General features: G+C 43.9%; 1 protein-coding gene across 3 annotated transcripts; it reads left to right on the forward strand.

The window, feature by feature from the left end:
• Nucleotides 1-9,428: 9,428 nt before the first annotated feature.
• Nucleotides 9,429-107,647, forward strand: rcor1 (REST corepressor 1). 3 transcript variants are annotated; one of them, XM_055641179.1, is made up of 12 exons: nt 9,429-9,792; nt 11,177-11,233; nt 43,277-43,357; nt 74,843-74,895; nt 81,114-81,275; nt 83,985-84,106; nt 85,691-85,775; nt 92,782-92,976; nt 99,646-99,723; nt 101,946-102,003; nt 102,110-102,339; nt 105,817-107,647. In XM_055641179.1, the coding sequence occupies exons 1-12, from the start codon at nt 9,615-9,617 to the stop codon at nt 105,856-105,858; spliced, it is 1,341 nt and encodes a 446-aa protein (XP_055497154.1). In that variant the 5' UTR covers nt 9,429-9,614; the 3' UTR covers nt 105,859-107,647. The 3 variants fall into 3 exon arrangements, with proteins under 3 accessions (XP_055497154.1, XP_055497153.1, XP_055497156.1); XM_055641178.1 differs by having other exon boundaries at nt 9,432-9,792; nt 92,779-92,976; XM_055641181.1 differs by lacking the exon at nt 102,110-102,339 and having other exon boundaries at nt 9,432-9,792; nt 92,779-92,976.
• Nucleotides 107,648-144,179: the final 36,532 nt, after the last annotated feature.

Here is a 144,179-nt window from a genome sequence, read left to right on the forward strand (position 1 = left end):
ACTTTGCATCCTTTTGTGTAAACCAGCATCTGCAGTTCGTTTTTGCTACCTAAACCTTGGTCTCCATCCTATCATAGACATTGCCTTTGTTCTGGCATCTGTAGTATTTAGCTCTTCGATTACTGGGGGTACAAAAGGGTTTAGCAATTTTATTTCAAGCGGATTGGACGCTAGATAAAATATATAAATGGACCGTGACTGCAACTTTTATTTTTCAAAGTCTTCAAAAAATTTGGCTTCCAGAAAATGATTGTTCAACGAGAATATTGCAAACGGAATTTGTTGCCTGGACGTTAAATCTTGTTGCTGAATGTATTGAGGTCTAGAATCTGCAGGGTAACTTTATAGCTACACTTCTTCTTCTTGCGTATGGCGTGCACAGCCTAACGTTGCAGGACAATTTGTTCTATTTGATCTTATTTGATTGTGCACGCCCGGTTGATTGCATTCGTCGAAACAGGGCGGACCACGTGCATAGACTCAGGATCAACTCATTATACATTTCTACAATTTCAGATATTAAACATACCACTGACATTTCAAAGTCATGCTTTTTATTCTAATTCTTTATCAATCAGCACTGTGCTTAGGGTGACGCAGCATTAGTTCAAGACCCAGGTTCGATCCTGCCCACGGGTGTTGTCTGTGTGGAGTTTTCACGTTCTCCCTGTGACCGTGTGGGTTTTCTCCGGGTGCTTCGGTTCAATTCAATTCAATTCAATTTAATTGTCATTTGGACCCCTTGGGGTCCAAACGAAATGCCGTTTCTGCAGCCATACATTACAAACAAATAGACCCAAGACACAACATAATTTACATTTTACATAAACATCCATCCACATCGCTGTGATGGAAGGCCAAAAAAACTTATCTCTCCACTGCACTCCCCCCCACCCCCCCCCATGTCAGAGTCAAAGTCAAAGCCCCCGGCTGGCGATGGCGATTGTCCCGCGGCCATTAAAGCCACGCCAGGTGGTGCAAGGTCGCACACCGGGTCTTGGTGTTAGAGCCCCCGGCGTGCGCTCGCAGAGTCCCGCGGCCATTCCAAGCCGCGCGGGGCGGTGATGTCAGGCCCCGCTCCAGGAGCTCTTCGACCCCGCAACTCGGGCAGGAGAAGTCGCCGTTGCAGGAGCCCTGAAAAGCGGTCTCCCTCCAGGGACCCGCGGGCTCCCGGTGCCGCCGTCCGCCAGACCCGCAGTTGCAGCCTCCGAATCTCCGGAGGTCGGGCCGCAGCAGCAGCAGCGCTCACACCACCGCTCCACCCGCTCTGGACTCGGCCAGCTCCGCGACGGTGAGGTGAGTCAGCACCAGAGTCCCCGGTCTTCTCCTGTTGGAGGCCGCTCCACATTGCAGCCCCAACCGTGCAGGGAGAGCTTTAAAAGTTACTCCCTCCTCCCACCCCACCCCCACCCCCCACACACACACCCCAACAAAAAATAACAAAAACTACATAAAAACATAGACAAAAATAATAAAAACGCGGACGGGCTGCAGAGGCCGCTGCTGACGTGAGTCGCGCCGCCTACCGGATTCCTCCCACGCGCCGCCTACCGGTTTCCTCCCACACTCCAAAAACATGCAGGTTTGTAGGTTAATTGGCTTCTGTAAATTGTCCCTAGTGCGTAGGATAGTGTTAGTGTACGGAGTGATTGCTGGTCGGCATGGACTCGTGGCTGAAGGGCCTGTTTCCACGCTGTATTTCAGATTCAGATTCAGATTCAGATTCAACTTTAATTGTCATTGTTAGTGTACAGTACAGAGACAACGAAATGCATTTAGCATTTCCCTGGAAGAGCGACATAGCATATGATTTGAATAAATATTTACATTAGCATATATACAGACATAGTGTTTTTCCTGTGGGAGGAGTGTCCAGGGGGGGGGGTGATTGGCAGTCACCGAGGTACGTTGTTGAGTAGAGTGACAGCCGCCGGGAAGAATCTGTTCCTGGACCTGCTGGTTCGGCAACGGAGAGACCTGTAGCGCCTCCCGGATGGTAGGAGGGTAAACAGTCCATGGTTGGGGTAGAGCAGTCCTTGTATTGTAGATATTTCTACAATATAAAGTCTAATCATTGTAAATCTTTTGAATATGTTTGTGTGTCAGCAAATTTTAAAAACATTGGCACAGCCTAATGTTTATGGTCAGTATCTTCATGTCCAATAAGACCATACTGTACATAGAATATTTATCCAATTTCAGTCTTCATATCTTTAATTCGGTATTAATTGGTTAAGAGTAAAAGAAAAACATAGGCAGAATGCAAATTAGATCAATCAGTAGGAGCCAATATATATCTGGTTAAGTAACTAAAGACATGAACACAGTTGATTATCAGACTAATGGCAATGAATGTGCCAATTACTTAAAATATTTGTAAACTGAAAAAGATAATGTGCAGAGGAAACTAATGTTGCCATTGTACAGACAAGAAAAGTGGGACGGGTAATTTGACTGTTGGAATTAAATGCTAATTCAAGCGAAACATAGTAACATAGAAATTAGGTGCAGGAGTAGGCCATTCGGCCCTTCGAGCCTGCACCGCCATTCAATATGATCATGGCTGATCATCCAACTCAGTATCCTGTACCTGCCTTCTCTCCATATCCCCCTGATCCCTTTAGCCACAAGGGCCACATCTAACTCCCTCTTAAATATAGCCAATGAACTGGCCTCAACTACCTTCTGTGGCAGAGAGTTCCAGAGATTCACCACTCTCTGTGTGAAAAATATTTTTCTCATCTCGGTCCTAAAGGATTTCTGCTTTATCCTTAAACTGTGACCCCTTGTCCTGGACTTTCCCTAACATCGGGAACAATCTTCCTGCATCTAGCCTGTCTAGCCCCTTAAGAATTTTGTAAGTTTCTATAAGATCCCCCCCCTCAATCTTCTAAATTCTAGCGAGTACAAGCCGAGTCTATCCAGTCTTTCTTCATATGAAAGTCCTGACATCCCAGGAATCAGTCTGGTGAACCTTCTCTGTACTCCCTCTATGGCATGGTTACATGGTAATAAAGAAGACACCAGAGGAGATTATCTTTCACAGAATGAATGGTCTAAGAGATTGTGAAGGGTTTGAGAATGGGTTCAGATCAAACAGAACAATGAGGCTGTTGATCCAATGGAACTAAACCACCATAGAAACAAGTAACTGGGTACTCCCAAAAAAGCCACTAAATACTGGAGTAACTCAACGGGTCAGGCAGCATCCCTGTAGAAAATGGACTGTTTAGTTTAGTTTGGAGATACAGCATAAAACAGGCCCTTCGGCCCACTGAATCCACACCGACCAGCAATCAATGCACACTAACACTATCCTTCACACAAAGCCAACTAACCTACAAACCTGTACGTCTTTGGAGTGTGGGAAGAAATCGAAGATCTCGGAGAAAACCCACGCAGATCACGGAAAGAATGTACAAACTCTGTACAGACAGCACCCGTTGTCGGGATTAAACCCGGGTCGATGGTGGCAGCAACTCTACCGGTGCACCATCGCGCCATCCACAATTGCCGATGTTTTGGATCGGGATCCTTCTTCACATAGATGAAGGGTCCCAACCTGGAACGTCACTTATCCATGTTCTCCAGAGATGCTGCCTGACCTGCTGAGTTACTCCAGCACTGTGTGACCTCTGCTAATAGTTAAGTTGTTGTTACATTGTACTAATATAATTGCATCCTTTAATTTGGTTTCAATTTCCTGGGGAAGCTTTCACTTTATCTGTTGTCAACCAATCAATATTTATGTTTATCTTTGCTAAAAGGAATAATCTTAGAGCTTCACTGGCTTTTTAGCTGATTGATCTAATTCTTTCTTATTACCTTTAAATGATCAGTAACGCATAAAATGTATAGTCCTCTGCTATAGGTCTAAATCTAAATTGCCTGCACTCCAGAACCAGGGGCCACAGTTTAAGAATAAGGAATAAGCCATTTAGAACGGAGCCGAGTAAACACTTTTTCTCACAGAGAGTGGTGAGTCTGTGGAATTCTCTGCCTCAGATGGCGGTGGAGGCAGATTCTCTGGATGCTTTCAAGAGAGAGCTAGATAGGGCTCTTAAAGATAGTGGAGTCGGGGGATATGGGGAGAAGGCAGGAACGGGGTACTGATTGGGGATGATCAGCCATGATCATATTGAATGGCGGTGCTGGCTCAAAGGGCCGAATGGCCTACTCCTGCACCTATTGTCTATTGTCTATTTGCATTAAGGTACTGATGTTTTGGTTTCCTAATCTGAGAAAAGACATTCTTGCTGTAGTGGGAGTACAGAGAAGGTTCACCAGACTGATTCCTGGGATGTCAGGACTTTCATATGAAGAAAGACTGGATAGACTTGGCTTGTACTTGCTAGAATTTAGAAGATTGAGGGGGGATCTTATAGAAACTTACAATATTCTTAAGGGGTTTGACAGGCTAGATGCAGGAAAATTGTTCCTGATGCTGGGGAAGTCCAGGACAAGGGGTCACAGTTGAAGGATAAGGAGGAAATCTTTTAGGACTGAGATGAGAAAAACATTTTTCACACAGAGAGTGGTGAATCTGTGGAATTCTCTGCCACAGAAGGTAGCTGAGGCCAGTTCATTGGCTATATTTAAGAGGGAGTTAGATGTGGCCCTTGTGGCTAAAGGGATCACGGGGTATGGAGAGAAGGCAGGGATGGGATACTGAGTTGGATGATCAGCCATGATCATATTGAATGGTGCAGGCTTGAAGGGCCGATGGCCTACTCCTGCACCTATTTTCTATGTTTATATGTTTCTATGAAAGACTTCTGAGCACATTTGTGAAGTACTTGTGCTCATTAGACAAATTTAAATATTTTTAGTTGTGTTTTCTGAAAATAGTCTTGTGAAATGTTCCAAAATAATTTGCATAATATGGAAGTATAAACGCAAAAGCACCACAAGAGTGAAGTTGTCGTTTATGGTGAATTAGATACTTCAACTGTTATATTATTGAAAAATTGTAATACGTTGTTAATTAAAGTCATAAGGTTATAAGTGATAGGAGCAGAATTAGGCCGTTTAGCCCATCAAGTCATTCAATTGTGGCTGATCTATCTCTCCCTCTTAACCCTGTTCTCCTGCCTTCTCCACATAACCCCTCACACCCATACTAATCATAGTGTAATTTAAGTGCTGCCAAATTATGGAACTAACAGATAACATTTCACAAAGTTTAATATATCAAAGTCAATCTACAAGGCAGGTGCAGATTTTAGATAACGAGTGGTGTAATGGTAAAATAAACCATAGAGTAGATAAAATAGAAAAGAGGTGATTCTGTGCATTGGATCTAGGCACAGACACACCTTTGTTTAATGTCATGCAGTCTGTCAATTTTACTTTTCACAATGTTCTTATTCTGCTGTTGTGGTTATGTTAACATTTAAAAAACTAGCAAGGTTTGTGAAATGGAGAGGTAGAATAGTTAGATGCTGACGACTTTTTGGAAGTGTAAATGCACTGCCGGAGGTTGCAGGTGGTTGCCGGAGGTTGCAGGTAGTAGAAGGTAAGACCTTCCACTACCTGCAACCTCCGGCAACCACCTTCAACTAGCATCGCAACCGGCTTCGACTAAAGAATTACCGATTTTTAAAACGGCAACCTATTTTTAGTCGCGGCCGGTTTTGAAAATTTTGAAATAATCGCCGGAACATAGTATAAGCGGAAACCACTTTCGACCATTAGGGAGACTGATAAAAAACCTCCGGTAACCGCACGGAAACCTTGGGTGGGGCGCAAAGTCTCCAGAGGTTTCCGTTCAGGTTTCCTAAATGAGACAGGGGCATAACAACAACAAGAAGAGTTTACATGTCGTTTCGGTTGTAAATGTGGATGTAAGAATTTAGAGTAGGGAAATGGCCTGTATTCATGATATAACCGTCCTGTGATTCCATAATTCTGTCAGTATGTGTGACGACATGCGAACAGAGTTGGGGAAATAAGCCCAAATTGGCACAATAGTGAGACAATATTTGAAATAATGCTTCAGACATTTTTCACCATACTTTCGTTTTTTATCTAAACCTGTTTATGTTTTAATTTTATCTCACCCTGTTTATGTTTTAATTTTAGTGTTTAGTTTTAGAGGTACAGCATGGAAACAGGTCCTTCAGCCCACCGAGTCCGTGCCAACCAGGTGATCACCTGTACACTAGCATTATCCTACACACCAGCGACAATGTGCAGAAGACAATTAACCTACAAACCTGCACGTCTTTGGAATGTGGGAGGAAACCGGAGCACCCAGAGAAAACTCACACATTCACAGGAAGAACGTACAAACCCCTTACAGACAGCACCCATAGTCAGGATAGAACCCGAGTCTGTGGCACTGTAAGCAGTTGACTCCCTATCTTGAAGAAGATACCAATGAGTTATTCCACATTTTTCCTTTCCCTCTTCCCCTTTGATGACTCTTTTTCACACCTTACCCTTCCTTATCTCTGTGCCTCTCCCCTGTCTGTCAGTCTGAAGCAAGGTTTCAACCTGAAACGTCACCCATTCCTTCTATCCAGCCTGTCCCACTGAGTTACTCCAGCATTGTACAGTGGCTAATGTAAAGTACTCATCTGTCAGAAACCAAGTACAAAAGAAGACGCAAGGTACTGGATCAGACTGATGATGGTTCCTGACCCCGAAACATCACTTATTCATGTTCTCCAGAGATGCTGCCTGACCCGCTGAGTTACTCCAGCACTTTGTGTCCTCTTGGTTACTCACTTTGTAACTCTGATTCCAAAAGTTAATTTTTGTTTTGGTTTCTGCTCGCCCTCAATTCTCTTCTTACAACCCTTTTTCATGTTCACTAGATAATTTATGAATTTCCCTTTAGATTTGCTGCCAATCTTTTCTCAGCCCTTTTCTTTGCCCCTCGTATTTCCTTATTCGCTTCCTGTCTCTACTGGCATCTGTTCACGTACATGTTTCTTTATCTGATCTATTTTACTGCAGCTCTACCCCCTCTGCCTTCCTCTCTTATGAAACGTACCTCGACTGTAGCTAAAACATCTTCATCCTGAATCCCGTTGTTCCATTACATTTTTGGCTTTTGATTTGGGCATTTACATCCTTTATGTAAATTGTGACAGATATACGGCTTTGAGAGGTAGACCCAGAGAACCACCAATTTTAACACCATCGATTTGTCAATGGAGGTGACTTTTGCTTTAGTGAAAAACATCAATTTCCTGGAAATTAGGGAATCATTTTACAATGAGAATCTTAAAGCTAAGATAATTTCTGTATTTCAGTATGAACCAAGCATTATAACATAATTATCAGAAAGTAGCTGGAGAAGTAAGTGGAATTAATCAAAAATGTAAAATAAAATCAACATTAGACAGTGAAGACTTTTAAGTATTAATCATAATACTTTTTGGTCATTGATTGAAAGATACAGCATGGAAACAGGCCCTTCAGCCCACCGAGTACACGCTGACCATCGATCATCCATTCACACCAGTTCGATGTTATCCCACTTTTTTCATCCGCTCCTTGCACACTAGGGGCAATTTACAGAAGGCCAATTAACTTGCAAACCTGTACATATGTAGGATGTGGTGGGGGGTGGGGACTGGAGCACCTGGAGGAACCCACGCGGTCATAGGGCCCAAAATCAGGATGTAACCCTGGCGCTGTGAGGCAGCAGCTCCACCTGATGTGCCACCTTGGTTGGTGGCAGTGGGGTGTTTTTATGACTGTAGATTTTGTGATCTCTGGTGTTCTCCAAGAGACAATGCTGGGGCTGCTGTTATTTGGAATAGATGTGAATGAATGGTTTAAACTTATCTGTTGTGCTGCTGCATGTAAGAATATTGTTATTCCATTTTGGGACATATGACAATAAAACACTCTTGACTATCTCTCTCACACATACTCTCTTGAAGTAGCCAGCGTGTAAAGTTAGCTTTTAGTCTTTAGAGATACAGTGCAGCTACAGGCCCTTTGGCCCACTGAGTCCATGCCCACCAGCGATCCCTGTCCCAATTAGTAAATTTTCAACTGGCATGGGATAGAGATATAGGTAGAGAGGAAAGTTGACAAAAGATACAGCAAGATTGGATATTTATAATATCTTGTACAAATTGTGTGTGTTCTCAGAGTATATATGTGCCTGTGATGTGCTGCAGGCAACATTTTCTTGTGTGAAATTTTATTTTTTCTTGCACAGTTCTTGTGCTGGACAATAAACTCGACATGACTGTACTAAATTACTTCCTCTCTTGCAACCAATGGGACAATGTTTCGTTGGAGCCTCCAATTGGGAACTAATTCTTTGTCGACTTGCCCAGTAAAAAGTTCCAATACGATTGCAGGTTTTACTGCAATGTTATAATTTTAATTTCAACTCTATAACTATTATTATGAGTTTACTGCTGGATATGATGTAACCAAATGTCTGTATTACAATATTGAAACCATCATGCATTGCATGAGTTCACAAAGGGAAATAAAATAATGGACCTGAAAAGCGTATAAAATGTTTCAATGACTAATTATAGGATCGTTTGTTAAATTAAGTTGTTGTACTCTGGCATTAAACTTTACAGCATGAATACACAGTTTATTCCATTATCTGTACAGCCACTTTTTAAAAATTGAGTTTAAATAAAATCATCTCCAAGTGTAACAGTCTGATGGCAATCGTTTTAAATGTTATCAAAGGTCAACAAGTCAAAGCCCTTGCAAAACACTTCCTCTGCTACCAACTTATTCTTGAAGGGAATTTTGCTTTGCCTCCCACTGCCTGTGCACAGTTTGATCAGTGTTTAAAATCCAAGAGTTGAGGAAAGTTTGGGACCGTTTGGAAATAGAAGCAATTCCCTCTGTGCCAGCGACCTTCAGCTGTGTGGTGAACAGTCCTCCGCAGAGGTAAATAGTTCTAGTGAAGCAGAAGTGAGCCTCTTGCAAAGGGATAAAAACTGCATTTCTGTGACCCACTTTGGTGTTTGAGGTGATTCCCAGCCCAGAGCTTGCAGCAGGTTGTGTGGAGGTGCATTGTGAACATGCAGTGGCAGTGCAGCCACCAGCGGCGGCGCTCTGGTCGACACCACCGGCACTGCGCCCGCAACCAAACTTGCTGGCTGATGGGCAGCTGCCGCGACCAATGGGCGGAGAACGTTCACCAATGGGCGGAACGCAGCGGCAGGTAGATCAATGGGAGGCGGTTGCTGGGCGCGTTGCCGGCGGCGCAGCCAATGGGTGTGAGGGGAGTGGGCGGGACGGCGGGGGCGGCACCAATTGGAAGAAGGCGGGAAGGCGGGAGGGTGAGCGGCCACCAATGGGAGGGCGGTTGCTAGGCGGGAGGGCCAATGGGAACGCGGCGGCGGCGCCAGCAGGTTGGGGTGCGCTGGCCGGGTGGCGGTTGGCGGTGAGGGAAGGGAAGAGGAGAGGAGGCGCCGCCGAGTAGCGCTGGAGGCAGAGCCCGGCCCCGCCGCGCCCCCCCCCCCGCCCAGAGACACCTCCCAGCGCTCACCCCTCGTCCCGTCCATCCATCCATCCATCCACACGTAGCCGGAGCCCGGGACCGACAACTTCGCGGCGCCGGGGCGAGTGCCGGCCCGACCCGGGCAGCAGCAGCAACAGCAACGGCAACGGCAACGGCGATGCCGACCATGATGGAGAAGGGGCCCGAGGCGGCGGGCAAGCGGCGCGCCAGGAGCGGACACAAAAGTTTCCCCGCGGCCGCGACGGCAACGACGGCAGCAGCTGCAGCAACAACGGCCAACGGCAGCAACTCGAACTCGTGGGAGGAGGCGAGCAGCGGCTCGGAGGACGAGCCGGGTACGGGCCACTTCCCCCACCCCCCCCCCCCCCCACCCCCACCACTATCTCCTCCCCCCCCCCCCCCTCAAACTATCACCCCCCCCCCTCAAACTATCACCCCCCCCCCCTCAAACTATCACCCCCCCCCCCCCTCTCAAACTATCACCCCCCCCCCCCCTCAAACTATCACCCCCCCCCCCCAAACTATCAACCCCCCCCTCATCACCCCCCCCTCAAACTATCACCCCCCCCCTCAAATCACTATCACCCCCCCCCCCCCCCCCCCTCAAACTTATCCCCCCCCCTCAACTATCACCCCCCCCCCCCCCCCCTCAAACTATCACCCCCCCCTCAAACTATTACCCCCCCCCCCCCCTCAACTACTATTACCCCCCCCCAAACTCAAACTATTACCCCCCCCCCCCCCTCAAACCCCCCTACCCCCCCCAACTATCACCCCCCCCAACTATCCCCCCCCCCAACTCTCCCCCCCCCATACCCCCCCCTCACCCCCCCCCCCCCAAACTATCCCCCCCCCTCAAACTATCCACCCCCTATCAAAACTATCACCCCCCCCCTCAAACCTATCACTCAAACTATCCCCCCCCTCACCCCCCCCCCCTCAAACTATCACCCCCCCCCCACCCGCCACCCCCCCCCCTCAAACTATCACCCCCCCCCCCTCAAACTATCACCCCCCCCTCAAAAACTATCACCCCCCCCCTCAAACTATCACACCCCCCCTCAAACTATCACCCCCCCCCTCAAACTATCACCCCCCCCTCAAACTATCATCGCCCCCCCCCCCATACTATTACCCCCCCCATACTATCACCCCCCCCATACTATCTCTCCCCCCCAACTCTTCCTCTCCCCCCCAACCCCCCCATACCCCATACTATCCCCCCCCCCATGCTATCCCTCCCTATACTATCACCCCCCCCCCCAAACTATCACCCCCCCCAAACTATCACCCCCCCCCCCCACCCAACTCTCCCAACCCCCCCCCAAACCCAAACTCTCCCCCGGACCCTACCTCTTCCCCCCCCCCCCCCCCCTCTTCCCCCCCCCCCCACCCCCCTCTCTTCCCCGGACCCGCTCTCCCTCCCGGACCCTATCTCTTTCCGCCCCCCCCTCCTCACTACTACCCCCCCCACCCCCCAAATTATCCCCCCCCCCCTCTTCTTTTCCCCCCCCGGACCCTCTGCTCACTCACGCCCCCGCCCCGTTATCCCCGGAGTGTCCCCCCCCTATCTCTCCCCCCCACACCCACTCCGTCCCCCCCCCCCCCGGCCCCTCTTTTCCACCCCTTCAGCCACTCTCTTTCCCCCCCCCCCTCCTCTCTCCCACCTCCCCTGTCCCCCACCGCTCTAACCCGATGTCTCTGATCTACTTGTTCCAGGTGGGGGAATGCGAGTGGGCTCCCAGTACCAGGCGGTGGCCCCTGACTACGACCCCGGTAAGGAATATTTCTATGTGTGTGCGTGCAGTAATTCTCGATGTTTTGATGTGTTGGCATAGCCTAAAACCTAAAACTCTCCCTTCTTCTCCCCCCCCCCCCCCCCCCCCCACATCTCCCCCCTCGCTCTACCTATTGCCGAGCCTTGTGTATCAATGTTACTCATGTTCAAAATTTTATAATTAGAAATCAAATTTACTCCGTGTTGTATCTGGCTATTTGAGTTGTGCGATTTCTAAGTCTCCTTCGGTGTGTGATGTGTTGAAATAGCCTAAAACACTCTCTTCCTCCTTCCCCCCCCCTCCCCTTTCAACCCACACTTCTCTGTTTAATCGGTTAAGTTATGGGTTGTGTGGGGGACGGGAAAACAACTCCTTTCTAGGATATGACGGGAAGAGTTAGTAAAGATGTATATAAAAGTACGAGGCATCGGTTATAATAAAAAGATGATAGATTATTAACTCGCCCCTCTCTTTCTCTTTCTCTCTCTCTCTCTCTCTCTCTCTCTCTCTCTCTCCACCCTACTGTTCGTCTTGAGAACAGCAGCAGCAGGAAAAGTGTGTGATGCAGGCGTGCTCCCACTTAAATCATCACTTCCTACTCCACCTTGGCTAAAACTGAAATAATTGTACCAATATCATTCCAGTTCATAATTGGAACAATCTTATCTCCCTGGGTTGTGTTTCGCTATTTGGGTTGTGCGATTTATAGAACTCCTTTCAGGCCTGGTTACTTTCACATTCTCTGTTCTATTCTCGGATTTGCTGGAGTTATATTGTTCGACAATACGATTTAAAAAAAATATCTAAAGTATATCTTTAAATCTACATTATTTACCTCTGGGTTTGAAATGAGAAACTAAGTGGCCAGTGCAAACGGTGCTGAAAATATTTATTAAGTGCAGGACCAAATGCATTTAAAAGTTGGGAAATGTGTTTTGCTCTCTTAATAACGCAAGGCATTGTTTTAGCATCTGGGCCTGCAATGTTAACTGTCCAGTGGGAAGCCCACCAAAAGATGTTTCCCCATTCAACCAAAAGTTGGATTTCATGTGAATGTTTCCAGTAATATTTATCGTTGCTAAGCAAGTTTGTAGTTTTCTCATGTTAGAGAAACGGGTTTGTTGCCACAATATGTTTCTATTTGACAAAAAGTTGGCTTTAATGTATATATTTTGGGTGGTTTTCATCGTTTATCAGCAAGTTTGTAGTTTTCTCATGTTGAAGCAATGGTTTTATTGCATGTAACATGAGTGCACCAGAAGCTTGCTTTGGAGGTTGAAAATTGGTCAGCTGTATTTTATGCCAGGAAACTGTTCTAAAACCACACAATCTTGATTTAACTACTTGTCACTGTGTGGCACAGTGGGAGCAAGATTTCATCTGATGACAATTTAATGCGGAATTGTGTGTGTTTCAAATCAAATTGATCTTCAAAGGTGATCTGAAAATGATTTTATTTTAATTTTGAGAGAATGTATGGGGTGTCATTTGAGGAAGATGTTATCTGTTCCCTTAGCATTAAATGGCAAGAGGACTGGAAGGGCAGTGAATTTGGATGCTTCTATTTCATTGTTAGCTGGTGGGTGAAGATGTGTAGGAAGGAACTGCAGATGCTGCTTTAAACAGAAAATAGACACAAAAAGCTGGGGTAACTCAGTGGGACAGCAAACATCTCTGGAGAAAAGGAATAGGTGACATTTCTGGACGAGACTGAAGTTACTCCAGCTTTTTTTGTCTATCTTCCTAGTTTTATTAATGTCTTGGAACGGGTGAATGCGGGGGGGCTGTTAAACCGAATAGAATAACCATATCAAATTATAAAAGAACTGGACAAGCTAGATGAAGGAAAAATGTTCCCAATGTTGGGGGAGTCCAGAACCAGGGGCCACAGCCTTAGGATAAAGGGGAGGATAGAATTTAAGACTGAGGTGAGAAAAAACTTTTTCACGAGAGAGTTGTGAATTTGTGGAATTCTCTGCCACAGAGGGCTGTGGAGGTCAAATCACTGGATGGATTTAAGAGAGAGTTAGATAGAACTCTAGGGGCTAGTGGAATCAAGGGATATGGGGAGAAGGCAGGCACGGGTTATTGATTGGGGACGATCAGCTATGATCACAATGAATGGTGGTGCTGTCTCGAAGGGCCGAATGGCCTCCTCCTGCACCTATTTTCTATGTTTCTAATATGTGGAATCGTGAATCCGAGTGACTTTGAAATGGTGAATTACATGGGCTGGTAAGGATTTATTTTAAAAATGTGGAGAGTTGGTTGGCGATTTGCAACAGATGACTAAGTGAGGCTGAGTGGGCCTTGGTGTGAAGTTAGATTATAAGTGGTGGCATTTTGAATGGTGGGAAGTAGAAGATGGGATGGGCAGGTCGGCACTGCATTAGTCCATAAGAGTCATAGAGTGATACAGTGTGGAAACCCTTCAGCCCAACTTGCCCACACCGGCCAACGTCCCAGCTACACGAGTCCCACTTGCCTGCGTCTGGTCCATATCCCTCCAAACCTGTCCTATCCATGTACCTCTCTAACTGTTTCTTAAATGTTGGGATAGTCCCAGCCTCAACTACCTCCTCTGGCAGCTTGTTCCATACACCTGCCACCCTTTGTGTGGAAAAAGTCACCCCTCGGATTCCTATTAAATCTTTTCCCCTTCACTGTAAACCTATGTCCTCGATTAACCTACTCTGGGCAAGAGACTCTGTGCATCTACCTGATCTACTCCTCTCGTGATTTTATACACATCTGTAAGATCACCCCTCATCCTCCTGTGCTCCAAGGAATAAAGTCCCAGCCAATGCAACCTCTCCCTGTAGTTCAGACCCTCGTGTCCTGGCAACATCCTTGTAAATCTTCTCTGAACCCTTTCCAGCTTGCCAACATCTGGCAGAGATATGGGCACCAGTGTTGGATTTAGGCCAAGGTCAATGATGCTTTGGCATTGAAAGTAGAAATCACTTGTGGTTGAAAGCAAACGGGATTGAAATTAGTGCTGATGTTATGACTGCTGGTTTAACAGAGACAGTGGTTGATGACGGGTTAGATCCTTGGAAGACTTAAAATAAGAGGCAAGATATTTTTTTATTTTTAATATTGATTTAGCTTTATTGATTCCTTTCCGTTTGCATTCCATATCGCACACTTTTTCTGCAACTGTCATACTGTTGGTGTGCGTCTACACAAAGCCTTCAGTTCTTGTTTGTTGATATCTTGTCAAAATAAACTTGTCTCAAGCAATGCAGTTGTGACCATTTAGTCGCTGGGCAATTCCAGATGTAAAGTATCTGGATTTTCAAAAAGCCTTTGTCAAAGTCCCACCCACAGGATTAGTGTACAAAATTAGAGCACAGGGTATTGACATGGATATGTCATACAGGTTGTCATACAGGAAGCAAAGAATATTAATTAACGGGTCCTTTTCAGAATGGTAGGCAGTGATTAGTGGGGTGCCACAAGGCTCGGAGCTGGGACCCCAGTTATTTACAATATATTAATGATTTAGATGAGGGAATTAAATGTGTGACATCTCCAAGTTTGTGGATGACACAAAGCTGGATGGCAGTGTGAGCTGCGATGATGCTATGAGGCTGAGGGATGACTTGGATAGGTTGGGTGAGTGGGCAGATGCATGGCAGATGCGGTATAATGTGGATAAATGTGAGGTTATCCACTCTGCTGGCAAGAACAGGAAGGCAGATTATTATCTGAATAGTGTCAGATTAGGAAAAGGGGAGGTGAAACAAGACCTGGCTGTGCTTACTTTCAGTGACTGATGTACAAGCATGGAGGTACAGCAGGCAGTGAAGAAAGCTAATTTTCATTGCGAGAGGATTTGAGTTTCAGAGCAAGGAAGTTCTACTGCAGTAGTTTAGGACCTTGGTGAGACCGCACCTGGAGTATTGTGTGCAATTTTGGTCTCCTAATTTGAGGAAGGACATTATTGCTATTGAGGGAGTGCAGCGTAGGTTCACCAGGTTAATTCCCGGGATGGCAGGACTGATATCTGATGAAAGAATGGGTCGACTGGCTTGTATTCACTGGAATTTAGAAGGATGAGAGGGTATCTTATAGAAACGTATACAATTCTTAAAGGATTGGACAGGCTAGATATAGGAAAAATGTTCCCAATATTGGGGGAGTCCAGAACCAGGGTTTACAGTTTAAGAATAAGGGGTAGGCCATTTAAGACTGAGATGAGGAAAAATGTCTTCACCCAGAGAGTTGTGAATCTGTGGAATTCTCTGGCACAGAAGGCTGTGGAAGCCAATTCACTGGATGTTTTCATGAGAGAGTTGCATTTAGCTCTTCGGGCCAAGGGAATCAAGTGATATGGGGAGAAAGCCAGAACGGGGTACTGATTTTAGATGATCAGCCATGATCATATTTGCTGGCTCAAAGGGCCGAATGGTCTACTTCTGTACCTATTTTACTATGTTTCTAAGCAGGTTGTGCTAAGTAGTCAAAATGTAGAAACAAAGAACTACAGATGCTGGTTTATACCAACGATATGGACACAAAGTGCTGGAGTTAAACAGTGCGTCAGGCATCATCGCTGGAGAACCAAAGGTAGACACAATGTGCTGGATTAACTGAAGAAGGGTCCCAACCTGAAACGTCACCCATCGTTTTTCTCCAGAGATGCTGTCTGACCTGAGTTACTCCAGCAGTTTGTGTCTATCTTCACTTCAGCTAAGTAGTAATCGGGAGTACTTTGGGATGTTCCCAGTAAGATGCAGTTAGCTAACACTTCCAGGGTAGTAAAATATCCAGGTGTTTCCTAGGCATTTCCTAGGAGTTTGATGAGGAGGTATTATGCAAAGTTAGTCTGAGTTGTGTTTTAAGTGAATGTTAAATGAAATAGGAAAGCACCAAGAGCTAACTCCTGTTCGCAGGTCCTGGCATCAAATGCTAGGGCACAGATGGTGGAACAATTAAAATTGGAAGGACATTGGGTTAGAACTGGAGGGATTTGAAAATCAAGGCAAATATGGTTGCTTTCAAAATTTGGCTGTCTGACGGGTTGCAATTGCATGGTTTGGGATATGAAAAAGCCTTTAAGTTATTTGGCTCTGGGTTTGAACGAGCTGTGATTGGGTAAGATAGGTGTGTATTTTACTTTTTGTACTCTAGCAGGTATTATTTGCTTTAGCTAAGTTTGTTCATCAGTGGTTTAATCTTGGGACTGTTCTGGTCTGCGTCGCTCGGTGTTGAATGCAGAAGATGCTTGAAAAAAGCATCAACTTGAATTTTGGTACATGTGACAATATCTAGGGTAGAGATAATTAGCTGAGAATTATGATCTATTTAATAGAAATAATAACATTTATTTTACTTGGATGATAGACACAAAATGCTGGAATAACTCAGCGGGGCAGGCAGCATCTCTGGATAGAAGGAATGGGTGAAGTTTTGGGTCGAGATCCTTCAGACAGTTATTCCAGCTTTTGTGTCAATCTTTGGTGTTAGCCAGCATCTACAGTTCCTTCCACACATTATTTTACTTGTTCTGGCAAGAAAGTTTGTTACTTGTTTTGATTGAATTTTCAGAAGGAGCTATAGTATGACTCTTACTGTAATACTGACATGGAATATATTTTGGGCCTAATTGTGGTCCCCTCATTAGTTATTCTTTACGACTGGTGCTACAGTTTTAATAGTTGTCTTGTATGCACACTTGGTAAATAACTGCATCGTCATTGAGAGATTCAGAGATTTGAACTTTACCAATTTGTGTTTTCCTTTCATGGTAATTGCAGATGGAATAAATCAGTTTTTTGTTAAGCAAAAAACTTTCATGTGACAATTTATTTGTAATGTATTCTTAATTAAAACAAATGTACGGCATCTAAATTTTGAAAAGCACACAAAGGTCTGCTTTTAAACCTCCCAAATCTGAAATTAATAATTAGTCAATGTAGCAAAGTAAAATCTACAAATATACATTTGGTGAGTGGATTTCTCTTAAAATTCTGTTCATTTAAAATTGTCAGAGGAAGAACAAGATGTATCAAGGGATTTAAGCTAATGTCATTGATTTATTTTACGATTGGTGTTCTAGGCGGTACAATGAAATATGAAGGTGTGGTAAAGAGAGTACTAAAATGATCAATGATTTTATTCTTAGGTTTGTAGGAGTTAACTTGTTATATCTCCTATAAACCTACTGACTCCCACGATTACTTTAACCACACCCTATCTCTTGCATCCCTTTCTTATCCTATTGTCCCATATCATGTGTTGGTTCATCTTTAGTTTAGTGATAGCGTGGAAACGGACGCTTCGGCCCACCGATTCTGTGCCGACCAGCGATTCCTGCACACTAATGCTATCCTACACGCACCAGGGACAATTTACAATTATACTAAGCCAATTTACTTACAAACCTGCACGTCTTTGGAGTGTGGGTAGAAATCGGAGCTCCCGGAGAACCCACGCAGGTCACGAGGAGAATGTACAAATTCTATACTGACTAGCAGCTGTAATCGGGATCGAACCTGGGTCTCTGGTGCTCTAAGGCTCTACTGCTGTGCCACCCCAATCTCTGTCTTTTAGTTTAGTTCAGAGATACAGCACGGAAACACGCCCTTCAGCCCACCGGTTCAACGCCGACCAACTATCCCCGCATATTAACACTATCCTACACCCACTAGAGACAATTTTTACATTACCAAGCCAATTAACCTACAAACCTGCATGGCTTTGGAGTGTGGGAGGAAACTCTGAGTAAACCCACTGGGAGAACGTGCGAATTCCGTATGGAAGGCAACTGTAGTCGGGATCGAACCAGGGTATCTAGCGTTGCATTCGCTGTAAGGCAGCAACTCTACTGCTGTGCCATTGTGCTGCCCTTTATCTAACCATTTCCTATAAATAAAAACCTGCCTCGCTTGTGTACCTGCCAGCTCTGTCCTGCACCTGCACTCTTCTAGCTTTCTATCCACCCCCCCTGTCCTACAATCAGACTGAAGAAGGGCCCTGGCCCAAAACTTCACCTATTCATGCTCTCTAGGGATGCTGCCTGACCCATTGAATTGCTCCAGCACTTTGTATCTTTGCTTTCTCATAGTTTCTGTCTGTGGCTCATCTGCTATCAAGATGAGGCTATTCACTCGAGGGCATCCCCTTCAGGAAACATTTATCATCTCCATTCTCCCCCCCCCCCCCCCCCCCCCCCCCCCCCCCCATTCCATCCCTTGCAGTTGTGGATGGAGCCCTCACTATGTCCTTTGTTTCTGTCATATCTGCTCCTTTCTACACCACCACCCCTAATGGAACTCTTTGCCACAGATGGCTGTGTGTATTTTTACAGTGGAGATAAATAGATTCTTGATTTGTGGGGGTGTTGTGTGTTATGAGGTGAAGGCAGGAGAATGAGGTTGATAGGGAAAGATAGATCAGCTATGATTGAATGGCGGAGTAGACTTGATGGGCTACTCATGGTCCTATGACGTATGAACTTATGATAGACCTTGAATAGAGTTCCGTGTTGTGTGGGAAGGAACTGCAGATGCTGGTTCACACCAAAGATAGACACAATGTAGGAGTAACTCGGTGTGACTCGCAGCACCTCTGGAGAGAAGTACTCCTGTGTTTCAATGCACCAACATCGAACACTATTCTCCAAGCTTAATTGGAGGTGGGGCAAATGTTGGAGGATTATGTGCTGTACGCGGGTGAAAGGTGAGGACTAGGGGAGGACTGTCCCTGTTGCTACCAGGGGATGCAAGAGCTGAGCTGCGGGCTATCGAAGAGGCCCATGTGAGGGCCTCGTCTATGATGGAAGAGGGGAACCGCCGTTCCTGAAGAATGAGGACCATCTCCTGGTATAGAGCACCTCATTTTGCGGCGTATTTCTTGTATGTGAATACTTGGCCAATAAACATTCATTCATTAGGAGGAATTAGGAGTATGGCATAGTCTTTACAGGAAGCAGGGTGGGGAAAAGTGTAGTCTACATAGCTGTGGGAGTTAAGTTTGTAATAGATGACGGTCGATAATTTATCTCCTGTAATGGAGACGGTGAGATCAAGAAACGGTAGGGAGATATCGATAGTCCAAGAAAATTTAAATGCCGGATGGAAATTAGTGGTGAAGTTAATGAAGTCAGTGAGTTCTGCATGGGTGCAGGAGGTAGCCCCGATGCAGTCGTCAATGTAACTCCCTCTCCCCAGCGCGCAGTCTGAAGAAGGGTCTCGACCGGAAATGTCATCCATTCCTTCTACTCCAGCATTTTATATCTATCTTCAGTGTGAACCAGCACCTGCAGTTCCTTCCTACACACTCGATGTACTGGACCGGCTCCTGATCCAGGTAAGCCACAGCCCCAGAGATAACAGGGAGAATGTGCAAGGTCCACCAGCACCCAAAGTCAAGATGGAACTGGGGCAGTGGTGCTATAAGACATCAGCTCTACCTGCTGTGCCACTAATGGGAAGCAGAGGACATGATATTTATATTACTAAAAGTCTGTTCTTGACTGCTTTTGGCTCACTGTGCTGCGATTTCCGAGAGAACGCCGCCACCTACGGCTGTCATTTTTGGCAACCTCGCTCAAAAGCCCTCCTCCACCTTCCGGGACCAGAGGATTTTTCCCATTGATTAAAAATCAGAGATATTAATGTTTTTTTAAAAATAGCCATTCTCTCTGCTGCCTCTGCTGGAGGGAGGGGGAGGGACTATAAAACCAGGAAGTGGTGTGCCTCACTCAGTCTCTGCAAGATGGAGGAAGCCAGAGGGTCACGTCTCTCTGAATAACACCGAACACATGTCTACTCAACTGTGAGAGCCCTTAGTGTGGTTTGAAAATGAAAATATGGTTGGTTTGAAGTAAAAATGCACTGCAAATGGTTGTTTGGGTTGAAGTGAAAATGCACTGCTGATGGTTGTTTGGGCGGGTTTTGGGTTGAAATGAAAAGGTACTGCAAAGGGTTGTTTGTCTAGACTTGACAACTTCCTGTTTGCACTATATTGATTTTAGGTAAAACGCTACCACTTACGGCTGTGATTTTTGCCATTCTTACTCAGTCCCCCTCTGCTGATCAGGTGCAGAGGATTCTTCCCATCAATGAAAAGTAAAAGTATTATTAGTGTTTAAAAATGTTGAGAATCTCTCTCCTGTCAATCACGCCATGAAGGCCACACCTTTTCCAGTGGAAGGGGGAGGTATTATAAAACCCGGAATTGTGGGTGTGGCTCAGTCTCTGCATGATGAGGGAGGGAGAGGTCACAACTTTGTCTGAGCTGTGAATCAACTGAACACACTGAATGTCTACTGAACTGTTAGTGTGTTTTGTGAGGTTTTATGATGGTTTCACCTTGCTTGAAATGGTTTGAAACTGCATTTGAATGTGGTGGCCTTGCACCCTGCATGAAATGGCATGAAACTGCATTTGAATGTGGTGTCGTTGCACCCTGCATGAAATGGTATGAAACTGCATTTGAATTTGGTGGCCTTGCACCCTCCTTGAATGGTATGAATCTGCACTTGAATTTGGTGGCCTTGCACCCTCCTTGAATGGTATGAATCTGCACTTGAATTTTGTGGCCTTGCATCCTGCTCGAAGAGGTAAGAAACTGCACTTGGGTTTTGTGGCCTTGCACCCTGCTTGAAATAGTAGGAAAATGGATTTGAATTTGGTGGCCTTGCACTCTGCTTTGAATGGAATTTTAAGGAATAGCCGCAAGTCAACTGCCAGCCCACCAGCAGTGAGTGAGCTGCCAGCACATCAGGCTTGAGGGACTGAGCTGCCACCTCAATAATCCTTTTGGCCCACAATGTCCATACTATCCTTCTGGAGACCAGTAGTCCCTGCAGCCAACAACACCCATATCAGCTCTCCAGAAAGCCCACCCGCCCTCCCGGCCACCAATATTGGAATTGGTGGAGAGGTGGAATATTGCGTCGGGGGACCAGCCCTCCCATGTGAACATGGGACCCGATGGGCCCCACTTAGTCTAGTATATTTACATAATGGTATATGGACACACTGATCTGTTCTGTCTACTATATTCTGTTGTGCTGAAGCAAAGCAAGAATTTCATTATCCTATCGGGGACACATGACAATAAACTCACTTGAACTTGAACTTTTAATGGGGGAAATGGGCATTTGACCCATCTGTTTCCCTAGAGGTAAATATTGTATGCCTCTCAGATCCTTACGGCCTTCTGCAAGGACAAATAGAGGTCTACCATGCCTGACCCCTCCCTATAGCTCAGGCCCTTCAGTTTTGGCAGCATCCACATAAATCTTTTCTACATTCTTCACATTTGGTTACAGAATAAAATGGGAATGCATGTGACTGGTTGAGTCTGGATTGATGGAGCAATGTTTTAAGCTAGTTGGGCATTTGCTTTAATGAATGAAACTTTTTAAAAAAAAAAACTGATTCAAAAGTATTGAATTGTCATTTAATTTGCTGCTGATGTGCATTTTCAGAGATTGATTTTGCTAATGATCCGTGATTGAAAGAAAACAACAGTTTATGTTGGTTGGGATTAGGCATTGTGGTGGTTATTTCATATAGGAAATTAAGTTTATTTCTTAAGGTGTGGACAAGCTAAGCTAATAGCAGTATGTCACTGAAGAATCACTACATTTTCTGTGGTGTATCTTTCAGTTAAGATGTTAAAATGCAGTTTCACTATATCGATTTTAAAATATCAAGGCACTAGCCAAAGTAATGTTCTTTAGATGTTTAACCCGCATTCCAACCATTATCAACAATAGCTTAACTGGTCATTTATTCCACTGTGTATGCATCTCAAGCAAACTAGCTGCTTAGTTGAAGAACATCCATCAGTGGCTGTTCTTCTGAATAAGTGTCCCGACCCGAAACGTCAATTATCTTTTTTTTTTTTTTTTTAATTAATTTTATTTTTATTAGAAGCACGGTAAATTACAATACTACACAACACATATATCTTAATACATTTTTTGTACCGCTTCATTTTTTTTTGAGCTTTAAGAAAAAGATAGAAGTAAGGAAAGTAAAGAAAGTGCGCGAGAGTCGTGAAGTGCAAGAGTGTTGGGAAAAGAAAGCCCCTTAGAAAAGAAGTTAGAGAAGGAAGTAAAGTGAGAAAATAGACCCTAGAAAAGAAAGAAAAAGAAAATAGGAACAATCGCTCTATTATAACATTAAACTCCGCAGAAAGGGGACTACCAACCAAGTCTGTTTTTGTTGTTTTACCTCCCGTTACCAGGTCCTGATACCACTTATTTATTTATTTGTTTATTTAAATTACTATTGCACCTCATACTTGTAATAGGTCCAGAAACATAGACCACGTCTTTTGGAATTGGTCTGCTTTACCTGCTAAGAGGAATCTCATCTCTTCCAGATGTAATGTTTCAAACATATTTGATATCCACATTTTTATTGTTGGTGTGGGCGCATTTTTCCAGAATTTAAGTATAAGCTTTTTTCCCATTATTAGCCCGTAATTAAATAAATTCTTCTGAAACACGTTTAGTTCGGGGTTACCTTCCGATATTCCAAAGATAATCCATTCTGGTTTTGGTACCAGTTTTATTTTGATTAATTTTGAAAAAATATCATATTTCATACCAGAATTTTTGGATTTTTGTACAAAAAAACAAAAGAGTGCGCTATGGTAGCTTCTTGACACAGGCATTTATCACAGATTGGTGAAACATTAGGGAAGATTTTATTTAATTTAGTTTTTGAATAATATAATCTATGTAATGTTTTAAATTGGATGAGCGCATGTCGTACGTTGATCGAACATTTATGCACCTGTAGTAGATGATTATCCCAGGTCTCTTTTGAGATTTTTGTAGCTAATTCTTGATCCCAATCTTTTCTAATTCCATCTGTTGTGGGTATTTCTATGTTTAAAATGATATTATATAGGTACGATATTAAATTAGCTGATTCCGCCTTTGTCTTCATTGCTTTATCCAATAAGTCGGAAGGCATATTATGATAGTCTTTTGTGTGTTTTTTCAGATAATCACAAATTTGAAGATATTTAAAATATTGGTTATTTTTCAAGTTATATTTCAGTTGTAGTTGTTGAAATGATAGTAAATTCCCCAATTCATACAGATCTTCGAGCGTTTTGATTCCCATTCTTTCCCATTGTATAAATGATTTGTCTATGATTGATGGTTTAAACGATGGATTATTGACTATTGGTATTAAAAGAGATGGGTTTCTTAATTTTAAATTCTGTTTTATTTGTTTCCATATTCTTATTGTGTTATGTATAATTGGATTTTTATTATAATTTTTATTATTCAAATTTATTGGTGAGAGGATGGTCGCTCCTATATTACTCGGGGAGCAATCCCCTTTTTCCATTACCATCCAGTCCGCCTGCTGGGCAGAATTGTCCAGTAGGTGAATCATATTTTTAATATTTACTGCCCAATTATAATACATAAAATTAGTCAAACGTCAATTATCCAAGTTCTCCAGAGATGCTGCCTGACCTGTTGAGTTACTCCAGCACTGTCTTCTTTCGTTAAAAGTAATTCATTGGCCAAGTAATAGATTGTGGATGGGTATGGTGCCAGAAAAATGCCAGCTCATTCTCTTACTGTAATAGTTTTAAGCAACAGCTGCTTCAAATAGTATGTTAACAAATATAATATTAACATGGTAAACAGTGTTCAGAATTTTAACTTGAAGCTTCTAAAAATATAGGACCTGATATGTTATCATTTTATCTGTGTGGAATCTTGCAGGTGTTTTTTTTTTGCCACTGAAAGATCACAATTTTGGGTGATCGTGTACACATGCTCAAGGAGATAATCTAACAGTCACTACTTCAGAACCAACAGCCATCAATATTGGATCATAGCCACTCGAGCTGCAACACTTTTATTAGACCAATGTTGTAAAGATTTCATCTAATACTTCACACTACATTAAGACAGTCAATAGGCCCTTCGGATTAACTTAAATGGTCACTGGTTTTATAGGTTGTGTGATTAACGTTCAAATTACCACAACAATATTTTCCTGAATCCGTTATTGCTATATTGTTTTCAGTCAGAGGCTGTCTGTCTTGGTGCTGTATATTTCTTCAGCAATATTCCCATGTTTGTGCTTCTTTATGGGCCCTTTGGCTCTGCTCTTGCCCAAGTTGACCAGCGCCAAATGCTTCTGGGCATTTGACCCATGCTGACTAATCACTAAATCAATCCAGTCTTAAATTATTACTAACCTTGTGAGTTCCACTAGCAGTTCTCTTGGCTTAGTTCCCATCCTTGCCACTGTTTGATCCAGTGACCCCATGCCTGCCTTTTTTTCCCCAGTATTACTTTGCCATTGTCAGTAGCTGCCCAGAGAACAAACTCTCAGCATTATGACTGTGTCTGGTCAGCTCCTTGAACAATGCCACTGGAGATTAACGATAACTGCATCTAAAATGCGACATGCCGTTTTTAGTTTTAGAAGGACATTTTCAGTTCGCTGGGTAGCACTTTTGGTCTTGTTTGTGGTCTTTAACCATATGGATTGAAGGACCAATCAGTAATTGGCTGTGAATTAATTATATGGCTCTAAAACTGTTTTATTTTGAAACTATGTTTTTGTCCTAATTTCACCTTTACCCGGGTAGCTTTGGTAGTGCTTTTGTGAAACTAATCGCGAGTAAGATATGAATCATACATGTTGTAACCTCACAGGTTAATATTTGTGCAAAATACATTGTCAAAAAATGGAATCAAGAGTCAAGATTGTTTAATTGTCCCAGATAGAACAATGAAATTCTTACTTGCTGCAGCACAACAAAATATGTAAACATAGTACACTGTAAACAATATAATAAACAAGTTCAGTATGTGTACGTGTATATAAGTGTGTGGGGATATACGTGCGTATATGCGTGTGTGTGTATATGTGTATGTATATATGTGTGCGCGCGCGTGTATACGTGTGTGTAAGTGTACATGCGTGTATGTGTACGTGTATATGCGTGTGTTTGTATGTGTATATACGTGTGTGTATATACACACACACATATATACACGCGCACACACATATATATACACGCGCACATACGTATCACACAAAAAACAGCAATAATAATAGTTTATTGTAGTTTAGAACTTATTTGAGGTTGTAGTGTTTAATAGCCTGATGGCTGTAGGGAAGACGCTATTCCTGAACCTGGACGTTAGTTTTCCGCCTCCTATACCTTCTTCCTGATGGCAGTGGTGAGATGAGTGTGTGGACAGGGTGGTGGGGGTCTCTGATGATGCTGGCTGCTTTTTTGAGGCAGCGACTCCGGTAAATTGCTTCGATGGTGCTGAGTTCAGAGCCGGTGATGGACTGGGCAGTGTTCACAACTTTTTGCAGTCTTCTTCGTCCCTGGGCATTCAAGTTGCCGAATCAGGTTGTGATGCAACCAGTCAATATACTCTCTACTCTACACATGTAAAAGTTCAAGATAATCCTCTCTGACATACCGAATCACCGTAATCTTCTCAGGAGCTAGAGGCATTGATGTGCTTTCTTTACAATTGTATCAGTGTGCTGGGTCCAGGATAGATCTTCAGATATATGCACGCCCAGGAATTTGAAGTTTTTGACTCTCCACCATCGTCCCCTTGATATAAACAGGATTATGGGTCCTCATCCTTCCTCTTCCAAAGTCCACAATTAGTTAATTGATTTTACTGATATTAAGAGCCAGGTTGTTGTGCTAGCACCATTTGGTCAGTCGCTCAATCTCACTTCTATACTCTGTAATTCGTCCAACAACGGTGGTGTAGTCGGCGAACTTGATGATGAAGTTCGCACTGTGTCCGGCTATACAGTCATGAGTGTAGAGTGAGTAGAGCAATGGGCTGAGCATGCAACCTTGAGGTGCTCCCCTACTGATTGTTAATGAGGAAGAAGTGTTTCCGCCAATTCGAACAGTGAATGAGGAAGTCGAGGATCCAAGGGTTGTGAAGAGACCCAGTTCCGTGAGCTAGGTAACCAGCTTTTTTTATTTTTGAAATCGTACGGCCTCGCGGGGGCGGTCCCACTTCGATCGCCGGAGCCGTATGGAGTTGTGCGGAGCTGGTCCCGACATCGCGCAGGGCTCCGATAAACTGACTGTGTTCAAAAACTCCGCGCGGCAACGGCCTGCCGGCCCGCAGCCGCCTCGACGGGCGTGCGCAGTGTCTTGACGGCGTATGTCACGCTCGAACTTCAAGTCAATCACTTGACATTCGCGCGGCTTCTGGTTTGGTCGCGCTTGCCGCATGCTGGTGCGACCGGCCCTGTATGGGGATCACTCGACCTCAGCACGGCCCCCGCCCCAGCTTCCGGTTTGGTCGCGCTTGCCGCATGCAACTCGCATGCTCGTGGGACAGGCCCTTAAGGCCTTTGACAAGGTTCCACATGGAAGGTTGGTTAAGAAGGTTCAATTGTTGGGTATTAATGGTGGAATAGCAAGATGGATTCACCAGTGGCTGAATGGGAGATGCCAGAGAGTAATGGTGGATCGCTGTTTGTCAGGTTGGAGGCCGGTGACTAATGGGGTGCCTCAGGGATCTGTGTTGGGTCCACTGTTATTTGTCATATACATTAATGATCTGGATGATGGTGTAGTAAATTGGATTAGTAAGTATGCAGATGATACTAAGATAGGTGGTGTTGTGGATAATGAAGTAGATTTTCAAAGTCTATAGAGAGATTTAGGCCATTTGGAAGAGTGGGCTGAAAGATGGCAGATGAAGTTTAATGCTGATAAGTGTGAGGTGCTACATCTTGGAAGGACAAATCAAAATAGGACGTACATGGTAAATGGTAGCGAATTGAGGAATGCAGTTGAAAAGAGGGATCTGGGAATAACTGTGCATAGTTCCCTGAAGGTGGAATCTCATGTAGCTAGGGTGGTAAAGAAAGCTTTTGGTGTGCTGGCCTTTATAAATCAGGGCATTGAGTATAAAAGTTGGAATGTAATGTTAAGATTGTACAAGGCATTGGTGAGGCCAATTCTGGAGTATGGTGTACAATTTTGGTCGCCAACTTATAGGAAAAATGTCAACAAAATAGAGAGAGTACAGAGGAGATTTACTAGAATGTTGCCTGGGTTTCAGCAACTAAGTTACAGAGAAAGGTTAAACAAGTTATGTCTTTATTCTTTGGTTAAGGGGAGACTTGATAGAGGTTTTTAAAATGATGAGAGGGATAGACAGAGTTGACGTGGATAAGCTTTTTCCATTGAGAGTAGGGAAGATTCAAACAAGAGGACATGATTTGAGAATTAAGGGACAGAGGTTTAGGGGTAACATGAGGGGGAACTTCTTTACTCGGAGTGGTAGCTGTGTGGAATGACCTTCCAGTGGAAGTGGTGGAGGCAGGTTCGACATCATTTAAAAATAAATTGGATAGGTATATGGACGGTAAAGAAATGGAGGGTTATGGTCTGAGTGCAGGTAGATGGGACTAGGGGAAAATAAGTGTTCAGCACGGACTAGAAGGGCCGAGATGGCCTGTTTCTGTGCTGTAATTGTTATATGGTTATTATATGGTTAAACAACAGCCTGATGCAAGTGTTTTTATTGTCCAAATGGTCCAATGCGGAGTGGCAAGCCAGTGGGATTGCATCCTCCGTTGACCTGTTGTGATGGTAGGCGAAGTGCAGTGGGTTGAGGTTCTTGTTGAGATAGGAGTTGATATGTACCATAACCGGCCTATCAAAGCGCTTCATCACCACGACGTTAGTGCCACTGGTCAATAGTCATTGAGGCACTTCACCTTGCCCTTCTTAGGCACCAGTATTATTGATGCCCTTTTAAACCAGGTGGGAACCTCGGTATTGAGAGGTTGAAAATGTCCGCAAAAACTCCAGCCAGTTTTGCACATGTTTTGAGAACTCGACCTGGTAAGCCATCAGGTCCAGATGCTTTCCGAGGGTGTGTCCCCCCCCCCCCCCCCCCCCCCCCCCCCCCTGAATGAGCTTCTGATGTCGGCCTCTATAACTGACAATCATTCTGCTTCTTGATTGTTTATCACAATCGTTTCATTTCATTGCAAATGCTTAATAACAAACCTACCTTTTTCCAAATAATAGGAAGATCTACTGTTTCTCATAATGAAAGAATCATGTAAATTTCTGATTTTTATATTAATTTAGAAATAATTTCCTGTTCTATTTATCTTGTTTATAGTTGTAATTATTTGGTAATAACTATACTGAGACATTTTATTTAGTTTTTATTTATGGTCTTGTACTGTTTTAAATCTGTAACAACTTTCAAATGTTGCTTGATTTCTTAATCAACCATTGAATATTTTGAGCATCTGTCTTCTATGTAATTAGTAATCTTAAAATACCAAGCTTCCTGCATTTTTTCAGATAGGCATGTAATTACTAAATGTTAGATTGGTAAGGCGGGAGGAGAGTAAAACATTGGTTTTAATTTGCACAGGAATAGACTTTCCTAATTCAATCCATTATCTAAATGTGGAAAGAAATACGAGTACTCCACATCAGGCAGAGGTTCAGTCAGTCCAAGACCACTGATCTATCATAGAATCTGTTAAAGCAGGTATTGTGATTGTATTACCACTAAAACTAGTAATTCAGAACATGGAGCTAATCCAGAGGATTGCAATGTCAAATTGATAAATTAAGTTCACTTTTAAATTTTTAGAGCTGAAATGTTATTACTTTTGAACATGGCCATCAGCTGTTATTTTGCTTTTAGACAAATTAGCTGTACTTACCTGGTCAGACCTTGTTTTACTTCATTTCCACATTGGAACCTCCAATGATAGTGTAAGCTACAGGGTTGTTATAAACAGTTCAGGGAAGCCAGGATGGCAAATAAATGCTCTGCTTGCCACATTGTTTCACTTTATTCTCTCGCGGCTTTTCCCTACCTTTGGCCAATTCTACGAGGTTCTGTTAGGGCACCTCTAACTCCAAGATCAGGGGCATTAATTTTACCTCTTTCCTATATATATTTCATTTATTTTCATTTGATACACTCTGCACATACTGTTTCAATCCAGTTTTGTAGATTGCTTGCTTGTCTTTCTCTAGGCATTGAATAGCGATAGAGCTGCTGCCTCACAGTGCCAGAGACCTGGATCAGATCCTGACTAACCTATAAACTGTCTGTGTGGTGTTTGTATGTTCCCATGGGGTTTCTCCGTGTGCTCCAGTTCCCTCCAGCATTCCGAGGACGTGCAGGTTTGTAGGTTAATTGGCTTCTGTAAATTGTGCCTAGAGTGTTAGATAGAACGAGTGTATGAACGATTGTTGGTCACCCGTGGACTCGGTGGGCCGAAGGGCCTGTTTCCACGCTGTATCTCTGAACTAAAAGGTGGATGCGAGTATATAATCTTATGGTGTTCATCACTTCATTCCCCCTATTGCTATCTTATGTTATGGAATTTGCATATTTAACTTTGTAAATGAATTTACTGTTAGAACTAGAGTTTTACACCCCACTGCCTTTTGTGAAATGGCCCACTTGTGGTTTGCAATAGTCTATGCCAACCATTTGTGATAGGCATAGAATTTGAAACCGTATTGTAAGTTGGTATATCACAAAGATTCACTTACAGACTCGAGCAAAATGAAATAGTCATGATCCAAGGATGATTTAACAAAGTCAGTCACCATGTAAGTTACAGGATTCTTTTTAACCAATGAAGAAGATGGTCTGAAGAAGGGTCTCGACCCGAAACGTCATTCCTTCTCTCTAGAGATGCTGCCGGTCCCACTGAGTTACTCCAGCATTTTGTGTCTATCTAAACCAATATCTGCAGTTCCTTCCAATACATGATAGGTGCCACAAGTTGCCAATTTTACGTTTTTTTTTTTAAATAGTGCTATTTGCAAAGAGTTAATTTGAGGGATCTATTTTCTCTTATTCTGCAGTTTACTTAACATAAAGGTCAATAGGGTTGCATTGATTAATTTTCTTATTGTTGCTGTTGAAAAATCACAAGCTATTGTTGCACTATCCTTTGCAATCTGTGGAGAATTTAAATAACCAGTCATGCCTTGAAGGACTGCTTGCTCTGATTTTGAGGACATTGAGAAGTCCTCCAAGTTAAAAATCACATTGCTAGATTTTGTTATAATTATGAGTTAATGCAGTTTTGATACAGGTGATTGATGAATAATGAATGCTGCTAAAGTTATCAGAGACTTGTCAATGGACACACTGTTTATTGCCAGCTATTACCTTTCTACAATAGTTCATTTGAAGAAAAAGCTTGTTTACAGGGAGTTAATATTCTGAGCAGCATTAGCATTAAATCAGTGATTCTTTTTCTTGGATGTCCAAAATCCTTGTGACTATCACAATTCGGCATTTTTTCCAGATATCTTTGCTATCACGTTAAAGCTGGCTTTAGCCACTGGTGTAGTGATTTGCTCTTGATTAATTTCTACCAACTGGCAGGTTTCTAGACAGCTGACCACCAGGGCCATCAAAACGGAACTTTATGCAGGCCATCCATCCTTGGGATGTGAGCGAGTTGTGCTTTTAAGGTGTCCTGAAGTAAGTTTTGTCTATTCACAGGAAGCTCGCAGGCTAAGCCATGTGTTTCTATACAATAAAGTTAAATCTAACAATGAGTGCAAAACGGTATGGTGCAGGATGGTAGTGCAATTTCCAAGTTGTGCAAAAGAATATTTAAGAACAAGTTTTGGAATCTGAGGAAAGACATTCTTGCCATAGAGGGAGTACAGAGAAGGTTCACCAGACTGATTCCTGGGATGACAGGGCTTTCATATAAAGAAAGACTCGATAGACTTGGCTTGTACTCGCTAGAATTTAGAAGATTGAGGGGGGATCTTATAGAAACTTACAAAATTCTTAAGGGGTTGGACAGGCTAGATGCAGGAAGATTGTTCCCGATGTTGGAGAAGTCCAGGACAAGGGGTCACAGTTTAAGGATAAAGGGGAAATCCTTTAGGACCGAGATGAGAAAAACTTTTTTTCACACAGAGTGGTGAATCTCTGGAACTCTCTGCCACAGAAGGTAGTTGAGGCCAGTTCATTGGCTATATTTAAGAGGGAGTTAGATGTGGCCCTTGTGGCTAAAGGGATCGGGGGTATGGAGAGAAGGCAGGTACAGGATTCTGAGTTGGATGATCAGCCATGATCATATTGAATGGCGGTGCAGGCTCGAAGGGCCGAATGGCCTACGCCTGCACCTATTTTCTATGTTACTAATAACAGAATAAATGAAAGAGCTAGAGATAAGAGTTCACAAAATGCTGGAGTAACTGGACAGGCAGCATCTCTGGAGAGAAAGAATGGCTGATGTTTTGGGTCGAGACCCTTCTTCGGACGGACCCGGATCGAGACCCGAAAGATTACACATTCCTTCTCTCCAGAGATGCTGTCTGTCCCGCTGATTTACCCCAGCATTTTGTGTCTTATCTTCTGTGTAAACCGGCATCTGCAGTTCCTTCCTACACGGAGGTAAGGGTTATAACATTTTTGAGCAAATGGCTATAAAGAAGAAAGCGGTATTGTTTTTAGAAAAAAGAGTGCCTCAAGGGGTCAGGCAGCATCTTTGGAGGACATGGTAGAGAGGAGGTGAAGTTTGTAGACTGTTGCGAGTGGGGTATCACTTGGCCCCAGCTACTTGGCGTGTCCACCAAATTACAAGTATTTGCTGAGGATACTAAAAGTGGGTGAGAATATGGTGAATAAATATTCTGGAAAAAATGTGAGATTAATGATTTAGGTACCCAAAACAAGAGTTTGGTCCATAACCCTCCTTGGGGCATCTTGGTCAACATGGACGAGTTGGGCACATGGGCCTGTTGACTCCATGACTCGAAAACCGAAGAGTTATTTTTAAATGGTAACAAATCAGAAGATGCTGATGGGTTCTAGCACATGAGTTACTAAAAACCAATACAAAGGTGTAGAAGGCAGTTAGGAAGACAAGGAGGAAAGTTGTTATTTAATATGATTGTATTTGAGTGCAGGAGTAAAGATAACTTGCTGAAAATACAGAGAATCTTGGTGAAAGCAGCTGGAAAGATGTCTCTCCTGGTCTGAGGAATCTAAAGCCAGGATTCAGTCTCAGACGAAATAGGGTATTTGGACAAGAAATCTTTCCACACGAAGGACAGCAACATAAAGGCTTTAACATCAGGACTAAGGAGGCTTGGTTTAGTTTAGATATACTGCTTGGAAATAGTATTTGGCCCAACGATCCCCGATCACTAGCATTATCCTACAAACACACTAGGGACAATTTTACATTTATACAAATTATCCTACTAACCTGTACGTCTTTGGAGTGGCAGAAAACCGAAGATCTCCGAGAAAGTGATTCCTGTAGATTTGGTGGCGGTGGCAGCAAAATGATGTAGCGGGTGGAAGAATGCGCAATCATCGACGGCAGCTTTGAGGTGTCTGCATAAAAACGTGCACGTGGGAAATTATAATAGTGATCAATTTCATGATACGATTATAGTGGACACTTAGATTTACCATAAGCAAAACTCTGAAATCCAGGCCAACGACTATTCTGTCCTGCAAATCTTTTTTTTTTTTTTTTTTTTTTTTAAATAAAAAAATAAATAAAAATGGGAATAGTGAAGTTTGTATAGTTTCAAAAATGATTGAGATTAATAAATGAGAGAAGGAATTATAATTAATTTGCGGTTGGGACCTATTGGACTGATGGTTTAGAGGGGAGGTTAATTTAGAGATACAGCATGGAACGGGTCCACCATGTCTACTCTGATTATTGATCACCCGTTCACACTCGTTTTATGTAATCCCACTTTCTCATCCACACCCTACCCTGTGGATAATGATGCGGAGGCCAATTAATCTACAAACCCGTACGTCTTTGGGATGCTGGAGATAACCAGAGCATCCAGAGGAAACCGATGTCACGGAGACCAGGCAAACTGCACACAGCATCCGAGGTCGGGATCGAACCCGGGACTCTGGTGCAGTGGGACAGCAGCTCTACCCGCTGCACACCGAGACAAAGGGAAGGCATGGGCAAAAGCTGGCATATTATAGGTGGGTCTAGGTAACGAGGGGTTGATTGGAAGATGCAATGGAAGGCTGGAGATGGTGATCAAGATTGGAGGTGTTGAGTGAAGAAAACAAAAGGATGCAAATGGTGGAATCTGATAATAGAAGGTGAAGTTTAAAATTCAGAACCAGAGACAAAGATGGTCGGAGAAGGGAATAGGGTATCTGGAGTAGGGAGGGGTAGGTGATGAGCGGATGGAAGAAGGGAAAGGATCTGGGGGAGGGGAGGGATTGTGAAAAGAGAGGTGTGTGAAGTGCATGTGAGGACCATGGTGGATCAGGGGAGAAAGGACTGGGCATTTGCTGAAATTGGTCTCTTGTCTGTAATCAGAAATGTATGCTGCAAGGCTGGGGTGAAGTAGATGCAAAGTGGGGAGAGTGGTTTACGGTGTGAAACATCAACATCGAATAGTTGGGCCTGTTTCAATGCATCATGAGATAATGTCAGAAGAGGCTGATTAGTTGCAGGTGATTTTTGAACATGATGGTGAGTGGAGTAATGTGCTTTCAAAGTCTCTTTACTGCCCCTGTACAACTCATTTTCTACTGCTGAGGCAGTTCTATTATGGTCCTGAATCGTCATTGGAATATTTCAATCAGACATGTGAGCCAAGACTGAAGAAAAACAGCGGCATTGTACTGTTCAGAAATGCCTGTTAAGCAAATGTTGTTTGTCTGGTGCAGGTGTAGTGCAGATGGAAACTATCTTTTGATGTATGCCCTTTGTTGAAAATATCTGGAAATGATCATAATTTCTGGGTTAATCCTATGGTGAACCTCCATTTTTGAGCGGCTGAGCAGATTGCATATCTGTGCATGTAATCGCATGTGCCTACCTTTCCTTTTGCAGAAGAGAAATTGAGATGCACTTGAGCAAATCATACTTATTTAATGTACCTTCGATTTAAACCAGCATCTGCAGTTCTTTCCAACACATACTTATTTTATTATATCTCCCCGGCATATCTCGAGTAATGCTAATTGCCATGTTACAGATCTGCATTAGAAATCCTGCATTAAACCACTTGCAGTTTAAAGAAATTGTGCATAAAACTTTAAAAACAATCTCACAAATAGCTGAATATTTTCTCCTTTGCTAAATGTTACAGGTTTCCTGTCCATTTTGAAATAATGGCATTAACCGCTCAGTTATGTTATTTAGTCAGAATGTCTTGTGTTAAGGCATTTTAATTGTTCCTGTTACTGATTCTGCTTTCAGCTGGCAGCCAAAAGTAAATTTACTGAAATGTTTCTGTGTTTTAATAATCATGGTACTATATTCCTGTATGCTAATTTGGCTTCAGTAAGATAGTTTGGCAGTTCTCTGCAAATTACATTCTGTTACCTCAACTTTTTACAATTTTCAACAACTAAATCGCAGCCAGTCTAGTGACTATGATAAATGATAGTATTTTAGAACCTTAAATGCCTAATGTGAAGCAATTTAATTCCAAAATAAAAGTGTCCTGAATTTGAGGCAGTCTTTTGTCATAGTTTTAGAATTACTTAAATGTAGGAGATGAAAGTAGGGTTAAAGGAAATGGAATTTCTTTTGGATATAGCCAGTGAATCTGTATGAATAAGATGAATGAATACCAAACGTATGCATTCACGTTTGCGGATAACATCAGTTAGAACGAAACTGGGCACAGAAACTAAGAGGGACTTCAAGTGATAGAACCATAGAAAATAAGTGCACGAGGAGGCAATTCGGCCCTTCGAGCCAGCACCGCCATTCATTGTGATCATGGCTTATCCACAATCAGTAACCCGTGCCTGCCTTCTCCCCCATATGCCTTGTTTCTGCTAGCCCCAAGAGCTCTATTTAACTCTCTTCAACCACTCATCAAATCTGCTCCTATGATTTATGAATTTCAGAGCAATGGAGCTTGGTGGCTGTTATAGGGTACATAATCAAGGAGCATGGATATTTTGGACTTGTAGGACTGCACATGGTTCAATGATTCAATCCTGCAACTCTCAGCAGAAGCATCGGGGAATACCTTCACTGGAAATACTTCACCACTATCTCAAAGCCAGTTAGGGACACCATGTCTATTGGCCACCTAGGTGAATCTTTTGAAGAAGGGTCAAGGCCTGAAATAAAAATGTTCTCCAGAGATGCTGCCTGACCCACTGAGTTACTCCATCACTTTGTGTTGTTAAGTAAACCAGCACCTGCAATTCATTGTGTCTAGGGAATCATCTGTTGCAGGTTGATTCAGGAATAATGAACAATTTTGGCAGACTTTTGCAGGATTGAATCATTGAACCATGTTAACTCAGTTGTCAAAGCAGGTCCAGTGTGGAAAGGCTGAATCAGTTGCCCACCATGCCTGTTCTCACCCAAGTTCCTTATGTTTAGTTGAGAGATACAGCGCAGAAACAGGTCCTTCGGCCCATCTAGTCCGCACCGACCAGCGCACTAACGCTATCACACACGCACACTGAGAGAGCCACTCACACACTCACTCACTCACTCTTAACCTACAAACCTGCACGACTTTGGAATGTGGGAAGAAACTGAAGAGAAAACCCATGCAGGTCACGGGGAGAAGGTACAAGCACCCATAGTCAGGATTGAACCTGGGTCTCTGGTGCTATAAGGCAGCAGCTCTACCGCTGCGCCACCGTGCTGCCCATGCTTGAGGAAGAAGAGGCAAGGAATGAGTGAGAAAGTGTTGATGGGAACAAGTGCATCTAGAGCATCTAGGGTTACGAGTTATACCGTGAGGTATAAATGTTATGATTCCGAATGTATAAAGTCGCTGATCATTACTGACTGACACTTCTGTTGTGATTTTATATTATTTGGTTGCTGTGTTTAGTTTAAGTTATTGTTGTTGTCACGTGCACAAAGGTGCAGTGAAAAGCTTTTTGTTGCTTACTATCCAATCAGTGAAAGACAATACATGATTACAATCAAGCCATCCACAGCATACAGATACAGAATTAAGGGTGTAACATTTAGTGCAAAATAAAGTCTGGTTAGAGATGGTTTGAAAGTCTCCAATAAGTTAGATAGTAACTCAGGACTGTTCAGTTGCCTGACAGCAGCTTGAAAGAAATTGTCACAGAATCTGGATGTATGCGTTTTCAAACCTGTACCTCTTGGCTGATAGGAAAGGGGAGAAGAGGGAGTGAGACTGGTCCTTGATTATGCTGGTGGCCTTGCTGAGGCAGTGTGAAGAAAGATGGAGTCAATAAAAGGGAGGTTGGTTTGCGGGATGGTCTGGGCTATGCCCACAACTCTGATTTCTTGTGGTCTTGGATGGAGCTGTTCCCAAACCAAGCTGTGATGCATACCGATAATATGCTTTCTATGGCGCATCTGTGGAAGTTGTGAGGGATGTTGGTGACATGCCAAACCTCCTAAGCCTTTTAAGGAAGTAGAGGCATTGGTGTAAGAGTGCACAAATGTTACCATCATGTTAACTTTGTTTTGTATACAGTTGGTGCAGGAGTGAGGGAGACCTTGGGCTGTGAGCTTCTCTGATAGAGTCTTTACCACAATGGGACTCAGAACAACATCGGCAGCTTTAGTCGCCAGGTTTCCTTAAATTTAGTCTTGGGCACGTTCTTTTAATCCTATCTTTCTCTAGTGAACAATGGTATATCCTCAACTTGCTTAAAAATGCAAACAAAATTATTACTGAACAGTCCTGGGCTACTATCTAATAATTATTAGAAACATAGAAAATGCTGGAGAAGGCCATTTGGCCCTTCGAGCCAGCACCGCCATTCATTGTGATCATGACTGATCATCCGCAATCAGTACCCCGTGCCTGCCTTCTCCTCATATCCCTTGTTTCCGCTATCCCCTAGAGCTCTATCTAACTCTCTTTTAAATTCATCCAGTGATTTGATCTCTACTGCCTTCTGTGGCAGAGAATTCCACAAATTCACAACTCTCTTCTGGGTGAAAAGGTTTTTTCTCATCTCAGACTTAAATGGCCTCCCCTTCTTAGACTGTGTGTGGCCTCCCAGTTCTGGACTCCCCCCAATATTGGGAACATTTTTCCTGCATCTAGCTTATCCAGTCTTTTATAATGTTATACGTTTCTATAAGATGCCCTCTCATCCTTCTAAATTCCAGTGAATACAAGCCCAGTCTTTCCAATCTTTCCTCATAACAGTCCTGCCATCCTGGGGATTAACCTCATCCAGGGAGAAATTTTGTATCCAAAAGACCATGCTACGAAAGGCACAGGCAATGAAGAGAGATTTAAAAAGTATGTAGGGTAGAAAGCACAAGCAAAGGCTTGTCTCTTGGATGTGAAATGGAGAGAAAACATTTCCAATCAAACCCCTCACAAAGGAAGATGGTTTATTGTAGAAATCAGGAACTCCAGAAGCTGCCTAACAAAAAAAGCACAAAGTACTGGAGTATCGCAGGATTTCAGGCAGCAGCACTGGAGAACGTGGTTAGGTGACGTTTCTTGTCAGAGTGATTATGGGGGGAGGGGGAGACGAGAGAGGAGAAAGCTGAAGGGGGGGGGGGGGAGAGGACAAAGCCTGACAAGATGATGGGATTGCCTCTGTAAAGGTGCTACTTTTTTCATTGCAGGGATCACTTTTCATTGCATGCAGAACAGAGTTTTAAACTGGCACTCGGTACATGTGACAACAATAAACCTAAACCTAAAATCGATCTCTTTGTCTTTGACCAGTTTGTCGACTTTGACATCACTTCCTTGTCTACCTCACCACTGCCATCTAGTGGAATGAGGCTGCGCTTGCCAATTCCTTTCTTGTCTATTCAAACATAGCCAGAGAGCACTGAGAGTGGGTGCGCAGAAGCCATTCCCATTGCATTGCCTTTGGTGTTCCCCATAAATCTGTCGTTGGCACCTCCTGTTTCTCATCCACATATTTCCAGTTAACCCCAACCTTGGGGAACAAATGTTTAAAGTGGCTGTGTGTACATGGCAAGCAATACCAGCTTTGTGTTGCTGCTATTATCTTGACACCATGCTACTAAACTCTCGTTCCTTCCTGTACTCTGTCTCATCATTGTTTGAGATCCAGCCCACAATAGTCGTGTCAGCGGCAAGCTCATAGATAGATAGTCTGACTGTGCTGGGTCCTAGTGCTCTCCCTCCCCCAACACAGGGAACCTCAGTGGGTGTTCCGCTGGGTCTTCCCCTTCCCCCTGTACCATATGACCCCAGCTCCTCCCCACCCACACTATAGTCCTCATACACCCCCTCCTTCCTGACCACCCACCACCTCCTATCAGTCATCGCCTCAGCCTCCGTCCACTCACCTGCCTTCCTCCAGACCCAACCCCAATCCTTGCCGTGTGTTCACCCCCCCCGACCTCTGATTCCCTGATTCCGCGAACGGTCTGTCCTCAGTAGAGGCCTCACCTTTGTTCCCCTCCGTCCACACCTCAATGAGTTCCATGTCCACCATGATGTGGAGCTCTTCTTCCGCCGCCTCAACATACAAGCGTTTTTCCATGGGAAAGAGTCCTCACCCCCTAGTGATGACCACTTCTCCCGTCTCCAACGGACCCTCTCCTCTTGGACTCCCCCTCATGGCCATCTACCTGCTTTAGACCGTTTAATTTTAAACTGCCGACAGGACATCAACCGCCTCAACATTTCCACTCCACTTTCACTCACTAACTTCTTTCTTTCCCCCCCCCCCCCCCCCCCCCCTCCCCGAACGTACAGCCCTCCATTAACTCTGCAACAACCCCGACTGGATAATCAAACCTGTTGCTTCTGGTCAATTTGGCCCCTTTCCCCCCAAACCCCCCCCCCCCCCCCCCCCCCCCCCCCTCCCCTGGTGCTTTCCCTTGCAACTGCAGGAAATGATACACTTGTCGTTTTACCTCCTCCCTTGACTCGATCCAAGGACCCAAGCAGTCTTTTCAGGTGAGGCAGACGTTCACCTGCACCACCTCCAACCTCATCTATTGCATCCGCTGCTCTAGATGTCAATTGCTCTACATCAGTGAGACCAAGCAGAAAAGTTACACAAGTTCTCACAAATATAATGTTTCTGCTCATTTAAAGTCGACCTCCCCCCCGCAAATAAATAGATAGCCACATCGCCCATTTTTATTGCCCTTCTGGGCAAACTCACTTGCCAAGTTCCATTATTGATTCAATATAGTCACCTAGTTCTATGACTCATCTTCTTAGTGGGCACCAAAGATACTAGAGGATCTGGGCACAGTGTTTTGCCAGTGTTTTAGACCCTAGAGTATCTTCCTTGTTGAAGATAGACACAACGTGCTGAAGTAACTGGGCAGTCAGGCAGCATCTCTGTGGCGGGTAAAAAGGAATAATGGTGTTTTGGGTCGGGTCAAATATAAACCCTTTGGCAGTTTTAATGGTCTGACAGGGAAGGAAATGAGTAGACCGTGAGCCGAGGTGCCTTTTCATGTTGTGATCTATATCCCATATCTACCTGTATTTATAACATTGTGTAAAAATATTATAGAAATTATATCTGAAACTCATCAAGAATAAAACCTGCACATATTTTTAAAATATTGAAAATGTCAATTGGGATCGTGGAGGAGAGTATTTTGTCTGATGCTAGTGCTCCATATATATCTGTCCACTATATATACTGTTGTTAACATATGTACTCACCTTCCTCGGAATCTTCTGTCACACTAGCATCAGACAAAATACTCTCCTCCACGATCCCAGTGGGCTCCCTGCCTAGCTAGCCTGAAATAAAGCGCATGATTGGTCAATTGGCATCCGACTCAAATGTCAAACGTGCTTTGATTGGACATTTACAACTCGGAAAATTGACAACATTTTGGAGTTTTTTTTCCATATTTTAAAATGTGCAGGTTTTGTTCTTGACGAGTTTCAGATATAATCTCTATAATATTTTACACAATATGTTATAAATGCGGGTAGATATGGGATGTGGGTCAAAACATGAAACAAAAAGGCATTTCGGTCTACAGTCTAGAGGGAATGGTTATGCATCTTGGTATACATTTTAGCTTATGTTGTTTAAGAGGGAACTGCAGATGCTGGAGAATCGAAGGTTACACAAAAAAGCTGGAGAAACTCAGCGGGTGCAGCAGCATCTATGGAGCGAAGGAAATAGGCAACGTTTCGGGCTGAAACCCTTCTTCAGACTGAAGAAGGGTTTCGGCCCGAAACGTTGCCTATTTCCTTCGCTCCATAGATGCTGCTGCACCCGCTGAGTTTCTCCAGCTTTTTTGTGTAACCATACATTTTAGCTTGTTCCATTAGCATCATTGCCTAATCAATAAGGGTCGTCTGCATTTTTGTGTTATTGCTAGAAATTGGTTTGTAAGGAAACCTTTAATTTCAATTTTTTAACCTCATTGTAAATCTTTTATCTGCGTGTCATTCTCGGGAAGCCTTGCTCCTTGTGTGTGTGTGTATTATAATTAATAAATGGAAATTCATCGGGAATGTTCTTGTAAATTTCTGATATGCTCTGAAGCTGGGAAAGGCTTTGTTATAAAAAGTTTTCCTGGGTTTTCGTCAGCTAACAGTCCTATTACTCCATGTGTACGAAGGGACTGCAGATACTGGTTTACACTGAAGATAGATATAAAATGCTGGAGTAGCTCTGGGACAGGTAGCATCTCTAGAATGAAGGAATGGGTGACGTTTTGGGTCGGGACCCTTCAGACTGAGAGGAATTACTCAAATTCATACCTGTACCTCAATTTCAGTGGAATCTGGCTCACTACCAGTGAAGGTCACCATTCCTACCACCAGTGAAGGTCACCATTCATACCACCTTCGACACAAGGCAGAAGATTGTTTGCTACAGGTATCTTCAGGGTCAGTGGCTCTGCTGATCTGGCCATCCTCCAACCTTCTGTGATAAATCATGTCAGAAGGAATATGAGTAGAATTAGGCCATTCAGCCCATCAAGTCTACTCCACCATTCAATCATGGTTGATCTATCTCTCCCTCCTAACCCCATTCTCCTGCCTTCTCCCCATAAACTCTGACACATGTACTGTTAGTAGGAGAGCTGGAAATGAAAACTTAAAGCTGAACATGCTGGAAATTGGAAAATACAGCATGGAAACGGGGCCCCTTCAGCACTGCCCTTGAGTGTGCACTGCCCTCCGATCACCTATTCACACCCGCACAATGTTATCCCACTTTCTCATCCACTTCCTATGCTCATATAGCAATTTACAGAAGCCTATTAACCTACAAACATACCTGCTTGTCTTTGGGATGTGGGAGGAAACCGGAGCATCCAGAGGAAACCGATGAGGTCGCAGTTAGAACGTGCAAACTCCACTCAGACATTGAACCTGGGTCTCTGGTACTGAGGCAGCAGCTCTACTGGTTGTGCCACTTTGCCAGAAATCTAAAATAAATAAGGATCATAGACGGGAACATGAACTGTTTCTCTTTCCATGGATGCTGCTTGATGTGAGTGTTTTCTGTTTTGGCAAGGGCATGCCAGTTGGGCTGTTCACTCTCAAATCCTAGACGTGCCACGAGAGGGCAGCGTGCATTAAATCGTGCCTCTGCCAATTCTCCATGATACATGACCTGCTGTATGCCTCCATTGGTCGTTCTTCATTGGCTCTTGGAAATCCACATCATGGGGAGAGGGCTTTCTTTTTGACTGTCGTTACAGATGGTCAGGGGGGGTTGCCTTGAATAAAAGCTTATTCTGTTCATAATTGCATTAATATGGCAGCATAGTGTACACAAATGAGCTGCCATACTTTCTATCATTGTGATTACAATGGATTGTTTATTCAACATCTCGCACCATGGATCCATTGAATGGGTGAAGAGCGAAACATTGAAGCTTGGAATCATGCACATTGTGAATGATGAATGGATGTGTGGTGCTCAAACTATCTTTTAAAAGTTACCTCATCTTGTTATTGCTTTCTATCTTTTACTATCTCTTCCCCACCAAAACCTGCCCCAACTTACTTTCATGTGTACATCAGCCAAACCTATTTAAAGCTAAGTATTTTGTTGCAATGATAGAACTAGGTTGCCTTACCCCCAAGGGAGAATTCCTGTTATCTCATTGCCCACTTTCATAGTTGATCTCACCATCTTTCTCACATCCATCAACTCCTTGAGAATGAGAGCACCCGAAAAAATACGCATTGGCTGACCAAAGGTACACAAAAAAGCTGGAGAAACTCAGCGGATGCAGCAGCATCTATGGAGTGAAGGAAAAAGGCAACGTTTGGGGCCGAAACCCTTCTTCAGACTGAAGAAAGGTTTCGGCCCGAAACGTTGCCTTTTTCCTTTTTCCTTTACAATGCCTTTACAATCGAGCCATTCAGAGTGTACAGATACAGGGAGTAACATAATTAACTTTTAGTGCAAGATAAAACCAGTAAAGTCCCATTAAAGTAAGTCTGGAGGTCTCCAATTAGCTAAATAGTGGCTCAACACTGCTCTAGTTGTGGTAGGATGAATCAGTTGCCTGATAAAAGCCTTGTCCCACGGTACAAGTTCATTCCAAGAGCTCTCCCGAGTTTGCCCTGATTCGAACTCGGAGATTTACGGTAATGGCCACTCGTCGGTACTCGGGGATCTCTTGGACATTTTTCAACACGAGTCTTCCCGTGCTTACCTACCGTTAGCGAGTCTTTCCGAATACCTGCCGTTAGTGTCACGAGCCGCTAAGAGACGTCCCCGAGCTCCGACGTACCCGCTACGTTCATTCTCCGTGCTTACCAAGAGTTTGATTTTTTTAAAACTCGGGAGAGCTCTTGGAATGAACTCGTACCGTGGGGCAGGGCTTTAACAGCTGGGAAGAAACTGTCCCTGAATCTGGAGGTGTGCATTTTCACACTTGTATACCGTTTGCTTGAGGGGAGAAGAGGGAGTGGACAGGGTGCGACTCGTCCTTGATTTTGCTGCTGGTCTTGCCGAGGCAGCGTGAGGTATAAGTGGAGTCAATGGAAGGAAGGTTGAATTGTTAAAATAAACTATTTTAAGTTGACATTTATTTGTAAATGCTGGAACTAGGTACATGTAATGAATATCAACTAAATAGTTTGTTTAATTTTATTCTTTTGCACGCAGATGTTGCAAAGCAATGTCAGGAAAGGGACAACCTTGGAATGCTGGTCTGGTCACCTAATCAGAATGTCTCTGAGTCCAAATGTAAGTCTGCATTTACTCTTCGTTTTCATTTTCAAGTCTGTAACCATATAAGGTCAAATGATTTATTTCCCAATTTTCCAAGAATTGCTCTCTGATGGATCTTGGATTTACCCCTCTAGTTACTGATGGAGCAAACAATATAAAATGCAGTGTGCTTTGAATTTGTGATTGCTAAGATTCAATGAAAGTAAATGGTGTTTACTCTGCACAATTTCATCCTTTACATTACACAGATACAGAGGCACCAGGCAATGGTCTGTAACCTATCTTTAATCACGCATCTAAAAGCTGAGCTATTGACTGCATTTGCATATGTACACATAAAAGAGCAATATACATCTGTCTCCACCCCTTTCTGCTTTCCGCAGAAACTGTTCCCTCAAACTCCCTGGTCAACTTGTCCCTTCACACCCAAACCACCCCTACCCCAGGTACTTTCCCCTGCAACCGCAGGAGATGCAACTCTTGTCCCTTTACCTCCCACCTCGACTCCATCCAAGGACCCAAACAGTCTTTCCAGGTGAGGCAGAGGTTCACGTGCACCTCCTCCAACCTCAACTACTGTATCCGCTGTTCCAGGTGTCAACTTCTCTACATCGGCGAGACCAAGCACAGGCTCGGCGATCGTTTCGCTGAACATCTCCGCTCAGTCCGTCTTAACCTACCTGATTTCCCAGTGGCCCAGCACTTCAACTCCCCCTCCCATTCCCAATCTGACCTTTCTGTCCTGGGCCTCCTCCATTGTCAGAGTGAGGCCCAGCGCAAATTCGAGGAACAACTCGTATTTTGCTTGGATAGTTTACACCCCAGTGGTATGAACATTGACTTCTCTAACTTCAGATAGCCCTTGATTTCTCTATCCATCCCCTCCCCTTCCCTGTTCTCCCACCAGCCTTACTGACTCCACCATTCTATCTTTGTCCCGACCTCTCCCCTGACATCAGTCTGTAAAATAGAAACATAGAAAATAGGTGCAGGAGTAGCCATTCGGCCCTTCGAGCCTGCACAGCCATTCAATATGATCATGGCTGATCATCCAACTCAGTATCCCGTACCAGCCTTCTCTCCACACCCCCTGATCCCTTTAGCCACAAGGGCCACATCTAACTCCTTCTTAAATATAGCCAATGAACTGGCCGCAACTACATTCTGTGGCAGAGAATTCCAGAGATTCACCACTCTCTGTGTAAAAAATGTTTTTCTCAACTCGGTTCTAAAAGATTTTCCCTTTATCCTTAAACTGTGACCCCTTGTCCTGGACTTCCCCAACATCGGGAACAATCTTCCTGCATCTAGCCTGTCCAACCCCTTAAGAATTTTGTAAGTTTCTATAAGATCCCCCCTCAATCTTCTAAATTCTAGCGAGTACAAGCCGAGTCTATCCAGTCTTTCTTCATATGAAAGTCCTGACATCCCAGGAATCAGTCTGGCGAACCTTCTCTGTACTCCCTCTATGGCAAGAATGTCCTTCCTCAGATTAGGAGACCAAAACTGTACGGAATACTCCAGGTTTAGATTAGATTAGATTAGATTCCTTTATTGTCATTCAGACCTTTCGGTCTGAACGAAATTTTGTTTCCCTGCAGTCATACATATAATAAAAAATGACAAAAACACACAATCAACACAAATTTAACATCCACCACAGTGAGTTCACCAAACACCTCCTCACTGCGGTGGAAGGCAAAATCTGTAAGGGTGTCAACCCGAAACGTCACCTATTCCTTCTCTCCAGAGATTCTGCTTCACCCGCTGAGTTACTACAGAATTTAGTGTCTACCTTCGATTTAAACCAGTATCTGCAGTTCTTTCCTACACAATATGCATCTGTCTTGTATTTTTAATGGAATGAACCCAGTGTGGAGCCGGATTAATTGGAACCAGAACTGCTAGTTGCTAAAGGTGTAAACACTTTGTTGGGATGGAAATAGTTATGATAATATTGTGGTCTTTTCATCATTGGTGTCATTCAGTTGGCAAAGTGTTGTAGGAATGAGGACGCACTCTGACCAATGTGCAAGCTTATGTTTGTGGTTTATTGGGCAGGGTTAGCATACAATTCACTCTTGAACGCCATCTGCAGTATAATTATTCTTCATCTGATACACAGCATTGACCTTCAAGGGAATCGGGCAGTATTTGGGGAGAAAGCAGTTAATGTTTTCGATGCATGATCTTTCAATGATTTGCTATGTTAACTCTGGTCTCCACAGCTGCATAACCTGCAGCTTGTTTCTCCGTTCACAATTGACATTTCCAGCTGTTGAGCTTTTTCCTCAACTTTTTTAAATTACATATAAACATTTGAATTACCTGTTGTTTTAAGGGATTACTCCAAGTCACTTTATTCCAACTTTGTATCTGTCAATTTTGTTAGTTTGCTTATAATATTTGTGCAACAAGGCAGAACAAGAAGTCAACTGCTAGTTTTTGCATTTCTATAACAACTGAGTATTTTATACCTCTACTACATTTCATATTTGGGAACAACATGCAAAGATGCTAGACACAGTGGGTCAGGCAGCATCTCTGGATCCCTAGATGTCAGCAGATCTATATCGGTGAGACCAAGCGGAGGTTGGGCGATCGTTTCACCGAACATCTCCGCTCGGTCCGCAATAACCAAGCTGACCTCCCGGTGGCTCAGCACTTCAACTCCCCCTCCCACTCCGTCTCCGACCTCTCTGTCCTGGGTCTCCTCCATGGCCACAGCGAGCAGCACCGGAAATTGGAGGAACAGCACCTCGTATTCCATTTGGGGAGTCTGCATCCTGGGGGCATGAACATCGAATTCTCCCAATTTTGTTAGTCCTTGCGGTCTCCTCCCCTTCCTCAGTCCCCCTGCTGTCTCCTCCCATCTCCCAGCCTTCGGGCTCCTCCTCCTTTTTCCTTTCTTGTCCCCGCCCCCGATCAGTCTGAAGAAGGGTTTCGGAACGAAACGTTGCCCATTTCCTTCGCTCAATAGATGCTGCTGCACCCGCTGAGTTTCTCCAGCTTTTTTGTGTACCTTCTCTGGAGAACTGGATGGGTGACATTTTGGGTCGGGACCCTTTAGAAGAAGCAGAGTTCTGAAGACCTAAAACATCACCTATCCTTGTCCTCCAGAGATGCTGCCTGACACCTGAGTTAGTCCAGCACTTTTTTGTACACCAGTACACCTGCCGTTCCTTGTTTATATATTTTATGCTTATGTGGTACTGAAGTTTGTATAATTCTTGCTTTTGAAAAATTTGAGTTGTTTAGTATGGTTATTAAAGATATTATGTCCTAATGTATAAAATCATGCTTTTTGATATTACTGGGCAAAATTATTTTGCTGATTGTAAATCAAATTTATGGTGCTCTTTACATGTTGAATTAAAAACAAATGCTACAGCTATTTGGGCTAGACGGCATGTGTGGAAAGAGGGAGTTGGTGTTCCAGAATGACTTGAGTTGTGTTTGTCATTGCACTTGGAAACTGCATCCACTATTTTTGGTGAGGATGAGGATCTGAGCTGGAGTAGGCCACTGGCTCTTTCACCTGCTGTACTATTCTTCAAGATCAAGATGTTTGTCTTTGTCCTGACTGGCCCACCTCTTATTCTGAGATTGTAAACTGTGGCTTTTGACTCCTTTAGTTTATTGTCACGTGTGCCGAGGTACAGTAACCCCGCTTTTTAAGATGGAGGGAGAGGGAAAATGGGGAATTATAGACCAGTTAGCCTGACATCGTTAGTGGGGAAGATGCTCGACTCGATTATTAAAGATGTAATAGCAGTGCATTTGGAAAGCAGTGGCAGGATCGGTCAAAGTCAGCATGGATTTATGAAAGGGAAATCATGCTTGACTAATCTTCTGGAGTTTTTTGAGGATGTAAAAATTAGAATGGATAAGGGAGAGCAGTGGATATGGTGTATCTGGACTTTCAAAAAACCTTTGACAATGCTCTAATTTTGCACTAAGACATGAGATTAGTGCAAAATTAGAGCATACTAGACCAAGTGGGACCCGTTGGGTCCCATTCTCGCACGGGAGGCCTGGTCCCCCAACGCAATATTCCACCACTGACCCATAGCCCTCCAACTCCACAGGCGTGTCTGACGGGTTCCCGTTGTGACGCTCCTGACAAACCCCACCCCCCCCCCCCCACATCCACTCCGCCGCCTGCCATTGCCCCCCACACACTAACTCCATACCCCTTCAATCCCCCCCCATCCACTCTTAGCGGCTCTCCGGCGGTGCAGCCATTCCCACCCATTGGGTTCCCATTGTGATGTAGAACACGCTGGTGTTACTGTGCAGGCACAGCTAACGGGCATGGCAAGTGGAAAAGGGATTTATTAAAGATTAATGTGAATAATTCTTAAAATATAACAATTTAAACGTTAAAGATGAGATTTATTCAGTTCAATTCTTTCTTGTGTCTCTTGTTGTGTTCTGCTGCTCACTGCCTCTTCATGTCTCCTTGATGTTGATGAAAAAAAAGAAACAATTTTAATATAGAGAGATTGAGTGGTCAAATTTTAACTTGAAGAAAATCTGACAATTTACCTCAGAAGTCATCGTTCAACCAAGCATGCGTTTAGTGACAACATTCTTGGTTGATGTTCCATCCTTCAGGAAAACGTTGACATTTTCCTTCATCTTTCCTCGGCTAAGAGCCACATATAGTTGTCCATGCTGAAACACTGGTTTCTTGAGGTATATCAACACTTTCTACATTGTTTGGCCTTGCGCTTTATGGATCGTCATAGCAAAGCTTGACTGAATGGGGAATTGGGTCCGCTGAAGGGGAATGTCTTCGCTTTCTGTCAAATCCTAGGAATGAGAACAATGTCATCTTTGAAGGCTCCCATGTTGATTCTTGCAATGATCAGATGACTGTGTAGCTCTCCCACTATCATTGTCGTTCCATGGAATAGCTTTGGAGGTTCCATGTTTCTCATTAACATGATTGGAGATCCTTTTTTCAACTCCAATATGTGTGGTGGCAGGGGCGGAAGACACGTCCCCCCCCCCCCCCCCCCCCAAGTTTTTGTGATCCCGATTTTAAAATCGCCGTTTTTAGCGCTGGATTGAGCCTCCGAAGCCTCGCGCGCGTGTGTGTGAGTGTGCGCATGCGCGCGTGGCCGCCAAAAAATTGTGTCCCCCGTCCCCTCCATGTTTTGATAGTGAGTTCCGTTCTTGTGCGGTGGTAATCCAGAGATCTCGAGTGAATCGAGGAATTCTGTTGGCAAATGAGTAGCATTAGTTCCCGCAGTGACAGCATTGAATGAAAAGTGCTCCTTAATGATTCCTGGGAAGCAAGCGTATGATACATGTAGAATTGATCCTTCTCATCGTATCATTGTGCGGAACCAAGATACAATTGTCGGAGAATAATTCTGCAGGATTGTCAAATGTGGGATAGATGAAATGAATACAATCCTCCAGTGTTTTTGCTGATAGAACCATGTCTTGTGGCATTTTAATTTCATAATTTTCATTCTTTAAAATGTCGTTTTCTCCAACTTTCAACAAATATTGAGAATACTCGCCTTCTCCCTCTCGCATATTTGTGTGCATTTGAAACTTGGTGAAAAGTGTCCACGTAGGATTTCTTGATGCAGGAATTTTCAACATCAGCATCATTTCCCCTTTTCACCTCAGGGAGGAGTTGTCGAAAACCGCCACAACAAATGGCAAGAATGCCACCAAAAGGCTTAGTGTTGTTGCGTACATCTTGAAGAGTTCTGTGCACTGCTTCATAGCTCTCTCTCCTAATCATTGGCCATTCATCCCAAACAATGAGTTTCACTTGCCTCATCAAACGTGTTAGAGTTCTTGTCAATGTTGCAGAATATATCCTCGGTCACTTGGATGGGTATCTTGAATCGAGAATGTGCAGTTCTTCCACCAGGCATTAATGTTGCTGCTATCCCAGAGGATGCAACAGCAATAGCCACATCACCTTGGCCTCCGCACTCTGGCTTCTGGATTCTAGGCTTCTGGACTCACTGCCATCATGGCCACTAGGGGTGCCGCATGATGGCAGCCTCTGCCTACAGTCTGTCTGTTTTTCTATCTTTTTTTAGTTTGTTTAAAAGTATGATTTGGAGGATTTTTTAGTGTTTCTATGTGGGGGAGGGGGGAAGCTTGAAGCTCCGGAGTGTTGGGCCTGCTTCAAGATCGGGGCGCTGTGGTTTGCAGAGCTTCCAGCGTGGGCGGTGCTGACTTTAACATCGTGTAGTCCTGGCATCCTTTTGCCGAGGGGCGCCAGCGTGAATCTCCGCTCAGCTCGCCTGTGGGCTTCGGGAGCTTGGGTCTCCAGTAAGAAGTGGCCGATTCAGAAGTTCAAGCCGCTGAGAATGTTCTCCCGTTCCGACATCGGAGTTCCATCATCTGGCGAGCGGGCCTAAACATCGGGCCGCCCGTAGCAGCGACAGCGAAGGGTTCGGGAGCCCACTGACCACGGGTGAACAACAGAGGACAACAGAGGAGGATGGCTGAACTTTGGTGCCTTCCCTCACAGTGGGAAACTTTGATTCCGCTGTGTGGGGATATCTATGTTAAAGACTATCGTGTTCTGAGCTCTTTTTTATTCGTATGGCTGTATGGTGACCACAAATTTCACTGTACCAATTGGTACATGTGACAATAAATTTGTCTTGCCTTGTCTTGGACTCACTCACGGCTTCTGGACTCACCCCAGCCTCCAGGGGATTATTCTCCTCTCCCTGGTGATTGACAGCGGGTGCCAGAAGGGGCATGCCGTCTCTGCGACTGACAAGGGAGAAGACTAATCTGCTGATCTTACGATTTTTAAACTCATAACTTTTGTAATATTACACCAATCGGAACAAAACTTGATGCGCTTGGAGCACAGGAGAACACTGAGTAAGGTGGTGAAAAATCGTAACCCTATCGGGTACCGTTTTCACGCAAATTTAAAATCAATGCAAACCGAAAGAGGACAAGATGAGTTTTAGTTAAGGGTGGATCGATCAATAGTTAGTTGGTTAGTTAGTTCTGGGGATAGGGTATTGATATGGATAGAGAACTGGTTTGCAGACAGGAAGCAAAGAATCAGAATGGTAGGCAGTGACTAGTGGGGTGCCGCAAGGCCCAGTGCTGGGACCCCAGTTATGTACAATACAATATATATTAACGATTTAGACAAAGGAATTACATGTAACAACTGTAAGTTTGCGGATGACACCGAGCTGGGTGGCAATGTGAGCTGCGAAGAGCATGCTATGAGGCTGCAGGGTGACTTGGATAGGTTGGGTGAGTGGGCAGATGCAGTATGATGTGGATACATGTGAGGTTATCCAATTTGGTGGCAAGAACAATAGGGCAGGTTATTATCTGAATGGTTAGGATGTGTAGGAAAGAACTGCAGATGCTGATTTAAATCAAAGGTAGGCAAAATGCTGGAGTAACTCAGAGGGACGGGCAGCATCTCTGGAGAGAAGGAATGGGGTCGAGACACTTCAGACTGATGTCAGGGGAGTGGGTGGGACAAAGATAGAATGTAGTCGGATTCAGTAAGACTGGTGGGAGAACTGGGAAGGGGGAGGGGAGAGAGAAAGAGGGAAAGCAAGGGCGTTGGGGTATAAGCAAAAATGTACCAAAGCGAAATATGAGGTGCTGTTCCTCCAATTTGAGCTGGGCCTGACTCTGACAATGGAGGCCTAGGACAGAAAGGTCAAATTAGGAATGGGAGGGGGAGTTAAAGTGTTGAGCAACTGGGAGATTAGGTTAAGGCGGACTGAGCAGAAGTGTTCAGCGAAACAATCGCCGATCATGTGCTTGGTCTCGCCAATGTTCAGAATTTGACACCTGGAACAGAGGATGCAGTAGATGAGGTTGGAGGACGTGCAAGTGTATCTGAATGGTGTCAGATTAGGAAAATCTTATAGAAACATAAATTTCTTAAGGGATTGGACAGGCTAGATGCAGGGAAAATGTCCACGATGTTGGGGATGTCTAGAATCACGGGTCACAGTTTAAGATAAGGGGTAGGCCATTTAGGACTGAGATGAGGAAAAATCTTTCCACCCAGAGAGTTGTGAATCTGTGGAATTCTGCCACAGAAGGCAGTGGAGGATAATTCACTGGATGTTTTCAAGAGAGAGTTAGATATATCTCTTGGGGCTAACGGAATCAGGGGATATGGGGAGAAAACAGGAATGGGGTACTGATTCTGGATGATCAGCCATGATCATATTGAATGGTGGTGCCTGCTCGAAGGGGCAAATGGCCTACTCCTGCACCTATTTTCTATGTTTCTATGTACAGTGAAAAGCTTTATGTGCAAACCAGTTAGTGGAAAGACATTACATGATTACAATTGAGCCATTCACAGTGGACACATACATGATAAAAGGAATAATGTGAATAACATTTAGTGCAAGATAAAGCCAATAAAGTCTAAACAAATCCAGGCTGTTGAGCCACATGAAAGTGTCTCGCCCCATTCAATAATAATGGCATGTCTTTACCAGAAGCAGTTCAAAGAGCAGCCTGGCACCATTTCTTCATGGGCTGTTATAGGTGGCAAGTAGGGCTAGACGTGCCAGTGACGAGCTAGATCCGAAAAATGGAATTGATGTCATAATAAACGGTGTCAATCTGGACGAGTTCCCTGCCCATCAAAATGTTTCCATCAGGTGCAGAATATTCGGTTGTTTTCTACAACTAAGTTATGCATTCAGCCAAAAAAGCTGATTGATTCCCCAATTTCAAATAATGGAACCATTATCATTTCATGGGTGCTGCCAAAGTATGCCAATTAACATTGGGACCTACTGGTTGTGTAGCTCAATGGCAGATGCCAAAAGCTGAATGCCTTCAACGGGAGTTGAGAAAGATTGGCATGGAGTTTCCAGGTAACATGTATGCACTGGTGGAGTGGGGGGAGGAAGGGAACAAAAATTAGGAAAGGGGCATTGTGTTCTAAAGATACGATGGGGGATGTGGGTGGCACTGCCCCCTGCACCGCTATTATGTGTCCAAAGTGGTTACACACATTTGAAGGGATCCTGCATGTAAATGCATATTGAACTATTTGACAATTGTGCAACTGGGTTAATATTTGTGAAATCTTTTCCTTTATTAGCTATACATTTCAATTTGCCTGCAGCAATATTTAAAATTATTCTACTCGACGAGGTACTTCTGGATGAAATAATTGCATGTATTTTGTATCATCTGCAGCAGGGTGTCTTTAGATGATACATCGTATGTTTAATATCTTTACTATTTTAAAAAGGGACGTAATTTGTAAAAAGATATTGCACAAAGATAAATGTTATTGTAAATCTATACTTTTCCATTTTGAAGGTTAACTGAATAAGTAAATCAATTCAAATGCTATGCAATTTGTAAAAAAAAATTAATTGTCAGATTAGACTTGAATTTTGTTTAAGAAGGGACTGCAGATGCTGGAAAATTGAAGGTGCACAAAAATGCTGGAGAAACTCAGCGGGTGCCGCAGCATCTATGGAGCGAAGGAAATGGGCAACGTTTCAGGCCGAAACGTTGCCTATTTCCTTTGCTCCATACACTTGAATTTTATTTGATTGGAAAAATTAAGATGCTCTTAATGAAATACTTGCTGGGGATGGTGATGTGGCAAAGAGATTTAAGTTTGTCCCCTGTTCAACTCTCCTGTTAATTGGCCTTTCATGCATAAATTTAACTATAGCCTATTTTTACTGGCCCGTCCCGCTGTGGCGACCTTATCTGCGAGTTTAGGAGAGTTTGCGCTCGCCACAAGCTCGCAACATGGTCGACACAGGTGGTCACTGGTAAGTCTCCTTCGTGGTCGAGAGGAGATCCCACATAGTGGTTACTACTCGCCGCCGCAGTTTGGTCAAGGAAAAATTTTCAACAAGCTGAAAAAATTTCTGCAAGTAAAAATTGATAGGCATGGAGAAAATCCATACTTTTGAACTCGTAGTGCAGTGGTAGTGGGGTCGCCATGTCGTTGTAGGTAGCCGTAGGTAATCTCCTTTGCTGACCGGGCATTTTAATTGGCTCATTGGGGAAAAAAACGTAAGCACGAGTTTTCAGAACCAAGGAAAACCGACCTATAATGTTAAATGCCTGCTAAACTTCACAGCTCTGTATCTCTGGCTTATTAAAAGTTGTCTGGCTTCTTAAAAGTGGCTCCACTCCTTCTCTCCCTTCCTTCTCTCTTTTCTCCCGCCTTCTCTCTTCTCTCCCGCCTTCTCTCTTCTCTCCCGCCTTCTCTCTTCTCTCCCGCCTTCTCTCTTCTCTCCCGCCTTCTCTCTTCTCTCCCGCCTTCTCTCTTCTCTCCCGCCTTCTCTCTTCTCTCTTCTCTCTCCGCCTTCTCACTCTCTCTCTCTCTTCTCTCTCTCCCTCCTCTCTCTCTCTCGCCTTCTCCCTTCTCGCCCGCCCTTCTCTCTTCTCTCCCGCCTTCTCTCTTCTCTCCCGCCTTCTCTCTTCTCTCCCGCCTTCTCTCTCTCTCTTCTCTCCCGCCTTCTCTCTCTCTCTCGCCTTCTCTCGCCTCTCTCTTCTCTCCCGCCTTCTCTCTTCTCTCCCGCCTTCTCTCTTCTCTCCCGCCTTCTCTCTTCTCTCCCGCCTTCTCTCTTCTCTCCCGCCTTCTCTCTTCTCTCCCGCCTTCTCTCTTCTCTCCCGCCTTCTCTCTTCTCTCCCGCCTTCTCTTCTCTCTCTCCCGCCTTCTCTCTTCGCTCCCGCCTTCTCCCTTCTCTCCCTCCCGCCTTCTCTCTTCTCTCCCGCCTTCTCTCTTCTCTCCCGCCTTCTCTCTTCTCTCCCGCCTTCTCTCTTCTCTCCCGCCTTCTCCCCCCTTTCTCCCTTCTCCCCCCTTTCTCCCCTCCCCGCAGGGGCGGAAAACCCGGGGGGGGCAGAGGGGGACACGTCCCCCCCATGTTTTGAGAGCTGGGGGACATCCCCCCCCCCCAAGTTTTTGTGATCCCGATTTTAAAATCTCCGCTTTCCGCGAGACAATGGGGGTGGGACTGATGATCGAGTGTGGGATGAGTGGGGGGGGGGGGTGGGACTGAGGATAGAGAGCGGCGATTGGAGGAGGGAGACGTGGCACAGACCTGCGCATCATCCGCAGGCAGGATTAATCCCGGCCGGGTCTCACCCGAGACTCCGAGTGCCCCCCACGGGTGTACTCCCAGGCCCACAGCCAGCGCAGCGAAACAGCACTAAACCCAGCTAAACTCTGCCTGTCCCACCAAGTGAACCTACAACCCTGGATGGGCTTGCGGGAAATATGGCCAGCGTGGAGAAGCAGCGCTGGTATCCCGTCAGTCCAGACAGGGCTGTAGTTAACCCGGCGCGTCAGGCAGAGTTGAGCTGCATTTAGCGCTCGATTGTGTCTTCAAAGCCTCGTGCGTATGTGTGTGAATGCGCTCGTGGCCGCCAAAAAATTGTGTCCCCCGTCCCCTCCTTGTTTTGATAGCGAGTTCCGCTCTTACCTCCCCGCTCTTTTAAAGGACTTACCGTACACTGTGCAGCCGTCTTTAACCTTCCTGTTCATCACGGGTATCACCTCGGCTTTGTGCCGTGTGAATTTCAGGCAGCGCTCCCCCGCTTTCCCTGGCCCCCATCCTTTGTGATGTGTTTGTGTGTGTTCAGCACTGCCGCTCAAGCCAGCTCGCGGTTTTTCTGGCGAGTGTCCCCGAGCTTGAAGGTCGCAGACAGTTTGCTGAAAAGTCACGTAAGTGGGACAGGCCCTTTAAGACGTTCTGTCCTTGAAACCAACATAAATGTTGATTTAAATTAAAATACATTGTTTTCTTTCAAAATAGAAGCCACTTGTGTAACCCCCACGATGCATTAGTCAATTACTGGGAGTTTTTGAAATGGAACTAGGCTTCTGAGACGGAGCTGTCGAAGTTGCTGTGGGTATTCTTGTTTATTAGCCATACTGCACCTAAACAGAAACGTATCCACACTGATATGATGCCCATCTAAGCTAGTCCCACTATGCTGAGGAAACATGAATAGCAGTTGTTGGAAGAGAGAAGATTGAGTGATCAGTGGCCATAGTAAATGGTGTGAAGTAAATAGCTGCATTTTTGCTCCTTTTCTCTGTCACAGGCTCAGGGAGGGGGGGGGGGGGGGGGGGGGGGGGGGGGGGGGGGGGGGGGGGGGTCTGGGAGGTACATTAGTAAGAGAAGCTGGATGACTTGCTCCACAGTGCCACCAGTTGGAGGTAAGGCTGAAAAGAAGGTAATCAAGTCATTAGGAATAAGAAAACGTTATTGTCACATGGGACTAGGCACAGTGAAATTCTTTGCTTACATACCCAATGTATACAAATGTACAAGCAGTAAGAGATTTTTCTTTAAACCCTTAGGGTACATAGAAAATTGCAGGCAATTTTACAGAGAAAGATGTTGAATATTTTCTAGTGGCTTGGTATGATATGAAAGTTTGACTCGCGTATTCTAGCTTTTCCTGTTAATGTTCTAACATTAGTGTATGATCTAGCATGGTGAATGTTTTGCACATCAGAGTGGGCAAATAACGACAACATGAGAGTAGTTTGGAGAATCGCAGCTTAGTTCTGTCCCAGTCTAATTAACTACTTATAATTGCAGGATATGTGTGAGATGAATAGAAAGGTAAATTAAATTCATATTTCTCATTCTGAAAGTAAAATATGATGAGGAAAATGAGACAGAAAATTTGTGGTAAAACTATCATGCTAGTAAGAATAATTTAATTATTTAAAAACTAACCATGCTGCCTCACCCGCTGAGTTTCTCCAGCATTTTTGTCTACCTTCGATTTTCCAGCTGCAGTTCCCTCTTGAACATGATGTTTTTCAAAGGTATCAAAGGTATTTTATTAGTCACATTCACATACACCTAGATGTAGTGAAGTGAAATGCTTTTTGCCATTTTGCAGTACACAAAAAAAGAATACAGACATAACACCAATGAGAGTCTTAACACATAGAACATCCCCCCACAATGGCTCCCACCATGAGGGAAGACACAAAGTCCAGTCCCCAACCCCAGTTCATCCATAGTCGGGCCCATTGAAGCCTCCACAGTTGCCTCTACGGAGGCCCGATGTTCCTGGCCGTTCTCGTCGGGTGATGTTGCTCCGGCGTCGGGAGAGTCCTCCCAGCGGCCTGGGAACCCTGGAACGGCCGCTTCCACACTGGAGGCAGCGGCTTCCAAAGCCGACAAGGCCGCGCCGGTTGGAGCTCCACAACTGGCGATCTCGTCGCGAGATCCCAGGCTCCCCGTGTAAAGTTCAGCGCCGCCACCCGCAGCTGGTCGCTACACAGACCCGCAGCTCCACGATAGCGCTCCAGCGCTGTGCCGCCACCGAAAGCCGTGGTTCTGGGCGGTCCCCGACAGGAAACGCTGCTCCAGGCCCGCTGGTAGGCCGCGAAGACGGGTCGAAGCTGCAGCCCGGAGAAAAGCCACCTCTCTGACCAGGTAGGGACCCTGAAAGGCAGTTTTCCCCCCCCCCCCCCCCCCCCCCCCCCTCCCCACATAAAGTCTAGGCCTCCAACAAAACACTTTAACTAACTTAAAATAAAAAGATGAAGAGACAGACAGCTGCTGGCTGGGCATATTATATACTAGCCTAAGCGGGATCCGTTGGGTCCCATGTTCACACGGAAGGGCTGGTCCCCCGACGCAATATTCCACCTCTCCACCAATTCCAATATTGGCGGCTTTCTGGAGTGCTGGTATGGGTTCTTGGGGTGACAGCTCAGTCCCTCAAGCCTGATCTGCTGGCAGCTCACTCACGGCTGGTGGGCTGGCAGTTGACTCATGGCTATTCCTTGAAATTCCATTTCAAGCAGGGTGCAAGGCCTCCAAATTCAAATCCATTTCCTACCATTTCAAGCAGGGTGCAAGGCCACCAAATTCAATTGCAGTTTCCTACCACTTCAAGTAGGGTGCAAGGCCATCAAATTCAAGTGCAGTTTCCTACCACTTCGAGCAAGGTGCAAGGCCACCAAATTCAAATGCAGCTTCATACCATTTCATGCAAGGTGAAACCACCATAAAACCACACAAAACACCACACTAACAGTTCAGTAGACATTCAGTGTGTTCAGTTGATTCACAGCTCAGACAGAGTCGTGACCTCTCCCTCCCCCATCATGCAGAGACTGAGCCACACCCACACTTCCAGGTTTTATAACCCCTCCCCCTCCCACCAGAAAAGGTGTGGCCTTCATGGCCTGATTGACAGGAGAGAGATTCTCAACATTTTTTAAACACTAATAACACTTTTATTTTTCATTGATGGGAAGAATTCTCTGCACCTGCTCAGCGGAGGGGGACTGAGTAAGATGGCCAAAAATCACAGCCATATGTGGTAGCGTTTTATCTAAAATCAATATTCAGTGCAAACAGGAAGTAAGTGCATTTGCAGTAGTGCCTTTTTACTTCGTCAAAGCACCCAAGCCACCATTTGCAGTAAGTAGTGCCTTTCAACTTCAAGCCAAAGCACCCAAGCCACCATTTGCAGTAAGTAGTGCCTTTTAACTTCACGCCAAAGCACCCAACTCACCATTTGCAGGCATTGCCGTTTTACTTCAAACAAAGCATATTTTCATTTTCAAACCACATTAAGGGGACTCACAGTTGAGTAGACATTTGTTCAGTGTTATTCAGAGCTCAGAGACATGACCCTTTGGCTTCATCTTGCAGAGACTGAGTGAGGCACACCACTTCCTGGTTTTATAGTCCCTCCCCCTCCCTCCAGCAGGGGCAGCAGAGAGAATGGTGAATTTTTTTAAAACATTAATATCCCTCTGATTTGTCATCGATGGGAAAAATCCTCCGGTCCTGGAAGGGGGAGGGGGGGGGGCTCTGAGCGAGGTCGCCAAAAATGACGGCCATAGGTGGCGGCATTCTCTTGGAAATCGCAGCACAGCGAGCCAAAAGAAGTCAAGATCAGACTTTTAGTAATATAGATTTATCTAGTACACAGACTATTGACCCATCTCCAATCCACCAATTCGGCATGGATCCGAAATTACATCCAAACAAAGAAACAGACATGGAAACATAGAAAAGAGGTGCAGGAGTAGGCCATTCGGCCCTTTGAGCCTGCACCGCCATTCAATATTATCATGGCTGATCATCCAACTCAGTATCCCGTACCTGCCTTCTCTCAATACCACCTGATCCCCTTAGCCACAAGGGCCACATCTAACTCCCTCTTAAATATAGCCAATGAACTGGCCTCAACTACCTTCTGTGGCAGAGAATTCCAGAGATTCACATTTTTTTCTCATCTCGGTCCTAAAAGACCCCCCCCTCCCCCATCCTTAAACTGTGACCCTTGTTCTGGACTTCCCCAACACCGGGAACAATCTTCCTGCATCTAGCCTGTCCCAACCCCTTAAGAATTTTGTTCTTTTCTATAAGATCCCCCCTCAATCTTCTAAATTCTAGCGAGTACAAGCCGAGTCTATCCAGTCTTCCTTCATACGAAATGCCTTACATCCCAGTAATCAGTCTGATGAACCTTCTCTGTACTCCCTCTATGGCAAGAATGTATTTCCTCAGATTAGGAGACCAAAACTCAGAGTACGCAATATTCCAGGTGTAGTCTCATCAAGACCCTGTACAACTGCAGTAGAACCTCCCTGCTCCTATACTCAAATTATTTTGCTATGAATGCTAACATACCATTTGCTTTCTTCACTGCCTGCTGCACCTGCATGCCTACTTTCAATGACTGATGTACCATGACACCCAGGTTAAGTTGCATCTCCCCTTTTCCTAATCGGCCACATAGAAACATAGAAATTAGGTGCAGGAGTAGGCCATTCGGCCCTTCGAGCCTGCGCCGCCATTCAATATGATCATGGCTGATCATCCAACTCAGTATCCCGTACCTGCCTTCTCTCCATACCCCCTGATCCCCTTAGCCACAAGGGCCACATCTAACTCCCTCTTAAATATAGCCAATGAACTGGCCTCAACTACCCTCTGTGGCAGAGAGTTCCAGAGATTCACCACTCTCTGCGTGAAAAAAAGTTCTTCTCGTCTCGGTTTTAAAGGATTTCCCCTTTATACTTAAGCTGTGACCCCTTGTCCTGGACTTCCCTAACATCGGGAACAATCTTCCTGCATCTAGCCTGTCCAACCCCTTAAGAATTTTGTAAGTTTCAATAAGATCCCCTCTCAATCTTCTAAATTCTAGAGAGTATAAACCAAGTCTATCCAGTCTTTCTTCATAAGACAGTCCTGACATCCCAGGAATCAGTCTGGTGAACCGTCTCTGCACTCCCTCTATGGCAATAATGTCCTTCCTCAGATTTGGAGACCAAAACTGTACGCAATACTCCAGGTGTGGTCTCACCAAGACCCTGTACAACTGCAGTAGAACCTCTCTGCTCCTATACTCAAATCCTTTTGCAATGAAAGCTAACATACCATTCGCTTTCTTTACTGCCTGCTGCACCTGCATGCCTACCTTCAATGACTGGTGTACCATGACACCCAGGTCTCGCTGCATCTCCCCCTTTCCCAATCGGCCACCATTTAGATAATAGTCTGCTTTCCTGTTTTTGCCACCAAAATGGATAACCTCACATTTATCCACATTATACTGCATCTGCCAAACATTTGCCCACTCACCCAGCCTATCCAAGTCACCCTGCAGTCTCCTAGCATCCTCCTCACAGCTAACACTGCCCCCCAGCTTAGTGTCATCCGCAAACTTGGAGATATTGCCTTCAATTCCCTCATCTAGATCATTAATATATATTGTAAATAGCTGGGGTCCCAGTACTGAGCCTTGGGGTACCCCACTAGTCACTGCCTGCCATTGTGAAAAGGACCCGTTTACTCCTACTCTTTGCTTCCTGTTTGCCAGCCAGTTCTCTATCCACATCAATACTGAACCCCCAATGCCTTGTGCTTTAAGTTTGTATTCTAATCTCTTATGTGGGACCTTGTCGAAAGCCTTCTGGAAGTCCAGATACACCACATCCACTGGTTCTCCCCTATCCACGCTACTAGTTACATCCTCGAAAAATTCTATAAGATTCGTCAGACATGATTTACCTTTCGTAAATCCATGCTGACTTTGTCCAATGATTTCACCACTTTCCAAATGTGCTGCTATCCCATCTTTAATAACTGACTCTAGCAGTTTCCCCACTACCGATGTTAGACTAACTGGTCTGTAATTCCCCATTTTCTCTCTCCCTCCCTTCTTAAAAAGTGGGGTTACGTTTGCTACCCACCAATCTTCAGGAACTACTCCAGAATCTAAAGAGTTTTGAAAGATTATTACTAATGCATCCACTATTTCTGGAGCTACTTCCTTAAGTACTCTGGGATGCAGCCTATCTGGCCCTGGGGATTTATCGGCCTTTAATCCATTCAATTTACCCAACACCACTTCCCGGCTAACCTGGATTTCACTCAATTCCTCCAACTCCTTTGACCCGCGGTCCCCTGCTATTTCCGGCAAATTATTTATGTCTTCCTTAGTGAAGACGGAACCAAAGTAGTTATTCAATTGGTCCGCCATATCCTTGTTCCCCATGATCAACTCCCCTGTTTCTGACTGCAAGGGACCTACATTTGTTTTAACTAATCTCTTTCTTTTCACATATCTATTCAGATAGTAGTCTACTTTCCTGTTTTTGCCACCAAAGTGGATAACCTCACATTTATCCACATTATACTGCATCTGCCATGCATTTGCCCACTCACCCAACCTATCCAAGTCACCTTCCATCCTCCTAGCATCCTCATCACAGCTGACACTGCCCCCCAGCTTCATGTCATCCGCAAACTTGGAGATGTTGCATTCAATTCCCTCGTCCAAATCATTAATATATATTGTAAATAGCTGGGGTCCCAGCACCGAGCCTTGCGGTACCCCATTAGTCACTGCCTGCCATTGTGAAATGGACCTGTTTACTCCTACTCTTTGCTTCCTGTCTGCCAGCCAGTTCTCTTATCCACATCAATACTGAACCCCCAATATCGTCTGCTTTAAGTTTGTATACTAATCTCTTATGTGGGACTTTGTCGTAAGCCTTCTGAAAGTCCAGATATAACGCATCTACTGGTTCTCCCTTATCCACTCTACTAGTTACATCCTCGAAAAATTCTATAAGATTCGTCAGACATGATTTACCTTTCGTAAATCCATGCTGACTTTGTCCAATGATTTCACCACTTTCCAAATGTGCTGCTATCCCATCTTTAATAACTGACTCTAGCATTTTCCCAACTACAGATGTTAGACTAACTGGTCTGCAATTCCCCATTTTCTCTCTCCCTCACTTTTTAAAAAGTGGGGTTACATTAGCTATCCTCCAATCCTCAGGAACTACTCCAGAATCTAAAGAGTTTTGAAAAATTGTCACCAATTCAATTCAACTTTAATGTCGTTGCACAGATACAAGCTGTACAACGGGTACAACGAAATGCAGTTTAGCGTCAGTCCGTAGTAATAGTGCAATATAGAAATAAAAATACAGAATAAGCAAACAATGTGGACGGAGAGACTGGAGAAATCTATCGGCGGGACTCCGAGTTCAGCAATGTGATAGTGTTGTTGTGGAAGCTGTTCCTCATCCTACTAGTACGTGACCTGAGGCTCCTGTACCACCTCCCTGATGGGAGGAGGGCAAACAGTCCATGGTTGGGGTGGGAGGGGTCTTTGATGATCTTCCCGGCCCGTCTCGGACACCGTTTTCGGTGGAGGGCATCCATGGCAGGGAGCGGGGCACCGATGATGTACTGAGCGGTTTTCAACACCCGTTGTAGTGTCTTCCTGTCCGCTACGGTGCAACTGCTGTACCATACTGTGAAGCAGGTGGTCAGGATGCTTTCGATGGTACAGTGGTAAAAGTTGGTCAGGATCTGGGGGGACAGGTGAGCTTTCTTGAGCCTCCTCAGGAAGTAAAGGCGCTGCTGCGCCTTTTTGATCAGCTTGGAGGAGTTGAGGTGCCAGGACAGATCCTCCGAGATGTGTACCCCGAGGAATTTGTAGTTGGAGACGCGCTCCACCTCAGTCCCGTTTATATGGATGGGGGTATGTCTGCCCCCTCTGTTCTTCCTGAAGTCAACAATAATTTCCTTCGTCTTCTTGGAGTTGAGGACGAGGTTATTGTTGGCACACCACGTTGTCAGGTGCTGGACCTCATCCCTGTAGGCTGATCAGTCCTACCACTGTGGTTTCATCGGCAAATTTAATGATGGTGTTGGAGCCATTCTTAGGGATGCAGTCATGGGTGAAGAGGGAGTAGAGGAGAGGGCTGAGCACACAGCCCTGTGGCACGCCGGTGTTCAGTGTTATAGTGGAGGAGGTGAGGTTGTTAACCCTAACAGACTGTGGTCTGTTGGTGAGGAAATCCAGTGTCCAATTGCAGAGGGAGGTGGAGATGCCACGTCCGCTGAGTTTGGTGATCAAGCTAGCGGGGATGACAGTGTTAAAGGCAGAGCTGAAATCAATGAACAGCATCCTGATGTAGGTGTTATTGCCGTCCAGGTGGGTCAGGGCAGAGTGTAGGGCCGCCGATATGGCGTCCTCTGTAGACCTGTTGGTCCGGTAGGCAAACTGATGGGGGTCCAGTATGGGGGGAAGGCTGGCTTTGAGGTGAGCTAGCCACTATGCATCCACTATTTCTGGGGCTACTTCCTTAAGTACTCTGGGATGCAGCCTATCTGGCCCTGGGGATTTATCGGCCTTTAATCCATTCAATTTACCTAACACCACTTCCCGGCTAACCTGGATTTCACTCAGTTCTTCCATCTCATTTGACCCCCGGTCCCCTGCTATTTCCGGCAGATTATTTATGTCTTCCTTAGTGAAGACAGAACCAAAGTAGTTATTCAATTGGTCTGCCATGTTCCCTTGTTCTTGTTCCCCATGATCAATTCACCTGTTTCTGACTGCAAGGGACCTACATTTGTTTTAACTAATCTTTTTCTCTTCACATATCTATAAAACTTTTGCAGTCGGTTTTTATGTTCCCTACCAGTTTTCTTTCATAATCTATTTCCCCTTTCCTAATTCAGCCCTTTGTCCTCCTCTGTTGGACTCTGAATTTCTCCCAGCCCTCTGGTAGGCTGCTTTTTCTGTCTAATGTGTATGCTTCATCTTTTGTTTTGATACTATCCCTGATTTCCCTTGTTATCCACGGATGCACTACCTTCCCTGATTTATTCTTTTGCCAAACTGGGATGAACAATTGTTGAAGTTCATCCATGCAGTCTTTAAATGCCTTCCATTTCCTATCCACTGTTAACCCTTTAAGAATCAATTAACCATATAACCATATAACAATTACAGCACGGAAACAGGCCATCTCGGCCCTACAAGTCCATGCCGAACAATTTTCTTTTCCCCTTAGTCCCACCTGCCTGCACTCGTACCATAACCCTCCATTCCCTTCTCATCCATATGCCTATCCAATTTATTTTTAAATGATACCAATGAACCTGCCTCCACCACTTCCACTGGGAGCTCATTCCACACCGCCACCACTCTCTGCGTAAAGAAGTTCCCCCTTATATTACCCCTAATTGCCAGTCTTTTTTATGTTCAAAGATTCTGATTGTTGTAAAGCAACAAAATATCGCATCAGGTCTTGCTTTTAGCTTTAAACTGTTAAATAAAGTTTTCAAAATATAAGTACAATTCATATGCAGTTTTAAAATAGCTTTGTGTGCGAGCAAATGCATGAGTCTATATGCTTCATAGAACATGGCACAAGCTTTGTTGTTAACCACTTAATGAGCAATATCAGTCTCTTTAAATTCTTGGTTAGCTTTTAAGGCTTGTTTATTGAGAAATAAACAAGCAAATAAATACACACAATTATTTCAAGAGCTAGAATACAAAAACAGGGATGTAATACTGAGGCTCCATAAGGAGCTGGTCAGGCCACATTTGGAGTATTGCGAGCAATTTTGGGCACCATTTCTGATGTGCTGGGAGAGTCCAGAGGATGTTTACAAGAATGATCCCAGGAATGAGTAGGTTAACCTAGGATGAGCATTTGTCGCCACTGGGTCTGTACACACTGGGGTTTAGAACGATGAGGGGGACCTCATTGAAACTTACTGAATAGTGAAATGCTTGCATAGAGTGGATGTGGAGAGGATGTTTCTACTTGTGAGAGAGTGTAGAACTAGAGGTCGTAGCCTCAGAATTAAAGGACATTCCTTTAGGAAGGAGATGAGGAGGAATTTCTGTAGTCAGAGGGTGGTGAAACTGGAATTCTTTGCCGCAGAAGGCCGTGGAGGCCAAGTCAATGAATATTTTTACGGCAGAGATAGAAAGATTCTTGATTAATACAGGTGTCGGGGGTTTATGGGGAGAAGGCAGGAGAATGGGGGTAGGAGGGAGAGATAGATCAGCCATGATTGAATGGCGGAGTAGATTTGATGGGCCGAATGGCCTATTTTATATCCTATGACCTTATGAAATAAAATGACTCACCTAGCTTTAACAACGTAATTTAAGATACACAAATATAGCTTAAACTGTCACAAAATAAAAGGAGTTTTAAAAGGCCATTCTATTTTTACCATATTCTCTACAAGAAATAGATTTGGTTATTTTAAGAATAACCAATGAAAACATTAATTGTAAGGAAGCAAATAAATGTATTCTTGACCTCAAAGGGAACTGCATGTGGCATTAATTCAAATTTGTACAAAGTCTAGGATATGCTAGTTTACAAAAATACAGTGGTGGAGTAACTCAGCGGGTCAGGAGAATGTGGATGGGCAATGTTTCAGGAGGGGACCATTCCTCACTAATTTAAAGGAAGGGAGAGAAAAAATGCTGGAAGAGAGGAGGGACAAGATAAAGCCTGGCAGGTAAGAGGCGGGTGTAGTGTGGAATTTGCCCACACTGGCCAACTTGCCCACACCGGCCAACGTCCCAGCTACTCGGTCTCACCTGCCCGCATTCGGTCCATATCCCTCCAAACCTGTCCTATCGATGTACCTGTCTTACTGTTTCTTAAATGTTGGGATAGTCCCTGGCTGAACTACCTCCTCTGGCAGTTTGTTCCATACACCCACCACCCTTTGTGAAAAAGATACAAAAGAATCGAGTTGTGAATTGTGAAGCCAGAGGAAGGAATGTAGGGAAGGAATAGATGATTGTCTTGCAAATGCTGGCTGACAAAGAAAGAGAGTGCTTGAGTGACTCTGGGTTAGGCAGCATGTCCAACTTCTCTAACTTCAATTAACCCTTGCTTTCCCCCACTCTAGTTCTCTGACCAGTTGTAAATCAGCTATCCAGCTGATTACATTTTATTGATATTTTCCTCTCCCCGACCCCCTTCTCCAAAGAAGAATCTCAACCTGAAACGTCACACATTCCTTCTTTCCAGAGATGCTGCCAGTCCCACTGAGTTCCACCAGCATTTTATGGGGTCCATCTAGCATGTTTGATATGTTGCATTAGCTAAAAATCTTTGTTTCTTGGATCTCTTACATATAATATAATGAATCCTCAATGTTCTCATTACAACAAAAACAAATTGGACTAGATTTTCTAAAGTCCTGTGGTTGCCTGTCCTTTGTACCCCTAAACCAGTTTTCCATTTGGTGGTCTGGGGCAGTCTTTCACCGGGAGTGGCGTCCTGCAGGCCCAGTGCTTGTTGCTTTGATGGCGATGGTGAGGCTCTCCATTTAGACTCATTGACTGTCAAACCTGCTGCTTAACAAAATCACGCAGGACCAGTATCAAAGCTGGAGAGTTCATTAAGGTTGAGAGCTGGGAAATATGCGGATCACCTGATCTGTCATGAATCCTTCAACGTGACGTCGCTGGTGATCTACAGAGAACAAATATGAATCTCAGCCTCTGCGTTGGGATAATGTAAAGGAATGGCAGATGCTGGTGGTGTCCGCCTAGCCCCACACGATCTCCCAGTTGATAAACACTAACTCCTCCTCCAATTCCCATACGGACCTTTCTGTCCTGGGCCTCCTCCACTGTCAGGCTCAACGCAAATTGGAGGAACAGCACCTCATATTTCACTTGTGCAGCTTGTAACCCAGCGATATGAATATTGATTTATCTAACTTCAAGTAACTCTTGCTTTCCCTCTTTCCCCATTCCTCCCCACCCTAGTTCTCCGATTAGTTTCACTGTCTTCCTGATTAATTTTACTGTTTGTACCTTGATCATCGTCTGCTTTGATCTGTTGTATTTACAACTTACCGATCCATATCTCTAGCCTCCCTCTCCCCTGACTCTCAGTCTGAGGAAGTGTCTCGACCCAAAACCTCACCCATTCCTTTTCTCCAGATATGCTATCTGTCCTGAGTTACTCTAGGATTTTGCATCTATCTTCAGAATAATGTAAAACAGATAAAATCTCAACAGAACATTTGCTTTCTCCCTGGGTCTTTAGTTTTTTTTAGACTTTTGATTTTTTTTTATTGCCGCTGATTTTTCAGCCACCATTTGAATTTGTTTTGCTCTATTCCCTAAATTAATTGCCCCCATGTCATAGTGGATGCTGCTGCATCTCCAATAGTAATGTGGGAAATTGCTTTGAGCTGGAATGGTGGGTGAAGAAGGAAGAATGGACCAGGGAGTAGGGGAGCAAAATGACCCTTTGGGGTGCGAATGGGGATGGAGCCTGATGGCGAAATCCCACTCATCAATAGTGCTGGGTTTTTACATACAAAATTTAGCAAATATTGAAAGTTTCATAACAAAAATATTGCCACTCCCCTTTAAAGTGTTGCAGCAGGTCTGAAAGTGTGAAGTAGGCAGCAAGTTCCTACAGGCATGCAAGTTTTTCTGGCAGAAATTTACTGGGAAAATTAGATTGAAGCAATCATGGATTTTGCAGCGTTGACAGCGTTGGGACGCAACTTGCAACCTGCATCTGCTCAGGCAGGAGAACCCCTACTTGACTGCACCAAAAAAGGTCTTCCAACGAAACAAACGTCTTAACAGCAGATCGATAGCTGCTGTGAATGTAGAAACATAGAAAATAGGTGCAGGAGGAGTCCATTCGGCCCTTCGAGCCAGCGCCGCCATTCATTGTGATCATGGCTGATCGTCCCCTATCAATAACCTGTGCCTGCCTTCTCCCCCTATCTCTTGACTCCACTAGAGCTCTATCTAACTCTCTCTTAAATCCATCCAGTGACTTGGCCTCCACTGTCCTCTGTGGCAGGGAATTCCATAAATTCACAACTCTCTGGGTGAAAAAGTTTTTTCTCACTTCAGTCTGAAATGGCCTCCCCTTTATTCTAAGACTGTGGCCCCTGGTTCTGGACTTGCCCAACATTGGGAACATTTTCCTGCATCTAGCTTGTGCAGTCCTTTTATAATTTTATATGTTTCTATAAGATCCCCCTCATCCTTTTAAACACCAGTGAAATGTAACTGGAATAATTCTATGCACTTGTCCACAAAATAAGTTGATAGTCAATGTTGTGTAGGAAGGAACAGCAGATGCTGGTTTAAACCAAAGATAGACACAAAAAGCTGGAGTAACTCAGCGGGTCAGACAGTATCTCTGGAGGAAAAAGAATAGGTGACGTTTCAGGTCAAAACCCTTCTTCAGACAATGTTTATCCAGCACTCTTCTCTGACCTGGAACCAAGTGCTAGATAATGCCTGGTACTCAAAATGTAGCTTATTGGCTTGCTATAACTTTTAAAATATTGTTGGGTTTGAATTGTGCAATGGGTCCATTTGGATGCCTTGAAGTGCAGTGTTTAAATTTTGAAAGGATTTCAAAAAAGATTCAAGGATTGAATGTGGATGATCAGCCATGAATGGCTGCTGGCTCTAAGGGATGAATGGCTTACTCCTGCAGCTGTTGTCTATAACTAAAAGGGTAGTGAAAAGATACTCTAGAAAATATAAAGTCATTATGTTTTGAAGAGATTACAGGATTTTAATATACTCTCCCTCTATACAATACCACTCTACTGAAATTTGGTTCCATCCACTTTTTTCAACTTGTCTCTGACTGTTTTTGTCCTTGCAAATGTTGCAGCTCAATGGCACAACTCGTGGAGCGGTGGCTCCTTGGCTTCTATAACCCAGGGTTCAATCTAGACTGGTGTTGACTGGGTGGAGTTTACATCCAGCATTGTAGTCAGCTCGGTGATTGCTGCTCTTCTCGATTTGTTTTCCAAATCTACCTCTGATTAATCACGTTTGCCCTTCTCCTGCAGGAGGGTTGTCTGAGACTATTTGATCATTTTCTTGTCAGCCTTTTTACCGTGCATTTTTAGATATCTCTGCCATCTGGACACGGGGAAGGAAAAACCTATCTAGTTCTCTCCTAAATAAAATCCAGATGTCCTGTGGTTCATTTTGTCAAACCATGTATTTGCCATACTTCTGTTTTCTCTGGTATAACTTTTGGAATGAAGTTCAAGAGTAAAACAAAGTTTGCTACACGCGTAGGAAGGACCTGCAGATGCTGGTTTACACCGAAGATAGACACAAAATGCTGGAGTAACTCAGCGGGACAGGCTAGAGGGAATGGGTGACGTTTCTGGCCGAGGCCCTTCTTCAGACTGAGAGTCAGGGGAGAGGGCAAAGCAGAGAAAGGGAAGGGTAAGGTGTGAAAACAAGGCATCAAAGGGGATGAAAATCTCGAATAGATCATTGTTAGCTAGGAGAACGTGACAACGCATACAGAGATAAAATTTCATCAGGGGACAGTCAGACTGGTCGGAGAACTAGGAAGGGAAAGGGGGAGAGAGAGAGAGATGGAGAGGGGGAAAGCAAGGGTTACTTTAAGTTAGAGAAGTCAATATTCATACCGCTGGGGTGTAAGCCAACCAAGCGAAATGTGAGGTGCTGTTCCTCCAATTTGTGCTGGGCCACGCTCGGACAGTGGAAAAGGCCCAGGACAAAAAGGTCAGTGTGGGAATGGGTGGGCGGGTTAAAGTGTTTAGCAACCAGGAGATTGCGATGCCTAGGCAGACTGAGCAGAGGTGTTCAGCGAAACAATCGCCGAGCCTGCGCTTGAACCAGGAGTCCATACCTGGAACAGCAGATACAGTAGATGAGGTTGGAAGAGGTGCAAGTGAACCTCTGCCTCACCTGAAAAGACTGTCTGGGTCCTTGGACAGAGTCGAGGGAGGAGGTATAGGGACAGGTGTTGCATCTCCTGTGGTTGCTGGGGAAAGTACCTCGGGAGGGGGTGGTTTGGGTGGGAAGGGATGAGTGAACCAGGGAGTTGCTACAAATGTTGGGGCTTTCAATCAAACATGTGCAATATTTCCTGCATCTACTTTTCCTCTGGAATATTTTGTCTTATTTCAACGCATTGTTTTTACCGACCATCTCATACTGTCCAACAAATGCAATTCAAACACGGCCAGACTTTACTAACCTATCCTCCCACGCTCAAGATAGTAAATTTACACTGATGCTCTTAAGTTCATGTACAAAATTCCCCACAATACTGGTCCTTTCCGATCTTAAATTCCATCACTTTTCTAACCAAAGCTGCTTTTTTTTGCTGACTATTCCGTTGCATAAATCTGAGGCTTTAAACCTTTCTTTGTGTCAGGTTTTCAACATAAATTGTTACTTTGTGGTAACTGAGAAAAAATCTTGTTTACATGGTCAATACTACTTGAGATATTGATACTTTCCGTAACCAGTAGATGGTGCTCCATACCTTAAATAAGAATTATCTGGAAGAATAGAATTTAAAATATTCAAAGCTTCAATCATCATGCCATTTATTCTACAAAAGCTGTATTCCAGTTATAGATTATTGCAATTTTTTACATGTAGCTTGTAATCCAAAGTTTCCCTTTCTGAGAGAATACCAACATATTTATATGATCAAAATATGACATTGGAAATGAGCACGCTAGTTCTGTATAACTGCCTTTGAAGTTGATACTCAGGCCAATGAGAGACAATGGCGTAGACAGAACCTTTTTCCCAGGATGGAAAAACAATCAAATACCAGGGGGCATAGCTTTAAGATTAGAGGCACAAAATTTAAAGATGTGTGAGGTAAGCTTGTACATAGAAGGGGGTGAATGCCTGGGGCGTGCATCTGGGGGTGATGGTTGAGGCAGATATGATAGTGGCGTTTAAGGGGCTTTTGGATAGGCACATGGGAACGGAGTGATGTGAGTTATGCACAGGTGGCTTAGAGATGGCCTTGACATGTTCAGCACTGACATTGTCCCGTGTCCCGTTCTTGTGTTGTTACTGTTCTATGTTCTAGAGCCACCCAATCACAAGCAATACCACTTTCATCCTTATGCACAATTATATGCTTGATTTTCAATTTTTCCCAGTTCTAATTGAAGATCACTGACCTGAGATGTTCTTGCTGTTTTTCTCTTTCCACAAATATGTCCTATTGAGAGTTTCCAACTTTTCAGCATGTGTGGTCTTCCAGCATGTGTGGTCTTTTTGTTTTTCAGTCAGTATTTGCGTATGACCCTGGATAGTGAACATTTTGTCCATGAGAGTGATTAGGATAGAACAAAGCTGCGATTCTTCGATTCTAAATTGACAGGCATCCCTTGCCTATGTATTAGCTAAAATAAGCAAATTCTGCATTAAAAATAGAATAGTTTCAGACTGTCTCTGTTTTGCACTTGTCTATGCATTAAGTATTATGGCACAGATGTCTCGTTCACGTAACAAATTAAAAAACAAAACTACCAGAAAAATATCTTTGATGCATATTTTGTGGCAATAATGCTTTGGTTATTTATAAAGGAGTTGCATACAACTTTGTTACAGGTGCTTAATTGATTTGCAATGGTACTAACAATATTGTAATGCAAACCATGATTCTGGGAAGTTTAACAATTTGTAGTTATTGCAGAATGCTTAATTTGCCATGTTTTGTAGGCATGTGTATTGGCACTTGGATAGGAGAGACGTAGAGGAAAATGGACCTAGGGCAGACCGCCCGTTTCTGTGCTGTACAATTCAGATGTTTTGTCAGATTTGTATCATCTAGGAGCATCAATTGTTTTTGCTTGATGATCAGATCATGTTTTGCTGTTGTGCTACATTCATGATAAATTATTGTTTTCCTTATTGGCGCAAAAAAATGATAGTTGTGAAGAAATTCTTTCTACCAAATAGATACCTGGGCGTCATGATCTACTTCCTAAGTTTGGCGCGGTTTTAATCTGCCTCTCCAAATGCATATCTATCAAAGGAGCCTTTTAAATTACATTCTCGCTATTTAATACATGATGTACAAAGTTGTTTCTGATCTGTAGTTGATTTTGTTAGACTTTCTATATTATTATATTGTGATTGCAGTTCTGACTTTTTTGACATGTGGAATTGCCATGTTTAGGTTAATATATATTGTGTGTGTATATATATGCAAATATCTTGCATTCCGGGTACGCAAAAGGTTGAAATAAACTAAAGTTGCTACTCTTAGACCAAAAAATCCCCAAATGAAAGGAATTTAAACTATTCTAGTTTCAAGCATGTGATTTGGTGATGAGTATGCCTCAATAAAATCTTAACCCTAATGGTGTGTTGCAGACTTTGCTCAGTGATCATTTGTCCCTTTGTTCAGAGATCATGTACCTACTTGAAAGCACATTCGGCATCATTACACTTTAAAAATCCATTGGAACATGCAGCAAACATGTTACCCAAGCTACAATTAGATTACCAAGTTGCAACACTCACCTCATTTTAAATTATAAACAAAGACATCTATTGGGGGGAGCAGAGTGGAATGTAGATTTTTTTCTTTGGTTTTACTGATAATAGTATTGCTGAGATTTTCAGTGTGTTTTCATCAAGATTCTAGCATTTGCACCCACTTGTCTCAATGTTTTTGCATTATTGTACATTAAGCAAAAACACTTGGAGAACATGGGATATCATGACTATGCAAGGTAAAAATTGGTAAAACATTCAGGAAATAGTTTTACAACTGATTGTGAAAGTACTTTGATGATCCCGCGGGATTTGGAAATGGGGGCATTATCAAACATCAGAATAAGGGAAGTATAAAAACTTTGTGGTTCTTACTTTACATATGAAAACCCAAATTCTGCATTTATTAACATCACATCCAATATCCAACCCATGTCCCCAAGTATCATATATAACATGAAATAATGTTCAAGAAGGGACTGCAGATGCTGGATAATCGAAGGTAGACAAATTATAGCACAAAGGGTTATAAAAGGCATTATTTCATGTTAGGTAGACAAAAATGCTGGAGAAACTCAGTGGATGTGGCAGCATCTATGGAGCGAAGGAAATAGGCCTATGGTTTTGGTGCTATCATTTTGAGGGTTCTGTTGAGAAAATGTGGTCACTAATGATACTCGGCTACATTGGTGATTTGTTTTTAGGTTCAGCTTCTTCACTGGGGAACACGCTAGTGACCCAAATAAAGCCATGCATCAGAATTAGTGTCTGAACCAGTGAGCTAATCATGTCTAATCTGTATTGCGTGTTAGCTGAAAAGAAAAATCATCTGTTCATAACATAAACATAATTAGAAGTGCAGTTTTAAAGATCACAATCCTGGTTACGACCTTTCATTTGTCACATAGTTTAGATGCTTCAGATAGTTTACATAGCACTTGAACTGGGAACCCCCATTTCTCTCAATCCAGTTTGTAGCCTGAAGCAAAGGGAGAGAGAACAATACTGCACAGTAACAGTCCTTTGGCCCACCATATCTGTACTGACCATAAGGACAATTTAAACAAATCACATCTGTTCAAATCTGTCTAAATGCCACCTAACTGTTGCTATCCTATCATCTCCCTGGCACCGTTCCAGTCAACGACTGTACCTCGAGTCATAGGGCTGGACAGCATGGAGGCAGGCCCGTTAGGCCTACCTTTCTTCGTCACCAAAGTTGGCATATCAGGCCGGTCCCATTTGGCCTGTAACCCTCTAAATCCTTCCTATCCATATCTGTCCAAATTTCTTTTGAACTCTACCCTCTGAGTACCTTGATGCCCATTTTAAATATTCCCTCCCTATCGTGCCTTGGCTCTATAGTTTTAGAATACTCTTCCTGGGAACAACTAAGTGTTCGCTTTATCCATGCTGATCTCATAAACCTCAAAGTCCCAGTCAGATAGCTTGAGGCTAAAATTCAAGCCTGCAAACCAGGTAACATTATGTTGAATCTCTTCTGCACCATTTCCCATAGCTGAGCGACCAGAGTTGTACTCGCGTAGTAAACCAAGTGTCACCTCACTCGTGATTTGTGCCACTGCATCATGTCTCAAGTTTGGTACTCAATACCTTCCCCAATGAACGCAAGAGTCTCGAGCTCCCTGAAAGTGGCAACTTAAGTGGATAGGGCGGTAACAGCATATGGCATGTTTGCCTTCAACAGTCAGAACACTGGAGGACAAATGTTGGCAAGTCATGTTGCTGCTTTATGAAACTTTGGAGTATCGTGTGCAGTTCTAGTTGCCACACGGCAGGATGTAGAGGTTTGGAGAATGGACAGGTAATGTTTCGAATCGGGATGTTTCAGGTTAGAAGGGTCCCGACTTGAAATGTCACGAAGATGTTGCCTTGATTCCAATGCAGTGCAATCACGACAACATCCTGGTGACATTTCGTTGGGCAAAGGATTATTTTATCTGAAGCACTGAGGCACAGGGGTGATCTGATCAAAGTATGTAGAATTGTTAGAAGCATAGTTAGGGTAGAGCCTGACCTTTTCCCAACATGGAACTGTCAAATACCATAGGCTTAAGGTGAGAGAGGAAAGTTTAAAGGAGATAAGGGAGGCAAGCTTATTTTGTATAAAGAGCGCAGGAATCACCTGTGGCATTCCCCTTCAACATGTATATCCGGGAATACAGAAGGTAGCATTGCAGGAGCCTCCAACACTGCATTATTCAATACATTAGCAATTTTTGTACATTTCTGAGGGTGAAAGTAGAAACTATGAAAAATAAGCAAACTGATCATATGGCTCTGGTGCATGGGGACATTAATATTACGGAAGCATAAAGAGTGTTGCACTAACAGGAGTACAGACATTTTTTTTGTAGCCCCAGGCTGTGTTTGTCCTGTGACCTGGTTAAGGACACATCCTTGGGTCTGGGAGAAAAACCTGGAGTGAAAAGGGCAATATTTATTTGTTGCATTCAGTGCAAAAACCATGATGTAGAAAGAGCAAAGTTGTTGGCAGTGAAGGAATGCAAGCTCCTGGGGCCAACATTAAAGAACAGAACTACAAGGATAGTAACGTAGTTTACCATCTTGGGCACGTGCAAAATGATAACGTGTCAAGTTTGAGCTGAGTGCATGACTTGGATGGATGTGGGGGAAATGGTTTTTGATTTCATGGGGTTAAGGAGAGACGAGCTTCACTTTAATTGACAGATTTTTAGTTATTGAGAGAATGGGGGTCGGTGCAGGAAAGCGATACTTAATTGAAAGATCAACCATGTTCGTGAATGGTGGAGGCTGAGGGCCAGGTGGCCTATTCCTACTACCGTTTATATTCTTGTGTTGACTCAATAAGATAAGCTGAAGTTGTAAAAGTTTTAACTTTTTGTTTTGCATTTTCAGTGGATGAGTACATTGCAATAGCTAAAGAGAAGCATGGCTACAACATGGAGCAGGTAATAATATTTTTAAGATATAAAAGTTGCTCTTTGAGTCAATTTTGACTGCCTATTTTTCCCTGACTGACAATGCTCCCTTACCTCTGGTGTTGCCAGTTAAGTTTCAACATTGCTCACTGTTCCTCCGTAAGCCTATCCTTTGTTCTTTGGCTCTTGCAAGTTACTGTAACATCGTCAATATTCCTTTAATTTAGAAATGATACTGAGCTGTGGATCTGTGCCTATGTTGTCCATACTGTATTACAATCCTGTTATTCCTCTATCCCTGCCACAGCACCAAATGATCACAATCGTATTGCAATCTTACATTCTCTCTAAATCTGTTCTCCAACAACCCCTCATGTCCACCTCAGTTTGGTTGTTGTGCTTATGGTTTCAGTCAAAGCAGCTGCAGTAATGAATTCTCTTCGTATGCTTGACCATCACTTCTGAAATCTCTCATGAAACAGTTCTTGGCCTATTTATTTTATTCATGTGCATTTCCCTGCAACTTGCCCTCAATCTTTCAAACTGCTTGCCTAATTCCTGAGTGTCCAATATGAAACCTGTGCAGAAACCTCCACAGTCGATTTTTGTTGAAAACATTACTAGTGAACTCGTCACCTCATTTTGGAAAACATTGGAAAGACCAACCACTTTGCCTTATAACGCGTCAAGCATGTTTGACGCCTTAACAAATGTATAATTAAATCCAGATGTTTTACTCCTCGCCAAAATCTTGCTTATCTCCTTCACTTCCAGTTCTGCAACTAATTTCTTGCAAAGTATTCTACTCTTATCCCGCTGGCCTGTCATCTCAAACACTCATTCTGAAATGTTCGTCTTAAACTTTACATCACACTCTTCCCTACCTTAATGTGGTCTAATCTTATAATGGACCCTCTTGCCACCTGCTCCTCTGCTTGTTGCCAGGTTATGACTATACACATGTATGGCACCCTGGCACTTAAATGGTGTTGTAATATCCAGCTTGTGAAAAAGCTGATTTGAGTTCTTATTGCTAAAAACCATTGTCATTCCTCATTATATATTTGCTTTCTTCATTTCAACCTTCATTTCTTTTCCTCCCTGTATTTTATTGTAATGGAGCCCTTCCTGATCTGAAGAAATTTAAGAAATCTAGAGATCATTTCCATTGCTGCAGAAGGACATGTAAATTCTGAAAAGTGACCCTTGCATATGGAAGAATTGCTTTGTTGTATGTAATTATAATGAAGTATGAAAGAAAAAAACAGAAGTTTCTTCTGAAGTGCCTTCTCAGCGTATTTTGAGCAGTAATTAGCTGCTTGCAATAATACAATATGGGAGCTAGTGTTTTTGGTTGTAAGATGCATCGTAGATTTTTTAATTAATATCAAAATCTATTGTCAGTATTGACAGTGCAAATTACCATAGCCGTTTCTGTCCCCAGGGTGGGCAGAGATTTACAATGGCATTATTTAAAGAAAACTTTATGAAATGGATGCAGAATAAACATGTTGATTGTTCCAATTCATCCTCTATCTCTGGAACAATGAAAACTAACTTTAATTACTGAATTTAGCTAGTTTTTTACTCTTCCTTCCACCATTGGATGAAAAGTACACCTTGGTTGAAAATCTCAAACAGACTATCCCAAACGAATGTGACTGACTATTTATTGCTCTCAACTCATCATCACCCCTTTCTCAGCTGATCTCCAGTGGACAGTTTTGACAAAACCTCAGTACTGCTTTGTTTAACAGAAATAGTTTAGAACTGCTTACCAGGCTGTGCAGAAACCTTCACAGTCGATTTTTATTGAAAACATTAATACTGAACTCGTCACCTCATTTTAATGCAGTATGGAAGAAAACTCCCAGCTATCTGATTTCGTGGAAAGCAGCCATAAGCAAATATATTTATAAAAGACCCGGAACTTATAAGCAACCAGGCAACATCCCAGTAATGGCAGAGCCATCTGTACCTCTAGCCGTGTTGTTCTGGTACAATTTCAACAGCAGCAACAAGGAAAAGAGAATGTATTTGTCATATGTAATGGAACAATGACATCCTTGCATGCTGCAACTTTATAGGTCCATTAACTCAATACACTAAATTAGAATAATCAATAATAGAATAAATTAATAATCAGTACTAATTGGTAATGTACTGTAACCCAAACAAAGTTGCTGAGGTAGAGTTGTGGTTAGTGTTGTGCAGTGTTCAAGAGCCTGATGGTTGCAGTGAAGAAGCTGTTTATCAACCTGGAGGTCACGGTTTTCAGGCTCCTCTACCTTCTGTGTGATGATAGAAGAGAGATGAGAGCGTGGCCGGGGTGATGTGGCTCTTTCCCATTGAAAACTGCCTTTGGAACTCTCTCTGGTTATGGAGAGTGGAGCAGGGGACTGAGCAAACAACAACCTGAAGATGCTCCTAAGATGATTATCAAAGGACAATGTTGTTGCCAGTTCACATTGATTGTGGTCTGCTGATAATGAAGTTGAAGATTCAATGGCTCAGGAATGACTTGATACGTTTAGAGGGGATGATGGTGTTGAACGCCATGTTTTAATTGATGAACAATAGCCTGAACTGTTCATATTACCAAGCAGTCCAGTGGAGAGCCAGCAAGATCGCACCCTCTCTTCATCAAATGAGGCAGAAGGCAAAGGTCCTAACTGGCAGCGATTGTTATGCGTCAGAACTAGCCTCTTAAATGACTTCATAACCATGGGTAATATTCCCACCGGTCGGTAGTCATTGGAAGCAAGTCTTCTTGCATTTCTTGGGTATCGATATTATAAAGCAGGTGGGGACCTCAAATCTTAGTACTGAGACGTGGAAGATGTCTGCAAAAGCTCCAACCAGTTGGTCTACACAGGTTTTAAGAACGCAGCTAGGTACACCATCAGGACCACACACTCTCAAAGTGTTTATACTCTCAAAGGATCGTCTGATATTGGCCTCGGCGACTGGGATAATCGTGTCACTGTCGGCTGTGGGGGCCTGGGAAGGTACAGTTTTGCATTTTGCCACCAGTGCGTGATTGAGCTGCATCCACTCATTGTATTTTATCTAGGTTTTGTTTGAATATATATTTTTTTTAATTTAATGTTTAAGAAGGAACTGCAGATGCTGGAAAATCGAAGGTACACAAAAATGCTGGAGAAACTCAGCGGGTGAGGCAGCATCTATGGAGCGAAAGAAATAGGCAATGTTTCGGGCCGAAACGTTGAGTCTGAAGAAGGGTTTTGGCCCGAAACGTTGCCTATTTCCTCACTCCATAGATGCTGCTGCACCCGCTGAGTTTCTCCAGCATTTTTGTGTACCCTAAAAAAAATTAAAGTTTAGAGGTGAGGTGACTGTTGTTAAAGTCAAACCAGTATTTGACCAAAAGAGTCATTAAGGAACCCTGGTAAAAGTGAAGTTGGTGAGCACTGTGGGAAGAGCATTCCAGTGGCTGGTGTTGCACTTTACACAAGATGGTCATAGTTGTTGGGATCATCCCATACCCAGGGTCTTGTTACGGTGGTACAATGTCTCTAACCCAACACTCTTCACCGGGTTTATCAACAACTTTCCATGATAAGGTTAGTAGTTGGATGTCTGCTGTTAAAACAGACCTGGAACTTATAAGCAACTTAAATTTCATTTCCATCTTCCACAGAAAATAGTGATCCATGTATAAACCAATGTATAAATAAAGAAAGGACTGGACACTTGTAGGTGTAGGCTGAGAAGTGGCAGCTAGCTTTCACGCCAACCAACTTCCATGCAATGTCTCAGCTCCCCCTCAGCCCACTGGCTCCACATCTTCCTTTCTTCTTCCCGCCCCCCCCACCCTCGCATCAGTCTGAAGAAGGGTTTCGACCCGAAACGTTGCATATTTCCTTTGCTCCATAGATGCTGCCACACCCGCTGAGTTTCTCCAGCATTTTTGTCTACCCTCCATGCAATGACCATTTGTTCTCGAGGCTTTGCCATTACAGAATGACTTGCCATCAATACTTTTGTGGGTCACTTAACCAGGAACATGCCTGGAGCTGCCAAATAAATACTGCAGCTGCAAAAACAGCCTTGAGGGTGTATATACTCTTGTGAGACTTACGACCTAATATCCTTGAGCTTTTCACCATGTTCAAAGTACAATTCAGGAGTGCAACAAAATATTCTTCTCTTGAACAATGCTGAGGAACCTCGGGGCAAAGTAAACACTTTAACTGCTCTGTTTACAATCCTAAGTACTTATTTTTTTCCACCGTCATCCACTGCAGTCTCAGTACGATGTGCAAAATGCACCGAAGTTGATTGCCTGGAGTTCTCTGACAATTCTTGCTAAACCTGTGACCACCAAGAGAGATAAGGTAGGCGGCAGCTGCACAGGAATGCCACTACCTACAACTCTGTCTTCGTCTGATTTGGAGAGTCATCACCTCTGTTTAAATCCAGGAGCTTCATATCCAACAACAATTGTACTCCAGTCTGCAGAAGGGTTCCGATCCGAAAAGTTACTTATTCCTTTTCTCTAAAGATGCTGCCTGAGTCGCTGAGTTAAAATCCAGCATTTTGTGTCTATCTTTTGTATAAACCAGCATCTGCAGTTCCTTCCTGCACAAAACGTGGACCACCCTCAATAGAAGGACTGCGGTGATATAGAAAGTGGGCAATAAATAGTAAACCTTGCCAGTGGAATCTGAATTGCATGAATGGGTAAGATAAAAGGTAAACATCAGGCATTCATCGCCACCAGCATGGAATTTAATCATCCGTGTACATTCAACCGCAGTGCTCGTGGGGAATCCCAGATTTTAATCACGCCATGGAAATTGTTATTGATCAAAAACTCCACTGGGCCAGTCGGCAACAAAAGTAGTGCATCATCAATTGCAAATAGGAGGCAGGGTATTCAGTCATGACTGATGTCCTGTCTTCCCATCAACTGCATAATGTCCATCGTCTGACTGAGTTCATCACCAATACTTGGCCTTTGCGATTCTCAATTCAAATCCTGGAAGTTCTCGCCCAAAGAGGAGACTATGCTGTCAACTCCAGACCACAACAGTTCACGACACAGCTCAGCACCACCTCGGGAGTTATTAATAATACGCATAGAAACATAGAAAAACCGATGCAGGAGTAGGCCATTCGGCCCTTAGAGCCAGCACCACCATTCAATATGATCATGGCTGATCATCCACAATCAGTACCCCGTTCCTGCTTTTTCCCCATATCCCTTGATTCATTTAGCCCGAAGAGCTAAATCTAAGTCTTGAAAACATCCAGTGAATTAGCCTCCACTGCCTTCTGTGGCAGAGAATTCCACAGATTCATCTGGTGGCTGATTGCAGGGGGGGGGGGGGGGAGAGAAAGAGAGCGGAGGGGGTGTAAGACGGTGGACTTGGGTCCTTGTGTGTTGGATGCCGCAGTGCAGGGGAGGGGGTACAGAACAGGCAGTAGTTACTAGTCTTGGCAGGTGCCCACATCCCAGAGAAAGATATTAAATAGATGGGTGACACCCATTCAACACATTGGCAGCAGCTAGATTGAAAATTGTTCTGTTTAAAAAGGTTTTGATTGATGTGGAACCAATTCTTAGCAGTTTCTACATGGCATCCACTGAGGATCAGTCGTAACTTGTTACCTTTCAACTGTTTCAATGTACTAAAATGGATTCAGTTTAATATGTTATGGCACAGAATGTGAAATGCAGCAATACCTATGAAGAATTTTGTCACGATTGCGTTTGAGTTTGGTTTATTGTCACGTGTACCGAGGTACAGTGAAAAGCCTTTGTTACCATCGTGGATGTAAATGTGCAAAGTTGCTTTTATTTCACCTGCTTGTGCTCGTATCACTGCAAGTTTTTATGTTGAAAGAGTTTACAGATGAATCTGTTTTTCAGTTTGCCTCTTGGCTCCTCTATCCATGAGTGGTTCACATACAAGGAAATAACATTACCTATCTATGACTGGTCATCTTTTATTTAGTTGACTGATGTGAAACAGCATGAAACTTAGGATCTTTTGAAATTAATAATAAGTCCTTCCATTTTGGTGTTTAACTAGCCATTCAATAAGCTACCACTTTGGTCCTGTTGTGCTAGTAAATAATCAGACTTTGCCCCACAATATGTGCAGGTCTTCAACAATAGTAACCAGTTCAACAAATTATTCCACCTTTAGCGTGGAATGTTACTGTTTTGAGAATGGAGATTTTCTTTCACCCAGTGATGTTTTCCTTTCCACCTTCCGTAGGCCTTGGGTATGCTCTTTTGGCACAAGCATAACATCGAGAAGTCCTTGGCTGACCTTCCAAATTTTACGCCATTCCCAGACGAGTGGACAGTGGAAGACCGAGTGCTCTTCGAGCAAGCATTCAGTTTCCATGGCAAGACTTTCCACAGAATTCAGCAAATGGTAGGATTAAGTGATTTAAAAAAAAATTTAAACTTTCCACTTGTGTGTAAATGTCAATTATACATTTGTAGTCCCAGCATGAGGCATGTTTATTTTCTTTGACCATGTTCTTTTGAAACTTAGTGCCAGGTTGTGCTGAACTAGAATTACCTCACCTTTACTGTGTGTTTTCCTTAGTAGTAATCATTCCCTGGCTGTGAAGTTGCATGCATGGGTAGATTCCTGTGCAGGTCCTCCGAGGGGCTGAGACAGTGGCCCACAAAGCCGGCATCTGGTCGGCCATGGGAACGGATCTGCCTGCTCCGGCTGGGCCAGAGTTCCAGAGCCCCGGCTGCAGGGAGCTAATTCTATCCACCGGTGGGCAAAAGTCCCATTGAGGTCGAGATCGACCGCCTCACCCAGCCTAGGGGAGGGAGAACTTCCGACGGGCGGGGGGGGGGGGGGGGGATTTCAAATGTGCTCTTGTAATTTTGTCCAAATTTAAGGAGGTGATAGACCACCAGTTGCGACAAATTCTGTGGTGAACCTGTATAATATTAGCGCTTCTGTTTTGCAACATAGTTAGTTGCTAAATAATGGTTTTTGATAACTACATGACCTTGGATGCAAGTTTATGAAGGTACCAGATAGCCGGCCCACGCCCCGTGGGACTCCCAGTAACTGCCATTAGACTCCCTCCTGTAATAAAACCTATCAGTGGTCAAATACCTTGCTTTGGGGTGCAGGCTTCCCACTTAAAGGCGTCTAGCCTCTAAATAGGAACCTTGTGGGATATTCAGTAATCCCATTCTTAGTCGGACTTAGTCTCTTGAACTTGCAGCCTATCCCTACATGAAGCTCTTCCTAAACCGAGGTATGGAAATTGTCTGAGCCATTGGATCCTGTGTGTTGAAAGGTTTCTTTCACAAGGCTCGGCATGGCCTCTAAATGATTCTTTTTTGCTTAATGTTGATAATTTCATTAAGTAATGATAACCTATTGCAGCTGACATTTATTGTTTAGGTGGTACATTGCATGGACAAGAATCACTAATACAGTGATTTGTTGAGAGCACTCGTGTACTAAATCTGTGTAGGCAAGTAATTAGGAGTATATTTTCAAACAAGGAATGCTTCCCAAACTGTAGTGTACATAAAATAAAAAAGGATGTAGATAGGGTGGTCAGTCGGTCTGAAGAAGGCTCCCGCTCGTAACACCACCCATCCATGTTCTCCAGGGATGCAGCTGAACCCGCTGAGCTACTCCAGCACTTTATCTTTGTTTAAACATTAAATATGTTCCAAAGCATCACTGAAAATTACATTTTATAATCTCATTTAAACTACCTCCGCATTTCCATCTTTGCAGTATCAACAATTTGACTCGAGTCAAGAGTCAAGAGTCAATTTAATTGTCATTTGGACCCCTTGAGGTCCAAATGAAATGCCGTTTAGACTCCATGTACAAGGGTGGCTTAGTACGTTTGGAGATAATATTAAAGTGGGTGGAAAGGCACAAAAAGCTGGGGTAACTCAGGGTGACAGGCAGCATCTCTGGAGAGAAGGAATGGGTGATGTTTTGGGTCTCGACCCGAAACGTCACCCATTCCTTCTCTCCAGAGATGCTGCCTGTCCCGCTGAGTTACTCCAGCTTTTTAGAAACATAGAAAATAGGTGCAGGAGGAGGCCATTCGGCCCTTTTTGTGCCTGTGTTCGGTTTAAACCAGCATCTGCAGTTCCTTGTTACACATTAAAGTGGGTGGTATTGTAGACAGTGAAGATGGTTATAAAATATTACAGCAGGATCTTGATCAGCAGGGCAAGTGGGCTAAGGAATGGCTAATGGAGTTTAATGCAGATAAGTGCATGGTGTTGCTTTTTGGTGTCAAACAGGATCTTCACAGTGAATGGCAGGGCCCTGGGGAGTGTTGTGGAGCAGAGGGATCAAGGAGTACAGGCACATAGTTCACTGAAAGTGGCATCACTGGTCGATAGTGTAGTGGAGAATTTGGAGGCCGCATTTGAATGTTGTGTTCAGTTTTGGTCACCCTGCTGTAGGATGTATGTCATTAAGCTGAAAAAGATGCAGAGAAGATTTACGATGTTGCCAGGACTCGAAGGCCTGAGCTAATGGAGAGGTTGAGCAGGCCAGACTTTATTCCTTGGAGCAGAGGAGGCTGAGGGGTGAACCTATCGAGGTGTATGAAATCATAAGGGGAATAGATTGGCTGAATGTTCAGTCTTTTACCCAGAATAGGAGAATTGAGAACCAGACAAAGGACATTTATTATCACATACACCAATTGGTGTAGTGAAATTTGACTTCCCAGAGGATAGACACTTAAAGGAACTCCAGCGGACTTGGCTTTAAGAAAACTGGCTCCGTTGCGTTTCTGATGCATTTCTCTGCTGTACGATCAGGTCACCTTCATGTGTACCTTTATGACCAGTGTATATGTAATTATAGATATGAATACAAGAACTGGGGCATTTGCCCCTGTAGTCTCTTCAGCCTTATTCACCTATCTGGCAAATCAAAGCCAGATGTCTGCATGGTTTATATATTTAGCTCATCCTTTTCAACTTCCCCCGATTGTTAGTTCATGAATTTATTAATCGTAGATTTGCGGTGCACTCTTTGATTTGAAATCTTCCTTTGATAAAGGTACAACCGTGAGTTGACATATTTAACTGGATTTTGCTTTTTGTACTTCATTTGTGCATCTTACAGCTGCCTGACAAATCCATCGCTAGCCTGGTAAAGTTTTATTACTTGTGGAAGAAAACGCGGACCAAGAGCAGTGTAATGGATCGTCATGCCCGCAAGCAGATGAAAAGGGATAAGGAAGGAAGGTAATTCAATGTGGTGCCCGACATTTCTTCTTATTCTGATTCATTTAATTGTGCTGCAAACATTTTAGACAAAGTACTACAGTAGCTCAGCAGCTCAGACAGCATCTCTAGAACGTTTCAGCTGTCGATTTGTGTTGGGAACCTTCTTGAGACTGATTGTAGGGGATGGGTGCAAAGAAAGCTGGAAGAGAGGAGAAACAAAAGCTAGCAGGTGATAGGTGATCACAGATGAGGGTTTTTTTATAGGCAGTTGGTTGGATAAAGGCCAAAGATGAAAGTAATATTTGTTTTAAACCCTCACCTGTATCCACCTATCACACTTGGGGCACTTTATCCTGCCCCTTCTCTTTTCCAGCTTTCTTTTCCCCATACAACCAGTCTGAAAAAGGGTCCTGACCCAAAACATTACCTATCTATGTTTTCCAGAGATGCTGCCTGACCCACCGAGTTACTCCAGCACTCTGTCCTCTTTTGTAAACGAGTGGCTGCAGCTCGTTATTTCTACATTCTAAAACTACACAGATATTGGTTTTTGTTTTTCAGGTTTGGTGTAGGATGGGAATATTTGGCAGGTTGTTACTTTGCAATAACAAGACTTTTTTATTTGCAAAATTATTGCGTGTAGTTTTGTCTTTTTGGGGTGGATGTGTAAGTATTTGGTAAATGTTGCCTTTGAGTAATGAATTGCCAAATTGTTGAATTCTATGATGTATCTGCAAGGTTGCGTTTATAGAGAGTTGTAGAGTAATACAGTGTGGAAACCGGCCCATTGGCCAAACTCTCCCAGCTACACTAGTCCCACTTGCTGGAGCTTGGTCCATATCCCTCCAAACCTGTCCAACTGTTTCTTAAATGATGGGATAGTCCCACCCTCTGGCAGCTTGTTCCATATACCCACCATCCTTTGTGTGGAAACATTTATCCCTCTGATGCCTATTAAACCGTTTCCCCTTCACCTTGAACCTATGTCCTCTGGTCCTCGATTCCCCTATACTGTGTAAAAAAGACTGTGCATCTACCCGATCTATTCCTCTCATGATTTTGTATACTTCTATCAGACCGCCCTTCTAGAGACCCAGCATACTCAACCTCTCCCTATAGCTCACACCCTCTAGTCCTGGCAACATCATTGTAAGTTTTTTCTGAACTCTTTCAAGCTTGACAATGCCCAGAACTGAACACAATATTCTAAATGCGGTCTCATCAACGTCTTATACAATTGCCCAGTCCATCACCGGCTTTGACCTCCCAACTTCTATTCGCAATACTCTGACTAATGAAGGCCAAAGTCCCAAAAGCCTTTTTGACACCTTATCTACCTGCGACTCCACCTTCATGGATCCATGCACTTGTGCACCTAGATCCCTCTGCTCTATAACACTACCCAGAGGCCTACCATTTACTGGGTAGGTCCTGCCCTTGTTCGACATCCCAAAATGCCACACCTCGCACTTCTCTGTATTAAATTCCATCAACCGTTATTCCTCTGCCCACCTGGCCAATCGATCCAGATCCTGCTGCAATCTTTCACAACCATCTTCACTATCTGCTTTTGTATCATCAACCACTAACTTTGTTCTGCAGTGGTGATGAGATTGAAGAGCCGAGTGTAACTACAACCAGTATAGTTGACAGCGAAACAGATCCGAACAAAGAAGCAAAGAAAGAGGTGAGTTGACTTTGTTTTTCTTTCTAATCAGCTCTGCAATTTGAATTTGTCGGCCTGTGCCCCACCAGATTGTGTAAACGCAAGTTTTAAGTAGAAATTCAAGTTGTGATTGTGGCTGGAAAAAAACAAATTATAATTGGAAATTAATATTCTCACACTCCAGAACCTGTCTATTGTAAAATATAATCAATTTGAGTACAATTCCATTCATTTGAATTCCAAATCCATAGTAAACTCATAACAGCCTGTCTGAATATTACCAGCTATCATTCAGTCAAATGATACTGACTCATTTACAACACTTTTGCATGTTTTTTGAATTTAAATTGTTTTAAACCAAATGATCCTCAGCATCCCAGCCTATTTTGCTGATTAAATGTGAGGCCAGTGATCAATAGCCACGAGGTACAGTGGAGCAGCGGGTGCGACAAAGTGGTGCAGCCATAGCATTGCTGATGTACGGAGCTTGTATGCTCTCCCTGTCACCACGTGTTTTCTCCGGGTGTTTCCTCTCACATTCCAGAGGCGTGCAGGCTTGTAGGTTAATCGGCTTGTATAAATTGTCCCCATTGTGTAGGATGGTACTAGTGTATGGGTTATCACTGGTTGGGTGGACTCGGTGGGCCAAAGGGTCCATTTCTACGCTGGATCTCTAAACACAACTAAATTCATTTGTAATTTATATTTTGTGCACTTATCCCATGGAAGCAAGATAACATTGTTGCTTAAAACATTTGCTCACTGCTTACAGTACCCTCCATAATGTTTGGGACAAAGACCCATCATTTATTTATTTGCCTCTGTACTCCACAATTTGAGATTTGTAATAGAAAAAAAAATCACATGTAGTTAAAGTGCACGTTGTTAGATGTTAATGGGTATTTTTATTCATTTTGCTTTCACCATGTAGAAATTACAGCTGTGTGTATACATAGTCCCCCCCATTTCAGGGCACCATAATGTTTGGGACACATGGCTTCACAGGTGTTTGTAATTGCTCAGGTGTGTTTAATTGCCTCCTTAATGCAGGTATAAGAGAGCTCTCAGCACCTAGTCTTTCCTCCAGTCTTTCCATCACCTTTGGAAACTTTTATTGCTGTTTATCAACATGAATAATAATAATAATAATACATTTTATTTATGGGCGCCTTTCAAGAGTCTCAAGGACACCTTACAAAAATTTAGCAGGTAGAGGAAAAACATGTAAGGGGAATGAAAAAAATAGTGGAGACATGTTAGTACACAAAGTAAAGAAAGAATTCAATTCAAAACACAATATGAGGCAATTAATGCACAGATGAAAAGGGAGGGGGACGTGGGGCTAAGGATAGGCAGAGGTGAAGAGATGGGTCTTGAGGCGGGACTGGAAGATGGTGAGGGACACGGAATTGCGGATCAGTTGGGGGAGGGAGTTCCAGAGCCTGGGAGTTGCCCTGGAGAAGGCTCTGTCCCCAAAACTGCAGAGGTTGGACTTGTGGATGGAGAGGAGACCGGCTGATGTGGATCTGAGGGACTGTGAGGGTTGGTAGGGGGAGAGGAGGTCAGTGAGATATGGGGGGGGGCAGATGGTGGAGGGCTTTGTAGGTGAGGATCAGGATTTTGTAGGTGATCCGGTGGGAGATGGGAAGCCAGTGAAGTTGTTTGAGGACTGGAGTGATGTGATGCTAGGATTTGGTGTGGGTGATGAGTCGGGCGGCTGCGTTCTGGACCAGTTGGAGTCGGTTGATGTAGGTGGAGCTGATGCCAAGGAGAAGTGAGTTGCATAGTCCAGTCGGGAGGAGATGAAGGCATGGATGAGTCTTTCAGCAGCGGGAGGTGTGAGAGAGTGTCTGAGTTTGGCGATGTTGCGGAGATGAAAGAAGGAGGTTTTAATGACATGGCGGATGTGAGGCTCAAGGGAGAGGGTGGAATCAAAGATCACGCCAAGGTTGCGGGCCTGGGGAGATGGGGAGACAGTGGTGCCGTCGATGGTGAGAGTGGGGTTATTGATTTTGCTGAGTGTGGCTTTGGAGCCTATGAGGAGGAATTCTGTCTTATCGCTGTTGAGTTTGAGGAAGTTATGTTGCATCCAGGTTTTTATAGCTGACAAACTGGAGTTGATATGGGAGAGGGGGTGGTTGTGGGGGGATTTGGTGCCGAGGTAGATCTGGGTGTCATCGGCGTAACAGTGAAAGTCCAGGTTGAAGTGGCGGAGTATCTGACCAAGGGGGAGGATGTAGATGATGAAGAGGAGGGGGCCGAGTACGGAACCTTGGGGAACGCCTTGAGTGACTGTGGCTGTAGCAGAGGTGTGGTTGTGGAGAGAGATGAAGTGGGATCTGTTGGAAAGGTAGGAACGGAGCTAGCTGAGTGCAGAGTCTTCAATGCTGAGGTCTTTGAGTCTGGTGAGCAGGATGTTATGGTTCACTGTATCGAAGGCTGGGCTCAGGTCGAGGGGGATGAGGATGTTGAGGGAACCAGTGTCAGCAGAGTTGAGGAGGTCGTTAAGGACTTTGAGGAGAGCAGTTTCTGTGCTATGGAGGGGGCGAAAGCCAGATTGGAGGGGTTCAAGTAGGTTATACGCAAGGAGGTGGGAATTAAGTTGCGATGCAACGATACGCTCCAGGGTTTTTGAAAGAAAGGGGAGGTTTGAGATTGGGCGGTAGTTAATGAGAGAGGAGGGATCAAGACCAGGTTTCTTTAAGATTGGTGTGACAACAGCAGTTTTGAAAGCGGTGGGGACAATTCCTTGGGACAATGAGGAGTTGAAGAGATTAGTGAGGTAGGGGCAGAGAACGGGGAGGCAGGACTTCAGCAGGGGAGTGGGGAGAGTTTCGAGGGAGCGGGTAGTGGGTTTGGAAGAGCTGATGCCATGAGGACCAAAGTTGTGCCAATGAAAGTCAAATAAGTCATTAAGAGACTGAGAAACAAGAATAAAACTGTTAGATACATCAGCTAAACCTTAGGCTTACCAAAATCAACTGTTTGGAACATCATTAAAAAGAAAGAGAGTACTGGTGAGCTTACTAATCGCAAAGGGACTGGCAGGCCAAGGAAGACCTCCACAGCTGATGACAGAAGAATTCTCTCTATAATAAAGACAAATCCCCAAACACCTGTCCGACAGATCAGAAACACTTTTCAGGTGTGGATTTGTCAATGACCACTGTCCGCAGAAGACTTCATGAACAGAAATACCCGTTTGCCAAGAACGAATGAATAATATATACTTGTCCTCTTCCGGTTTGCGTTGTTTTTAGATTTGCGTAGAAATTTACCCGATAGGGCTACGATTTTTCGCCACCTCCTGTGCTGCAAGTTTTATTCCAATCGATGAAATATTACAAAAGTTATTCGTCTGTCATTTGCCGGGATGGCGACGCCCCTTCCGGCACCAGCTGTCAATCATTGGCGGCGAGAATAAAGCTGAAGGGGCGGAGTGAGCAGAGGCCGTGTTCCGCAGGCAGGGCTGTGTCTGCTGGTGGCGGCGGCTACCGACACGACGTGCCGAGTGCGGCCAGGGCTGGTGAGTGCGGTCAGAGCCAGACGCACACACCTCCCTCACCCCCCCCCCCCCCCCCCCCCCCCCCCCCCCCCCCCCCCCCCCCCACTGCCCCACCCCCCACACCCCCCCACAACACCCCACCCCCCCACCCCCCCCCCCCCCCCACACACACCCCACCCCCCCCCATCTCACACACCACCCCCCCCCATCACCACACCCCCCCCCACACACACACCACCCCCCCCACCACACACACCACCACCCCCCCCATCACACACACCCACCCCCCCATCACCACACCACCCCCCCCCCCCCCATCACACACACACACCCCCCCCACCACCACACACACCACCCCCCCCATCACACACACCACCCCCCCCACCCCCCCCCCCACCCACACACACCCACTCACACACACTCTCACCCCCCCCCACCACCCCCCACTCACACACACCTCACACACCCACCCCCCCACACACACACCCCCCCTCACACACACACCCACACACACCCACACACACCCACCCCCACACACACCCCCCCCACTCTCAACCCCCCTCCCCCACACACACACCCTCACACACACACCCCCCCCCCACCCACACACACACACCCTCACACACACACACACCCCCCCACACACACCCACCCACCCACACACCCCCCCACACCCACCCACACACAACCCCTCCCCCCCACCCCCCCCCACCCCACCCCCCCCCCACCCCCACCACCCCCCCCCCACCACCACACCACCCCCCCACCACACACACACCACCCCCCCCACACACACACCACCCCCCTCACACACACCACCCCCCTCACACACACACCACCACACACACCACCCCCCTCACACACACCACCCCCCCTCACACACACCCACCCACACACACACCACCCCCCTCACTCACACACACCACCACACACACCACCCCCCCTCACACCCACCACACACACCACCCCACCACACACACCCCCCCCCACACACACACCCACACACACACACCACCCCCACCACAACACACCACCCCCCCACACACACACCACCCCCACACCACGCACCACGTCGCACCACCCCTCCCCCTACCCCGCACACACCCCCTCCCCCGATAACTTCAAATTCCTGGGTGTGCATATTTCCGAAGATCATTCCTGGACCCAACACACCGATGCAATTATAAAGAAGGCACATCAGTGACTCTAATTCCTGAGGCGATTAGGGAGATTCGGCATGTCGAAGAGGATTCTCCTAAACATCTACAGGTGCACAATAGAGAGCATTCTGACTGGCTGCATCGTGGCCTGGTTCGGCAACTTGAACGTCCAGGAACAAAAAAGACTACAGAACGTTGTGACCACTGCCCAGCCCATCACCGGCTTTGACCTCCCCACCGTCGAAGGGATCTATCGTAGTCGCTGCCTCAAAAAGGCAGCCAGAATCATCAAGGATCCACACCATCCTGGCCACACACTCATTTCACCATTGTCATCGGGAAGAAGGTGCTGGAGCCTGAAAACTGTAACGTCCAGGTTCAGGAACAGCTTCTTCCCTACAGCCATCAGGCTATTAAACACAACAGCGAATAAGCTCTGAGCTCTGAACTGGAAAATACTATTATTGCACTATATTTGTTATTTATTGAACTTTTTTTTTCTCTTACCCCGTTATGTACTATGTTTACATATTCACATATTCTGTTGTGCTGCAGCAAGTAAGAATTTCATTGTCCCATAATAAAACACTCTTGACTCTTGAGCTACTGCTCGTGGTAAAAAAGCTGTTTTTATGTATTTGACAGCCCAGAGTCGCCTTCCAGTGGGAAGTGCTTCAACAAGTTTGTGGCCAGGTTGAGAGGGGTCAGAGATGATCTTACCAGCTCGCTTCCTGGCCCTTGCAGTGTACAGTTTGTCAATGGGGCGAAGGTTGCAGCCAACGACCTTCTTGGCTGATCGAATGATGCGCTGCACCCTCCGGATGTTGTGCTTGGTGGCTGAGCCAAACCAGACCATGATGGAGATGGTGAGGACAGGACTATCATTGCCTTTGGCAGATTGTGTTTTCTCAGCTGCCGCAGAAAGTACATCCTCTGTTGGGCCTTTTTGACTGTAGAGTCGATGGTGGCCTCCCATTTAAGGTCCTTGGAGACAACTGTGGTTGTACTTAAAAGAGCAGCTTAAAAGGTCTTGTGGACAGATGACAAAGATTAACTTATATCAGAGTGATGGCAAGAGCAAAGTATGGAGGAGAGAAAGATCTGCCCAAGATCCAAAGCATGCCACATCATCTGTGAAACACGGAGGTGTTATGGCCTGGGCATGTATGGCTGCTGAAGGTACTGACTCACTTATTTTTGATGATACAACTGCTGATGGTGGTAGCATAATGAATTCTGAAGTGCATAGACATATCCTATCTACTTGTTCAAACAAATGTCTCAAAACTAATTGGCTGGCGGTTCATTCTACAGCAAGACAATGATCCCAAACGCACTGCTAATGCAAAAAGGGTTTTTCAAAGCTTGAAAAAATTGTCAATTCTTGAGTGGCCAAGACAAGCACCTGACCTGAACCCAATTGAGCATGCCTTTTATATGCTGATGAGAAAACTGAAGGAGATTAGCCCCCAAAACAAGCATAAGCTTGTGGCTACAATCATCACCAGAGAAGAAACCCAGCAACTGGTGATGTCCATGAATCACAGACTTCAAGCAGTCATTGCATACAAAGGATATGCAACAAAATACTAAACATGACTACTTTCATTTACATAACATTGCTGTGTCCCAAACATTATGGAGCCCCGAAATGGGGGGACTATGTATAAACACTGCTGTCATTTCTACATGGTGAAACCAAAATGCATTAAAATGGCCTTTATTAAAATCTGACAATGTGCACTTTAACCAAATGTGATTTTTGTTATTACAAATCTCAAATTGTGGAGCACAGAGGCAAATAAATAAATGACGGGTCTTTGTCCCAAACATTATGGAGGGTATTGTACATAGTGGAGAAAGAACTACCAGCAGTCACTGACCTTGTGGTATATTCTCAACCGTTGGCAAAGCTAAATGTGGGTAGCCAAGGCAGTCTGAATTTAGCTACTCCAGATTAATTAAAGGGACTCCAATCTTAGTTTGTGTCATATTTCTGTTATTTATGTACAGATCATGAGTCATGGGCTGGGCTGGAAATATAAAGGCTAATATTTAAAAATTGAATTACAAATTTGTCAAATTACTATGCATCAGAAATGTCTAATTACTATGCATCTCTGTCTGAAGAAGGGTCTCGACCCGAAACGTTGCCCATTTCCTTCGCTCCATAGACGCTGCCTCACCCGCTGAGTTTCTCCAGCATTTTTGTCTACCTTCGATTTTCCAGCATCTGCAGTTCCTTCTTAAACATGCATCAGAAAGAAGTACTTTTCAATGTACACCTATATTCTGGATTAGTAATGAGAATTTTTAAATTCCTACAATCTTTTAATCTGTGGCACTTTTTTTCTAACAGCAGGGTTGTCAAACTGTAAAAAGTGTCCCACCAAAGAAAGAGACACGAACAGTCCAAGGAAAGCAAAGAATAAGTCAGAAGCCTCCAAACGGGATGTTTCTTCTTCAAGAGGATCTTGATGCTTTGTGTACAGGTTCTGGCGCTGCTAACTCTGTCCTCAGGCAGCTTGACATGGAGCTGGTCTCACTTAAACGTCAAGTAAGCTCTGTATCTTCCTTTCAATTGCATCCACTAAACAGATGTTTAAATAACTTGGAAAGCTTTTTTTCTACTAATAGTTTTCCATTGTACTTCAATATAATAATGGTCTGGGGGGGGGGGGGGGGGGGTGGAAAATAGTGAGGGAAGTAGGAAAATGAAACTTCTCTTGGCTTAATCTGAGCCTTCCTGCCTAATACCCACAGTACAGGTGACTGGGTGGGAAGAGGGAGTGGGAAACAGCCGGTTACCCTCTGCACCCGCTTCACAAAATATTGTTTATTCCACCGACTTTGTGAACAAATTTTATTCCGTATCACAAATTCTTTGGTAATGATTTGTGAATTGTGTAAGGGCAATTTGTTACTGGAGTTGCCGTATCACAGGGAACACCCGTACTATTAAAGCAGAAACACCACGTGAAAAATTATGATTAATATGCTTGCGCTTTCTATTTGGGAATAAAACTGGAAATGTGCAGAAAGTGCCTGGAAATATGTTTTAAAAACATCTGGATCGTGTTTTGGGACTTGGCGTCCAATCAGCGCTTAATTAAGTTATTAATAATACTTTTGACGTACATTAATTCCTGAAGAGGTTCTAGAACAAGACTCTGGGCATCCTTTTCTCCAAGTATTTTGTCATTTGCCTTTGTTCTTGTGGTTGGAATGCTGCAGAATTGAATTCTGTAAAGTGGCCTCATGCGTGCCTCTTGCCCACACTAACCTGGTTGGATGTGATAGTCTGTTGGATCTCCCTATCTTTGGGTCCAGACCACTTCATAGCCTGTGGCATAGTTGTTCTAACACCTTGCCTCTGAAATTCGCCCAACATGGTTGATTCAAGGTAATGTTCTTATTTCTGTCAAAGCTGTCATTGATTTTTGGTTCCTAAATTTCACTTGGTATTCCAACAAAACTACTTTTTTTAACTTATAATTGATGTAACCAACAATTGCTTGAAATATGAAAGCAAGTAAAGTTAGTGAAAATATATAAAAATGCACAATTATGATGTTTTAAGCTAAAATAATATAAAAAATCATTAGGGGAAAATGAGAAGCTAAAATTGAAAATGCGATAAGCACTCGGTAGGTTAGGTGGTAAATATACAGAGAGAGAAAAGGCCATATCAGGTCACTGGCCCAATTTAGATGTGAAAGGTAACAACTGGGATGTAAAAGGTCTAAAAAGCTAGTTTCTCAATTACATGTGAATGCAAATATTTGCCAGTGTTAATGACTAATTGACTGATTAACTTCACAGATGCTGCCTGATCTTCTGAGTGCTTTCGGCATTTTCTATAATCTCTTGCATATTTATCCCGACTGAAAATGCTACTGCTTTCAAATGGAATGACATAAAGCAAATTAAATTTCATGTATTAAAGAGCAAAGTTCTTTCATTTCAAGGTTTTCGAAGCAAAGGAGATATGATTTGCAAATACTCTCAAATTCTAGAAAAAAGACCAATCTTATCTTTATTTAGCAACATTATTCTCTTGTGCTTTTTCAACATGCCTTTCCCCCTATAACAGATCTACTACAGGTCCTTGAGCATGATGTGGTCTACATCAGCCGCATGCCAGCTGCAAGTGCCCTCCCGTAGAACCATTAACCTACTTTGAAACACAATGATGTGCAGAGTTACCATGGCATTTCCTTTGTTCAAGTAGTGCAACGTAGAGTACTGACATAAAATAATGTATGCCTAAATCAGTGGATAATCTTGCTTAAACCACAGCTCTGCCCTTTGCCTTTTGAATATTTCATTTCTGATTTCTTTCTGCATTGGCTTTAGCTGTTGTTACAAAGGCTTAGTTGCTTTTTCGATGCCCCACTGTTTTACCCGTTTGAATGTAAATGAAACATTTTGCAGGAGAATATGGATAAGGTGTTCACCAGTTACAGCAAAGCACCATATTATTATTTCCATTCAGAATGCATGTGATATCAAGGCGAATTTACGAGCATTTAATTGACAATTTCTTTATTTAAAGTCTGATATATTGTGTTTACATATTGACTCTGGTCTGAGCTTACACTTTGATGGGTCCACATGAGACATACAACCACTATTTGCAAAGTTGTGATGTCCAGCAATAGCAATGCCATTAAATTGCTCAGTTATCATTTAAGTTGTAATATGTTCATAGGTCAATGAAGTAAAAACATTTAACATAAAGCGAAATAGAGACATTTGAACATAACATGGGAGTGAAATTGAATAAAAAGTACTACAAGCTATGAAGAAATAAAACAATGATTTTTCAAATCATGGATTTTTCTAATCTGAAATATTGACAGTCTGCACATTCAACATGCAGTTTGGTGATTTTCTATGTGCCAATTTAAAACAGTTATAGATTAATCAAAGTGCTTTGAAGTTTTTTGTACTGAGATTGTGAATAAAATATTGAAGTTGATGTTGGAAAGCTGTGTTGATTGATGCTGAGGACTGCAACAGCACAGCCTGTGGAGATGTCAAGGTATCATGAAAGTAGTGCCTTCACTTCCATGTATAATTGTTTTTTTACCGATTAATTACAGATTCAAACTAGTTTATTATCTTATACGCCAGGGTCCAATTAAATGTTTTCACATGAAGCTGGCAAAGTAAACGGTATATATCTTGATGATAAATACAGCTACGCACACAATTGAGTGCGATTGCTGGAATTGAAAAAAAAATCACAACTGAAGTAAAAACGGGAAAGATTTGAGGCACTTGGCAGCTCGAATGTTTCGGATCAATGACTTGATCAGAACGGGAAATGAGGGAACAGTTAGTTTCACGTTGCAGTGAGGATGGAGGAGGGGTGAGTAGGGCAAAGGTGATGTCTCTTGATAGTGTAGACGATCAGAAGCTTTTTCTCAGGATGGAAATATCAAATACTGGAGGGCATAGCTTTAAGGTTAGAGGGGCTAAGTTTAAAGGAGATATCGTGCATGGTGGTGAGTGCCAGAGGTGGTAGTGGAGGAAGATGCAATACTGGCATTTTAAGAGACCTTTAGGTAGGCAGGTGGATATGGAGGGAGATTGATTATGTGCAGGTGGATGAGAGTTGGTCTTGGCATCATGTTTGTCTCAGACATTATGGTCTGAAGGGCCTGTGCTGTACTGTTGTACGTTAAGACTGGCAATGTACTGTCTGGTTAATAAACTAATGGGGAAGTTGAGAGAGGAAATGAAAGGATATGTAAAAGTTGAGGAATGCAGACTACAACTATTGCAGGGAACTGGAACAAAGAGGAGAATGCTGGAAATACCCAGCATATAGGGAAGATTTGTGTAGACGCAAAAGCTGACTTACTGTTACAGACACAAAACCATTTGTTCATTTCCATCCCCTTTCCCTCTTTACATGCCCATCTCTGACTCTTCCTATGGCTTTCTCGATTTGTCTTCATCTCGCGATAGATTAGTCAACAAACATATTATTAAATGTCCACAGACTCAAACTGTGGGCAGCACGGTGGCACAGCAGTAGAGCTGACAGAGACCCCTGTTCGATCCTGACCTCGGGCGCTGTCTGTGCGGAGTTTGCACGTTCTCCCGGTGACCGCCTGAATTTCCTCTGGGCGCTCCGGTTTCCTCCCATATTCCAAAGATCCGCAGGTTTGTAGGTTAATTGACTTATGTAAATTGTCCATAGTGTGTAGGACAGTGCTAGTGTATGGGGTGAGTGCTGGTTGGCACGGTCTCTGGGCTGAAGGGCCTGTTTCTATGCTTGTTCTCTTAACTAAACTAACCAATCTCAACTTCCACCAAGCCTGTAAGCATTCCATTCTTCAGTCTCAGTAAACATTGATCTGATAAGTGGTTCTGCAAAAGTACCTCTGAGATGTCCTCCTCCGTCCTTGAATCTTCCCACACCCATTAAATGCATCGCATCGATTTCCTACACCTACCCTCCCAACCACTCCGTGACAGAGCAAGGATTTAGTTGGCCTGGTCCTCACTGTCCACCCTCGGCAGTCATTATTGTCAAACGTTCATTGATAATTTGCATCACCATGAATGAGATTCTACCACCTGACATGTATTCCTTTCCATTCAACAAACTGAAAGGACCATTCCCTTTACAACTTCCTGATCTGCTCGTCCATCTCCACCAACAGCTCTCCTCTTTTCCTATGCAATCTTGAGATATGAAATCTCCCATTTCTCCCTAAGGTAGACAAAAAGCTGGAGTAACTCAGCGGGCCAGACCGCATCTCTGGAGAAGAGGAATTGTTGACGTTTTGGGTCGAGACCCTTCTTCAGACCGAGCGTCATGGAAAAGGGAAACGAGAGATATAGACGGTGATGTAGAGAGATATAGAACAAATGAATCAAAGATATAAAAATCAAAGCAAAAAAGTAACGCTGATGAAGGAAACAGGCCATTGTTAGCTGTGGCCTAGGTGAACACGAGTTATGGACAATTAGACTCAAGACGACTTTGAAGCTGGTACAACTTGGGGGGGGGGGGGACAGAGAGAGAGAGGGAATGCAAGGGTTACTTGAAGTTGAAAGTTACTTGAATCAATATTCATCCCACTGGGCTGTAAGCTGCACAAGCGAAATATGCCTTTGGCCTCATTCTGACAATGGAGGAGGCCTAGGTCAATTTAAACCAGCATCTGCAGTTCCTTCCTGCACATCCCATTTCCCCCTCCCATTTCTCCCAAATGCAGATTGGCTGTCCACTTTGCAAAGTTCTCCCTCATAGTTAGAACTGAGCTTGTTACCTGTCGCTGAGACACTAGCCCACCTTTTGGCATTGTTCCAATGAGACCCAACTCATTAAGAAATAGCACATCTTCCATCGGGACCTGCTGCAGGGTATTCAACTATTTCAGGTAACCTTTATTCAGTTTGTATTGGAACCGGGCAGTGCTGCTTTAAGGTTATCTACTTATAATACTACCTCAGCTCTTCTGTCTCCACAGATACTGCCTGACGTGCAGCACATTCCAACAATCTCCTTTTGTTCTCGGCTCTCTGCATCAGCTCTGACCTGCATTTCACAGCTTACACATATCCCTTATTTAACTCTTAGTAATGGAGTCCACATGTTCAAACAAAGAAATGCAGGTGGTGGTTTATATCAAAGACGGGCACTGTGCTGGAATAATTCAGCGGGTCAGGCAGCATCTCTGGAGAAAAGACCTTTTTCTCCACAGATGCTGCCTGACCCACCGAGTTACTCCGTTACTAAACACTTTGTGGCTAACTTTGGAAACATTGTCAGTGAACCGTTACCTCAGCCTATCCAAAACATTCCCTCGGTTCCATCCAACCTCCCCCAACCCCTCTGTAGCTTGAAACTAACGATTCATTGCTTTTACAATTCTTCAACTTTTTAAAAGTTTTAAAGGGAAGTTTTAAAAACAAACAATGCTGTAGATATGCAGCTTCTATGGAGAGAGAGAGAGACATGTTGGGCCCATAATGTTTCATGTACATATACTGTTTTATAAATGTATCTTGAAGAAAAATGAGCATAAATCTTTAATGATGTACAACATGTGATCCCTGTAATGTGACCATGCATTGCAAAGAGGTCATTTTATCTGTACTGTCACGTCATGAGAGTTGATGACCAGGTGTAGATTCTTGGGCCACTTGAGCCTTTTCCACCGTTCAGTAAAATCATGGCTGATCATTTAGCTCTGACCCATATTCAATTATACACTATCCACATAATTTTTCATTCCCTTAATCTCCAAGCGTGTATGGATCTGTTTGAACATTTAGGTTTTTACTATTGACACATGCACCAAGGTACAGTGAAAAGCTTTGCTTTGCTTTGCATGCATGCTATCCAAACAGATCAGAGATACCATACTTGTACAAACTTAAGTACAATAGACAATATAATACAATAGACATTAGACAAAATGCAAAAGGGAAGATGCAGAGTGCAGAATATAGTTCTCTGAATGTACTCTGACTGAGCCTCCGCCATTGCCGAAAGTCCCGATTGTCCCAAATCTAAACGGCAGAGTGAATATTTTCAAGGAGCAGGACAGAAGAGAAGCTGATAGAGGCATATCAAAGGTTATGGGGAGAATGCAGGTGATTGGGGTTGAGAGGGAAAAGTAGATCAGCCATGATTGAATTGTGGGGCAGGCTTGAGCAGCATGGGCTAATTCACCTGCGTCTTACGATGTGTTCACTATGTATGGGAGAGGGGAAGATTGGGGGTGATGATGGAAGGAGAGTCTGATGGAGGGTAGAGGTTGATGAGACCTCCAGTTTGCCCACCGCCTCAGTGCTCCAGCCAGTCCCTATCGTCTGCATCAAACTTGCACCCCTCCTTCCAGCCACTTCTACTCCAATCCATTGAGGAATATTAAACCATCTTCTCACCAGTTACTGACAATCCACAGACTCAGCATCAATACATTTGCATTGTATAGGGTCATCTCTGACTGGGAAGGCCACCAAATTCACATGGACTGCATCCATTCAGAGCTTGCATCTGAAAAATTGTAATGTGAATAAGATGGTAATAAACACCGTGGGCCCTTGGCAATGCAACCCAGCAAGTCTTTGACATCTGTAAACTGTTTAGTCCCTTATACTACTAATAGCAGCAAACAACTATATGACTGGGTAAAATATTACCAATTCATGAGTGGCTTTCTTGGCTCATTAATATCTTTTTATTTGTACATTCTAGATCCAAAACGTGAAACAGATAAATGGTGCTCTGAAACAAAAATTACATGGTGGGATAGAGGAATTCAGGCCTCTGGAGGTAAGGAACTGTTCACCTCATTCAATTCTGAGTGTGAGGTTTAGAATGCCGCACTGGGTATGTGCTTAGAATCATGCAGCGTGGAAACAGGCCCTTCGGCCCAACTTGCCCATTCCGACTAACATGCCCCATCTACACTAGTCCCGCCTACCTGCGTTTGGCCCATATCCGCCTAAAAGGGTCCTATGCACCTGTCTAAATGTTTCTTAAATGTCATGATAGTACCTGCCGCAACTGCCTCCCCTGGCAGCTCATTCCATATTACCTACCACCCTTTGTATAATTAAATAAACAGTTGCCCCTCGGGTTCCTATTCAATCTTTCCCCCTTCACCTTAAACGTATGTCCTCTAGTTCTTGATTCCCCTACTCTGGGGGTAAAAGACAGTGCATTTACCCTATCCCTCTCCTGATTTTATACACCTCTATAAGATCTCCCCCTCAGTATCCTGCATACCAAGGAATAGAGTCCTATCCTGCCCAAACTACCCTTAGCTCAGGCTCTTCATTTCAGACAACACCCTGGTTAAATCTTCTCTGCACCCTTTCCAGCTTCAGAAAAATAAAATTACTGCTTTGTTTTTATGCATTTTATGCAAATTATTAGCATTTGCTGCATTGATAATACTTTTTAAATGCCAGTGATGCAGTGCCACATGCAAGCTTTTCTTAAATTTGTATAAAGCTCCGACTTCTTCCAAGATATCTGTTCATGTGCGCGCATTATGTCATTTGAAAGGAAAAAAAGGTTTACCTGGTGCAAAATCATGAGAGGAATAGATCGGGTAGACGCACAGAGTCTCTTGCCCAGAGTAGGGGAGTCAAGAACCAGAGGACATGGGTTTAAGATGAGGGAGGAAAGATAGGAACCTGAGGGGCAACTTTATCACGCAAAGGGTGGTGGGTATTTGGGATGCTGCCGGAGGAGGTAGTTGAGGCAAGTATATCGCATTGTTTAAGAAACATTTAGACAGGTACATGGGTAAGACAGGTTTGGAGGTATATGGGCCAAATGCAGTGGGACTAGTGTAGATGGCCAGTGTGGGGAAGTTGGGCAGAAGGGCCTGCTTCAATGCTGTAAGACTATGACTTGGTGTCATTTTAATTATAGTAGATGTCCAAGAGAACACAAGTGAAGGAAAAATACACTTGAGTGAGACTTCATTGTCTGCAAATCCTTTTTACCAAACCCATTATGTTCAGTTTGAGCTGCCAGGCAAACGCATTTAATTGGACCATTGCAGTCATTACCAGGTACATACTCTAATTCAGAACAAAACTTGAAATAAAAAATACCAACTAGAATTATGAAATGTGAAATGTAAGCTGGAAATGCTCAACATGCCAGGCAGCATCTATTGAAGACAAACTTAGTCAAAGGACAAATGGTTAGGAGTCTGGGTAATGTACCTTAACTAACGTGTGGTCATGAATTTGATATTGTGGACTTTGTTGCCTCAGTTAACCCTGGTCAGTTTTCAGATATAGTTTGAAAATACTGCTGTGTGTCAGGTGGCTGCTGCGATCTTACATAATAGATCACCCAGCTCTGAACCGGAAAGTTATGAGTTCCAACTCTACTCCACTTCATTCCAACTACAGGTTGCTATCATGGTGCAAGACTAAATGTATCGTGTATTTTCACATGAACTGTATTTCAGATGTGATTTTAAGGTGCCGTTTTTTTAATCATCAGCCTTGTTTAGAGCTGCATAAATGATCCCACTCTCAAGTTCTTGTAGTATACCGGTTAGCACGCAACAGAAGCTTTTTGCTGTACTTCGGTACACATGACAATAAATTGAACACTGTAGCAACTGAAGGTAGACACAAAAAGCTGGAGAGAAGGAATGGGTACCATTTCGGGTCGAGACACTTCTTCAGACCTGAAACGTCATCCATTCCTGCCTGCCCTGCTGAGTTACTCCAGCATTTTGTGTCTACCTTCGATTTAAACCAGCATCTGCAGTTCTTTCCTATACTATAGCAACTGACATTCATACCCCATTTATGATGATTAAATCACATTAACTGGATACTGGCGGTGCTGGCTCGAAGGGCCGAATGGCCTCCTCCTGCACCCATTTTCTATGATACCAATCACATTTACTGAGGGTAGCATCTTGTTGTACCATATTTGCAAGCAAGACAATGGGTGAGGGCACTTTAGAAGTAATTACATGTAAAGAAATTTGGAATATTAAATGCAAGTTTGTTCTTTAGACAAATCTGAAAATTAATGCTCGTTGGACAACTGAAGAGCAACTGCTAGCTGTTCAGGGTAAGTAAATGTTCTGCTTTTATTCTGATTTGGAATAAAAACGCAGGAATGTTTGTAAGAATGTATAAATCTTTGAGTAATGGGAGTTCTCCCACCACTCCCACAGCAATCAGAAAATATGGCCGAGATTTTCAAGCCATTTCGGATGTAATTGGCAATAAGACAGTTGTACAAGTGAAAAACTTCTTTGTGAATTATCGCCGTCGTTTCAACCTTGAAGAGGTTCTCCAGGAATGGGAAGCAGAACATGGTAGTGGAGAAGCAAACGGAAACATAGGGGACAAATCCCACAGCTCTCCTGACGTGGCTACTAAACTTTCTGAGGAGGATGAGGAGGTAAAACTTGGTCCTTTGTTTCAGGGCGGCATGGTGGTGCACTGATAGAGTTGCTTCTTACAGCGCCAGAGAGCCAGGTTTGATCATGACTATAGGTGCTGTCTGAATGGAGTTAGTACGATCTCCCCGTGACCTGCGTGGGTTTTCTCCGAGATCTTCGGTTTCCTCCCACACTCCAAAGACGTGTAGATTTGTAGGTTAATTGGCTTTGGTAAAGATTGTAAATTGTCCCTAGTGCATAGGATAGTGTTAGTGTATGGGGATCACTAGTTGGCGTGGGCCAGAGGGCCTATTTCCGCACTGTATTGCTAAACTAAACTTCATACACAGGAGCTTGCTAAAATCTAACTGGTGATATTTTCGGAAATCCTGGATAACGTGTTTGACAAGGATGTGTTAGGTGCAGCTACAAATGAACATTAAGTATGTGGCAGTTAACATTTAGATACGAACGCAGAAAACACTGGTTCACGACTCCTTTGCTATGATAGCAAATAGGCAAATAATATTTGCATATTTACCTAAATTGTTTCCCTAGTTCTTATTGGAGCTGTGCATTTGGTTTGGGACATCTAGTTTAGCTTAGAGATACAGCGTGGAAACAAGCCCTTCGGCCCCCCGAGTGCATGCCGACCAGCGATCCCCGCACACTAACACTTTCCTACACTTGGAACGATTTTTACATTTACCAAGCCAATTAACCTACAAACCTGTACGTCTTTGGAGTGTGGGAGGAAACCGAAGTTCTCGGAGACAACCCACGCAGGTCACGGGGAGAACGTACAAACTCCGTACAGACAGCACCCGTAGTCGGGATCAAACCCGGGTGTCTGGCGCTGTAAGGCAGCAACTCTACTGCTCAAGGGAGTCATAGTCGTACAGCATGGAAACAGGCCATGTGGCCCACAAAGTCTGCGCCGATCAGCGATCACCTCATACTCTTGTTCTACCCTACACACGAGGGACAGTTTACGATTTTGTACTGAAGTCTATTAACCTACAAACCTGCACGTCTTTGGAGTGCGGGAGGAAACCTGAGCACCCGGAGAAAACCCACGCGGTCACAGGGTGAATGTGGAAATTCCATACAGACATCACCCGTAGTCAGGATCAAACCCAGGTCTCTACCGTAAGGCAACAACTCTACCACTGTGCCACCCTGACATTGTTAGTTGTACAAGACCTGCTCTGGGAAGGATGGCAGATCACCCTAATGTGGGAAGGATGTTGTCAAGCTGGCATGGGTGCAGAGAACATTTATGAAGATGTTGCCAGGACTGGAGGGCCTGAGCTATCAGGAGAGGGTAAGCAGGCTAGGGCGTTATTTCTTGGAGCACAGGAGGATGAGAGTTGGATCTCATTGAACTATATAAGATCATGAGAGGAATAGTTTGGGTTGGGGGCAGAAATCGCTATCAAAACATGAGGGGAGACACAATTCCTTGGTGGCCACACAGACAGACACAGACAGACAGACAGACACAGACAGACAGACACAGACAGACAGACACACACAGACAGACACACACAGACAGACACACGCACAGACAGACACACGCACACGCAGCGTTTTGGAAGCTTCAGCCGTGGGTCCTGTGGACAGTAACATCGGGAGCTGACCTGTTTAAGAAATAACTGCAGATGCTGGAAAAATCGAAGGTAGACAAACATGCTGGAGAACTTGGCGGGTGAGGCAGCATTTATGGAGCGAAGGAATAGATGACGTTTCGGCTCGAGACCCTTCCTCAGACCAGATCTGAGGAAGCGTCTCGACCTGAAACGTCACCTATTCCTTTGCTCCATAGATATGCTGCCTCACCTGCTGAGTTTCTCCAGCATTTTTGTCTACCTTCGGGAGCTGACCTGGTTGGTGACCGACTCCGAACTCCAGCAACAGCAGCTTCGTCCACCCCGAATCGTGGGGCTTGAGTCGGCCCGTTTGCGGGGCCTTTCATCGCCCAGCGCGGCTTAAAATCGGTCGGCGGGGGCTTCAACATCGGCAGCCTCGATCTCCTCGATGCAGCAGTTTAATTTTAAGCCGCACCAGGCGATGAAAGGCCCCGCAAACAGGCTAATTCAGCCTTTAGAAAGCATCTGATACCCGCTTGAATCTTTCAAAAGCTACAATGTGATAAATAGCGCTTAAACAAATAAAACTGAAGCAAATAAAGGCAAACAAGAACCAACCTTGGAGGGGAGAGAGAGAGAGAGGTGGGAAAATCATACTAAATAACAGTGAGTGACCTGAATGAGGGAGTTACCTGCAAGCCAGCCAGGAAACCGGTTTGACTGGAGTCCTTAATGACCTGACCCGTTTAAATCCGATACTCGTTTAAATCTTTCCCATCCACCAATACATCCAATTAGATCAAATGGTGGTTGTACCCACATCAGACAGTTTTAAGAAATTCTCTGAATACCGTCAGTAATACTTGATCAAAACACAATTGGTGACACATTGTGTTAATACGATGTTAATAGAGACATTTAACAAGTGCTGAACAGTGACACCCTCACTGTCTCGCGGAAAGCGGAGATTTTAATAGATTTTTTTTTAACGAATTTCAAATTCCGGATTACAAAACATGGTCTCCCACCTCGCAAAGCATGGAGGGGACGTGTGTGTCCCCCCTCCCGGGATTTCGGCCCATGTTTCGGGTAAATGCAGTGTCTTTAAGTAAAAGAGTAGGTGAATAACGAACCGTAGGTTTAAGGCGAGGGAGGTAAGAACCTGAAGGGCAATTTGTTTACACAAAGGATGGTAGGTATATGGAACGAGCTGCCAAAGAAGGTAATTGAGGCAAGTACTATCACAATGTTTCAAAAGCACTTGGACAAATACATTGACTGGATAGGTTTAGAGGGGTATGGGTAATGCAGGCGGGTAGGGCTAGTGCAGACAGGGCATGTTGGTCAGCATGGGCAAGTTGAGCCAAAGGGCCTATTTCCACGCTGTATGACTATAAATGTTCACTTGAACAGGGTGTCCACTTGCATCTGACGTTGATGGTACTCCCCCCTATCAGGAAATCAGAATATGGAGTCAATGTAATCTTTTCCCGATCCGTCACCCCAGCACACCTGCCCTCCATTATATTGAAGAATGCCTTGCAGTAAAGATCTCAACAAAGCTTTGCTATCTTCAATCAGGTTGAAGTAGGGAAGATAGGCACAGCTGGAGTAAGTGGGTCAGGTAGCATCTCGGGAGAACCAGGGTAGGAGCCGTCGGATCAGGGGGGTGGAGGTGCTGGAAACAAGAAAAAAGACTCCCGACTCGAAACATGGCCTTACCATGTTCTCCAGAGATGCTGCCTGACCTGCGTTACAACAGCACTTTGTATCTTTTTTGACATCTTCAAGCATTCAGCATTTCTGTAAAACCTGAGTCTCAACAACAGATGGCACTAAAATTAAAAGGCACGCTATAGAAACGTTTTTTTTTTGTGCTTGTAATCACTTTAAAAAATATATTTTCAGGTTCCTTCTGAGCTTGACGTAAGATATCGAACTGCATCATGAGAGTGGCCAACAGCTGATGATCTGAACATGCTATCTTGCCGGCTGTTTGGTCCAGGTCATCCAAAGATGCCAAACCTCAACCAACCACCTCCACCAACTCCCCAGGACCAGCTTCCAGCTTCACACCAAAAAAGCTGCAATATTCACAGACGGACACTTACTTCTGCCTTACCCTGCCTCTGCCATCAGGACAACCTACTTTTCATCAGAGTCACGGAAAAAAAAAAACCTTTGATGCAACAACATGCTTCTAAACAAAACAGGGAATTCACAATAATGTTCGTGGATAACTATTGTTTTTTCACCTAACCAGTTCATGATTTAATGTTCCCGAGGCATTAATAATTTGTATATTTTTGGAATGGTGACTGCCATCAAATACATCTTTGATACTTCCCTCGCAAATATTTTATGATTTAATGTGAATGCCATGATTGTATATTGTATTAACTGGCGTACAGGAAATGGATGTCTGAACTGTCTCTAAATTATTGGGTACTTTAACTGTAGTTTGGACTGTCTCATAGACTTTAAACATACCTCCCAGTCTGAGGAAACTTGAAAGGCCTTTTACTAGCATTTTCATGCAGAGATTTAAAAATGATCGGTTTTTATTTAAGTTTCATCTTATATGCTGTACAGTATTTTGGTAGTTCTTCCACATCACGAATGGAGAGAATTTTTACTTGAATATTGCAGTTACTGGACTGAAACTGGTCATATTCAGGTATAGAAGATTAGCACAGCTAAGCTGTACAGTGTTCACTGCAGAATGAGATGTTCTAACCATACCGAGTTCCTTCTTATTCAACATGGTGACGGGTGAAGCACAATGCGCTGCGGATTCATTGGGATCATTACAGTCATTTGAGTCTATGCATGTTTCTGTGTAAGAATGGGTGTTTACAATTTCTACATTAATATTTGCCTGAAATGCAAACCATTATTAGTCCTTTCTGGGAATAATGTCCCGACATTTAGAATTTTCTAAATTAAGTTTGTTAAAATTGCTTATGGGTTGCTGCTGATATGTAGTGATGTTTGCCAGAATTTCAAAAATATATATAAGGATTTAGTTTGCAATAAATTGAGCATGTTTTTATATAGCCTCTTGATGTGCTCAATAGGAAGTTCTTTTTTAAGAGAAAAGTCATTGTGTTTATATTGCAGATTTATATTTTATTGCCTGTTACTGCTAATTTTAACAGAAATAATTGTTAGTGAGAAATTATTATTTGCGAGGTTTTAAGCATTATGTATCATGGTTCGACATTCATTGAGAAATGGTGATATTACAGTACTGCTTTGAATATTGTGCAAGGTTCCTGCCAACCTTGCATTTTTAACAAACTATTATGATATTGCGTCCAGGATAGAGTGGGAGGGATGAAAACCATCATCGATCAAAGAAGGAACAAACTGAAAAATGGGAAAATTGTAAATGCCACTTGTATAAAATTGTACTTCTAACTTCTCAATATGCACACAAGAGTTTTGGTAACGCAAAATAACTTTTGAAGGTAACTTTCAGAAAGGAAAAGAAACTTCTTAAATCCCTTTTATTTTTCTACGGTTTAACCTGCCAGAATCCTGTATTTGTAATGTTTTTTCTGCTTCTGAAGGCTGGAACAGTAATGGGACTGTCATGCAAATATTCAATATCTCGTATTAAACATTTATAGCTTGGAAGAGAACTGAAGTATTTGGTCTCAAATAAAATCTATTAGAATTATTGCATTGTATTATGTTTGAAATGCCACCTTGAAATAAACAAAATAATTGTATAAAATGCTCAGATACCTACATAGTTGATTATTTACAAGTCTCGCTCAGCAAACGAAATTCTTCATTGCATTTCATTAAACTGAATACACTTTCCTGGATGTAACAAACTTACACATTAACATAAATGAAATTATTCAAGTATGTTGGATAGAAATTTGTGATAGTGGGCATACTTTGGGAGCAGGATACCTTGTGTGCTGGGAGAAGCATGAGGAACAAAAAGTCATCTTACAAAGCTCAGCACTGTCTTTTTACAGCTCCTGTCAGTTGTTTCCTCTACATTTAAAACTCAAGTGGTTGTTTCAAACACATTTATGTTTTTATTGTTCCAAATTATCTTTCTGACTTGATAGCCCACTAAAGTAACTTGAAAAGAATGATTACAGCTAAATAAACCTCTATTTGAAACAGTTTAGCTACATGACCAGTTTCATTGTATATTTGTTATACATGACCAGTTTCATTGTATAAGTGTGTAAAATAATACCATTTTAAAAAATATTGGAAAAGCCGATGTATAAATACAAGAGATTTATAAATACAAGGCTTTTCCGATATATGTGTGTGTGTGTGTGTGTGTGTGTGTATATATATATATATGTGTGTGTGTATATATGTGTGTGTGTATATATATGTATGTGTATATGTATATGTATATATATATATATATGTATATATATATATGTGTGTGTGTGTGTATGTATATGTATATATGTATATATGTATATATATATGTATATATGTATATATATGTATATGTGTATATATATGTATATATGTATATATATATATGTATATATATATATGTATATATATATGTATATGTGTGTGTGTATATGTATATTGAAAACATGGGGCTTCGAGCTGTTTAAATTATGAGGGCTATTGAATTTAGTTTCAATACATTTTAAATAACTTGACCCTCTAATGACTGGAAAGAAACTTAATGCAGTAACTGTAATGCCATAAGTCCAACGCTATGAATGGTTTCCCTTTACGGACAAGTTGTGCTAGAAAATCATTATCGACAACTTGTGTTAAAAGTTACAAGGTACTTAATTTTGTTCCAGTCAGGAGATGCCAGGGCAGTCAATAACTTGGAGGTTTTTTAGGAGCGTTTTATGTTGGGATTCAAGAGGCTTTGGATTTATCAGGTGAAGACATAGAAGCCAATAATGGAATTATTAATTTGGGGAATCTGAGACTTCTAAATCTGGAGGATATTACAATGAGAGGAATGGGGATTCAGGGATCTGAGAAGAAGAATTTAGAGCCGTTTAGTACAGCAGGATGGGTGGTAGATGAATTTCAGTCAGTATGAGGAGATTGGCAGAATGTCAGATACCAGAAGAGAGAGTTGGGAAGATACACAAAATGCTGGAGTAACTCAACAGGACAGGCAGCATCTCTGGAGAGAAGGAATGGGTGACGATTCAGGTCGAGACCCTTCAGAGAGAGTTGGGAAGGATGGTGAGGAATGCAATGGAATAAGACAAATGTAGAGATAATAAATGTGGATCAGAGTTTCAGTGGTGGTCGTGCAGAGAAAGCAAATGAGATGGTTGATGTATTGGTGGGAGGAGGTCGTAGGGAGAAATCTGTAGGGGAGCCAACGTGAACAACAGGAGATGCTGCCAAGAATGGAGGTGGGATCTGGCAGGGCCTGTAAACATGTTCAAGACCTGGTACTGAGAGCAGATCAGTCTGTTCAATGAACTTTATGTATCTTTGTCCGTGCCAGTAACGTGGTGACTCTTGTGTACTGCCTAGGTGAGGTCTGCTGTATGATTTTACCATGTTGCATGCAAAAGCAATGCATTTAACTGTACCTAGTTGCACGTGACAATGTGTCATTGAATTGAGATGCTCATGATGGTTTGAAAGGGATGGAAAGCTTGGAGATAAATATAAATAGATGGAATAGAAACGTAGAAAATAGGTGCAAGAGGAGGCCATTTGGCCCTTCGAGCCATTGATTGTGATCATGGCTGATCGTCCCCAATCATTAATCCGTGCCTGCCTTCTCCCCATATCCCTTGATTCCACTAGCCCCTAGAGCTCTATCTAACTCTCTCTTAAATCCATCCAGTGATTTGACCTCCACTGCCCTCTGAGGCAGGAAATTCCACAAATTCACAACTCTCTGGGTGAAAAAGTTTTTTCTCACCTCAGTCTTAAATGGCCTCCCCTTTATTCTAAGACTGTGGCCCCTGGTTCTGGACTCGCCCAACATTGGGAACATTGTTCCTGCATCTAGCTTGTCCAGTCCTTTTATCATTTTATGTTTCTATAAGATCCCCGTTCTATAAGATCTATTCCACCAAAGCTAGAATCTGCCTAGGAATGGCATTTATGGTTATAACCAAAACAAAAGTTTTTATTTCCCTGATATTTGGAGGACATCCATGCGTTAGACAGCCATTTGACCAATTCAACAGAGATGAGATTCGGAGAACTGCGAATGAAGTTGATAGACACAAAATGCTGGACTAACTCAGCGGGACAGGCAGCATCTCTGGAGAGAAGGAATGGGTGATGTTTTGGCTCGAGACCGTTCTGAAGTTGGATTTGGTAGGTGTAAACCTGCACACGGGAGCTTGTGGTGCTGAGGGAAAACGTTCTTGTGGCTAAAGGGATCAGAGGGTATGGAGAGAAGGCAGGTACAGGATACTGAGTTGGATGATCAGCCACAATCATATTGAATGGCGGTGCAGGCTCGAAGAGCCGAATGGCCTACTCCTGCACCTATTTTCTATGTTCGGGGCAGAAATAAAAAGTAAGGCAGGCAAAGACGGGTGCTTCCAGAAACCAGCGATTACAGTCAGAATCCTGAGGAGAGGAAAGTAGGTGATTCTCTGAGGATAAGGAAATATAAATGTTTTTGTTCGGAACGGACTTGTAGGGCCGAGATGGCCTGTTTCCGTGCTGTAATTGTTATACGGTTAAATGGTGCTGGGAAAGTGCAATCTGCCCAGTGGTGGTGGACAGACACTGAAGGGTTGGTGTGATCTAATATTTAGAAGGTTCAGATGAACTACAAGGAAATATAAAATGATCATAAATATATCAGTAGAAATGACCTGTTGCAGGTATGAGTAAATGCTGATCAAAGCGTTAGCAGGAACTTGACAAGTCAGTTATGCCCAAGTAAATAATTTATTTTTTTGAGAAAGTCACAAATTTGGTGATTAGAAATTAATTGTCAATTTGCACATCTAATAGGTGTTTTGATTAAGATATGAACAAGATAATTAATATGCTGAAGGAAGGAACTGCAGATGCTGGTTCGCACAAAAAAGAGACAAAGTGCTGGAGTAAATGATATAAAGGTGAGTGGTTTTGCAGATAGTGAAGATGGTTGTGAAAGATTGCAGCAGGATCTGGATCGATTGGCCAGGTGGGCGGAGGAATGGTTGATGGAATTTAATACGGAGCAGTGTGAGGTGTTGCATTTTGGGACGTCGAACAAGGGCAGGACCTACACAGTAAATGGTGGGCCTCTGGGTCGTGTTGTAGAGCAGAGGGATCTAGGAATACAGGTGCATGGTTCCTTGAAGGTCCAGTCACAGGTAGATGTGGTGGTCAAAAAGGCTTTTGGCACTTTGGTCTTCATTAGTCAGAGTATTGAGTACAGAAGTTGGGAGGTCATGTTGCAGTTGTATAAGACGTTGGTGAGATCACATTTAGAATATTTTGTTCAGTTCTGGGACACCATGTTATAGGTAAGATATTGTCAAGCATGAAAGGATTCAGAAAAGATTTACGAGGGAGTTGCCAGGACTAGAGGGTGTGAGCTATAGGGAGTGGTTGAGTAGGGTGGGTCTCTATTCCATGGAGCGCAGGAAGATGAGGGGAGATCTTATAGAGTTATACAAAATCATGAGAGGAATAGATCAGGATAGAATGTACCACTAATTTATTTATTTATTGTTTATTTGTTCCGAACAAGTAAAGACATAAATAGGAATAAATAACAACAACAAAATCGAAATAGTCAAACAATTGGACATTCCAGGCAATATTTGCAAAGCAATGAAAAGCATAAAGCAAAATTTAAATGTCCCAACACTTTTTCTTTACAAGCTCGAAAAGGAGTGAGAAGAAGAATAACTTATTTAATCTCACCCCTTCTCCCGAAACCCTTCTTCCATATTTAATAATTTATTAATTAATAATAATAATACCCCAGACAGTTTTTAGAGATGCATACTTGCTGGTTGGTGTGGATTCAGTGGTCTGAAGGGCCGCTGTACCTCTAAATAATACTGGATTAAAAGGCAGAATTTGGGCACAGAGATAGAGTTATGGGACCAAATGGAGTTTCATTTCCTGAAGGGAAAGCAGGAACATTTTTAAGGTGCTGAATGGGTGATTGTGAAAACAGTCATTCAAAATACCAGAAAAATAACAGGATTTATGGTTTTTGCTGTAGCTGTAAGTAAAACTAGCATCTACACGAGATTATTGCGGGTCTTAGCACTTTATAATGTCATTTCTCATCGAATATTCAAGTTGACAAATTTTAAAACCGATTCCCCCTCATCAGCTTGGAGCTGGACAAAAATGAATTGATAAGATTTGATATAAGTAAATGTTTATTGGCCAAGTATGTACACATACAAGGAATTTGCCTTGGTGCTCCGCTCGCAGGTAACAACATGACATATAGTAAACATTTAAGAATAAAACAAAACATTAAGAATAAAACATTATAGTTTAAACGTGTGAATGAAGTAAAATACCAGCACACAAGCTACAGACTTGGTTATAGAGTAGAGCTACTGCTCGTGGGGGAAAAAAGCTGTTTTTATGTCTGGCTGTGGCAGCTTTGACAGTCCGGAGTCGCCTTCCAGAGGGAAGTGATTCAAAGAGTTTGTTGCCAGGGTCAGAGATGATCTTATCTGCTCGCTTCCTGGCCCTCGCAGTGTACAGTTTGTCAATGTGGGGGGGGGGGGGGGGGGGAGGTTGCAGCCAACAACCTTTTCAGCTGATCAAACGATTCGCTGCAGCCTCTGAATGGCGTGCTTGTAGGGCTCGAAATTAGCGGTTGCCCGGGTGCCACTGACCACTCAAAGTGCCGCCGGGCAACCTAAACGGCGAGTTATTTTGCCCGGCTTGGCAACTTACCGGAAATATACCGTGGGAAAGATGCTAAGTGGCGTGATGGAGGGTCGGAGCGAATGACGGGCCGCGCACAGCAGCAGCGGCGGCTCCATCCCCTCCTCCCGCAACCCGCACGGCCTGATAACGCTATAGGCTCTTTGCTGCTAGCGGCCGCTGCTGCCACTCTGCCAACGGCGCTTTCTAAACAAATCCTTGGAGGAGGGAGACGAGCCAAAACACTCTCAGCAAACCTGCACCGCAGCCAAGATCGATCCCGGTCTCCGGCGCTGTGATCGCTGCCGAACCGCCACTCGACCATCCGAGAGCCCCCCCCCCCCCCCCCCCCCCCCCCCGCGGGTGGCCAGAGACGCCGGGAGTCAGATGGGCGCGGTGCCCCCAGGCCCACAGCCAGCACAGAGAAGCAGCGCTAAACCCAGCTCAACTCTACCTGTCCCGCCAGGTTACCCCTGCCTGCATTTACGGGAAGTATGTCATCAGTCCGGGCATGACCAGGCGAGACGGGCAGAGTTGAGCTGCATTTAGCGCTGGATTGAGCCTCCGAAGCCTCGCGGGCGTGTGAGTGAGCGCATGCACGTGTGGCCACCAAGATATTGTGTCCCCCGGTCCCCTCCATATTTCGATAGCGATTTGAGCGATGATGCCGGTGTTGTCTGAGGAGCGCTGACCTTCCTTCCCACCCTCTCCCTCTCCCTCCACCCCCCTTATCCTGAGACCCCTCCTTTCCATCCCGCACTGATCCCCATTCCTGCCTCTATTCAGTCCTCACTGATATCCCCTGTGCTCCCCTCCTCATCTACACCCCCCCCCCCCCCCCCCCCCCCCCCCATCTATTCATCCTGCACTGATCTCCATATCCACCTTGCATTGATTCTCATGCCACTCCCCATCAATCCTACACTGGTCCCCCAATTCATCCTGTACTGACCCCCCTTCCCATCCATCCCGCAATGCTCCACCCCTCCATTCTCCACTTGTTCCCCCCCTCCATCCCCCCCCACTCCACCCCACCCCCCCCGACATCCCCCCCGCCCTCCCCTCCCCATCTTACCTACTCCAACCAACATGCACTAATTCCCCTGCCTCAATCTCAATCCATCCAATCCGCACCGATTGCCTTCTCAACTCCCCCCCCCCCCCCCTCCCCCGTCACCCGCCACCTATCCACCCCGCACTGATTCACGCCCCCCTCCCGAACCTATTGTGCTGGAAATGTCTTCAGAGCGAACATTGACTATGTTTGATAACGGAATGCAATCAGTACAAATGTGTTTTAATTCCCAATGTTATTATTTGTTTTAATCCATAAAGATGGATTCATTAAATTGTGAACACGTGAAACATTAAAACCGCAATGTTCGATTGTCACTGCTACCGTTGACACGTTATTACAGAATTCATTTTAACGTCAAATCAATGCTCTTAATATGGAGTATCAGTACTGTAGTTATTTAATTAGCAACATTTACAACTATACGTTGGATTTATCCAGGTTTTACTTCTACAGTCAGTCATATACATCACAAATTTGGTCAGGAGATATTTCAGTTGAAATTTTAATGTTAATTCTGAAGTGGGAATGATGGAAGCAGCGTTTATCAACAATTTTTTTTTTTAAATTTGTTGCTTACAAACTAGGTATCTTCATTGCTGTTCGCAACACATACAACTAATCTGAATGTCTGGTAATGTGGCGTCTTGACACCTTTAAATATTACCAAAAGAACATTTGCTGCATTTATGTCCTTTGGCCATCTCTTGTTAGTTAGTGTAATGTTTAACCTATCAGATGGATATAGTCGGTTTTGACAGCTATTATCATAAAATGCCTTTAGAAAATTCCTTGCAACCTGTAAATTTTGTTGTGGATAAATTATGTGGGAAGTGAGAGTGTTTCTGTGCCAATAGCAATAACGACCCATGCTATGGCCATGTCATGGTAATTTTCGGTCCTTCACAGAAAACATGCTTGCATCAATCTGCAGTGTGCATGGTTAAGCATATATGTTATCAAGGTCCAGGATTTATTGACACAGGTTGCTCATACGCTGAATAATCCAACCACATTTTTGTTTGGAAGTGGAAAGAACTAATAGAAATTGCATTAATTGCAATGTGTAAAAAGAGTTGAGATACTATATTATAATTTTGCTGCATGTCATTGTGGGATATATCATGTCTTGATTGGTGAATATGTTTAGTTTGTGACTTTATTTGAAGCAGAAATAATATGTGAATGCTTCATTGAGCATAATTCCGACTGGTAACTACGCACTTCATCTGAGCACATTATCGCACGCTTCATGCAAGCCGTCTTAAATGACCACCTAAACTCATTTGGCAACTTAAAAAGCTGCTAAGGTTGCCCGGCTGGCAACAGGGAAAGTTAAGCGAGAGCCCTGGCTTGGTGGCTGAGCCAAACCAGACCATGATGGAGAAAGTGAGGATAGACTCTACGATGGCCGTGTAGAATTGGACCGTCATTGCCTGTTTATAATAGGGGATCTTGCTGACTTTTTGTCCATCTTTGCTTAATCCGTGTATCTGTTGAGGAAAACCATACAAATTCTCACCAGAAAGGATAAGCAAATTTGTGTTATTTAAATAGCCTGTGTAGTCAGTAGAGTTGCTGCCTCACAGCGCCAGAGACCTGGGTTCAACCCTGACGATGGGTGCTGTCTGTACGGAGTTTGTACGTTCTCCCTGTGACCGTGTGGGTTTTTCTGAGCGCTCCGGTTTCCTCCCACACTCTAAAGACGTTTGTAGATTAATTGGCTTTGATAAAAATTGTAAAAGTGTGTAGGATAGTGCTAGTGTACAGGGATCGCTGATCGGTGTGGACTTGGTGGGCCAAAGGGGCTGGTTCCATGCTGTATCTCTAAACTAAATTAAGCGTGCTTCGAAACTGAGAGAAAATTGCATTATCATGTGAGCAAATCAAGAATTGTTACCTCTTGTCAGGTGAACATTAAAGAAGAAAAATTCACTTGCGTGAGCCTCCCACGCCTTTTAAAACAACCTTGTTAGATGCAACCTAGATGCGCAGAGTCCCTTGCCCAGAGTAGGTGAATCGAGAACCAGAGAACATACGTTTGTGATGGGGAAAAAAAAGATCTGGGGGAGTCACTTTTTCACATAGTGGTGGTGGGTGTATGGAACAAGCTGCCAGAGGAAGTAGTTGAGGCAACAATTAAAGATTTTTTTTTCGGCAACTGCCGGTGACATATCAGGGCCGCCGAAAGATTTTTGAACATTTCAAAATCCAGTGGCGACAAAACAAATGTTGCGATGTTTGAAACAACACCACGCTTCAATACGTCATCACGCCACAGATTTATCAGTGACCTGGTACGTCAGTTAATTACGGTGGCTGTCGCTGAAAAAAAATCACCATGTGGGACAGGCCCTTAAGACGGGTACATGGATAGGACAGGTTTGGAGGGATATGGGCCGGATGCAGGCAAGTGGGACTAGTGTAGCTGGGACATGTTGGCCGGTGTGGGCAAGTTGGGTCGAAAGGCCTGTTTGTTTCCACGCTGTATCACTCTGACTTACAACAACCAAGCAATGTTATACTCTCCCTCATTTGCAGTAAGGACTATTGATGCCAGCAGACATCAGCTTCAAACTAAGATAGCTGGTTGTAGGTCGATGGTGATGCAATTGAATAGAAGTCTGTTTTTGTAAACAACACGTTAGCAAAATATTTGTGCAGCAAATTTGGTAGCACATTACATTAAATCCACCGATTATTAATCATTGTTAGATTTACCGTTCCTTGTGTCTTGAAGAGTACCACTTAAAGTGAGTCTATGGCATGGTTTTGGTTATTTTGCTGTGCTATGTTAAGCCAAATGTTGATGTGTTTTATTGTACTGAAACAATAAAATTCATACTTGCAGTAGCACAATAAGTATTTTATAATAAATCATGCAGAAAATTGTTGTTTATTATAATAAATCATACAAGGTATTGTAGTTTATTAGAATTCATACAAAATATTTTCGATCAATTAAGGGCAGGAAATCTCGTGAGGTCAAATGCTATGTTGTTATTTAAAAAAAGCTTCCATTTCAATCTTTCCCTAGCTCGGATAGTGTGTAATCAGGCCCTTCGGCCCAACTTGCCCATGCCGACCAACATGTCCCTGAAACACTAGTCCCACATGACTGTGTTTGGCCCATATCCTTCTAAACCTGTTGTATCCATGTACCTGTCTAAATGTTTCTTAAACGTTGCGATAGTACCTGCATTTATCTTTGGGGTAGTACTTGCATTAAACATGACGGTACCTGCATTAAACATGACTAGAGCCAGGATGTTTAGGCACTAAAAAACACTGAAATAGGCAGGCAAAAATTACAAAAAAGGCACGAAAAAGGCATTTTTTGACCAAAAAAGGCATATATTTCCACGAGAAAATATGGTTTAAAATGATAATATAAATAATAATAATAATAATAAATTTTATTTATGAGCGCCTTTCAAGAGTCTCAAGGACACCTTACAAAAATTTAGCAGGTAGAGGAAAAACATGTAAGGGAATGAAATAAATAGTAGAGACATGACTAGTACACAAAGTAAAGACAGAATTCAGTTCAAAACACAATATGAGGCAATTAATGCACAGATGAAAAGGGAGGGGGACGTGGGGCTAAGGATAGGCAGAGGTGAAGAGATGGGTCTTGAGGCGGGACTGGAAGATGGTGAGGGACATGGAATATACCTTAAATACTACATTAAATGACCAAAGTTGCCTGGTTGCACATAATCACTGGCATTTTTTTTCCAAATCATCTGGTGTTAAACTATGCCATCTGTCAGACAGAATATGCTTCAATTGTGAAAAACGCCTTTCAACTTCACCTAAGGTCACTGGTGCATACCCGAAACAAGCTACAGACCTACAGACTCTATTCATGTCAATATCTTGTGCATTACAATTACCTTTGAGAAGTTTAGCTATGTTTTGTATTTCATCAAGATCTTTGTTAGCTAAAATCACTCACATTTTCCTTGTATGTCTTTACATCACCACGAACTTTACAAATATCGTCAGTTACTTTGTTGAAAACCTGCAAGTTATTCACTAATGTTTTGCCACGTTTCTCAAGGGAAGTGATAGCTTGTGGGAAGTTTGTAAAATTGGAAGCAATTAACACAAGATCGCGGTGGAGGGACTTTTTCTGCATGATTTCACCGACGATCCTGACTGCTTCATCTTCAAAACAGTTGACGATTTATTTTATCTTTTCAAAATTTGCAGCATAGTAGAGTACAGCAGAGAGCCATGTACCTCACCTAGTCAAAACGGGCTGAGGAGGTAGCGGAATCTCGGGTGCCATTTCCTTGAACAACTGCACACGTGACGCTGCTTTGAGGAAGAGTTTTTTGACATCAGAAACTAGGCGATCGACATTTGGAAACAAGCTACGTATGTGCTTGGCAATTGTATGAAGTCCTTGAGCTAAGCATGTCAAATGCAACATTTTGAGGAATAAAACTTTAAGTCACAAACAGAAGAACATTCTCGTGCTTTATACCTTCTCGCCAAAGTACAGCAAGTGAAAATGTAAACAACTGAGCAATACTTCCGATGTCAACAGATACTCCTTTGATGGTTGACCTGCCTCCAGTGTACCGATGACTACATTGGCAACATATCTCCCCACAGCACCGGTTGTCTTCTCAATTGAGATCCATATTTTGTTGCGTGCAACTTCATCTCTAATTTTCTGCACAACAATGTTGAAGTTCCTGTCAACATCATTTTTCCGTAATGATGACTTGCTTGGTATATGTTCCTCTGTGTATTTCTGTAAAAAAAAACCTCTGACAGAATTGTTTTCCAATTTCCACAGTGAAATTCCAGCATCAATGAATGCCTTGTACAGATCATTGGAAAACTCAGATTTGTGACTGGAGTCAGCAGTAAACGTAGTGAGGAGACAAGCTTGAGTATTTCGCTTGTGTAGTCTACACCCCAGCGGTATCAACATTGACCTCTAATTTTATTTAGCCCTTGTCATTTCCCTCCCCCCCCCCTCACCCTTCCCAGCTCTTATTCTAGTCCTACTGTCTCTGCCTCTTCCTTTCCCTTTTCCTGCCCCCCCCACATCAGTCTGAAGAAGGTCTCGACCCGAAAAGTCGCCTATTCCTTTTCTCCATAGATGCTGCCTCGCCCACTGAGTTTCTCCAGCATTTTTTGTCTACCTTCGATTTTTCCAGCATCTGCAGTTCTTTCTTAAATAGATCTTGAAGAAGGCTGAACCAGCGGGCAGCGACATGAACGAATGCACGACCGACTGTGGCGCCCCTGGTTTCGCCCCGCTGGTGGAAATTTTCTTGTATACTATGTTAACACGTTCATAATAACATTAATATTAATGTGTTAACATAGAAAACATCATTGTAATCACAGTACAACTGGAGAAAATAGCACAACCTTATAGCAAAACGGCAAAAGAAAGGCTGATTCGGGCACTCGATTATGAAAAAGGCATTATCCTGCTGAAATCATCAAAAATTGCATGAAAAGGCACATGTCATTTATGGCAAAATCCTGGCTCTAATAGTATCTGAATCGAACATTGTAGTACCTGCACTAAACATAGAAAATAGGTGCAGGAGGAGGCCATTCGGCCCTTCGAGCCTGCACCATTCATTGTGATCATGGCTGATTGTCCCCAATCAATAACCCGTGCCTGCCTTCTCCCCATATCCCTTGACTCCACTAGCCCCTAGAGCTCTATCTAGCTCTCTCTTAAATCCATCCAGTGACTTGGCCTCCACTGCCCTCTGTGGCATGGAATTCCATAAATTCACAACTCTCTGGGTGAAAAAGTGTTTTCTCACCTCAGTCTTAAATGACCTCCCCTTTATTCTAAGACTGTGGCCCCTGGTTCTGGACTCGCCCAACATTGGGAACATTTTTCCTGCATCTAGCTTGTCCAGTCCTTTTATAATTTTATATGTTTCTATAAGATATCCCCTCATCCTTCTAAACTCCAGCGAATACAAGCCTAGTCTTTTTAATCTTTTCTCATATGACAGTCTCGCTATCCCAGGTATCAATCTTGTGAACCTACGCTGCACTGCCTCAATCACAAGGGTGTCCTTCCTCAAATTAGGAGACCTAAACTGTACACAATACTCCAGATGTGGTCTCACCAGAGCCCTATACAACTGCAGAAGAACCTCTTTACTCCTATACTGAAATCCTCTTGTTATGAAGGCCAACATTCCATTAGCTTTCTTCACTGCCTGCTGTACCTGCATGCCAACTTTCAGTGACCGGTGTACAAGGACACCCAGGTCTCACTGCAACTCCCCCTTACCTAACCTAACCCCATTGAGATAATAATCTGCCCCCTTGTTTTGCCGCCAAAATGGATAACCTCACATTTATCTATATTATACTGCATCTGCCACGCATTTGCCCACTCACTCAACCTGTCCAGGTCACCCTGCAACCTCCTAACATCCTCTTCACAGTTCACACTGCCACCCAGCTTTGTGTCATCTGTAAACTTGCTAGTGTTGCTCCTAATTCCCTCTTCCAAATCATTAATATACAGTGCATTCAGAAAGTATTCAGACCCCTTCACTTTTTCCACATTTTGTTACATTACAGCCTTATTATAACCATATAACAATTACAGCACGGAAACAGGCCATCTCGGCCCTACAAGTCCGTGCCGAACAACTTTTTTCCCTTAGTCCCACCTGCCTGCACTCATACCATAACCCTCCATTCCCTTCGCATCCATATGCCTATCCAATTTATTGTTAAATGATACCAACGAACCTGCCTCCACCACTTCCACTGGAAGCTCATTCCACACCGCTCCCACTCTCTGAGTAAAGAAGTTCCCCCTCATGTTACCCCTAAACATCTGTCCCTTAATTCTGAAGTCATGTCCTCTTGTTTGAATCTTCCCTATTCTCAAAGGGAAAAGCTTGTCCACATCAACTCTGTCTACCCCTCTCATCATTTTAAAGACCTCTATCAAGTCCCCCCTTAACCTTCTGCGCTCCAGAGAATAAAGACCTAACTTATTCAACTTATCTCTGTAACTTAGTTGTTGAAACCCAGGCAACATTCTAGTAAATCTCCTCTGTACTCTCTCTATTTTGTTGACATCCTTCCTATAATTGGGCGACCAAAATTGTACACCATACTCCAGATTTGGTCTCACCAATGCCTTGTACCTCCCAGCTTCTATATTCAATGCTCTGATTTATAAAGGCTAGCATACCAAAAGCTTTCTTTACCACCATATCTATATGAGATTCCACCTTCAAGGAACTATGCACGGTTATTCCCAGATCCCTCTGTTCAACTGTATTCTTCAATTCCCTACCATTTACCATGTACGTCCTATTTTGATTTGTCCTGCCAAGGTGTAGCACCTCACATTTATCCGCATTGAACTCCATCTGCCATCTTTCAGCCCATTTTTCCAAATGGCCTAAATCACTGTAGACTTTGGAAATCCTCTTCATTATCCACAACACCCCCTATCTTGGTATCATCTGCATACTTACTAATCCAATTTACCACACCTTCATCCAGTACAAAATTGATGTACATGACAAACAACAAAGGACCCAACACCGATCCCTGAGGCACCCCACTAGTCACCTGCCTCCAACCTGACAAACAACCATCCACCATTACTCTCTGGCTTCTCCCATTCAGCCACTGTTGAATCCATCTTGCTATTCCTGCATTTATACCCAACAGTTGAACCTTCTTAACCAACCTTCCATGAGGAACCTTGTCAAACGCCTTACTAAAGTCCATATAGACAACATCCACTGCTTTACCCTCGTCAATTTCCCTAGTAACCTCTTCAAAAAATTCAAGAAGATTAGTCAAACATGACCTTCCAGGCACAAATCCATGTTGACTGTTCCTAATCAGACCCTGTTTATCCAGATGCTTATATATATTACCTCTAAGTGTCTTTTCCATTAATTTGCCCACCACTGAAGTCAAACTAACAGGTCTATAATTGCTAGGTTTACTCTTAGAACCCTTTTTAAACAATGGAACAACATGCGCAATCCTCGGGGACTATTCCCATTTCTAATGACATATTTGAAATATTTCTGTCATAGCCCCGGCTATTTCTACACTAACTTCCCTCAATGTCCTAGGGAATATCCTGTCAGGACCTGGAGACTTATCCACTTTTATATTTTTCAAAAGTGTCAGTACTTCTTTTACTTTGAACCTCATAGTATCCATAGCTACTCTACTAGTTTCCCTTACCTCACATAATTCAATATCCTTCTCCTTGGTGAATACCGAAGAAAAAAAAATTGTTCAATATCTCCCCCATCTCTTTTGGCTCTGCAGATAGCTGTCCACTCTGTCTCTCCAATGGACCAATTTTATCCCTCGTTATCCTTTTGCTATTAATATAGCTGTAGAAACCCTTTGGATTTACTTTCACCTTACTTGCCAAAGCAACCTCATATCTTCTTTTAGCTTTTCTAATTTCTTTCTTAAGATTCTTTTTACATTCCTTATACTGCTCAAGCACCTCATTTACTTTATGCTGCCTATAATTATTGTAGATCTCCCTCTTTTTCCGAACAAGATGTCCAATTTCCCTTGAAAACCAGGCCTCTTTCCAATTTTTACTGTTTCCTTTCAACCGAACAGGAACATAAAGATTCTGTATTCTTAAAATTTCCCCTTTAAATGTCCTCCATTTCTCTTCTACATCTTTCCCATAAAACAAAATGTCCCAGTTCACTCCTTTTAAATCATCTCGCATCTCATCAAAGTTAGCCTTTCTCCAATCAAAAATCTCAACCATAGGTCCAGTTCTGACCCTCTCCATAATTATATTGAATTTTTATTCTAAAATGGATTCAATTATTTTTTTTTATCAGCAATCTACACACAATAGCCGACAATAAAAAACGAAAACAGGTGTTTAGAAATTTTTGTAAAATAATTAAAAATAAATAACTGAAATATCACATTTACATAAGTATTCAGACCCTTTACTCAATACTATGTTGAGGCACCTTTGGCAGCGATTACAGCCTCAAGTCTTCTTGGGTATGACGCTACAAGCTTGGCACACCTGTATTTGGGTAATTTCTCCCATTCTTCTCTGTAGATCCTCTCAAGCTCTGTCAGGTTGGATGGGGAGTGTCGATGCACAGCTATTTTCAGGTCCCTCCAGAGATGTTCGATCGGGTTCAAGTCCGGGCTCTGGCCGGGCCCCTTACGGACATTCACAGACTTGTCACAAAGCCACTCTTGCGTTGTCTTGGCTGTGTGCACAGGGTCGTTGTCCTGTTGGAAGGTGAACCTCTGCCCCAGTCTGAGGTCCAGAACGCTCTGGAGCAGGTTTTCATCAAGGATCTCTCTGTACTTTGCTCCGTGCATCTTTCCCTTGATCTTGACTAGTCTCCCAGTTCCTGCCGCTGAAAAACATCCCCACAGCATGATGCTGCCACCACCATGCTTCACTGTAGGTATAGTATTGGCCGGGTGATGAGCGGTGCCTGGTTTCCCCCAGACGTGACACTTGGCATTCAGGCCAAAGAGTTCAATCTTGGTTTCATCAGACCAGAGAATCTTGTTTAGGTGTCTTTTGGCAAACTCCAAGCAGGCTGTCATGTGCCTTTTACAGAGGAGTGGCTTCCGTCTGGCCACTCTACCATAAAGGCCTGATTGGTGGAATGCTGCAGATATAGTTGTCCTTCTGGAAGGTTCTCCCATATCCACAGAGGGACTCTGGAGCTCTGTCAGAGTGACCATCGGGTTCTTGGTCACCTCCCTGACCAAGGCCCTTCTCCCCCGATTGTTCAGTTTGGCCAGGCAGCCAGCTCTATGAAGAGTCCTGGTGGTTACAGAGTTCTTCCATTTAAGAATGGCGGAGGCCACTGTGCTCTTTGGGACCTGCAATGCTGCAGAAATTGTTTTATACCCTTCCCCAGATCTGTGTCTCGACACAATCCTGTCTCGGAGGTCTACGGACAATTCCTTCGTCTTCATAGCTTGGTTTCTGCTCTGACATGCACTGTCAACTGTGGGACCATATATAGACATGTGTGTGCCTTTCCAAATCATGTCCAATCAATTTAATTTACCACTGGTGGACTCCAATCAAGTTGGAGAAACATCTCACGGATAATCAATGAAAACAGGATGCACCGAAGCTCAATTTTGAGAGTCACAGCAAAGGGTCTGAATACTTACGTAAATGTGATATTTCAGTTATTTCTTTATAATTATTTTGCAAAAATGACTAAACACCTGTTTTTGCTTTTATAATATGAGGTATTGTGTGTAGATTGATGATAAAAAAAAATGAATGTAAACAATTTTAGAATAAGGCTGTAATGTAACAAAATGTGGAAAAAGTGAAGGGGTCTGAATACTTTCTGAATGCACTGTATCTGGTAAATAGTTGTGGCCCCAACACCGACCCTGGGATGCAGACCATCAGGCCCAGGGGATTTATCATCCTTCAGTCCCATTAGCCTACCCAATACTATTTCTTGCCTAATGAAAATTTCTTTCAGTTCCTCGACCCCCTTAGATCCTCTGTCCTCCAGTACATCTGGGAGATTGTTTGTGTCTTCCTTAGTGAAGACAGATCAGCAGTACCTATTCAACTCTTCTGCCATTTCCTTGTTGCCCATAATAATTTCACCCGTGCCTGCCTTCAAGGGACCCCTTAGACACAAAAAGCTGGAGTAACTCAGCGCGTCCGGCAGCATCTCTGGAGAGAAGGAATGGGTAATGTTTCGGGTCGAGACCCTTCTTCAGGATATCTGGCTGATTTGGGATGTCACTGTTTTGTAGCAAGTAGTTTTCAGGAGACATTCTGGGCCTGTTCCAAAGGGTCCAGCTCCCCTACGATGATCTGAAACTGTTCAAGGGGCTTTCCTGCATGTGTCTGAGCTGAACCAAGCTGCTTCCTGTCCTAATGCTTCAGGTTGCATGCAAGAACTTTGCAGAATCGTGGCTGGCTTCTTATCTGTCTGTGATGAGCATTGTTTTCATGAGAAAATCAGGCAGAAACCTGCTGTAATTGGGCACGCAACTTCTGGGCACTGGGCCACTGAGGCCTTGCTTGTATTGATCCCAGCAGCATTCCAAAATTGATGCTAAAACAGTGTAACAGTTTAAGTTATACTCTCACTGCGATCAATAACTAATTAATGGCAGTTTGATTTGATTCATAAAATTTAGTTTAGTTGTACAATGAAAAGCCTTTTGTTGCCTGCTATCCAGTCAGCGGAAAGACAATACATGATTACAATCAAGCTGTCCACAGAGGACAGGTACAGGATAAAGGAAATAACATTTAGTGCAAGGTATTAAAATTAAAATACTAGATTTTCTATTATTTATAGTGGCTGAATGACGATATTGTTTGGTATTAAAACAACATATATAAGGCGTTTGGACATGTACATGGATAGGAAAGGTTTGGAGAAATATGGGCCAAACGCGAGCAGGTGGGACCAGTGTAGATGGGGCATAGAAACATAGACAATAGGTGCAGGAGTAGGCCATTCGGCCCTTCGAGCCTGCACCGCCATTCAATATGATCATGGCTGATCATCCAACTCAGTATCCTGTACCTGCCTTCTCTCCATACCCCCTGATCCCTTTAGCCACAAGGTCCACATCTAACTCCCTCTTAACTATAGCCAATGAACTGGCCTCAACTACCCTCTGTGGCAGAGAATTCCACAGATTCTGTGTAAAAAACTGATTTTCTCATCTCAGTCCTAAAAGACTTCCCTCTGATCTTTAAACTGTGACCCCTAGTTCTGGACTTCCCCAACATCGGGAATAATCTTCCTGCATCTAGCCTGTCCAACCCCTTAAGAATGTTGTAAGTTTCTATGCATCTTGGTCGGCATGGGCAAGTAGGGCCAAAGGGCCTGTTTCCATGCTGTATCACTCTATTACAATGAGCCTGCAATATGCAGGGAATTAAAAAAATGTTTCCAGCACAGCTTGCTGTTCAGTCAGGGATTCATTGGTTGTAGATGTTGGACCTTCTGAGTTGAGGTTCAGAAGAGGTCAATGCTTAAAGATCGGCACAAAATGCTGGAGTAACTTAGCGGGACAGGTGGCATCTCTGGAGAGAAGGAATGGGTGATGTTTCGGGTCGAGACCCTTCTTCTCTTCGGTTTAAAGCAGCATCTGCAGTTCCTTCACATTTCGTCAATGCGTAAACGCAGTTTGTTAATGTTGCCAAACTGCATTTATTGGTTCTGCATTTACTACCTGAGGCATTGGCTCCTAATTCAGATAAAATACTCTTGACTTTCTGTCTCTGAATGTCAGATTCAAAGTGCTGTCATAATCAATCTTGCAATACAAAGTGGAACTACAATTTTACACAAAGGTGTACGGTACAAGCTGCCAGAGGAGGTAGTTGAGACAGAGACTATTGCAACATTTAAGAAACATTTAGACAGGTACATGGATCGGACAGGTTTGGCGGGATATGTTGCAACTAATATAGTTGGTTGGCATTGGCAACTTGGGCTAAAGGGCCTGTTTCCATGCTGTATGACTCTGATCTACAATGGACCATGTTTTAAATACTTCTACAAATACTTTGTGTGTAGAGGCTCCAATACTTCCAATATGTGGAAGTATTGAAGTATGAAGAAAGACTGGATAGACTTGGTTTATACTCTCTAGAATTTAGAAGATTGAGAGGGGATCTTATAGAAACTTACAAAATTCTTAAGGGGTTGGACAGGCTAGATGCAGGAAGATTGTTCCCGATGTTGGGGAAGTCCAGGACAAGGGGTCACAGCTTAAGGATAAGGGGGAAATCCTTTAAAACCGAGATGAGAAGAACTTTTTTCACACAGAGAGTGGTGAATCTCTGGAACTCTCTGCCACAGAGGGTAGTTGAGGCCAGTTCATTGGCTATATTTAAGAGGGAGTTAGATGTGGCCCTTGCGGCTAAGGGGATCAGGGGGTATGGAGAGAAGGCAGGTACGGGATACTGAGTTGGATGATCAGCCATGATCATATTGAATGGCGGTGCAGGCTCGAAGGGCCGAATGGCCTACTCCTGCACCTAATTTCTATGTTTCTATGTAATATATCGTGAGAAATGCAATTTGGAAAGAATATGTAGAGTTTTAGTTTTTTGCCAAACCTGAACACAAATTTATATATTTTGAATAATTTGAAAACCACAAAAAAAATGATCTTTTACCAAGCTGTTAAGTTGTATTTCAAATCAGTTCCAAGGTTCAATGTAACGCATCCCCTGTAAAGTTAGCGGAGAGAAGGCAACTGAGTAATGCAGCCAAACGCTAATATGTAAAAAACAGATCAGCAATTTTAATCAGCGTTTTGTCTACCGCCAGTGATTATCTCAATTGCATAGAAATTACATTAAAATAGTTGGCAGCTAGAATAAAAGACCATGGAACATAGAACAGCTCAGAAACAGGCCCTTCGGCCCACAATGTCTGTGCTGAACATGGCGCCAAGACTAACACTTAAGGGCAAGTCACTTTCACGACTTAATTCAAAACCTCTGCCGAGTTTAAAGGACCTAAAAACAAAATCAAGATCGTGGTAATCTACGAACTCCTACGACCTTCCACGTCTATGTTCACGAACTCCTACGAGTGTGTCTACGAACTCCCACGACTATTTCGAATAAAAAATTGCAATTTCTTTCATCCCGACCACTTTTTTACTCGTGGACATTTTTTATCGGGCTGGAAAAAACGTCCCGACTTACCTGATGCCACGAGTACCTCTACTATTTCTACTGTCTCTACTATTTATTTCATTCCCCTTACATGTTTTTCCTCTACCTGCTAAATTTTTGTAAGGTGTCCTTGAGACTCTTAACCATATAACCATATAACAATAACAGCACGGAATCAGGCCATCTCGACCCTTCTAGTCCGTGCCGAACACATAATCTCCCCTAGTCCCATATACCTGCGTTCAGACCATAACCCTCCATTCCCTTCCCGTCCATATAACTATCCATTTTTATTTTTAAATGATAAAAACGAACCTGCCTCCACCACCTTCACTGGAAGCTCATTCCACACAGCTACCACTCTCTGAGTAAAGAAGTTCCCCCTCATGTTACCCCTAAACTTCAGTCCCTTAATTCTCAAGTCATGTCCCCTTGTTTGAATCTTCCCTACTCTCAGTGGGAAAAGCTTATCCACGTCAACTCTGTCTATCCCTCTCATCATTTTAAAAACCTCTATCAAGTCCCCCTTACATGTTTTTCCTCTATCTGCTAAATTTTTGTAAGGTGTCCTTGAGACTCTTAACCATATAACCATATAACAATTACAGCACGGAAACAGGCCTTCTGCGCTCCAAAGAATAAAGCCCTAACTTATTCAACCTTTCTCTGTAACTTAGTTGCTGAAACCCAGGCAACATTCTAGTAAATCTCCTCTGTACTCTCTCTATTTTGTTGACTACTCTCTCTATTTTGTTGACTCTTGAAAGGCGCCCATAAATAAAATTTATTATTATTATTATTATTATTACCTACGGCTAGCATAACGAGCCGCTACGATATATCTACGAACTCCTAGGACCTCCTATGGACTCGTTACGAACATTCTGCGAGTTTGAATCAAGGGGAAACTTGGGAGAATTGGTGAACGACCTCGTGAAAGTGGGACAGCCCCTTTATCTACCTGCACATAACCCATTTCCCTCCATTCCCTGCATATCTATATGGTTATGCAAAAGTCTTTTCAATGCCACTAATATATCTGCTTCAACCACCACCCCATGTAGTGCGTTCCAGGCACTTCTCACACTGCATATAAAATACTTGCTCTGCACATCTCCTTTAAACTTTGCCCCTCTCAATGGGGTACATAGTTAATTTAAAAATTATTCTACATCTTGGAGAATATTTCAGTTCAGTTTACGGTCACATGCGGTACAGTGAAAAGCTTTTGTTACCTGCTATCCAGTCAACAGAAAGACAATACATGATTACAAGCAAGCCATTTACAGTGTACACATACATGATAAGGGGTTAACATTTAGTGCAAGGTTAAGCCAGCAGGGTCCAATTAAGGATAGTCCGAGGGTCACCAGTGAGGGAGATAGTAGTTCAGGACCGCTCTCTAGTTGTGGTGGGATGATTCAGTTGCCTGCTAACAGCTGGGAAGGAACTGTCCCTGAATCTGGAGGTGTGCGTTTTTACTCTTCTATACTCTACTCCCTTTTGACTGATGGGAGAGGGGAGAAGAGGGAGTGACCAGGGTGCGACTGGTCCTTGATTATGCTGCTGGCCTTGTCGAGGCAACGTGAGGTATAAATGGAGTTAATGGAAGGGAGGTTGGTTTGTGTGATGGTCTGGGCTGCGTCCACAATCCGATGCAATTTCTTACGGTCTTGGACGGAGCAGTTCCTAAATCAAACTGTGATGCATTCTGATAAAATGCTCTCTACGGCGCATCTGTAGAAGTTGGTGAGAGTTGTAGGGGACATGCTGAACCTCCAAAACCTTCTAAGGAAGTGGAGGTGTTTCTACTTGGCTCCTTGTGTCCAGTTTAATTTTTGGAGCTTCTTTCAAGTATTATAAATGAGCAAAATCATCACATAGTCAAATTATGAGTAATTGTCTCTGCGTTTGTTGGCAGTTTGCGTTTTTGGTACCAAAGAGCTTAGACTCAGTGGTAAAACTTCCATTATTCTATTTTAGGAGTCGGGCTGATATTGTAGTTCAACAGAATCTGATACACTTTCTCGACTGGCTGTATATATTTTTATCATACAGTGCTTTGCATATTGACTCTGTTAGTTAGACGGGTGTCTGTATGAGTCATAGTCATACAGCACGTAAACAGGCCCTTCAGCCCAACTTTCCCACACTGACCAACATGTCCCATCTGCCTGCTTTTGGCCCATACCCCTCTAAACCTGTCCTACTTGTCTTAAATTGGCCACTAGGGGTGCCGCATCCGCGCGGCCTACCAACTGGATTGGAGCGGCCTTTCCTGCCGCGGACCCGGACCAGAGCTTCAGCAGCGGCGGCGTAGCGCTGGATACTTCGCGGAGCGGGCGATGCCTTACCTAGATCGCCGTTGAAGCTCCGGAGTGTTGGGCCTGCTGCTGCAACATCGGAGCTGTGGTTTGGAGAGCTTCCAGTGCGGGCGGGGCTGACTTCAACATCGCAGAGTCCTGGGACCCTTTGCCGAGGGCCGCCAGCGTTGAATCTCCACCCAGCGCGGCCTGTGGACTTCGGGAGCCGCGGACTCCGGTAGGAGGTGGCCGATTCGGATGTCCAGGTCGCTGAGGATGACCTCCAGTCCCGATGTCGGACTTCCATCACCCCGGCGAGCGGGCCTGAATATCGGGCCGCCCGTAGCGGCGACGGCGGTGGGTTTGGGTGCCCCTCCGACCACGGGAGGACAACAGAGGAGGATGACTGAACTTTGGTGCCTTCCCTCACAGTGGGAAACTTTGACCCCGCTGTGTGGGGATATCTGTGTTAAAGACTATCGTGTTCTGTGCACTATTATTCGTATGGCTGTATGGCGATCACACATTTCACTGTACCAATTGGTACATAAATGTCTCTTGTCTCTTGTATCTATGTGCCTGTCTAAATATCTCTTTAACATTGCCATGGTACCTGTCTCAACTACTTCCCTTCTCCGGCAGCACGTTCCATATACCCACCATGCTTTGTATATAAAAGGTTACTCCTCAGGTTCCTATTAAATCTTTCCCCCTTCATCTTCAACCTATGTCCTCTGGTCCTCGATTCCCCTACCCAGGGCAAGAGATTCTGGGCGTTGACCAAATCTATTCCCCTCATGATTTTGTACATCTCTATGAGACCCCCACCCCTCACCCTCCTGTGCTCCAAGGAATAGAGTCCCAGCCTACTCAACCTTTCCCCATAGCTCTGGCCTCCGAGTGCTGGCAACATCCTCGTAATTCTTCTCAGCACCCATTCCAGCTTGACCATGGTACACTGAATGCACACTATTGATGCAGGAAACATTTTCCCAATATTGGGCGAGTCCAGAACCAGGGCCCACAGTCTTAGAATAAAGGGGAGGTCATTTAAGACTGAGGTGAGAAAAAAACTTTTTCACCAAGAGAGTTGTGCATTTATGGAATTCCCTGCCATAGAGGGCAGTGGAGGCCAAGTCACTGGATGGATTTAAGAGAGAGTTAGATAGAGCTCTAGGGGCTAGTGGAGTCAAGGGATATGGGGAGAAGGCAGGCATGGGTTATTGATTGGGGATGATCAGCCATGATCACAATGAATGGCAGTGCTGGTTCGAAGGGCCGAATGGCCTCCTCCTGCGCCTATTTTCTATGTTTACCAGGTGTACCAATGTATTCATTAATGTGCTTACACTTCAACAGCAAGCCAAACTTAGTACAAGGGATGCACAAGGAAGTTTGGACAATCAGGTTTTCATCCCTTGAATCTTGAATCTTGAATCTTGAGAGAGGTTTGTTCAAGAGCCTGACAACAGCAGGGAAGATACTGTTCTTGAATCTGGCGATGTCTGTTTTTAAACTTGTGTATCTTCTGCCCGATGGGAGAGGCATGAGAGAGCACATGACCTGGGTGTGAAAGATCTTTGGCCATGTTGACCCGAGGCAAAGAGCAGTTGGAGTCATGTGGTGGAGGGTGTTTGTGTGAAGGGCAGGGCTGCGTTCATGACTCTGTGTCATTTCTTGCGGTGTTGGGCAGAACAGTTGCCCTACCAAGCTGCGATGTATCTGGACAGTGTGATCTATAGAACTTCTGTAGAAATTGGTAAGTGTCAGTGAAGATATGCCGAGTATCCTTGGCTTTGTGAGGATGTGGTGTGTTCACATGGCCAATGTGTCCATGTGGTTGGATCAGGGCAGATTGTTGATGAAGAAACAAGGAACTGCAGATGCTTGGTTTAAACTTTTTTTCTTTTTAAAATTTTTTTTATTAGAAGTACGGTAAGTTGCAATAATACATAACACATATGTCTTAATACATTTTTTGTACCGCTTCATTTTTTGAGCTTTAAGAAAAAGGTAGAAAAGGTACTCTACTCCTTAGAGAGAGTAAGGGAAGTGCGCAAGAGTCGTGAAGGTGCAGGAGAGTGTTAAGAAAAGAAAGCCCCTTAGAAAAGAAGTTAGAGAAGGAAGTAAAGAAAGAAAATAGACCCTGGAAAAGAAGGAAAAAGAAAGGACCACGTCTTTTGGAAGTGGTCTGCTTTGCCTGCTAAGAGGAATCTCATCTCTGCCAGATGTAGTGTTTCAAACATATTTGATATTTAGGAGATTGAGAGGGGATCTTATAGAAACTTACAAAATTCTTAAGGGGTTGGACAGGCTAGATGCAGGAAGATTGCTCCCGATGTTGGTGAAGTCCAGGACAAGGGCTCACAGCTTAAGGATAAGGGGAAAATCCTTTAAAACCAAGGTGAGAAGAACTTTTTTCACACAGAGAGTGGTGAATCTCTGGAACTCTCTGCCACAGAGGGTAGTTGAGGCCAGTTCATTGGCTATATTTAAGAGGTAGTTAGATGTGGCCCTTGTGGCTAAAGGGATCAGGGGGTATGGAGAGAAGGCAGGTACGGGATACTGAGTTGGATGATAGCCATGATCATATTGAATGGCGGTGCAGGCTCGAAGGGCCGAATGGCCTACTCCTGCACCTAATTTCTATGTTTCTATGTTTCTAAGTTTCTATGATATCCACATTTTTATTGTTGGTGTGGGCGCATTTTTCCAGAATTTAAGTATGAGCTTTTCCCCCCATTATTAGCCCATAATTGAGTAGATTCTTTTTTTCACACAGAGGGTTACCTTCCGATCTCTGGAAAATAATCCATCTGGTTTTGGTACAGAGGGTTAATTCATTTTGAAAGATGTCAAATTCATTCCAGATTTTTTGTAAGAGGGAAACAAAAGAATGCGCTGTGGTAGCTTCTGGACACAGGCATTTAGGGGGTATGGAGAGACAGGGAGGTAGTTTATACTTTTAGTTTTTGAATAATATAGTCTATGTAATGTTTTGAATTGGATGAGCGTATGTCGTACGTTGATCAAACGTTTATGCACCTGTAGTAAGTGATTATCCCATGTCTCTATGATTGAACATTTTATAGCTAATTCGTGTTCTCAGTCTCTTCTAATTTAAGTATGTGGGTATTTCTATGTTTAGATGATGTTATATAAGTAGATATTAGATTCGCTGATTCCGCCTTTGTCTTCATTGCTTCATCCAGTAACTCTGTAGGCATATTATGATAGTCTTTTGTGTATTGTTTCAGATAATCACGAATTTAATTCATTTTGTAAATTGATTATTTTTCAAATATATTTCAGTTGACCATAGAAGCTGGGATGTAATGTTACAAAAACAAAAGAGGTGAGGCTATCTGGAGTATGGTGACACAGGCATTTCGCCCAATTATAGGAAGGATGTCAACAAATAGAGAGTACAGAGAGATTTACTAGAATTTTAGTTGGGTTTCACTAATTACAAGAAATGTAATAAGTTAGGGCTTTATTCTCTGAGCGCAGAAGGTTAAGGGGGGACTTGATAGAGGTCTTTAAAATTTATGCACCTGTAGTAAGTGATTATCCCAGGTCAAGCTTTTCCCTTTGAGAATAGGGAAGATTCAAACAAGAGGACATGACTTCAGAATTAATTCCAGAAGTTTAGGGTATTTCTATGTTTCTTTACTCAGAGAGTGGTACAAGTGTGTGATATTAGCTTCCAGTGAAGTGGCCTTTGGAGGCAGGTTCGTTGGTATCATTTAAAATAAAATGGATAGGCATATGGATGATAAGGGAATGGAGGTGTTATTTTATGAGTGCAGGCAGGTGGGACTAAGGGAAAAAAATTTTCGAAGATACTTTTAAAATATTGATGGCCTTTTTCCGTGCTGTAAATGTTATATGGTTAGTTGGTTAGATGTAGTTGTTGAAATGATAGTAATTTCCCCAATTCATACAGATCTCCGAGCGTTTTGATTCCCATTCTTTCCCATTGTATAAATGATTTGTCTAATTGATGGTTTAAACGATGGATTATTAACTGTTGGTATTAAAAGAGATAGGTTTGGTTGGTTTAAACTAAAGTGAAACGTTACATCCAGCTGAGTGCAGATGCAGCTATAGTGCAGCATCACTAATGCAATGTAGAGTTACTGAGAGGCAGCAACCCACTGCACTGGTGTCAATGTACCTTTGTTTAATACAGCGCAGTAACAGGACCTTCAGCCCACAGAGTCCATACAGACCAGCGATCCCCACACATGAACACTATCCGACATACACTAGGGACAATTTACACATACACCAAACCAATTAACCTACAAACCTGTACGTGTTTGGAGTGTGGGAGGAAACTGGAGATCTCGGAGAAAAACTGCGCGGTCACGGGGAGAGTGTACAAACTCCGTACAGACAGCACCCGGGTCTCTGGCGCTCCAAGCGCTGTAAGGTAGCAACTCTACCGCTGCACCACCGTGCTGTTCCAGTCACTGAACCCACACTGATGTGTCAGTGACCACGTACCAACTTGTAGCCAAGTCTCCGAACTAACAACTTCAAGTTAGGAGGTCTGGAAGTTTAAAACAATTTTTATTTGAGATACAGCAGGGAAACAGGCCCTTCAGCCCCGCGAGTCCACACTGTCTAACGAGTACATACAATAATTCTATCCTACACACCAGGGAGAAGTTACAAAAGCCAATTAAACGACAAACCTGCACGTCTTTGAAGTGTGGGAGGAAACCAGAGCACCCGGAGAAAACCCACGCAGTCACAGGGAGAACGTACAAACATACAGACAGCGCCCGTAGACGGGATGGAAGCTGGGTCTCTGGCGCTGTGAGGCAGCAACTCTACCGTTGCGCCATCGTGCCGCCCTAGTGGAGTGACATATCACAGACATTGTTATTAATAAGAATGAGAAAGGGGAGGCGTGTTTGTGGAGCAGGGTCTGGGGCTGGCTTGTCTTAGGTTTTCTTTCCACAAAATGGATCTGTTTTTCCTTTTGCCTTTGGCAAGAGATTGTGTGACTAATAAGGTCAGGTTGTTGTCACATGCTATACCTGGATAGCGGACTGCATAACCTTGCCCGCCCTCCCACTCAGGTCACTTATTCACACAGAGGCTGGTGGTAGTAGGGAACAAGCTGCCACAGGAGGTAGTTGACGGTAGAACCAGATGGACTACATTGTGACTCATTTATTACCTGAGTCATGGAGTTATACAACGTGGAGACAGGCCCTTCGGCCCAACTTGCCCACACTGTCCAACATGTCCCATGTCTTGGCGGTCGAGGACGAGCAGCGTGGGTGCCGGATTCAGTCGAGGACACGTCGCCAATAACAAAGGGGGACATGACGTGGGGGGGAGGGGGCAACAATAATAAAGGAGCAGCCGGCGTGAGGAGGCCACCAAGAGATCAAAGCGGGACCATTGGGAACTAAATGGAATACTCTGTAACATTTTTGGCGCCCTTTATGTGGCGGCCATTTGCATACTTGGGTACGCTCAACACAGAATCTCACTGTGACATGTCACGTGTGATAATAAAATATCTTTCATTCAAACATTCAGTTGAAGCAGAGACTATCGCAATGTTTAAGAAACGTTTAGACAGGTAGGCGGCGTGACTCTCGTCAGCAGCGGCCTCTGCAGCCCGTCTGCGTTTTTATTATTTTTTGTCTATGTTTCTATGTAGTTTTTGTTATTTTTTGTTGGGGTATGTGTATGTGTGTGGTGGGGTGGGGGTGTGGTGGGAGGTAAGGGGGTAACTTTTAAATCTCTCCCTGCACGGGAGACCCGACCTTTTCTTTGTCGGGTCTCCGTTGTCGTTGGGGCTGCAACGAGGAGCGGCGTCCAACATGAGAAGACCGGGGACTCTGGTGCCGACTACTCACCTCACCGTCGTGGAGCTGGCCAAGTCCAGAGCGGGTGGAGCGGTGGTGGAGCGCTGCTGCTGCTGCTGCTGGTGCTGCCCGACCACCGGAGATTCGGAGGCTGCAACTGCGGGTCTGGCGGACGGCGGCACCGGGAGCCCGCGGGTCCCTGGAGGGAGACCGCTTTTCAGGGCTCCCGCAACGTGACTTCTCCCGCCCGAGTTGCGGGGTCGAAGAGCTCCTGGAGCGGGGCCTCACAGCACCGCCCCGCGCGGCTTGGAATGGCCGCGGGACTCTGCGAGCGCCCGCCGGGGGCTCCAACATCAAGACCCGGTGTGCGACCACGCACCCCCCGGCGTGGCTTTAATGGCCGCGGGACAATCGCCATCGCCAGCCGGGGGCTTTGACTTTGACTCTGACATCGGGGGGGGGGGGGGGGGAGAGTGCAGTGGAGAGATAGGTTTTTTGGCCTTCCATCACAGCGATGTGATGGATGTTTATGTAAATTATGTTGTGTCTTGGGTCTATTTGTTTGTAATGTATGGCTGCAGAAACGGCATTTCATTTGGACCTCAAGGGGTCCAAATGACAAATAAATTGTATTGTATTGTATGGATAGAACAGGTTTAGAGGGATATGGGCCAAATGCAGGCAGGTGGGGCTAAGGTAGATGAGACATGTTGGGTAGTGTGGGCAAGTTGGGCTGAAGGGCCTGTTTCCACGCTGTATCCACACTCCATGACTCAGGTGATACATTACTGATAATGGAGCTGATCTGGTTCTGCCATCAAGCAATGCAAATGTTCATTCTCTTCCTGAACTCTGCACTCCTTTAACTGTCGAAACCTTTCAACCCTTGGTGATCAGGGTGTCTAGCTATCTCTGCTTGTTGCTGCCAACTCAATGGGTCAGGCAGCATCTCTGGAGAAAAGGAATAGGTGACGTTTTGGATCGGGACACTTGAATGGAGCGATCCTCACCAACGGCCAACGTGGGTTTTGACATGCTGGCTTTACCATTGCCAAAACCCACACGTGTGTCTGAGATGATTCTGAGAAGTTCTGAGATATTTGTTGCCCCTGACTGTGATGTGGTTTATGGTCAAGGAATCCTGGTAAACTTCAAGTCAATGGGCATCAGGGGCAAGCCACACAAACCTGTGTTTGTGGGAGTTGCCATGTGGGAGGAAAGCCGGTCACAGGGAGAACGTGCAAACACCACACAGACAGCACCCGAGGTCAGGATCGAACCCAGATCTCTGGCACTGTGAAGCAGCAGCCCTACCAGCTGCACCACTGTGCTACCCCTAGACTTAATATTATTTCGCTGCCTGTTTGTCACTGTAGGTAGACACAAATTATGATGAAGTCTGAAACATAGAAACATAGATGCAGGAGTAGGCCATTCGGCCCTTCGAGCCTGTACCGCCATTCAATATGATCATGGCTGATCATCCAACTCGGCTTTCTCTCCCTTTAGCCACTAGGGCCACATTTAACTCCCTCTTAAATAAAGCCAATGAACTGGCCTCAACTACATTCTGTGGCAGAGAATTCCACAGATTCACCACTCTCTGTGTGAAAAATGTTTTTCTCATCTCAGTCCTAAAAGATTTCCCCTTTATCCTTAAACTGTGACTCCTTGTTCTGGACTTCCCCAACATCGGGAACAATCTTCCTGCATCTAGCCTGTCCAACCCCTTAAGAATTTTGTAAGTTTCTATAAGATTCTTCTAAATTCTAGGTCTCGTCACGAAACGTCACCTATTCCTTTTCTCCAAAGATGCTGCCTAACCCGCTGAGTTAATCTAGCAATGTGTGTCTATCTTCGCTGTAGATCAGCATCTACAGTTCTTCCCTACACATGTTTATCTCTGCGCTGCCTGGAGGATCTATTTATTGGGCAACTATTAATGTTTTTTACTGTGAAGGCAGATTCAAAATAATTGGTTGGAACCACTGCCATTTCCCTATTTCACATAATTTATTTCATGGTCTTATCTTGATATTGATGCTTCTAGAACATATTTTCCTGTCTGTTTTTATTTAGTGCAGGTTTACTCCCAGACTCATTCTTCTTACATCTTCATTTGTCCTCCTTCACTGGAATTTTCAAATATTCCATGTACAATCAGGGAACTGCAGACGCTGGTTTACAAAAGAAAACGCAAGAGTGCTGGAGTAACTCAGCGGGTCAGGCAGCATCTCTGGAGCATGAATAGGGGACATTCTATGCCGACACAAAATGTCCCCTATCCATGTGTAAGAAGGAACTGCAGATGCTGGTTTAAATCGAAGGGTGACACACAATGCTGGAGTAATTCAGCGGGTGAGGCAGCATCTCTGGAGAGAAGAAATGGGTGACGTTTCGGGTCGAGACCCTTCTTCAGACTGATGTCAGGGGAGGGGGTGGGACAAAGATAGAAAGTAGGCAGAGGCAGTGAGACTGGTGGGAGAACTGGGAAGGGGGAGGGGATGGAGAGAGAAAACAAGGGCTATCTGAAGTTAGAGAAGTCAATGTTCATACTGCTGGGGTGTAATGGATGTCCCCTATCCATGTTCTCCTGAGGCGCTGCCTGACCCGCGGAGTTACTCCAGCACTGGAGACTTCTTTCAGAAATGTGCCAAACCTCTGGCCCACCATTGATAATCAATGCAACACTGTATGTCTTTTCTGGTTCAAAAATGTAACGAGGATATTGGTATGTTTATGTAAGGATGAGGGATATCCATTTACCATGCTGAGGGATTGTGGTAACTCTGACCATGCAGAATTCGGAGTGGGACAGGATGTGGGTTGTTGAGTTTCGATGAGTCGAGATCTATGCAGATAGACCCATGAGTGAGTTGAAATTCCAACTTGGACAAGCTAAGCTGCAATGAAAGAACATGTTGCAATGGGGTTGGGGCTGAGGACAGCAATATTACAGAGATGAATATTGTCGCTAGATTAACACAGGGATTGAAGTCTATTAAATAACATTATATATGACAGTTATTCCAAGCGGGATGGGCTGTGAGGAGGAGAGGATCAAGAGGATCAAGTTACAGCATTTTTGGCATCTCACAGTTTTAGTTAGTTAGTTAGTTTAGTTTATTGTCAGGTGCATCTTCGGTTTCCTCCCACACTCCAAAGACGTACAGGTCTGTAGGCTTGGTATAAATATAAGGTGTAGGAAGGAACTGCAGATGCTGGTTTAAACTGAATATAGACACAAAACGCTGGAGTAACTCAGCGGGACAGGCAGCATCTCTGGAGAATTGAAGAAGGGTCTCGACCTGAAACGCCACCAATTCCTTCTCTCCAGAGATGTTGCCTGTCCCGCTGAGTTACTCCAGATTTTTGTGCCTATCTTTGGCATAAACGTAAATTGTCCCTAGAGTGTGTAGGATGGTGTTAAATTAGTGTGCGGGGATCGCTGGTCGGTGCGGACTAGGTGGGCCTAGGTGTTTCCACACTGTATCTCTAAACTTCACAGCGCAAATGTGAAATTTCATCTTAACCATATAACCATATAACAATTACAGCACGGAAACAGGCCATCTCGGCCCTACAAGTCCGTGCCGAACAAAATATTTTTTCCCCCTTAGTCCAACCTGCCTGCACTCATACCATAACCCTCCATTCCCTTCTCATCCATATGCCTATCCAATTTATTTTTAAATGATACCAATGAACCTGCCTCCACCACTTCCACTGGAAGCTCATTCCACACCGCCACCACTCTCTGAGTAAAGAAGTTCCCCCTCATGTTACCCCTAAACTTCTGTCCCTTAATCTTACAGTCTTGTGTTGTCTTTGATTCAGATTCAGATTCAGATTCAGATTCAACTTTAATTGTCATTGTCCGATCTGCATTGATGGGCTCTGCTTTGTTAAAGGCCTGTCGCACTAGGCCGTCATTTACACGGCAGGCCGGTAGTACGTCATCATGCACAGCCGAGATATGGGCAGCACGGTGATGCAGCGGTAGAGTTGCTGCCTTACAGCGCCACAGTCCCGGGTTCAATCCCGACTACGGGTGCTGTCTGTACGGAGTCTGTACGTTCTCCCCGTGACCTGCGTGGGTTTCCTCCAAAATCTTCCGTTTCCTCCCACACTCCAAAGACATGCAGGTTTGTCGGTTAATTCGCTTGCTGTAAATGTAAAATTGTCCCTAGTGTGTGTAGTATTTATTACATATACCAAGGTACAGTGAGATTCATTTTGTATACAGTTCCGTTCATGTAGTGTAGGATAGTGGTAATGTGCGGGGATTGTTGGACTTGGTGGCCGAAGGACCTGTTTCCATGCTGCATCTGTAAACTCAACTAAATTAAACTAAAAAACTATCAAACAGGAAATGCAATAACACAGTGGAGGTTGTGAAGTTGAAACTGCCGGCAGAGAACTAGAACTCTTTGGCAGCTTGTTTTACAAGCTGCTGGACTCATGCACCAAGTGAAGGAACAACTGTGTTATAAACCTGGGGTCCAAATATAGAGAAACACGCAACTGCAGGTGCTGGTTTACACAAAAGGAGACAGAGTGCTGGAGTAACTCAGCGGGTCAGGCAGCATCTGTGGAGAACATGGATAGGTGACGTTTCACAGAGTGCTGGAGTAATTCAGTGGGTCAGGCAGCATCTGTGGAGAACATGGATAGGTGACGTTTCACAGAGTGCTGGAGTAACTCAGCGGGTCAGGCAGCATCTGTGGAGAACATGGATAGGTGACGTTTCACAGAGTGCTGGAGTAACTCAGTGGGTCAGGCAGCATCTGTGGAGAACATGGATAGGTGACGTTTCACAGAGTGCTGGAGTAACTCAGCGGGTCAGGCAGCATCTGTGGCGAACATGGATAGGTGACGTTTCACAGAGTGCTGGAGTAACTCAGCGGGTCAGGCAGCATCTGCGGAGAACATGTACACGTGACACTGAACATCGCCAATTCATGTTCTCAAGATAGTGAGCTTGAGTTTAATTGATTGTCACGTGTACAGTGAAAAGCTTTTGTTGCGTGCTAACCTGATGCTGTCTGACCCGCTGAGTAACTCCAGCATTTTGTGTCTCTCTTCGGAGTGAACCAGCACCTTCAGTTAGATTTTGGATAGATAGATCCTTTATTGTCATCCAGACCTTTCGGTCTGAACGAAATGATTATTCCTTACTACACACGCTGTCTGTTATTCCAGCACTTTGTATTCCTTTCGGCACAAGGGCCACATGCATGCACACGGGAAGACTGAGATTAGGCAAGGGTGTGAGGACAAGCCTTCACTGATGATGGGGAGATGACGTGGTTTTTCAGGATGAATGTTTCAATCACAGTCGAAGAAACAAACTGTAAAAATCTGGTTCATAAGGTCATGTTCATAAGTGATAGGAGTAGAATTAGGCCATTCGGCCCATCAAGTCTACTCCACCATTCAATCATGGCTGATCTATCTCTCCCTCCTAACCCCATTCTCCTGCCTTCTCTCCACAACCCCTGACACCCGCACTAATCAAGAATCTATCTATCTCCGCCTTAAAAATATCCATTGACTTGGTCTCCACTGCCTTCTGTGGCAAAGAATTCCACAGATTCACCACCCTCTGACTAACCCCGGCATTCCCTCTCTCTCCATGGTTGGGCCATTTAGGACTGAGATGAGGTAAACACCTTTTCACCCAGAGAGTTGGGAATCTGTGGAATTCTCTGCCAGAGAAGGCAGTGGAGGCCAATTCACTGGATGTTTTCAAGAGAGAGTGAGATAGAGCTCTTAGGGCTAACAGAGTCAAGGGATATGGGGAGAAAGCAGGAACGGAGTACTGATTTAGGATGATCAGCCATGATCATATTATAATATAACCATATAACAATTACAGCACGGAAACAGGCCATCTCGACCCTTCTAGTCCGTGCCGAACACGTATTCTCCCCTAGTCCCATATACCCGCGTTCAGACCATAACCCTCCATTCCTTTCCCGTCCATTTAACTATCCAATTTATTTTTAAATGATAAAAACGAACCTGCCTCCACCACCTTCACTGGAAGCTCATTCCACACAGCCACCACTCTCTGAGTAAAAAAGTTCCCCCTCATGTTACCCCTAAACTTCTGTCCCTTAATTCTCAAGTCATGTCCTCTTGTTTGAATCTTCCCTACTCTCAGTGGGAAAAGCTTATCCACGTCAAACTCTGTCTATCCCTCTCATCATTTTAAAGGCCTCTATCAAGTCCCCCCTTAACCTTCTGCGCTCCAAAGAATAAAGCCCTAACTTGTTCAACCTTTCTCTGTAACTTAGTTGCTGAAACCCAGGCAAATATTGAATGGCGGTGCTGGCTTGTAGGGCCGAATGGCCTACTCCTGCACCTATTTTCTATGTTGCTATGTTCCTCTCTATCCCTCCCCCACCCAAGTCACACCAGCTTCTTGTTTTCACCCAACAACAGCCAACAATGACGTGTTTCCTTTAACATTGTTACTTTTTAGCGTATCTTTCTGTCATTGTTCTTTATCTCTCTACACCATTGTCTTGATTAGTATGGGTGTCAGAGGTTATAGGATAGGTTTGAATGGAACCAATATGTAGAGGAACCGACTAGACTGGGTATTGTGTAATGAGGAAGGATTAGTAAGCGATCTTGTTGTGCAAGGCCCCTTGGGCAACAGTGACCAAAAGGTTCAAAGGTTATTTATTGGTCACAAACACCATTGGTGTAGTGAAATGCTTCTTGCCAATGCAATACGTAAAAAAAAGAATACAAACATAACAATAATAAAGAGATTTAAACGTAAAAACATCCCCCACAATGGTTCCCACTGTGAGGGAAGGCACAAAGTCCAGTCCCCATCCCATGTCCACCCATAGTCAGGCCTATTGAGGCCTCCACAGTTGCCTTTACGGAGGCCCGATGTTCCAGGCCGTTCTCGCCGGGTGATGGTGCTCCGGCGTCGGGAGAATCCTCTCAGCGGGTTGGGAAACCTGGAAACGGCCGCTTCTGCACTGGAGGCCGCGGCTTCCGAAGCCGACAAGGCCGCGCTGGACGGAGTTCCACCACTGGCGATCTCGTCGCGAGATCCCAGGCTCCCAATGTAAAGTTCAGTGCCGCCGCCCCGCGGCTGGCCGCTCCACAGTCCCGCAGCTCCGCGATGTTTCATCGGCGGTCTTCAGCTCACCAGAGCTCCAGCGCGGCGACCCGGGCAAGGCATCGCCCGCTCCGCTCCCGCTCCACGATAGCACTCCAGCGCTGCGCCACCACCAAAACCATGGTTCTGGCCGGTCCCCTCAGGAAACGCCGCTCCAGACCCCGATGGTAGGCCCGACGCGAGGACAGGGCGAAGATGCTGCCCGGAGTAAAGCTGCCTCTCCCAGGTAGGGACCCTGAAAAGCAATTTCCCCCTTCCCTCCTCCCCCCCAACATAAAAAAGACTCGAACTCCAACAACAAAACTAAAACGCACTAAAAATTAAAAAAGAGTGAAAAAACGGACAGCTGCAGGCTGGGCAGCTGTAACCATACACGACAGCGCCCCCTAGATCTGGTGGAATTCTGCATTAGAATGGAGAGTGACACAGTTAATTCAGAGACCAGGTTCCTGAACTTAAAGAAAGGAGATGTTGAAGGTATGAGACGGGAATTGGATTGGATAGACTAGCAAATTATTCTTAAAGCGTTGACGGAGGGGATGCAATGGTGAAGATTTAAAGACCGCATGGATGAACTCCAAACATTCTGCATCCCTGTATGGCAATAAAATAAAACGGGGAAGGCGGCTGAACCGTGGCTGGTGAGGGAAGTCAAGGATAATGTTAAATCCAAGGACAAGGTGTATAAATTGGCTAGAGGAAGCAGCAAACCGGAGGACTGGGATAAATGTAGAACAGAGGTGGACCAAGAGGTTAATTAAGAGGGGGGAAAAAAGAGCATGAAAGAAAGCTTGCGGGGAATATAAAAACTGAGTGTAAAGGTATGTAAAAAGGAAAAGATTAGTGAAGATGAATGTAGGTCCCTTACAGTCAGAGACAGGTGAATTTATAATGGAAAACAAAGAAATGGTAGAACAGTTCAACGAGTATTTTGCTTCTGTCTGCATTTTCACTAAGGAAGACACAAACAATCTCCCGGAAATACTAGGGGACCGAGGATCTAGTGGGAGGGAGGAACTGAAGGGAATCCACATTAAGCAGGAAATGGTGTTGGGTAGACTGTTGAGACTGAAGGCAGATAAATCCCCAGGGCCTGATGGTCTGCATCCCAGAGTACTCAAGGAGGTGACCCTAGAAATCGTGGATGCATTGGTGATCATTTTCCAATGTTCTCTCGACTACGGATCAGTTCCAGTGGACTGGAGAAAACAGGGAATTATAGACCAGCTAGCCTTACGTCGGTAGTGGGGAAGATGCTTGAGTCGATTATTAAAGATGTTATAGCAGCGCATTTGGAAAGTAGTGACAGGATCGGTCAAAGTCAGCATGGATGTATGAAGAGGAAATCATGCTTGACTAAACTTCTGGAATTTATTGAGGATATAACAAGAAGAATAGATAA

This window comes from Leucoraja erinacea, chromosome 9, assembly GCF_028641065.1.
Source record: "Leucoraja erinacea ecotype New England chromosome 9, Leri_hhj_1, whole genome shotgun sequence".
Taxonomy (NCBI): Eukaryota; Metazoa; Chordata; class Chondrichthyes; order Rajiformes; family Rajidae; genus Leucoraja; species Leucoraja erinaceus.

What these genes read in the sequence shown, in the direction of transcription:
- rcor1 (XM_055641178.1), top strand. Translation starts at nt 9,615, where the DNA reads ATGCCGACCATGATGGAGAAGGGGCCCGAGGCGGCGGGCAAGCGGCGC. An exon ending in ACAAAGAAGCAAAGAAAGAG is followed by an intron (nt 85,776 to 92,778) that starts GTGAGTTGACTT and finishes TTTTTCTAACAG; the next exon opens with CAGGGTTGTCAAACTGTAAA. An exon ending in AGGAATTCAGGCCTCTGGAG is followed by an intron (nt 99,724 to 101,945) that starts GTAAGGAACTGT and finishes TTTGTTCTTTAG; the next exon opens with ACAAATCTGAAAATTAATGC.